Source organism: Jaculus jaculus, chromosome 11, assembly GCF_020740685.1.
Source record: "Jaculus jaculus isolate mJacJac1 chromosome 11, mJacJac1.mat.Y.cur, whole genome shotgun sequence".
Taxonomy (NCBI): domain Eukaryota; kingdom Metazoa; phylum Chordata; class Mammalia; order Rodentia; family Dipodidae; genus Jaculus; species Jaculus jaculus.
This window is the reverse complement of record NC_059112.1, coordinates 50,615,366-50,734,066: the sequence shown is the minus strand read 5'-3', so window position 1 is coordinate 50,734,066 and position 118,701 is coordinate 50,615,366. Positions and strand designations below refer to the sequence as shown.

Sequence of the window (118,701 nt, the reverse complement as noted above, 5' to 3'; positions counted from 1 at the left end):
TATATACATTGCACTCAACATTTATTATTCCTTTGTATTAGAATTCCTCTCTAGGAGATATCGTGAAAGATACAAATGTTGTCAACTAGAATTACCTATTGTGCTTTAGAACAATTAGTTGTTCTTAATGCACCTCTTGGGAGGAGCATTTGTGATTTTTGTTAATTTTGTTTTTTAAAAATATCTGTGCAACAAATCTCTGAAGCAATGAAATTACCAGTTTGAGAGAAAGAAACACTGTGAAGGCGAAATTCAAACTTCTGTACCCAGCTTTTCTATTTCTTAAATAGAAATAAAAGACGGCTTGTAACAATGATGCACTCATTTGCACTGACCTGCTAATGATCAAGAAATGAATGTTATTACAGTTACCATAGCGAAAGATTATAAGTATACATATGCCTATTTAATGACGATGTACTTTTTATTTTTAAAGTCAATAACCTACATTCCTAAAGAGAGACGAAACTATAATGACTGATATAAACACTGTACCCTAAGTGGAAAAGGGTAGTGATTTCAGATTCCACAGCTCTCGGTCACACTTGCACAAAGGCTGTCACACTTTTCAGGATCCTGCGTGGCTCTGCTTTGGGTCGGACACCTTCGCCGGGGACGCTTCCTCTCAGCTCCGGGGTCAGGTTGATACCTCTAACCTCCGTCAGGTCGCCCCGGACGCTCACAGCAGGAAGCTCAAATACCGCGCTGCGGAAGAAGGCTCGCGAGACATCGCGAGAGAAAACACGGCTCTCGCCGCAACACCAGGCTTCGCGCATGCGCGGAGCGCCCTCCCAGTCTGGCAGGGTTGTCGCCGAGTGCTGGGGGCTGCCAGTGTGGCACTAATTGGGGGGAGTCATTAGTCTGAGATGGAGATGACAAGGATAAAGGACAGCCTGTGATGGGCCTGGACCAGAGAGCGGGACACTCCAGGGTTCCGGGCAGAAGGACCTGAACCCGGAAAGGAGCAGCCGCAGGTCGGCCCTCAGTGAGCTGTGCCACAGCAGGACCTCCCCCATTACCATTCGCGCCCCACTAGACAATCACCCTGTAGAGCATGTACGTAATAGGCTTTATTAAACAGTATTCAGACATACAGTAAAGGTAGAAACATAACAAAAGCAAGAAAATATCCATTGGCCTGGATGGCTCAAATGAGGGCTGGATTCAGAGGTTTTAAGTATATCTGTAGTTGAAAGTGTCCTAAACTGGCTATAGTTTAGAACTCTATTGAAAGAATGAGGGCTGAAGCAAGTGGGCTTGACGTGTATGCTAACTGCAGAGGAACATTAGAAACACCTAGCCTGGACGCAGTCAACAATGTGACTGAATTCCCAGAGTGGAGACTGTCAGGTCCCTAGTCCATCCCTGGGCAGCCATAGCTATTCAAAGTTAACCATACAGTTCCTAGAAGTTGGAATTTCTCCCTCAGAACCTATTGATGTTTGCTGGGATGATGAGAGCAGCAGTTGAGAGCAGCACTGTGATGTTTGGTCAGGTGGGGAAATACACTAGGGTTCACTCAGGTAGTGAGGCCAAAGTTCTTTGAGGGTCTAGTTGGGCCTCTGAATAACGGAAAGGAGCCAGTCAAGAATTTTCTGAAAGATGCTAGTGCATGAATAATGACTGTACCTAAGACAAGGCAATACAAGTGATAGAGAATAGTTTTAAGCTAATGGGGATATGACATATTTCAGATATCATATGCTGGAAGGAAACATTCTAAATGCTCCTTAATATGCACTGTTTTAGAGAAAAGGCAGAAACAAAACTATGATACATTTATTTATACAACTTGAGAAAGGAATGATTATAAAGCAAGCTGTTGTAGTCAGCGTCACGTGTCTGGGATGAACCTCCAAACCATACATAGTATATAGGAGGAATTGATTAAATTTATTGAAGCTTATAGATCCAGATGACATTGCATAATGGTGGCAGAAGCTGGCCCCCTTTCACAGGTCAACACAGAGAGAAATACCACCACCACTGTGGTGGTTTGATTCAGGTGTCCCCCATAAACGTAAGTGTTCTAAATGCTAGGTTCCCAGCTGATGGAGACTTGGGAACTGACATCTGGAGGCAGTATATTGTTGGGGACAGGCTTATGGGTATTATAGCCAGTTTCCCTTTGCCAGTGTTTGGCACCCTGTTGCTGTTGACTACCTGATGTTGGACAGAAGGTGATGTCCACCCTCTGCTCATGCCATCATTTCCCCCTGCTATCATGGAGTTTCCCCTAAAGTCTGTAAGCCAAAATAAACCATTTTTCTCCACAAGCTGCTCTGGTCAGGTGTTTTCTGCCAGCAATGTGAACCTGACTGCAGCAGTAAAGTTTGATTCCTAGAAGTGGAATCATTCCTGCTAGAAACCTGACTGCATGGTTTTTGGCCTTTTGGAGCTGATTTTCAAGAGGAATGTGAAAAGATTTGAAACCTTGTCCTAAGAGATGATTTACAGTACTGTAAGTACAGCTTGTTGGGCCATTCTGGTCAGAGTTGAAAGACCTGAATGCAGTAAGAACTAAGAACTGATGTTTGGCTTCATTATGAGAGTGAAAAAGAGTTTTGATTGGACTGGGCTATGAGCAGTTTGTGTGAGAGGCTTAAGGTTATGTCCCTGTCCTGAGAACTTGTGCAAGGTTGCATTGTGTAGAAATGGACTGGAGTGAGCAGAGGGATAGGGATAGAAAAAAATGAAATCTTTGGGACAAAACTTATGCCTATTCAGCTGCAATTGCTTGAGAAATTACAACCATTAAAATTTAGGTCAGCTGACCTGCATTGGGACAACAGGAAGAATGCAGACTCATTGGAAGGGCCTTTATCGTGCCCTGGATTAAGAAGTTGGCAGCCCGCCTGGCATTATGGAATGTCACAAATGGAGGAAAGACAGTGTCATTGAATTTGCAGCATGGTTTTGAATTTTTGGAAATGGCTATGGGTAGTGTGAAACAGGCTTGTTGTATTACCTGCATGGAAACCCAGTGGAGCCATGTGGATGAAGTACTGGTTGGACTGGAGACCCAGTAGAGATAGCAGGACTATGAGATGGCTGCCAAGGAAAACTGCTGGCACTGAATGGCGTTTTCCAGGACTATGAGTAGCCTAGCTGCGGGAGCGGAATTGGAACTACAGAGACTTGTCACTCACTAGAGTTGTTGGACTTGGAGCTGCAGAGTTGGATGTTTGCCTGGTTTAAATCTTGTATTGGTTGAATATTTATTTGCTATGCCCAGTGCCATCTTCTGCAGTGTGAATGTTTATTCTGTGCCATTATAGGTTTTGTTTTTCTTTTCTTTTCTTCCTCCCTCCCTCCCTCCCTCCCTCCCACCCTCCCTGCCTCCTTTTTTCCTTCCTTCCTTCCTTCCTTCCTTCCTTCCTTCCTTCCTTCCTTCCTCCCTCCCTCCCTCCCTCCCTCCCTCCCTCCCTCCCTCCCTCCCTCCCTCCCTCCCTCCCTCCCTCTTTCTTTCTTTCTTTCTTTCTTTCTTTCTTTCTTTCTTTCTTTCTTTCTTTCTTTCTTTCTTTCTTTCTTTCTTTCTTTTTGGTATTATTGCTTAGTTAAAAGACCTTAGGCCTTGGGGATGTTTGAACATCACTGAGACTGATAAAACCTATGGGGATTTTTGCTGGGCATGGTGGTGCATGCCTTTAGTCCCAGTACTCAGAAGGCAGAGGTAGGAGGATTGCTATGAGTTCAAGGTCACCCTAAAACTACAAAGTGAATTCCAGGTCAGCCTGGGCTAAAGTGAAATCCTACCTCAAAAAACAAAACAAAACAAAACAAACAAACAAACTATAGGGACTTTTGAAGCTGGATTGAATGCATTTCATTTTATATCACTATGGTTATCAGTTTTGGGGGGGCAGTGGTGGAATTTGGTGGTTTGATTCAGGTGTCCCCCATAAACTTAAGTGTTCTGAATGGTGGGTTCCCAGCTGATGGAGATTTGGGAATTAAAGCATCCTGGTGGCAGGGTATTATTGGGGCGGGATTATGGGTGTTATTTCCAGCTTCCTCTTAACAGTGCTGGGCACACACTCCTGTGGCTGTTATCTACCTGTTGTTAGCCAGGAGGTAATGTCCACCTTCTGCTCATGCCATCATTTTCTCCTATCATTGTGGAGCTTCTCCTTGAGTCTGTATGCCAAAATAAACCTGCTTTTTTCCACAAGCTGCTCTTGGTAAGGTGATTTCTGCCAGCAATATGAACCTGACTGCAATAAGCACCATAAGTAAACACACTTCAGGAACCCAGACAGAACTCTAGCACTCTGCATACCTTATGCTGGAATTCCAGGTCCACCCCCAAACATGCCATAGGCCTGGATCCTAGGATCTGTCCACAGTGACACCTCTTCCATCCAGCCAGCTGGAAAAGTATAAGCTTTAATAAATTCCCAAATCTACTGGGAGACATCCATTCAAATGACCACATTCTGCCCCAAATAGATTCATAACCATCTCACTTTGTATATTGTATTCAGTCCAACTTCAAAGGTCCTCATAGTCTTACCAACTTAAGAGTTCCAAGATCCCAAGCATCATTTGATATTTGAGATTGTCTCTTAACTGTGAGTCCTGTAAATTCAAAACAAATTATATACTTTTAACATATAATGGCACAGAGTAAATATTTCCATTGATATAAGGCATAACAAGGAGAGATTGGACCAATGCAAAGTTAACAACCATTAGGCAACATCTACACTTCAAGTCCAATATCCATAACCAGTGACACATGTAAAGTTTTCCAGTTCTGCCCCTCCAGCTGGCCTGAGCCAGCTTCTATCTGAGCAAACAGTGCTCCATGGTAGTCCTTCACAGTCCTGGTATATCTAAACATCCTTGAGTCTCCAGTTGAAATCCATGGTCCATCTTCCAGTGGCTTCACTGGCCTCTTTTTATGATGGTCATCACACCATGGCTCATCTCAGCCATCACTTCTAGAAGCTTGTGCTTTTCATGACCTGCTTCATGCACTTTTCGTGCTTCTGAAACCAATACCAGGTGTGCAGGGCACAGGCATATTTGTAATTCAGGAACAAAAGAAATTGTGACCTGGAAAAGCAGGTTGCTTCCTATCTAAAGAGTTTGAATTCCTATCATTTAGTCTTTCTGGGATGTAATAACCTCAGACATTCTCTTCCTTGTTTCAACATAAAACACTTGGGCCATCTTCCTTTAAGATTGCTAATGTGTTTGACAATAGCTGCTTCAGTAACCTAAAAATAGTTTCTGTGTCTGTAAATTTTAAACTTGCTGTCTTATCCCTTAGAATGTTCATAAGCCAAGCCTCCAAATTCAATTCTCTTTGCACTTAGCATTTTCAAACCATGACTAGAATAATCAATACAACTTGGTTTCCCATCTGGAAGCCAACTTCAGTTGAAAGTACCAAGTTTATGCCCATTCCTCCAAAACAAAAGTTCCAAAAGACCAAAATCCATATGGTCAGATTTGTTGTGCAGCAACACCTCAATTCTGGTACCAATTCTATTAGAGCCAGCTTCATGTTATTGGAATGAAACTCCAAACTAGACACAGTTTGTGGGAGGAAAGGATTCACTTAATATTATAGACCTAGTGGAAGTTACATAATTGCAGAATAAGCTGGCTCCCTTTCACATGTCCACAGAGAGAGATGCCAGCAGCAGCACCATAAGCAAGCATACTCCAGGAACCCAGGCAGAACTCCAGCACTCAACATACTTTAGGCTGAAAGTCCACCCTCAAACATACCTTAGAGCTGGACTCTAGAATCTGCCCATATTGACATCTCTTCCAGCCAGGTGGCTGGTAAGTACAGCTTTAATTAATTCCTGAATCTATTGGGGGACATGCATTCAAATGACCACTTAAGCAAAATCCTTTTTCAGCTCCACCTTATCCCATTCTGTGGCCCATGTGCATGGTAGCCACTTTCCCTAGCACCTTTAATTTTAATTATGGTTGTTCCATATTTATATTTCAATAGTTAATGTTTCCTTTGCAGCAAGCTCATTTACAAAGTGTTTATCATGTTATGTAGTTCTTATCCATTCATCATAACAGCTAAGAGAATGTGCATTAACATAACAATATCCTGTTCCTTGTCATGTATCTCTAGTGCCCAACACACAATTGTTAGTTCAATTCATGAATACTATGGTGCAGGGGTTTGATTCAGGTGTCCCCCATAAACTTAGGTGTTCTGAATACTAGGTTCCCAACTAATGGAGATTTGGAAATTAATACCTCCTGGAGGCAGTGTATTGTTGGGGGTGGGCTTATTGGTATTATAGTCAGTTTCTCCCTGCCAGTGTTTGCCACACTCTCCCGTTGCTATTGTACACCTGATGTTGGCCAGGAGGTAATGTCCACCCTTTGCTCATGCCATCATTTACCTATGCTATCATTGAGCTTCCCCTCAAGTCTGCTAAATAAACCTTATTTTACCCACAAGATGCTCTGGGTCAGGTGATTTCTTCCAGCAATGTGAACCTGCTAGCAACATATGGAATTTGTCTCAAGTAAAAATTTGAAGAGATTTTTAATTACTAAAAACGCAAGAAAAGGCCAGTGGCATGATTCATACTTGTAATACTAGCTACTCAGTAGGCTGAGAAGGAGAATCACCAGTTTGAAACCAACTTGATTAACATAGACTGTCTCAAGAAGAAAGCAAGAAACATATTCTAGGCAAAGAGAATACTAGAACAAAATCTGGGAATGAAATTGCTTGAAATATTTCAAGAAGTTCTATAGTCTTAGAGCTGGAAATATAGTGTATGGAAATAGCATGGTGGATAGACTTGGATATTATGAGGCCTAGATATGGAGGATAATATCCTGAAATTTTTATATTAGCTCATAATTACTTCAGCCTTTTGAGTTGTAAACAAACTGATCATTGCTGTATTTTTAAAATATTCATGGCACAGTGAAGGTATATCCTAGGATGTAAAAGGTTAATAACAAAATTTGGGTTTGAGATATGGATTAGTGGTTAAATGCTTGCCTGTGAAGCCTAAGGACCCATGTTTGATTCCCCAGAAACTGTGTACACCAGATGCACACGGTGGCTCATGCACCTGAAGTGTGGAATTCATTTGTAGAAGCTATAGCCAATGGCATGCCCAGTCTCTCCCTCTCTCTCTATCTCTCATAAGATTAATGACTGAATTAAAGACTACCTATTAAACATTTTCAATAATAAAAAATAATGGCCACTTTATTAAATATGGAAGATGATTGTGCAGACTCACTTAAAATCCTGAAATACTTTCCTCTTCCACTCATGTCGCCACTTTCCTAAACAATTATTTCACATTTTATTTTGTCAGACTTACTTGCAACATAGTGTTCTTTTGCCTCAATATAGGTGCAGCCATATATCTATTTAATTTTTAAGAAAGGACTTCCCTGTGCTTTCATACTAAATCAACTAGCCCATCTCCTAATGCTTTACTTTGTGACTGTAAGTGAAGTGTCTGATTTAGGAGAGATATTTGGCCTTTTAAAGATAATTTGTAAAAATAAACAATACTTTAAATATAAGCAATTATAAACTCCCATGTGATTGGGCTGAAATGGAAATAGAAAAATATGGAAGAACCTATTGAATTAAACAATGCTTTTTTAAAAATGAATAATAAATTAGTGTTTCCCCTAGACCCAAATGGCAATGGTACCATAAAATTCTACTTCCTAAAAGGCAGACCAAATGGCTGAACCTTCACCAGGCCCTTATAGGAAACACCTGAACCACAAGACACTGGAGAGGGTAGGATCAAGTCTAACCTAAATCTTCTACATCTTCCCTCCATCCCTCCCCCCCTCCTCCCTAAGTCTTGTATATTAGTTATCTTTTTCCTCATTTTCTTAGTGGGCACTGACCTGTAACTCCCAGTACCAGCATGGGGCTATCATCCACAATGAGCTTTTGATCAGAGAAACCTACAAGGTTTCCTAAAAGAATGACAGATTTCTGTCAGAGTACTTGATGACCCACCAAAGGTTAGTGGTAAGACCCTATTGCTGAAGACTCCAAATGCAGCTGACATGTAAAATGGAACCGCATGGCTGGAGGCCAGGAGAGAGTCAGTCCCCAGACAGTCAGCATGTCTAGTGCCAGAAGGTGCTACATGGGCAACTGGGGGAAATGACCAATATCTGTCCAAGCAACTCATGGTCTAGCTGAATTAGCAACAAATAACCTGTTGTGATGCCCACACAAGTGCAATAGTGGCACACAGCCATGGTGGGGAACCAACTGCTCTTGATTTGGCTAACTGATCTCCTCAGTGGTGCAGGACCCATAGCTGGAGCTGGGAAACAAGTCAGAACCATATCCAAACATAAGCCCACTCTCCAATATCAAACTACCATCAATCATGGGGTACAAGAGGGCCTACACCTATTAAGCTCTGTATTAAAAAAGTAAGGGTTATCTCATTTGTCCTGTTGCTAACTTACTCTTTGTTGGAGATTCTGCTTCTCTTTTTCAGATAGATGCAGATTCTAAGGAGAGAGCCACTCCATCATACCCTCAAAAAGGCCCCGACTGAAACTAAGGAAAATTGGCAAAACAAGCAAAGGTGCTGTTTTTCTGATGAACCAGATACCAGCACAAGGGGGAAGGAGACCAACACAGAGAAAAATCAACTTCTACCAAATCAGAGAGGCAGAGCCTCAGAGGCCCCCAACACCTCATCACTGAAGCAGACTAAAAATGAACCCAACATAGCTCAGGGAAATTTTGCGGAAGAGGGGGCAGAAAGTATGTCAGAGCCATATGTTGGGTCATGATATGCAGAGACATTTATCATAGCAATAACTGTGGGCTAACTCCACAAGGCACGACCCATATACATCAACAAGGAGGGGCCATTGGGGAGGGGGTAGGTCATGGATGAGCCTAATAGTGGTACCAAACTGCCTGTATTTGCTGAATAGAAAACTAATAAAATTTTTTTTAATGAATAATAACATATATAGGGTAATGTAAGTAAGATATTGGTTTTATTTGTGTTTCTTATTTTTAGGTATATTTAATCTTTTTAAGATAAATCTAAATATAGGTTACATGTGTGTGTATATGATGTGTTGCATATGTGAGTGATGTGTGCTGTATACACATGTAGTGAGATGTGTGCATTGTGTGTGTATTTGTGTGTGTAGATGTGTATGCATGCATGCACAGGCTAGAGAACATTGTGTATGCCTTTTGTATCTCTCATCTATGTATTTCCTTGAGAAAGCTCTCTCACTCAGCTGCAGAGCTAATGTCTTACAATGTCCAACAAAAAACAAAAACACTGTAGTCTCTGCTGCCCTCCTCTCTCCCTGCCCATGGACTTGGGTTACAGATGAGTGCCCAGCCTTTAACATTGATTCCAGACAGTTGAACTTGGCAGTTTTTCATGCTTAAGCAGCAAGTTCTCTTAACCACTAAAGTATCTACCCAGCAGACATGCATGTTTTTATGGGACCACTGTTTCTGAGATTTATTCTTTAAAACATATAAACTGGTTGTTTTGAGGCAGGGTTTTATTCCAGTTCAGGTTGGCCTCAAACTCACAGCAATATGACTAACTCTGCCTCCCAAGTGCTGTAATTACAGGTGTTAGCCATAACACTCTGCTTGAAACAAACATTATCTTAATGCAGTGGGATTAGTAAACATCTGTTAGCACAATTCTTGCCCAAACCACAGATTTTTAATAACCCACTGAAGTAATCATTTCTTTTCCTGTTTTAACTTCCTACCCACATTTGACACTGCTGACCTATTTCTGAGGTCATCCTAAGTAGTGTATTTTGCAAGAGGATTGCCAGGCTCCTCCCTGGCAGGTAGGTAGTGCTGAGCTGGGACTAGGCCCACTGGTTCCTCCCAAGGGGTTGAGGAAGAGGGTGGACGTTGGACGACTCAGAACCTTTCCTAGTCACTGGAGAAAAACCACACTGAGTTTGGAGTCTTGTCGAAGCAGGAACTCACTTTATTGTTACAAGCAGTTGCCTATATGATGTTGAGAATGAAGGTGGGGATTTTAGGACATGGGGGAGGAGAGGTAAGGGCCAATAGTAAACCATGACCTTTGAGATAATTGGTCCCAAGAGCATGTGTGGGAATTCCAACTCCTACGTGGAAGTAGCAGGCCAGAAGCCATTAGGTGTAGCTGGCCCAAGGCAGATCACCAAACTGTAGCTAGCTCAGGAAGATACTCTAGGCCTCATAGGCCTCACACCAGGGCCTCTCAAGGCCCAACATCTCCCCCTTTCGTTTTTGTAAGCATAATGGAAAACATGGCCCCTGTCTTAGGTATCCCCCTCTGGGGAATCTTACCCGTCACTGGGTACTATGTATCCAGCTCGTTGAGAATCCACTCCATGGCCTGTCTTAGTTGTCTCAGTCAGTCTGAGATCTTACCCATCATTGGTCACATGGAGGCCAGAGGAGGTGGCAGTGGGTCATTTGAGGAACTAAATTCCTGAGTTGCCAGCCTGTGGTAATGTATCTCATCCTGATAGAGTTTTATTGCCTGTAGCTGCTGGTGAATGAATTGTGTAATTTTGTTAATTACACAAGGCCCGACAGTGAGGATAAGGAGGAGGGGAAAGAGGGGCCTAAGTAGAGGGAGGAGGTAGGGTAAGAAGCCATATAAGCCTGTCCACAGTGGGCTGTCCTGGAGGTCCCACCACTCCTCTCCAAGTCTTCCTGGAGCCTCTTAATCTTGTCCTGGACGATTCCCGATTTATTGGCTTAAAAGCAGCATTTTTCCTGTAAAAATAAGCATATGCCTCACTTTTCCACTGTTAGTAGGTCTAGTCCCCTCCTGTTTTGTAGGACTACCTCAGCCAAGGAAGCTAGCTTCCAAGAATGATATCTACATCTGGGATTAAGATGGCTGGGGCACAAAGGCCCATGCAATTGGTGGGCAGAAAGTCATAGGCCATCCCACCTCCACAAACATAAACCATTCCAGAAGACAGGCAGTGTTGAGCACTGGGCTCAGTTGTGTTAAAAGTACATAAGGAAGGATGAATGTATCTCACATCTATACTGAAATTATTAGGGGAAGGCGGGGCCCAAATGCAAGTTCCAGAGGAAACATTGGGAAAAGCTGGACGGGGATGAGGAAGGTAGCCGAGCAATTTTTTAAGGTCGTATGGGCAACTGCACTGCAAGCAGCTAGGGAGGCCCAGATTGGAGGCAAAGCCAGAGGAGGGTGAAGACCATTTTAGGAACAGTCCTCAGGGGTGGGACACTCCCTGGAGAAGTGATTGTCAGTGTTCCCTTGTTGGGACAAATATTTTACGTCTCTCGCTGGTACCCAAATGGGTCTTTTTTCATCTTGAGGGAAGACACATCCACACCCTCTCCCTGCTGTGAGGAGTGAGTCTGATCCTCTCCAGGCCCCAGTCAATGGGTCCCTCCATCTTACCCAGATAGAACTGTAGGTAATGGACCAATGTTTTTGAAAAGGGGATAATTGTTTATTTTCTTTAGAAAAATTTAAAATATTTAGGGTAAATAATGCATTTTTTAGTTGGTCATGTGGGGGTAAGGATTCCCCCCTTTGTTTTTGTAATTGATACTTGAGAGTCTGATTATATTTTTCAAGGATAGCTTGGCTGCGGGGGTTGTATGTGATGCCTGTGAAATGTGAGATTTTCCAGGTCTGGAGAAAATCTACAAAGGCCTTGCTTACAAAGCAGGGCCCATTATCTGTTTTAATTTGATCAGACAGCTCAAGAGTGGCAAAACATTGAAGCTTATGACTAATGGCATGTTTAGATTTCTCCCCAGCATGTGCAGATACCCAATAGGCATGGGAGAAAGTATCAACTGATAAGAATATATATTTAAGTTTCCAAAGGGGGAATAATGAGTACAAGCCTAAAGCCAAAAGCCACAGCACACTTCAGGAACTCCTGCTAGGCACACTTTGTATATCTTTAGATTGAAATCTGAAACCTACCACCACACCTTAAGATCCACCCAGTGACATTGCCTCCAGCCAGGTGGCTGCAGAATGCAAACAACAAACAAATAAACAGCTGAATGAAATCAAACAAGTTAAACACTTCTAACATATAAAGGCACAGAGTAAACATTTTTAACTAGTAGAAGGCATCCAAGGAGATACTGAAACAATGCAAACTCAACCACCATCCAGAAGTGTTTGCATTTCTATGATAGTCTTCCCTCAGGCATCCTTTATATGGTAAAGCAATTGGACCATCTTCCTTAAGATTGCTAATGTGTTGACAATAACAGCTTTAGTAATCTAAAGCCACACTCTATGCCAGTAAATTTAACTTGCTTAAAGTTTTCCATCTTAAAATCTTAAATCTCTCAGCCCAATACCTCTAGCCAAGCACATCAGTCCATTACAAATTTAATCTTGATTAAACTCTCTGGGACTGGGCAGCAGGACGCAGCCAGCCCTTATGCCAGTAGCCCAGTTCCAACAAAGTCCTCTGCAGTCTTTCCTTCCCTTAGAAAGCTCATAAGCCAAGCCTCGAAGTTCAATGCTGTCTGCACTTAGCATTCTTAGATTCTCATCAGAATAGTCCATAAAATTTGGCTTACCACTCCAGAAGACACCTTCAGTTGTAAGCACCAAATCCATGCCTATTCCTCCAAAACAAGGGTTCCAAAAGATTAACATCCACATGGTCAGGTTTATCTCAGTCCTCTTCTCAGTACCAAGTTCTGTATCAGACAGCTTCAGGGTCACTGAGATGAACATCCAGACCAGGTACAGTTATGTAGGAAGGGATATTTATTGAAGCTTACAGATCCAGGGGAAGTTCCTTAATGGCAGAAAAAGCTGGCCTGCCTTCACAGGCCCAAGGTGGGGGGGGGAGGGAGAGAGAGAGAGAGAGAGATGCACAAGCCTAAAGGTCAAAAGCCACACAGTATGTCCACTAGGGACATTTGACCCGTTCAGAAATACAAAAGCCACAGATGCTACTTGCTGGGACCCAAAAGTGAAAGGAAAGAGAAAGGGAACAAAGAGATGTTGACAAGCAAGTACAGGTTACAGAAGCAAAATTTATCGCATTCAATATGAAGACTGTCTCATAACTTATGAGGGTATGCTCACCGCACACTGATTGACCTCCTCAATGAATTCCTCTCACAGGGCACTAGTCTGCCGGGTTCCCAGAGCCCCATGTTGGGTGCCAGATGCCTGGCTCCTCCCCAGTGGGTAGGTAGTGCTGTGGAGGGACCAGGCCTGCTGGTTCCTCCCAAGGGGTTGAGGAAGAGGGTTAACGTCAGATGCCTCAGAACCTCTCCTAGTCACCAGAGAAAAACCACACTGAGTCGGGAGTCTTGTCGAAGCAGGAACTCACTTTGTTACAAGCAGTTACCTATATAATGTTGAGAACGAAGGTGGGGATTTTAGTACAGGGGGCAAGGGGAGAGGTAAGGGCCAATAGTAAACCACGACCTTTGAGATAATTGGTCCCAAGCATGTGTGCAGGAATTCCAACTCCTACACGGAAGGAGCAGGCCAGAAGCCATTAGGTGTAGCTAGCTCAAGGCAGATCACCAAACTGTAACTAGGCTCAGGAAGTTCCACTAGGCCTCATGCCCGGGCCTCTCAAGGCCCAACAGAGGATGTCTTTGATAACCTTGTTTTGAAAGGATATAGTTCTCTATACTTTATCTTACACATTACCAAATTGTCCAAATATAGTTTGGTAACTTATTTGTACTGAATTTGATAAATAGATAGATGGTGCATGGAGCTTTTCATTAGATTGCATGGGACGTAGCCAAGTCTTCCTGAACCAGTACTGCTCCAGTTTGCAAAGCCCCATCCAGATGCATGTGCATCAAATATACAGAAATCATAAATGTATGTGTGTGTACATATATATATGTATACTTATATGTGTATATGTATATATATGTAGTCCTAATAAAAATATTAACATAGTTAACATATGCTAAATTCCTAACAAGCAACTGTCTCTTACACTGAAAAGAAATAACAATAGAAAGACCAATGAACAGGGGCTGAGATTGCTGTTTTGTATAGTGATAGGACCTAAATGCATCACCACTGAAGTGAACGGTGCAACTTCCAAGACAGGAATAATTAGGACACAGCTAGCCAAACTGAAGACAAACATATGGTGAGTGTACAATGTTCCCCTGTGCTATGCTGTGTTCAGTGTGCTATGTACTTTGTAACTCCTGACAAATATGACTTCTAGTTTACTTATTTCTTTATTTTATTTTTGTAGTCAATGAATACAATCAAGTTGGTACCATTTTTAGCCTCTTCCCTGTCCTCCCCCCTCCACAGTGACCTCCTTGTTGGGGTATATGGGTCATGCATTGTGGGGTTAGCCATCATTTATGGGTAGGAGGAAATGTCTCTGCATGTCACACCCAAAGTGTGGCTCTAACAGTCTTTCTGCCCCTTCTGCAAATTTCCCTGAGCCATATTGAGTTCATATTAGGACTGCTTCCATGTTGAAATCTTGGGTGCCTTTGTGTCTCTGGATATCTGCTTTGGTAGGGGTTGATTTTTCTGTGTCTATCTCCTTCACTCTTGTGCTGGTTCCCGTTTCACCAAGAAAACAGCATTCTGGCATGTTTCTCCAATTATTCTTTTTTTTTTTTTTTTTAGGTAGGTCTCACTCTATCCCAGGATGACCTGGAATCCACTATGGAGTCTCAGGGTGACCTTGAACTCATGGCAACCCTCCTACCTCTGTCTCCTGAGTGCTGAGAATAAATGCGTGCACCACCATGCCCGGCTTTTCCCCCAGTTATTCTTAATTTCAGCTGGGGCCTTTTTAAAGGTATGATGGGGTGGTTCTGTCCTTAGGGTCTGCATCTATCTGAAAAACAGAATCAGATTCTCCAATTGAGAGTAAAGTTAGCACCAAGTAAATATGATAACCATTGTTTTTTAGAGAGAGTTTAATGGAAAGTGGGTTAACTTTTGGATATGGTTCTGGCTTGTTTCCCAGCTCCAGCTATGGGTTCTGTTCCTCTGAGCAGATCAGTTAGTCAAATCGAGAGCAGTTGGTGTCCCACCATGGCTGTGTGCCACTATTGCACTTGTATGAGCATCACGTCAGGTTGTTTGTTGCTAAGTAGGTTAGACGATGCATTGCTTGGCCAGATATTGGTCATTTCCCCCAGTCGCTCACGTAGCACCTTCTGGCACTAGACACGCTATGTGGGGACTGACTCTCTTCCAGCTTTCAGCCATGTTGCTCCATGATACATGCCAAGAGTGTATGGTGTCTTCAGCAGTAGGGCCTTACCCCTAACCTATGGTGGGTCACCAAGCGCTCTGACATAAATATGTCTTCTTTTGGGAGACCTTGTAGATCTTTGTGATCAAAACCTTTTTTTGGTTGATACACACCTGCTGGTACCAGGAGTTACAGGTCAGTGCCTAAGAAGAGAAGGAAGAAATGGATAAGTGATATAAAAGAGACAGAGAGATGAGAGAGAAGAGGGAGGGAGGGAGAGACAGAAAGAGAGAGGGAAGCAGAAACAGGAGAAGATAATCATCAGTTTTCACCATACCCTCTCCAGGGCCTTGTGAATCTGGTGTTCCCTCTAAGGGCCTGGTGAAGGTTCAACCATTTTGTCTGTCTTTTAGGATGTAGAGTTTTATGGTATCATTGCCTTTTGGGTCCAGTTTTGTGTTCCCCACCCCTTCCTTACCCTCCCCACCCTCCCAACCCTCCTCATTGTCTGGTCCTTGAGATGCTTGGTAGGTATGTCAGCAACTTGGGTAGGTTCAGGTTAGGAGCTGTAGATGAGTGAAACTATATGGCGATTATCTTTCTGTGATTGGTTGAGTTCACTGAGAATTTTCTGTTACAGGTTCCACCATTTTTCTTCAAATTTCATTGTGTCATTTTTCCTTACTGCCATATAGAATTCCATCATGTAGATATACCACATCTTAGTTATCTTTTCTTCTAATGATGGACATCTGGGTTGATCCTAGCTCTTGGCTATTATGAATTGAGCAGCTATAAAGATAATTGAGCAAATCTCTCTGAGCTGAGGCATGGAGCTTTTAGGGTACATGCTCAGTAAGGGAATAACTGGGTCTGTTTGTGACTCTACAGTCAGTTTCTTTAGGATTCTCCATATTGCTTTCCAATTTTCCAGTATTGGTTTAGGTAGTTTTCCATATAGAAATAGACTGAGCCCTATAAGTTAGTGATGAGAAGAGCTATAGGCCTTTTGCCTTATTATTAGTATGATCTTGGATATCAAAAAGTTCTCCATAGCTGGTAGTAATATTACTGTGTGTTATGTTGTTTTAATATGCCTCTGGTCTTATTTTCAGGTCAAGAATGCATTCTAAGAAAGTTTATGAAAATATATCATCAGCTCCAACTTGATAGTTGACCTACTGATGGTAAACCTCATTGGATCCTCATTGGATCTGACCAGAATGGCACTCTTAAAAACTCCACATAATGGTCTTGAGAGATTGCTTCTTGGTTAAGGTTCTTACATGCAAAGCCAAAGGATTCAAGTTTGATTACTCAGTTCCTCAGTTACCACTTACAGCTAGATGCACAAGATGGTGCATGCATCTGGAGTTCATTTGCAGTGGCTAAAGGTCCTACATGCCCATTATCTCTCTCTCTCTCTCAAATAAGTAAAATATATTTTAAAAACTCTCTATCAAAATGTATGAAGAATTAAAATCTAAGATGTATTACTATAAGATATGTCTATAAAATCAATAATATATGATAGGTCAACTAGGTTCTGTCATCACAAAACTGACATGTACAAGCCACCAACACAACAGAGGGTACCAAATGTATATCAGTTTTTCACAGTATGTGTGTCACCCATTAATAATTCATTAAATCAATTCTATTAGTCATGAAGAATTTTTTTGGATAATATAAAACAAAATATTACAATGTTTTATATAAATCCTTTGCTTGAATTTTCACATTTTAGGGAATATTGAGGTCAATTTTAGTATACTAGAAAGGCATTTAACAGGAGGGGTATTAATTGAATATATTGACTAACATGATTTTCAGTCAGTTCATTATGGGTGGGTTTGGTGTTCATGATAGCAAAATTAAAGTTGTGCTGTCTAGTTTTATATTAGTGTGACTTTGAAATGGATGTTCAGCATCAGATATTCAATTGAGACTCAGTTGAGAACAGTTATATTTTTGAAATATTATTTTGGCTATTTTTAGTAGCAATTATAGAATACCTATTGAAATGGATTTTTCTTTTTTAGGAGAAAATGGGATAATAAAGGAACTATACAGATACATAATCAAGTTCTTCAATTGGATCTGGAAGTGGAAATATTGATGCTAATTAGAAAAATACTGATTGAAACTTCCAACTTTCTAAAGATTTGTTTTGCCTTTTTATTTTTTTAATTTTTTTTTATTAGATATGGACATACTTAATATATAAACAACACGTGTTGGTACCATCATTTTCATCATCCTGGCCCCTTTTCCAAAGAGTTCTTCCTTATTGGGGATGCAGGTCAACCCCATGTGGATTGTGGGTCATGCATTGTGGGGGAAGCAGTCAGTTATGGGGGAGAGGCAATGTGTCTGTGCCTGTCCCAACTGTGGCTATAGCATTCTTTCTACCCCCTCTTTAGCAAAATTCCCTGAGCTTTGTTGGGCACATTTTAAGTCTACTTCAGTGATGGGCTCTTAGGAGCCTCTGGATGTCTGCATTGGTAGGTGTTGAGTTTCCTCAGTGTTTATCCCCTTCACCTTTGTGTTAATATCGGGTTCACCCAAAAAGCATCACTCTTGCTCATTTGCCCAATTCCTCTGTGGTTTCAGCTGGGACTGGGGTGAAGTGTACTGGATTATCTCCTCAGGTCCTGCTTCAAAAAAGAGAAGAGTAAAGAAAAAGTAAAATCCGCAACAGTTAAATAGGATAACCATTATTAATTTGGAGAGAATTGAAAGGGTGTAGACTTTCTTATAGCCCAAAATTAGTGGAAGCTTGACATTGGAAAGCAAAATCATTATCTGGATAGGATACTGACTTATTTTCCAGTTCCAGATATGGTTTCCCTTCCACTGAGCAGATATGTTAGCCAATCCAAGAGCAGTTGGATACCCATCATGGCTGTGTACTACTCTTGCACATGTGTGAACATCATGTCAGGTTGTTTGCTTCTGAGTAGCTTGGATTTTGAGTTACTCAGACAGATGTTGGCCACTTTTTCCCAATAGCTCATATAGTGCCTTCTAGCACTAGATGGGCTAAGTGCCTGTGGAATGGATCTCTTCTGGATAGCAACCAGCTCTTCATGGTCCTTGCTGACAGTGTTTGGTGTCTTCAGCAGTAGGGTCTTACCATTAATCCTGGTGGGTAATCAAGTGCTCTGACAGAAGACTATCTTATTAGTTTTGGGAGACCTCATAGGTCTCTCTGATCAACAGCTTATTGTAGATGTTAACTGCATCCTGGTACAGGGAATTAAAGGCCAGCACAAAGGGGGAAAAAATAAAATGACAGAAAAAAAAGAGAAATTTAAAGGAGAGGCTTCATCTCATCTTCTCTAGTGCCCTTTGATTCAGGTGCTCCCCCTAAGGTCCTATTGAGAGCTCAACCTTTTAGTCTAACTTTCAAGTTATAGGATTCTGTGGTACCAATGCAATTTGGGTTCAGCTTTGTGACCCCTCCCCACCTTTCCCCTTCTCCCAAGCCGTACCCTCCCTATTGTCCAAGCCTCAAGATACCATTCAGGTATGTCAGCCACTCAGGCTGATCCAGGTTAGGAACTGCAGATGAGTGAAACCATGCAACAACTGTCTTTCTTTGTGTGTGTTCACTTAGTATGATCTGTTCCAAGTTCAATCATTTTTCTTCAGATTTTATTGTGTCTTTATGGGTGTTTTGATTGGTTGTTTTAGGGTATCTCACAGTTTCCTTGTATTCTGTTCACTTGCTTTTTTTAACTTAGTGGGTTTTGGTCCCCTGATCATTTTTTTCTGTCTTGTCTTTCAGGTCAGATATTCTGTGTTCCACACAAGTAATTCTTTTGATAAGGGGTACTAGAGAGGTTTTTATAAGTTCTATTTGATTTTTCTTTTCTGTTGTGTTATTTTCTATCATGTCCATCTCTTTATGGATGTACAATTTCAGTTCGATATCTGATTTTCTTGATGTTTCCTAGCATGTATTCTTGCATTTGATCAAGTCTTCATTAAGCTTAATCAACCAGTTGTTGAGATATTCCATTTCTTGACTCATCTTCAATTTGTTTCTATCTCTTTTGAGGGTTCTAACATATTCTTCAATCAAGTTAAGCCTACTATCAAAAGCTGAATGCTCTAAGAGATGATTCTGTTCAATTTCATTGATACAATTGTTTCTTTGATAGTTTGCTTTCAGTTCAGTGCTTCTTTTGATCAGGTTCACATTGGTGGTTGTATTTTTTTCATTTTGGGCATGAATTTCTGTTGATTTTTCTATTATTTTGTTGGAGGCTTCCATTGTAGGACTAGGCATCCTTGGTGGAGTGTTCTTAGTTTTCTGACTTTTGTTGGCTTTTTTGCATTGTTGTCTACCCATTTTAGGGATACTATTTCATTGAGGAGGAAGAAATATTTTGTCCTTTGGCCCATGCATCCTCTGATTCAGGTGGATAGGGATGTTAGTACCTACTGGCCACAAAGGATACCAGAGCAAAAGGCCTGATTCCACAGTCCACACAGGGACCAGGCCTCCCCAAGCAAGGTATAATGAGACCTACCAAGATCAGGGAACTGGAATCTGGCCTACTACTCCTGGCTGTGCCTCCCTGCACACCATCGAGTGCAGCGACCCTACTGGGAGGAGCAGGGAAACAGGGGTCTGATCTACTCACTCCATGCTGCTGTGCCCATCTTTTTAATTTTTAAAACTTTTTTATAGTTATACTTTGGCTAGAGGATGGCTTAGCAGTTAAGGCACTTACCTGAAAACCCAAAGGACCCATGTTTGATTCCCCATGGCTCACATAAACCAGATGCATAAGGTGGCACAAGCATCTGGAGTTTGTTTGCAGTGGCTGGAGTCCTTGTCATGCCCATTGTTTTCGACCTCGCCTTCTGTCTCTCTGTCTCTCAAATTAAAAAAAAGTACTTAAAGTTATACTCTTATATCCTCTCTCCCCCACTTCAATTTTACTGTGGGCCTTCCTCAGTAGTTATTGGTGTTCACTGTGGGGTAGTGAAGGCAATCTCTGGGGTAGGGATGCCTCAGGATAACCCTAAACACCCTGTGGCTCTTACCATCTTTCTGCCCCTCTTACACAATTTTTCCTGTCCACAATGTTTCCTGAGCCATAGTGGACCTGTTATGAATCTGATATGATGATTTGTATAGCCTCTGGATTTCTGCTTTGATGGGTTTTTATTAACCACAGTGTCTATGGAGCTGGTTGTCAGGCTAGTAGTGAAAGCAATGCTTGTGTCACTGCTTCTACATTTTTTTTCCCTGGGCCCTGGCAGATTTGGTATAGGTTGCAGTTTTATAGGCAGTTGGATATCTTTTGTTGCATATTGATTGATCTTGGATCTCCCACTATCCTCTGCCATCTGTAAAATGAAACAGATTCTCCAACCAATAGTGAGAGCAGCTTGGATTAAGGGGGATATATAAAGCTATTTGAGAGATTTTTTTTTTAATTTAATTTATTAGTTTTCTTTTCAGTAAATACAGGCAGTTTGGTACCATTATTTAGGCTCATCTGTGATCTACCCCCTCCCATTAGAGATTTTTTGATGTGTATGCCCACTGTATGTATCTAGAGAGCAATGGGGGCTTATCTCTGGAGGCTATAATTTTCCTATCCATGGGATTTTGACTTGGTTCTCAGTATCAGATATGAGTTCTCTCCCACTGACCAGGCTTCATGTCCTATCAGAGCACAGTTGGTTACCCATAAAGGCTGTGTACCACTATTGCACAGGTATGTACTTCTTCCTTGGCTGTCAGCTTTCCAACTTTGCATTCACATGAGCCAAATTTCAAAAAGAAAGAGTAAGTAAAAGACATTAGAATGAAGATTACTTAAACTCCAGTCTTGATGTTGAAACCTTTGGAAAATGACAGGACTCAATGTGTTACTTATAATAATATTCTTTCATATGGAAACTTTAAAACGTCATGATTAAAACAACACTGAGAAACAGCATGCTGAACATATTGGTAAGCCTCTTGAATATTTTTGAAGAAAGAAAATGACTTAAGATTATCAACACAATTTCTTAGTTCTGTTGAGTAAGACTTCCTAGCATATTGTATAGCAAAAGAGAAAATATTTCACATGACTGCTGGAAAAAAATAATCTTTTCAGAATGTTTGGGTATGGTGAGTACAATATTTGCTGATAGCTGATAAATTTAAACTGCATTTGGTATTGGAACAGTATTACTTCACATTTGTACTACTGAAAGACATATATTAACAGTGCTGGTTACAGTCCAGTATAGATTTGCAACCTAGCTCAATAAAAGCCCTGTGCTAGATAGGAGCTGTGTACAATTTTGAGTTTATGTCAGATATATGTGAGAGAAGACTTTATGAAGGACTTTTTGTGTGTTTTGAATTTAACCTTGCATCTAAGTTACGTAGATATTTTTACAGAATTAGAAATACACAAGGCAAAACAGTGATATATTCCATCACTTTCAATGTATCCATTCTAAAGGATGTCATGGCAAACAAGGCTTCAAAGTTATCATCCTAGCTACTAATGTTCCTAAGATCTTTGCAACATATTGAAGAGAATATTATTAGTAAAAATATTTCAGAAGATATAAAATTAAAGATATTTCTGTGTTTCACTTCTCTAGCTCCAACTTTTTCCTGAATAGAAATTGGAGAACTTAAGGGAAGAGTTGGGTGAAAGATCCATTTGATTTTCTACACCCTAAACCAAAAATTGAGTTAAATTTAGTGTCTGAAGAGAATGAATTATTGCAGTTTAGTTTTCATAAATGTTGATAAATGATGATGATTTCTTAATTGTATTGTCATTTTGGACTAAGATAAAGGAAGACTTTCTTTGCTGAGTGGAAAAGTATCTTGTTGCTATTTGTGTAGATTGGGACTTTTCATTCTTAACCCAGTTAAGATTGAAGAAGAGACATGGGTTGAATGGTGCAGAAAGTAACGGTCTTCCCATGTTCCACACTTAAATGGACCCATGACCAGATAAACACAGGTTTACCAGCTTTTGTTTTATATTCTTTTGTAATATATTTTCTTTTAATAAGTTATATCATTAATGGGTTTTGTATTTTGTTAAATGTGAATATTAATAAAATAAAATGGTTTATGCTTATTGAACAAAAAATGAGTAAATTATTAAAGGCTGCTTGAAAGGAAACAGAGGGAAACAATTTTGTGACTACCTCACAACTCTGCACATTTCAGGTCCTATGAATTAAGGTGTATACAGCCAACTTAAGAATGTTGCTATAAAGAGACATCCAGGGCAGTAAATCTAGAGACATCTTCTTTACAGACATCTCAGGAAGGTAAAGATGAAGATTTCTTTTTTCTCTCCCTAGAAACATTTGTTTGTGTTCCATGAAGAACAAGTCATTTCTCTAAAGGGGCATTTGGGCAGGTGTGCCAGCAGCTCCATAAAAACCTAATACAGGGCCGAACGATGGCTCAGTGAATAAAAGTACTTGCTTTGCAATCCTGATGCCCAGAGTTCTGATCTCCAGAACCCAGGTGAAGCCAGAAATGGTAATGCCATGATGCAGTCAGGGTGTCCCTCACATCACAGGTCTATTGGCATTTGCAGCAGGCATGCTGTGGCATACACACAGATGCCCCATATATATAAGTACATACTCCGATACACAAAAATAAAATCCCAGTGTATTTGGGGGACTTGGTTTCTGTAATATAGCTAACTGCAAGCATAAGTAATGCACACATCTTACTATATCACATGGGATGGTGTGGATCATGGGCTACCAACAGTACACTCTAGCTGCTGTTTTTAGGAGCAATAAATTGTGTCTCTATCCCAGAGATTTGGTCTTTTTGTTGTTGTTGTTGTTAGTGGTGAGTGTGTGTGTGTGTGTGTGTGTGTGTGTGTGTGTTTGTGCATATACCCATGTGTACATGTGTATGGAGGTCCGAAGTTAATGTTGGTTGTTTTCCTCATCATTCACTTTAATGAGACCAGCATTTTACTAGACTAGCTGGCCAGCCAGCTCTAGGGATCCTTTCTCCACCTCCTCCATTTTAATAATACAGGTATGAGCCACTATGCCCAGCTTTTATTGACATGGTTGCTGGGCATCAATCTCAACTCTTTAAGCTTGAGCAGCAAGCACTTTGCCACCTCGCAGTTTGGGGCTTGCTGTGAGTATATAATCTCTTATCGTGTAAGATAACATTCACATCTCAGGATATAGACATCTTTGGGGGAGGGAGTGTAATTAAGCCTAATCATAGTCAACTATCTGGCCTCCAAAGAATCATATCCATCTATTCAGTTATCCCCAAAGTTTTGAACCTAGTCCCAAATTTCATATGTAGATATATCACCTAAATTAGGATTGTAGCTGTGGACACAGTTTATTTTGGAATAAGATTATCTCTGCACCTTGAAACTAGAAAGCAAGTCCTTTGCTCCAGAATCAGATATATAGTAATAGCCATCGACATTACTTCCAAAGTGCCCCTAGGCAAACTCCATCAGACTACACAAGCCTGGGAATAAGATGTGATTCGTGTCTGGACCCTCTGTGCCCATGGCTTCACTCAGAATGATTCTCCTATGAGGGTTAGCACATGATTGTCACTGAATGCTCCTATTTCCTGCCTGTAGAATTTTGGTAGCCCAGTAGACTAACTTTCTTATCACATCTCCAGGTGAACCTGCTTACCAACCTTCAGCATTTTTCAGAAAGCCTAAGATGCACCCTCATTCTTTTTTTGCTCAGGCACTTCATTTCATCTGAAGTCTTTTCCCCCAGGTCTATAGATCAACATACTCCTATTCCTTCTCCCAGGACTTCATGTGTATGCAATCATAAACTTTGTTATTTATCTGCTTTCTTTCAGTGCCTTTTTGATTTGTATTGGATTTTGTTCTCTTGAAATTTGAAATGCATTTATCTTTTGTATTCACCAGTGTATTAAAATAGCCTTTCGTTATTGAATAGTATTTCATTATATATATATATATATATATATATATATATATATATATATACACGCATATATTATATATATGCATGCATATGTATATATATGCATATATATATGAAATATTTCATATATATATGAATATATGAAATATTTCATATATATATGCATATATATACATATGCATGCATATATATAACAGTCATATATGGCTATTTGTAACCCTATTATCCTGGACATTTGTACTGCTTACAACTTTGAAGCAATTGTTAGTTAAATACTTTTATTCATTTATTTGCAAGCAGAGAAAGAGAGAAGAGAGACAGACAGAAAGAATGGGCATGCCAGGATTTACAGCCACTGCAAATGAATTCCATATGCATATACCACTTTGTGCATCTGGATTTATATGGGTATTAGGGAATTGAACTTGAGTGATTAAGCCTTATAGGCAAGTGCCTTAAGCACCGAGCAATCTCTCCAGCCAAAAGGCTATTATTAATTAACCTTCAACAAACATTTTGTCTACACATGTTTGGGTAGATATATATTTTCACTTTTCTCCAGAAAATATAGAATAATGGGATATCCTATTTGTTGAGTGCTATGGTTTATATCCTGAATTTTCATGTAGCTAGAAATTTGAACCCTAATGCAGTGTTGTGGTGGTGGGACCTTTATTCTGTGGTGACTAGTGAGAGATTAGATCACCATGGGTAGGGGAAGTACCTTTATGAATGGATGAATACTGGTCTCAGGGAGTGGGCTGAGTTTTCTAGAGAGTGGTTTGTCATCGATGAGAATATTCCACTCTATGCTCTGGGTCTTATTTTTCAGTTATCTTGTCCTTCTGTTTCCCTTTCCACTTCTCCACTATGTTGTCAGTTATCTAGGAAAGCCATTGCTAGGACCCCAGCACCTTGTTTTTGAACTCCAGGTACTAGAATCATGAGCAAAATAAACTTCCTTACAAGTTAGCCATCTGTTGCAGTCAGGTTCTCATTGCTGGTAGAAATCACCCAACCAAGAGCAGCTTGTGGGAAAAAGAGGTTAATTTTGGCTTACAGGTTTGAGGGGAAGCACCATGAGGGCAGGGGGAAATGATGGCATGAACAGAGGGTGGACATCACCCCTGGCCCATATAAGGTAGACAATAGCAACAGGAGAGTGTGACAAACACTGGCAAGGGGAAACTGACTATAATAGCCATAAGCCCACCCCCAACAATACACTGCCTCCAGGAGGCATTAATTCCCAAATCTCCATCAGCTGGGAACCTAGCATTCAGAACACCTAAGTTTATGGGGGACACCTGAATCAAACCACCACATTTTGCCCCTGGTCCCCATAAACTGATAATCATACATGATTTAAAATGCAATCTATTCATCCAATATTAAAAGTCTCCATAGTTTTTATCAATTCCAATGATGTTCATATATCCCCATAGTCTGAGATCTTTCAACTGAGCCATAATACCAAAAAATAACCTCAAAAAACCATAACAGCACAGAATAAGCATTCACACTGCAAAAGATGACATTGGGCAGAGCAAAGAAATATTAAACTACTACAAGAATTAAAACAACCAGGGAAAATATCAAAGTCTGTAGCTTCAAGTCCAACAACTTTATCCAGTGATAAATCTCCGAGTTTGATAATTATAACCAGTAATAAGTCCCTAGCATTCTAATTCTGCCCCTCCAGCTAGTTTACTCATAGTCCTGGGAAACTTCATTGGGACTGGCAGCTTTCCTTAGCAGCCATCTCGTGGTCTCAGCATCTCCACTGGGTCTCCATTGCAATCCATGGTTCATCCTCATGGCCCCATGGGGTCTCCATGCAGGCATCCAGCAAGCCTGCTTCACACTGCCCATGGCCATTTCCAAAACATAAGACCGTGTTACAAACTCAATGACCCTCTCTTTCCTGCATTTCTTATACTCCACAATACCAGATAGGGTGCCAATTTGTTAATCCAAGGGGAATAAAGCTGACTTTGAAGAACAGGACACTCCTTGAGCATTTAGGCCCCTTCAAAAGAGTCTACATTCTTCCTGTTGCCCCAGTGCAGGTCAGCTGGCACAATCTCAAAGGTTGTAATCTCTCAATTGCAGCTGAATGGGCAGCAGTTCACCCAAAGATTTTTCTTTCTGTGCCATGTCCCTCTGCTCACACAAGTTCATTTCTATGCAAAGCAACTCTGCAACTTCTCAGGACATGGGCATAACAGCAAGCTTTTTACACAAACTGTTAGCCCAGTCCAAGCAAAGCTCTTTCTCACCCTCATAAGCCAAATCTCATAGTCCATAGTTCTTACTACATTCAGGTCTTTCAACTCTGACCAGACTAGTCCATCAAGCTATACTTACAGCACTTCAAGGCGTCTCTTAGGCCAAGGTTTCAAATCCTTCCACATCCCTCTTGAAAATCAGCTCCAAAAGGCCAAAGCCACACAGTCAGGTGTCTAGCAGCAAACCCACTCCTTGGTATCAACTTTACTGTTTCAGTCAAGTTCTCATTGCTGGTAGAAATCATGCAACCAAGAGCAGCTTGTGGAGAAAAAGAGGTTTATTTTGGCTTACGCTTGAGGGGAAGCTCCACAATGGCAGGGGAAAACAATGGCATGAGCAGAGGGTGGACATCACCCCCTGGCCAACATAAGGTGGACCATAGAAACAGGAGGGTGTGCCAAACATTGGCAAGGGGAAACTGGTTATAATACCCATAAGCCCACTCCCAACAATACACTGCCTGTAGGAGGCATTAATTCCCACATCTCCATCAGCTGGGAACCTAGCATTCAGAACACCTAACTTTATGGGGAACACCTGAATCAAACCACCACACCATCCTTGTGTATTTGTTAGATTATTAAAAATACAATAGACCAGAAATATTGAACCATTTTTCCCACTTCAAAAATGTAGTTGTTTTTCTTCTTATTTTGGGGTTATGAGACTTCTCATTGTGTTCTGGACACATATCTGTGCCATGCTTCTACTTTGAACACCTCACAGTTTGCGAATTGCTTATTTTCTTGGTTTTATTTTTCTAGGTGAAGAATTTCTTAAATATATAAAGTAAAGTCCAACATAGCAAATTTTCTTTTATGAATTTGGAATTATTACTAATAAAGAGTTACATACAAACATTTTTATACTTTAGGAATGGAGATAAAGTGGTGGAACATTTATTTCGCATGCACTCTGGTTTCATCTTACAAGACTGAAAAACAGAAAGGGTTTGATGATGGATATGGTAGTATACTTTTTAAATCCCAGATATTTGGGAAGCTGAGGCTGGAGGATCACAAGCTCAGAGCCTGCCTCAACCAAAAAATAAGTTTAAGGCCAGCCTGGAAACTTGTTGAGATTCTGTCTCTTACTAATATAACAAAGGGGCTAGAGAGATGATGTAGCAGTTAAAGGCACTTGTTTGCAAAGCATGGTGGTCCCAGTTTCCATTACCCATGTGAAGCCAGATGCACAAAGTAGAGCATGAATCTGGAGTTCATTTGCAGTGGCAAAAATTCCTGGTACACCCATTCTCATTCTCTCTCTCTCTTTCTCTCTCAAATTAAAGAAAATTTAAAGAAATGGCAGGGAGGGAGCTGGGAATGCTATTCGTTGGTAGATCAGTTTCCTAGCATGCACAAGGCCCTGGGTTCAGTCCCCAGTACCACAGTCAAAAGCAAGAAGCTCAGATTGGGACAGGAATTTTGGGCAGCTGTAAGGATGTTCACACACACACACACACACACACACACACACACACGAGAGAGAGAGAGAGAGAGAGAGAAAGAGAGAGAGAAAAGAGAGAGAGAGAAGGGGAGGAGAAATCACGTACACTTTGAAATATTGGCTGGTAATTGGGTGTGATGGCACATGCCTTTAATCCCAGCACTTGGGAGGCAGAGGTAGGAGGATTGCTGTGAGTTTGAGGCCACCCTGGGTCTACAGAGTGAATTCTAGGTCAGTCTGAGCTAGAGTGAGACTCTACCTCGAAAAACCAAAATAAACAAATAAAATGAAATATTGTCTGAAAGTACTGAGACATTTATATGTCTTACAGAAATGGAAAATAATCTTAAGTACACAAAGACACACCTACTCCCCAAAATAATAAAATCATGGAGGAGGGAGAATAAGAATAATCTTTTCAGAATGTTTGGGTATGGTGACTACAATATTTGCGGATAGCTGATAAATTTAAACTGCACTTGGTATTGGAACAGTATTACTTCACATTTGTACTACTGAAAGGAAATAGAACAGAAAGCTACACATTGTTCACAAGGCCATAATAAGATAATGAAAGGATTGATTTAAAGTTGTGTTGGGAGGATGAAGGGGGGAAAGTGAATGCCTGGGTGGGAGTGGGGAACTCACACATACTTTTCTATTCTAGCAAATCAAGGGATAATGTACAAAATAAAAACAAAATGGGAAACTAAGCACGAAGGGGAAATGTTGAAAGAATTAAAAATTCTTAGATCTGAATGTAGACTTTGACTTAAGGAGAGGCTGGGCAGTAGAAAATAGAGTTTGGTAATAGCAAAAAGGGATTCAAATAAAATGACCCCTCCCAAGTCCCACCTAACATTCACTGCACTCTGGGCTTTCCCATAGGTGTCATACTGCAAGGACTGAGGGCTTGGTCCTCCATGTGGTCTGTAGGATTTTGCATTTATCAGGGAGTGATGTCTGAAGCTTATCTCCTGAGTTCACTCATCTGCAAAATGGAGACAATTATAAACCCATTTAGGAGTGATGCTGAGAAAAGTAAAGGACCATCAGGTTTGCAAAGTGATTGGCACAATGTAACAACTCAGCAGACTCTGAATTTTTTTGCAGTTCTTTCCTGAAAACAAAGTCCACTCGTCCTCATTGGTTCTTGGGGAAGAGATCCACTGTAAAAGCAGTTATAGCTTGGAGCCAGAAACGTTTTCCTTCTGAAGGTTGAAATTCTTCAATTCTCCAACTTCGTGTCTTTTTGGCCGACCCTCCTTGAAGGCTTTGTCAGATAACGTTCAAGTTCTGTGTTCGAACTGAAGAAGAAAGAAAGGGAGCCAAGGATGGAGGGTGGGGCTGTGCGGGGATCCGCCTCCTTAGTAGCAGAGGAAGTGGGAGGAGTTCAGGAGGTACCAAGCTGGAGGAGTCAAAGTCCCTGATGGCCGCTGAGGGATGCACTGGGCCTTCGTGGCTGCAGCAGCTCGGGCTGCTGCTGCTGCTGGCGCGGTGCGGTGCCCGGTGGAGCGGGCCGGGCACCAGCCTGCACCTAGAGACCATCTTCCTAGGTCGCTGCGCCGAGTACAGCACGCTGCTCAGCCTCCAGCCCGGGTGAGTGAAGAGGGTGCGGGTATGAGATCTAGAGAGGGGCTTAGAAGATCCCGGAACAGTGACGTGTATGCAGGGAGAGTAAGGAATTCAAGGGACAAGAGCCCTGACAACTTCTGAAGTCTGGGATCGCCGGTGTGGGTGGGGGAGTGAGTGTCTGCAAGTGAGGGTGTTCTGTAGATCTGGGATCTCCAGTGGTGGTGGTGGGTGTCTGCGAGTGAGGGTGTGCTGTGGATCTGCCATCTCCAGTGGGGGCTTCTGAGGTCACGGTGTGCTGAGGATCTGGAAGATCTGCGAAGGAAAGAGTGGCAGTCTAGAGGTGAGTTTCAATGACAGTGCTTGCCAGTCTGCTGAGTCCATGCCCTCTCATTTAGATAGAAGACTTGGCAGTTTTCAGCTTTCTTGCCTGTACTGAGATCCTTACTGAGGTCTGTTCCTTCTTTGGCCTCACCCCTCTTTTTTTCCCCTTTCCAGGTAATCTCTTTCTTGTGCCAGTTGTTTTCATTGTGATACATTTCAGACAAATAAAAAGGAGCAGAGAATAACATATGGACCTCTGTTGCCCACCACACTCCACAGGGGAGGTGGTGACTGTGACATTAGGATAACAAGTGTTCTCTTTTAAATATTTTACTTATTTGCAAGGAAAGAGAGAGAGGGAGAGAGAGCCTCTAGCCACTGCAAACTCCAGATGCATGCACGATTTTGTGCATCTGGCTTTATGTTGCTACTGGGGAATCCAGCCTGGGTTGTTAGACATCATTGGCAAGCACATTATCACTGAGCCATCTCTCCAGTCCTGCAAGTGTTTTTTTTTTTTTTTATGTTGTTGTTGTTTTTGTTTTGTTTTTTTATGGTGGACCTCAGGATTGGAGGCTGGCCCTGAAACACTGATGGTTTCACAAGTCTTGTTTGCTGACCTGGCCTTCCTGGGCCCTTTCAATGGATATGAACAGTGGGTCCCTCCCTTGTGGCTAAATGAGTAAGCATGTCCTTGAAGTGTGGCTCTCCAGATAGTAAGCTTAACTAGCATGCGTTAGGTCTTTGGTTCCATTTGCAGAACAACCAAGGCGGCAGCAGCAACAACAACAACAACAACAACACACAAACACACACACACACACAGAGGCACACACACACACACACACACACACATAATGAAGAGGAATCTGAATCCCAAAGGCTACACATTTATTGGAATTGAAAACATTACCTTCTAGCTTGTGGCCTTTTCTGTTTATCTTGTGAGCCTGGTGCAAAACTGTATTGCTTAGAATGGAGAAATCTATGTAGCACTTGCTATGAACTTGCAGATATCTAACTCCATCATCTGAGCCATGATAGCCTGTCTTTTTCATATATCTAGTTGTGCAATTTATCCCACAAAGAAACGGGAGTGCTTCACAGGGCATCACAGTGTGCTGGGGGTTTGGTCTAAAAATTCATACTTTTGCATAGGACCAAGAACTGCACTGCTATCTGGGAAGCCTTTAAGGTGGTGCTGGGCAAGGATCCCTGCTCAGTGTTTCCCTCGGACTATGATCTTTTCATTAACCTGTCCAGACACTCCATTCCCAGAGACAAGGTAAGGACAGTCATCGCAGGTAAGTCATCATTTTTCCTCAGGAAGTCGCTGGTGCAGAGGCCACTTGGCCCCAGCATCTGCAATGTCCTTGAGGCATAGAACACGTACAGGCTCACCATATGTGCTGAGCTTCCTCATAGCAAGGCAGCTCTGTCCCCAGAAGAATTTCATGGTCTGCTGCCAACTGGAGGCAGAGGGCACTTTCCCAAGTTAGTAAGACAGGGTAGGAATCACTCCAAAGACTCCAGGCCATTGTCAGATCTTTCACAGTGGACCTCCAAATCTGCTCACTTAAGATTTACCTCCATTCTATCTGGCCCATGAGTTGAACCTCAAATAATTCAGAAAAAACCTCATTGTCAGGGCTGGAGAGATGGCTTAGTGGTTACTCACTTGCCTATGAAGCCTAAAGAACCCAGTTCAAGGCTCAATTCCCCAGAACCCATGTTAGCCAGATGCACAAGGGGGTATATGTGTCTGGAGTTTGTTTTCAGTGGTGGAGGCCCTGGTGCGCCCATTCTCTCTCTCAATCTGCCTCTTTTTCTCTCTGCCTGTCACTCTCAAATAAATAAAAATAAACAAATTTTTAAAAAAATTACAAATAAACCTCATTGTCAGTATCCTTCCAGAGTACTAACCTCTCTTTTGAATGGATTTTAAAATTCTATCTAGTGAGTATCAGTTTCTTTAAGGAAACTTCATGTCTACATTTTGTCTGTTCTCTAAGATCAACAAAATGAAAACAAATGAGGAAGTCTATATAAAATACTTGCTTAAAACAGTACAGTGAGTTTAAAGACAGGCACTATTTTATTTATAATCATTCTTTTGGGGTAAGGTGAAACACGGTCTCACTATATGTAGACCAGGCTGGCCTTGAATTTGCTGCAATCCCTTGCTTTGGCCTCCTGAGTTCTGGAAGGTGTGCACCATCACCTCTCACTCTGACTTGATTCTTCCCCCATGTATTTTCTGTGAAGGTAGGTAAAGGAGGTTTAAAGAGATAACAGATGAAAAGGGTGACTTTTAAGTTTATGCTGCATTTTGGCACTTACCTAGTGGTTAAAAGTAGAAGCATAATTTTTGTTCTTTGTTTCATTTAGTGGGCTGGTTGATGATCTGGATACATAATTTGCTGGCTTCCTCCTGTGTTCCAAGCATTGTGTTAAGGGTAACAGATACAAAAGTGAAAAACAGGCTGGGAAAAGAGCTCAGTGGATAAAGTACTTGTCACATAAGTGGTATCCCAGCATTTAGAACCCCAGAACCCACAGAAAAAGTCAGAAGCTATGGCTGACTTCTGTAATCACAGTATGCTGACAAGATGGGAGGTGGAGATAGGAGAATTTCTCCGTGGCTCACAGACCAACTAGCCTGATAACACAGCAAGCACAACAGTGAACAATGAAGACCAATGGAGAAACTCTGCTTCACAACAAGGTGGAAGGCAAGGACTGCCACTCGACGTTGTTCTCTTATCTCCACATGGCATGCGCGTGCTGTTTGCACACACCCACACACATTTTTAAGAAGTGTAAAAAAGTTCTTAGTCACTTTCTGGTCCACTTAAACTGGACTATGTAGGATCAGCTGAGACAGTGAGAGCTCAGCTGAAGGCACTGTTTATCAGGTGTACTCTACAGTGATGTGCTCTTGAGACACTGTGCACTCTAGGAAGGCTTTGTGTGAGTTTATGTTATTCTAATCATAGCTATGGAACAGCTCATGGTCCCTATTTTCCAGATCTAGGAACTGAGATGTGGACAGCATAGGACAGAGTGAAGATTATAATCCAGGTCGTGTGTGTGTGTGTGTGTGTGTGTGTGTGTGTGTGTGTATGTGCATACATGTGTGTATCATACATAGGTATGTGAGCATGTGTTTGGAGACCAGAAGTCAACCATAGATATTTTCCTTCAGGTACCATCCACCTTTTTAGGGGGTGGGGGACATAGTGTCTTGTTGGCCTGGAGCTCATTAATTAGGCTTGGCTGGCTGTCCAGAGAGCCCCAAAGATCTGCTATCTCTGCCTTTGCAGCCCTGAGATTACAAGTGCACGTCACCATGCCTGACCTTTTCACATGAGCTCTGGGGACTGAACTCAGGTCCTTGTGCTTCTGAGGCAAGCACTTTACTGATGGAACAATCTCCTCAGCCCTCTCTTGATCTTTCTTTTTTTTTTTTTTTTAATGCCAGGACTTTACCACTGGTAATATAATTTACATGACTGGGAAAATATTTCATTAACATCTAAATAGTTAGAAGAAGGGGGAATGGTAGGATCCTTGAAATGGGAAATAAAGGCAAAACCAAAACCAAAACAAAACAAGGGAAGTTTAGTTGACTGCAGCAAGTCAAAATTATATAAGAAATAGGCTGCCTGACACATCTTGATGACTCTCTGCCTGCCTTCATTGTAGTTTGTATTTTAATTCTTTGCTTTCCCTCAGTCCCTGTTCTGGGAAAACAACCATCTCCTGGTTACCAGCTATGCAGATAATACCCGTCGCTTTCTTCCCCTGAGTGATGTTCTATATGGTAGGGTTGGAGATTTCTTGACCTGGTGTCGACAAGAAAATGCATCTGGTAAGATTCTTGCACTTCTATCAAAAAGTAAGAGCTCTTTCCTGTGCAATTACTACTAGTGCTGAAGCTTTCAATGCATTCATCTCATTTGATCCCCAAAACTCTCTGAGGTAAGACAATACTAATGGATAATGACACTGATGGGTAGAGTATGCCTAACATTTTGCTAGATACTTACCTAACGATTTTATATACATCAACTCATTTAATTCCTGCAACAAACTCAGTGGAGTGCTATTATATCCATATTTTGACAAATGAGTAAACTGAGGTATAGGAAGCTCAAAGGAGTTTTGTATGGATGTATTGCTAGCAAGCTGTAGAATCACATATTGTGACATAACTCTGCCTTTACAACCCTCTCTTCCCAGAGGGGGAAGGGTCAGAGATGGTGACTGAGTTGCACACACTGTGCAGAATCCATGCTAACTGTGGATTAATTCTTCCCTGATGTTATCTCTGAAATGAAATATTCCTGTCTACTTTTCCCTTAGGACTTGACTACCAGTCCTGCCCCACATCAGAAGACTGTGAAAACAATGCTGTTGACTCCTATTGGAAAAGGGCATCCATGCAGGTAATCTGGTAATCCTGGGAGGGATGAGTGAGGGGCTGAGCATGTGTGTAACCTTTGAACTGGAACTGAGCAGTTCAGAAACCAATACTTCAGGCAATTACTTAATGTCTGTGAGCCTCATTTTCTATTTATATAACATACCCAATTCATTCTCTGAGATCCATGAAGTTGTCAGTGTTTGCAGAGGTAAAACACTTAATGCAATACCTGACACATAGAAAGCATCCAGTAATTGTTAGCTGTACACATGAAAGCATTATTTTAGCTGCATGTGTGAAGGCTTTAAATAGGTCATGATGTCATGGTTATGTTTACTACTTTAAATCCATGTTAATATCTTTAAGAGCAATAGTTTTATTAGATAAATAAAGATGAGTATTGTATCTTAGTTGTAGGATCTCAAAATTCTTATCTTTGTTTTCTGGGAAGATCTGACTTCTTATGTTTTAAAAATATTTTATTTATTTATTTATTTGAGAGAAGGAGAATGTACATTCTAGGGCCTCTAACCACTGTAAATGAACTCCGGATACATGTGCCACTTTGTGCCTCTGGCTTACATTGGTACTGGGAATCAGATGTGGGTCCTCACGTTTCCCAGGCAAGTGCTTTAACCGCTAAGCCATCACTCTGGCCCATGATTCCTTTCTTTTCATATTGGTTATTCATCAAATACTAACTTTAACATAGAGATCCATTTATATGCATATTGTCTCTGCCTCAGATCTGGAGAAAAGACGAATAGCCACCTTTGTTTCAAGGTGTGGTAATTCTCTTTCCCATGTACAAAACCCTGCCTTATTATTTTTTTTACTGCTATGTTAAATGGGGGGGATCTTCATTCTATGGAAAAGCCTAGAACACCTGAGACCTAAATCAGAAATGTTCATGAACCAACCAGAGAGGTGGCTTACAAGTCAAAGCACTTGCTGAAAAGCCTAAGGACCCAAGTTCAATTCCCTAGGACCGACATAAGCCAGATAGATACACAAGGTGGCACATGTGTCTGGAGTTCATTTGAGGTTGCATGCTCATTTTCTCACTCTTTCTTTTAAATAAATAAATTAATTACATATCTTTGTATTTTTCATGTTTATTATTATTATTATTATTAACAAAATGTTTTTTATGGGTACATCATGTGTTGGTATCCTCTTTTCCCTCATCCCTACCCCCATTCTGTTAGGAACACTCCTCAGTAGGGATACAGGTATTCCCTATGGGGTTGTGGTTTATGCATTGGGGGAGCAGTAGTAAGTTGTTTTGGGGGGTTAGGGAATGCCTCTGGACATGATGTCTCACCCTGTGGCTCTTACACTCTTTCTGCCCCCCTTCTGCAAATTTCCCTCAGCTGTGGTGGGTGAGTTTTCAGTTGACTTCAGTGATGAGCTCTTAGGAGCCTCTGGATCTCTACTTTGGTAGGTGCTGAGTATCTCAAGGTCTGTCTCCTACACCCTGGCACTAATAATCAGGAACAGCATGGAGGCAGCACTCTTGCCTGTCTGCCCATTCCTCTGTGGATTCAGCTGTGGCTTGGCTGAAGTGTGAGGGGTAGTTTATCTCCTCTGGTCTCTCTACCTTCTGAAAAAGAACAAATTCTCCAAGGGAGAGTGAAGTCAGTATAGTTTAAATGGTGTAAGACTCATTAGTTGAAAAAAAGTATTAATTGAGGGAGAATTTGATGTATGTAACCCCTCTTTTAGCCAAAGACTAGTGAGAGCTTGACACTGGAGAACATAATCTTTGTCTGTATAGGATTCTTATCTGGCTCCCAATTCCAGATATGGGCTCCTTTACACTGAGAAGATCTCTTAGCCAATCAGAAAGCTATTGGTTACCCACTGAGGCTGTGTGCCACTATTGTACTGGCATTTACACTGTGTCAGGGTGTTTGCCTCTGAGTAGCTTAGACCTCTGGTTGCTCAGATCATTGTTGGCCATTTTCCCCCAGTAGCTCATGTAGCACTTTCCAGCACTAGACAGGAGAACTCTCTGGGGACTGGCTTTCTTCTGAATTCCAGCCAGGTCTCTCTGTGCTCTGTGTCAGCAACATATGGTGTCTTTAGCAATAGGGTCTTAGCTTTTGCCTCAGGCAGATAATCAAGGGCTTTGAAAGAAAGCTGTCTTGATTTTTTTTTTTTTGAAAAGAAATGTCCACAAACCATTATCACTTGGACTGTTGCTGATGGGGTACTAATAATCTGGAGGCAGAGAAATGTCCCTAATGGTCTGTTACTCACAAAATATTGTCATCAGAGTGGAGAAGAGCTATTACTAGCTAGAAATTGCCAGTGCATACAGTTTACCCTCTCAGTCTCCAAAGATAAGAATAAAGATTAGAAATAATAAGAGTGGCGTCATTTCAACGCTAGCTGTTAAATGTGGTTATGTTCGTAAAGAAGCTGGTCGAGGTCACAGTACTTCCTCCCCACCACTTCATAAGAACCATGTGTCCTTGGGTTTCATCTTCCACTCTGATCTCTAGGTGTTCACCACATCAGTTGCTAGTCAGTGTTAAGGCAACTGAGTCTAACTTTAACCTTCCATCATGGCTACAGTTTGGGGCTAAGCAATGGGAGCCCTCCAGGCACAAGATATTAGGCTACTGTGTACTCTTTCCATTTCCAATAGGCTCACTGTTTGTTTCCACTTCCCATGGGTTTCGTATTGGGTGCAACTCCAGTCAGCTGGAAGTGGCTGCCAGAGTCTGATCTTGAGGACTAGGATATTATTGCAGTCAGGTTTGCATTGCTGGACAGTCATCCAAAAACAACTTATTGAAGGACAGGATTTATTTTGGGCTTACAAATTCCAGGGGAACACCATCAATGGTAGAAGAAGCTGGCTCAGTTTCATAGATCCAAGCATAGAGCTATCATCCCATAGCCAACACATTCTAGCAAGCACACACTGCCAGAGCTCAAACTGATTTCCATATACCTTAGGGCTGGACTCAAGATCCACCCCCAGTGACATGCTCCTTTTAGCAGGGATCTACCTGCTAGGGGTTCAAATAGAGAGTCTGATAAAACATGCCTGAGTCTATGGGGCCATACATTCAAACTACCACAGGGAGGGGGACTGTGAATATGTTATATCAACATTATCTGTCCATGACTCTTCAAGATGCCAAAGTGCATTCTCTAAACTACCATCATATACATATTCCTGGGAAGGTAATCACAATGCTGTGGTGGTTTGGATGAAAGTCCCCCATAGTTGTATATGTTATGAATACTTGGCCCCCAGCTGGTGGCAATTTGGGAATCCTTTGGAAATTTTAGCCTTAATGAAGGAAGTGTGTCACTGAGGGCAGACCTTGAGGTCCAGCCCACTGGGTGTTCAGCATGAAGAAGCTTTGACTTTTTTTTTTTTTTTTAAACCACTGATGAGAAGATGTGACCTATGCTCAGGCCTGGCAAACTTTCCCTACCATGATGAAACCTGCCTTCAAAACTGTAAACTGAAATAAACCCTTTCATCCCATGAGCTGCTTTGGGTCAGGTTCCCAAGTGCTGGGATTAAAAGCCCTTAGAATATACAGGATTGTCCAAGCATGAGAAGGGGCAGTCTAGTGTAGTGATGAGGAGAGGACTGGAGCACTGTGAGAAAGTATTCCACAAATATTAAATTTCTATTGTTATTATTTTTTGGTGCTTGGCTCAGGGCCTTGCACATATTAGGTAAATATTGTACATCTAGCTACATCACCACACCAAAAATTGGGTTATTATTTTAAATGTTTTCTTCTATCAGCAATCTTATTAGGCATATGTTTTCATAGATGTGGGAAAGGGGTACAGAACAGTCAATAACACTTTTCATACGTTATATATGTATCATATCGGTGACTCAGGATTTGAAAATAGGAGTTACAGTTATGGAGACCAACTATTCCACCCCTACTTTGCACAGCCTCATTGCATTTTATGTATTATTCACACGATTTTTTGTTTTTTGTTTTTGTTTTTGTTTTTCGAGGTAGGGTCTCATTCTAGCTTAGGATGATGTGGAATTCACTCTGTAGTCTCAGGGTGGCCTCAAACTTACTGTGATCCTCCTACCTCTACCTCCCAAATGCTGGGATTAAAGGCATGCACCACCATGCCTAGCTATATCACATGAATTTTTCTTATTGTCAATGTAAGAGAGTCCCATAGAAAATGAGAGATTATAGAAAATACAAATAAAAACCACCCATAGTCCTGCTAGCTAAGTGCAACTCCTTTTAAATTATAGAGGTTGTCAAATCTTGATACGAAAGGATTTAACTTTGACTGTTAGCACCATTTGGAAGCAACTGGAGACACCAGCGGCATGCAGCTGTTTCATGAACTGGCATTAACCTTCTCTTTGCTAGAGTGTAAGCCAGTTACATTAGATCTCAGTGTCACATAATTCATCTCTGCCTTTATTCTAGAGGTAGAGACTCTAGAGTTTATGTGGACCAGTTTCTCTCTTGGAATTTCTAGGCATTTGTTTGTTTGTTTAACAACACAAGAAACTGAACTCAAAGTCTGTGCAGCTCGCAATTGTACCACAGCCTCTAGCCTTGCTCATTTATTTTTTATCAAGTCTCACATTCTATTGACTTAATTTTGCATTTGCTTTGAATAGAAGCACTTCTTATTTATTTATTTATTTATTTATTTATTTGAGAAAGTGTGCATGTGTGAGAGAAAGGCAGATAGAGAGAGAATGGGTGCACCAGAGCCTTCAGCCATGACAAACTCCAGATACATGCACCACCTTATGCATTAGGCTTATGTGGGTTCTGGAGAGTCAAAAATGGGTACTTTGGCTCTGCAGGCAAGCACCTTAACTGTTAAGCCATCTCTCCAGCCCTAAGCACTTCTGTTATTGCACATACTTCATAGATTTTCACTAATGGTGCTAATAACACAGACCTTAGGACCACATTTGTGTTTCATGACATGTATATACTATTCCTTTTTTGGTTGAGCTTTTTACATTGCTGACCATGTTTTGAAATGATAAGCAATGCCATACTTTGTCTGTCATATGTCTATGTACACAGTGTTTGTGGTGAGCCTCTGTACTGTTTACCAAGATATCTGCCTCCTCTGTGTGGATTGTACAAATTCTTGAAATTATTTACATGTGACTTACATGGGCCAGTGAAATACAAGTGAGAGTGATGTGTGTGACTTGTGGGCAAAGAAGTAACCTGTGAGGGTTCAGTAGGTAGAGTGCTTGTCATACAAGCATGGGGTCCTGATCCCAAGTACCCACATAAAATTCTGGATGTGGTGATGCTAAGAGGTGGAGCAAGAGGATCCCTAGGACTTACTGGCAAGCTTTTCTAGCTGACTTGGTGGGTTCTGGGTTCAATGGGAAACACTTTCTTATAAAAATAAGATGGAAAAGCAATAGAGGAAGATACCTGATATCAACCTGTGTCCCCAAACACATGCACTCCTGAGCACACACGTGTGCTCACACACAAACATGTGCACACACATGCACACCACATAAATATGCAATAAAGTGTAAAATAAATTAGCCTGTCACTTGTCACTTTCCTTTTTCCTTGATGACACTCAGCAACTTTGTGCATGTTGAGACTTGTTCAGTGTGGTTCCCAAAGTGAGAACACAGTGAATCAAACCAACATAGGCCTATGGTAACATCCAGTGTGAGCACAAAGTAAATCTTTGTTGTCTGAAGCCACTGTGACTTTGAAGCTTTTTATTGTGTGGGTGAGAGAGAGAGGGAGTTTAACTTAGTTTATTCTGTTAGGATGCTATGTATGTCAAACCATATTAGGGCATAGTAGTTATGGAATTACTGTCTGAGTTTTCAAGATAGGAAAGCAATTTTCCATGAGATAAACCAGGATGTATCCCTACTGGCCACCAAATTTGCCCATATTGAAAAATGTCATTTAATAAAATGTTTATTTCAGCTGGGCATGGTGGTGCATACCTTTAATCCCAGCACTTGGGAAGCATAAATAGGAGGATCACTGTGAGTTTGAGGCCACTCTGAGATTACATAGTGAATTCTAGGTCAGCCTGGACTAGAATGAGACCCTACTTCGAAAAACCAAAAAAAAAAAAAAAAAAATCAATATATTTGGGCTGGAGAGATGGCTTAGTGGTTAAAACTCATGCCTTCGAATCCTAAAGACCCAGGTTTGATTCTCCAGGTCCCATATAAGCCAGATGAACATGGTGGCACATACATTGAGTTTGTTTGCAGTGGCTAGAGGCCCTGACTCTCTCTCTCTCTCTCCCTCTCTCTGTCTCTGTCTTTAATAAATAAATAAACTAAAGCTTTTAAAAAATGTTTCTTTCATAGCAAGAAAATGATGTGACCTAGTTTTCTCAAAATCCTTCTTTCTTATAGTATTCAAGAGATAGTTCTGGGTTAATCTACGTCATGTTGAATGGTTCAGAGCCAACTGGAGCCTATCCTGTGAAGGGGTAAGAACTCCAACACCAATAAATACTACAGGTGATACCAAAATGCTTATTTAGTTGCTATGCTAAAGAGAATCATTCTAGTCACCAATATAATGCTTGGTTTTGTAAATTTGCATAATGCACACAGCTAACTGATATGGTAACTAGAGAACCATGTTGTATTAATTACTTTACCATTGCTGTGAACAAATGCCTGACCAGAAGCAACTTAAGGAAGGAAAAGGCTTAATTCTGCTTGCAGTTTCAAGGGGATGTTTCAAGGCCTGGAAGGTATGGCTGCAAGAGCAGAAACTGAGCTGCTCACATTGTGGTTTCATTTAGGAAACAGAGGACAAGAAGGAAGTGGGATAGGCTATAAGTCCTCAAGACCTGTCCACATTGAACCACTTCCTCCTGTAGGGCTCCATTTCCTAAAGGTTCTACTACCCTGCCAAATAGTGTCACTATCTGAGGAGCAAGTGTTCCAAACACAAACAAGTGGTCCTCTGTAGGGAACATTTTACATTCACACCATACCACTTGTCTATAGGGTTAGACTATTAACAGCCACTGAATGCATAACTAAAAACAAAAGCCAAAAAGAGTTCAAAAAACTTTTTTTTTAAAGTAATGTGTAAGTCAATTAACAATTGAAATGGACAAATTACCATGTTGCTTTAAAAATTGTCCTGTGAGGCTGGTCATGTAGCTCAGTAGTAGAGTGCTTGGTGAGAATGTGCAAACTGAGCTGGGCATCATGGTGCAGCCATTAGTTCCAGTACTTGGAAGACTAAGTAAGGTAGGAGGATCTCTGAGTTCAAGATAGTCTGGGGCTCCAGAGTGAGCTCCAGGTCAGTCTTGGCTAAAATGAGACACTGCCTGGAAACCTCCCTCCAAAAAAGTGAAAACTAAGCACCATGAAAGGAAAAATAAAAAGAAATGTCTTCCCTATCTTCCAGGTTTTTTGCAGATTTTGAAATTCCATACTTCCAAAAAGATAAAATTACAAGAATTGAGATCTGGGTCATGCATGAAATCGGGGGACCCAATATGTAAGTTACAGTGTTTTGGGAGGACGGTAATTGTGTAAGCATGTTTTTCTTGAGTTCTACATGATCAGGTACTTGTTTCACCTTCATGTTGGTGGACATGGCAACCTTCTGTGTGTAGTATGATTGGTGGAGAAAGATTGACTTGTGGAAATGCTACTAGCCAGTCCTGAACCCAGAAGAGGACGCTTCTGTCCAATGTACTGGCAGTCAGGGACAACATGATCCTATCTGAGTGAGTTCCATTTGTGAGGATGAAACCAGCTTTTCTGTTTGTCATTTGAAGACCTGAAGCTCTCAGAAGGACCAAGCCTTTGTGATGAAGTCCCTTCTCACTGCGATAAAACTCTTCTCAGGGAACAGCAGCTCCACAATTGGATCACTGGGAGACTTTGAAGAGCTGTAGTTTCTGAGAAACTTCTTGCATTTGCAGAAACACAAGTTAGTACTCATATGTCAGATGAATGCAAGGCACTTCTAGGCTTCCCTGTATGGAGAGGGCATTACCATGCTTAAGATGGATGTACCCCTGAAAATACATTCTGAGAGGCCCTCTTACCAACAACCTCTAGGAGCCTCTAAGTCTTTCCACACGATGGGTGTGATTTTTCCATCTCTTGGGCAACAACAGGTTGCAATACACATGCAAACTACTCAACAAGTCATACCAACATCTGCATTTCTCTTCCTGGAGATAATTTACACTTATTATTGCATGAAAAACCATGTAGATTATTTCTATTATTTTTGTAAGAAGTCAATCTCTGTCCAGAAGTTGTGCTTGCTTTTATTTTAATCTATCTATTAAGGAGTTTATCATCCAACCTTTATGGCAATTCAATGTCCTCTCAGCTCATCATGTCTGCTGCCAATCTGTTGTAGGATAGGTTCCAGAGGGTGGCAGAACACCTTATTGTAACGTTTGAGCCACAGGGCAGTGTGGCTTGAAGGTCATGTACTAAGCACGTTGGGGTCTTGGACTGCTTCTGCTTAGACTTTAGGGAAAACACGTGAAAATTAGAGTTAACCATATTTTATGGCATTTGGGATTGTAGCTATTCTTGTCAAATAGAAATAACTGTGAGTTGAGACGTATATGTATCTGCTGCAATATGGTAACTGTTTTACTTTCTATGTATTTTATAACATCATGTCCTCAGCCTCAAATATACACAATAGAAGTTATTTAAAACACAACATATAGTCAGAGAACCAAAAACAATGGTCCTATACAATGTGCATGGTGTTGACTGCCTCCAGGCAAAGAAGCTGTAAAAGAAGCCTTCACTCTCCACTGAGCCTGCATTCTGGACTCCCTGTCATTACTTATTAAAAAATACCAAGCAGGGCTGGAGGAATGGCTTAGCAGTTAAGGCGCTTGCCTGTAAAGCCAAAGGACCAGGTTCAATTCCCCAGAACCCAAGTAGGCCAGCTGCACAAGGTGGCACATGTGTCTGGAGTTTATTTGCAGGGGCTGGAGGCCCTGGCACACTCATTCTCTCTATCTTTTTCTTTCTTTGTTAAATAAATAAATAGAAATAAAATATATTTTAAAAATTCTAAGCAGTAAGCTTGGCCAAAAGGACATCAGCCCAAATTTTGGAAAAGTTCTGAAAGATGTATCACTTGGCACTTTACCCTCTGCATTCTGTTTATGCCTGAAACTCCATGTCTGTGAAAACTCCCTCTATCCCTCATTTCCTTCCTGAACACTACTTTCCCATTCCATGTAGACTCAGCAGGACTGTGCCTCTTGACCACAGCTAGTGGTGCTGTTGCTACTATAGGATGCCTTGTAAATCCTTCTTGCAAACATGACAATCAGAGAGCACGAATTACTATTGGTGGGGGTTGGAAAGTGGATACTCTCAGAGCCTTAAAATTGATCCAAAAATTTGCTGCCAGAAAGCTTTTCAGGAGTTTATGCTAAAGAAACAAACATTAAGAATATGTATTAGATGACAGGTGTAGTGGTATACACCTGTAGTCCCAGCACTTGGGAGGTAGGATGGGAACAGGGGAATCAGGAGCCACTCAAAGTCAGTGTGAGCTACATGAGATCTGTCTTTAAAAAAGGAAGGAAGGAAAATGAAGTATAAACATTTTTTGTAGTGTAAATGGCACTGAAAATAGGAATCAACTTAGGTCTTTTAAACAGGAAATGTGTTATGCGAGATATGGCCTATTTATGTAAGGAAGGCTGTGCAGAATGAAACTAATGATGTACCCATACACAGACATAGCTAAAGCTGAACTAAACCCACACTGGTTAGCAAAGCACCATCGTTATGTTGAAAAGCCTCATGAGGGTCTGGAGGGATGGTTCAGAGTAGAAAGACAATGGCTTGCAAAGCCTGACAGCTCTGATTAGATTCCCTAATACCCACATAAAGCCAAATGCACAAAGTGGTGCATGTGTCTGGATTCTGTTTACAGTGGCAGGAGGCCCTGGCATGCCTACACTCTCTCTATATCTGTCTGCCTCTTTCTCTCTGCCTCAAGTAAATAAAAATAGGTTTTTTTTTTTTTTTTTTTTTTTTTTTTTTTTTTTTTAAAGCTTCATGGGGCTGGGCCTGGTGGCACATGCCTTTAATCATAGCACTCAGGAGGCAGAAGTCGGAGAATCACCATGAGCTTGAGGCCAGCCTGGTACTACAGAGTGAGTTCCAGTTCAGCCTTAGCTAGAGTGAGACCCTACCTTGAAAGAACTTTCTTTCTTTCTTTTTTTTTTTAAAAAAAGCCTCGTGGGAATACACACATGGTAAGAGTCTAGAATGCTATAGAGTAGCCACTCCATCTGTGCAAATGTGATCCACAATCCCTACTGGGAGCTTGATATTTCAGGTGGCACTAAGACCTATAGGTTATTTTCTATCCAAACAAACAACCTATGATGAAGGTTATTTTTTAAGTAGAGACCGGGAGATGGCTTAGCAGTTAAAGACACTAATTTGGAAAGCCTGCTGGCCTGGGTTCAAGTTCGCAGTCCCCACATAAAGCCAGATTCACAAAGTGGTGTATGTGTCTGGAGTTTGTTGACAGTGGCAAGAGGCCCTGGAGTACCTATATACTCTACCTCTCTCTCTCCTTTCTCTTAAACAAATAAATAAGAATACAAAAATATTAGGCATAGTAAGAAATTAACAACAACAATAAGATAGAAGAATGAATCTACTGTAATTAAAAGGCATGCGTTCTCTCTTAAAATAACATGGTACTGAATTCATGGCTTCATGAGGAGATTAAATGAAGGAAACAACTGAGCATTCACCACTCATGTGGGCATAACTTTTGTAGCTTGAGGAATGACAGCAAAACCTTCAGATTTCCTTACCCTTCTTTACAAATCCATGAGGATTTGCTCCCTATAGAACTTAGTGACCTTGGTATAGGATTGTTTTATTATTTTATTATTCTATGATTTTCACATTGTCTTCTCCACAGGACTTTCTAAAACATTAAAAGCAAAAGACATATATTGTAAAAATAAACAAAAGGGTTGAGACGTTTTCATTTTTTCTCAATTTTTATTAACATTTTCCATGATTATAAAAAATATCCCATGGTAATATCCTCCCTCCACCCCCCACTTTCCCCTTTGAAATTCCATTCTCCATCATATCCCTTCCCCATCTCAATCAGTCTCTCTTTTATTTTGATGTTATGATCTTTTCCTCCTCTTATGATGGTCTTGTGTAGGTAGTGTCAGGCACAGTGAGGTCATGGATATGCAGGCTATTTTATGTCTGGAGGGAGCACGTTGTAAGGAGTCCTACCCTTCCTTTGGCTCTTACATTCTTTCCACCACCTCTTCCATATTAGACCCTGAGCCTTGGAAGGTATGATCGAGATGTTACTCAGTATTCCAGTCACTTCTTTCCAGCACTATGATACTGTCTGAGTCTTCCCAAGGTCACTACCATCTGAAAAGAGAAGATTCTCTACCCAAAGTGAGAGTAGTGTTAATATAAGAGTATAAATATTAAAAGAAGTGCTTACTGGGAAGTTTGATAAGCATAGTATATACACTTATCTAGGCATCAGCAGATGTTACCCTAGGGCTCATGACTACCCCTGTTTTAAGTTTTCAGTATCAGGGATGTATTCCCCCCCCCCATGGAGTGGGCCTCCAGTCCAATTGGATGGCAGTTGGTTTCCACCATGACAGATGTGCCACTATTGCACCCATTGGCTCATTTGGCCTGGCTGGCCAATTATAAGGATTGCAGTGTCCACTGTTGAGTATCTTCACTGGTGGTATCTCTTTCTCCTATTGAACTATATGTAGAATGGCTTCTTTGAGCTTTCTGTCAGCTGGTCTACATGGAGGAGGTTATCAGCTCAGTTCCAGCAGGATTTTTCAGTGGGCTTGCAGCCCAAGTATGTGGAGTCTTCAGCAACAGGGTCTTATCATCTATTCCTGGTGGGAAACCTTGGCAATGGCCTATAATGTTTTGGGGGCATCAGGGACCTCCCTGGCCAACAACTCACTGGAGGTATCAGGTGGAACATTTTCATATGTCAATGCTCACCTTCTTTCTTAAGAGGAATCCTTAAAACTTGTCTTTGGTAAGTGTAAATTGTCAGCATCACCACCTGTGTCTTTGCGGCCATTAGCAAGTACAAGATTTGACTGGACACAAACCCTGCAAACCTATGAGATTCAGATCTGATGTCCTAGATAGCTTGTATTGATGAATAGACAGACAGTGCCTGCAGTGTGTCTGTGAGGGACAGACAGAAGATTAATGTCCTGAAAGGGCATCTGAAAGGGTTTTGTGGGTACCAGCTCTGAAGGCCAGAGCTGAGGCAGAGTGGGACAGGAAGAGATGTCATCATGCTACTCAAAATGGAGTGCAATTTAAAATTTCTGAATTTTTTATTTCTGGAGCCTTCTACTTCATATTTCGGGTCAGTGTTGACTATGTAACTGTAATCATGGAAAGCCTAAACTACTGGATGAGTGGGAGCTGTATGTAAAAATGTTACCAGCAACTATGGCCAGGGATGTGAGGTTTGGAATGCTCTTTATCTTTTGCTTATTTGCCCTTTTTAACATTCACAAATTTGCATGTTTTTGTAACTGATGCCTTAGTACACTGTAGATTGGAAAACTTGACATTAGCATCCTGTGGCCCAGAATGAATGCTTGCTATTGGGTACAGTTGGAAATGTACATTGTGCAGACTCTGGAGCATGCATCCTCCTTGGTCCTCTCTGCTTCAGACCCTCTCTGCCCATGGGTTTAGCAGAAGCATTGCCTTTGGGCCAGAAGTTCCCATGTTCCCAATGAGAGAAGAGATCTGGGAGTAGTTAAAAGAATATCAGCTAACTGAGATGTCTCCCTCTTTCCGCTCCTTTTATTTATTTTTAAAATATATGTCTTTTGTATTTAACATTTTAGAGAATCCTGTGGAGAAGGCAGTGTGAAAATCCTGGAAGACAGACTGGAGGCCATGGGGTTCCAGTACAGCTGTATTAACAACTACCTGTAGGTATTGCCAATGTGTATACTGGAAAGATTGGGTAACTGAAAGGGGTTTTTGGGTACCAGCTCTGAAGGCCAGAGGATGTTGCCTGTGGGTGTCAGGGCATGGAAAGCCTTCTGGATAGGGTTCTGAGCCAGAGCAGAACTTTATGATTCACCCATATTTGGTTTCTTCCTTTGCTCGCTTACTTTGTGGTGAGACCAGAGACTAGGGATTGTGGTTCCTATATCTTTAGATCTCTGTGGGGCTCTTGCCTAGGATAGGTTCTCAGATGGGAGACAGATACATCTTGACCAATGACTGATGGGAAGGTCATAACAGCTACCATTCATTGTGCACACGGTGGTGGGCACTTTATATGCTATGTTTTAGGTAATGTTTGAGTGTTTCCCTGTTTCTTGGGCATTTAGAAAAGCTTGGCTGTAACCAAGGTTAGTTGTAATCTTTTCCTAGACTTAGAATGCCTGTCTGCCTCCCCTGTGCCTCAGTCCCTAAGTGTACAGGCCTGCTGGTTCCTCTTGGGCTGCAAAGACTGTGATTTCCCTGAACACTTATGGGTGTGTCGGGATGGAACCCAAAATGCCAACCTCTGCCTTCCTTAAAGCTCCACCGGCTCAGTAATTCTCCCAGTAAGTAAAGCCTCTGGAAGAGTGGAAGCGTGGGTGACTTCCTGCCATCCAGGATGCCTTCAGAGGAGGCACCAGGAAAGCTGCTGCGTTATCTGTGCTGTTTTACTCATGCTTTATTGCTCATGCACGTGGGAAACTCAAAGGTTAGGTGTCACTTATCACCGGTTTTGAATGCAAAACAAAGCAAATACTCTGTTCTTAGCAGCTAACCTATATCCAGAAAATTCACAAATTTAAGGACGACTGCTCACAGTTCACCATTTAAGTAGCCCTCAGAAGAACTGGGACATGACTAGCACCTGGTATCTCTCCACCTGCTGGTTGGTCTCTGCTGTCTTTTCCTGGTGTGATCATTTTCTAGATCTATCATATTATCAGTTAGTTTTGTCTGTCTTTAGGCCATAAGTATTCCTTTCTTTTCTTTTGTTAGTTTTTCAAGGTGGGGTCTCGTTCTAGTTCAAGCTGGTCTGGAATTCACTATGTAGTCACAGGGTAGCCTTGAACTCATGGAGATCCTCCTACCTCTGCTTCCTGAGTGCTGGGATTAAAGGGCTGTGCTAGCATGCCTGGCAAATATTCCCTTTTGATAGATGAATCAGAGAGGCTAAATAAGTGGCCTAAGTTCAATGCTCAGTGTCAGAGGTAAGGTGTGTGCATATATATATATATATATATATATATATATATATATATATATATATATGATTTATTTATTTGAGAGAGAGCGGGAGGGAGGGAGGGAGGGAGAAAATGGGCATGCCAAGGCCTCTAGCCACTGCAAACAAATTCCAGATGCATACACCACCTTGTACATCTGGCTTTACATGAATATTGGGGAATCAAACGTAAGTCTTTAGCCTTCCCAGGCAACCATCTTAACTGCTAAGCCATCTCTCCAGTCCCAGAGGTAAATTTTTGACCCAGTTTTATGTGGCCTTGAAGCTTTTTCCCCTCCTACTTCTGCGCTCCTCCTTTGTAAATCAAAGCACTAGACATTAGTGATACTTTAAAAATATAGAGCTTGGGCTGGAGAGATGGCTTAGTGGTTAAGCGCTTGCCTGTGAAGCCTAAGGACCCCGGTTCGAGGCTTGGTTCCCCAGGTCCCACGTTAGCCAGATGCACAAGGGGGCGCACGCGTCTGGAGTTCGTTTGCAGAGGCTGGAAGCCCTGGCGCGCCCATTCTCTCCCTCTCCCTCTATCTGTCTTTCTCTCTGTGTCTGTTGCTCTCAAATAAATAAATAAATAAATTTAAAAAAATTTATAAAAATATAGAGCTGAAGAGATGGCTTAGTGGTTAAGTGCTTGCCTGTGAAGCCTAAGGACCATGGTGTAAGGCTCGATTCTCCAGGATCCACATTAGTCAGATGCATAAGGGGGCACATGTGTCTGGAGTTCATTTGCAGTTTACATGAATTTGTTTACATGGGCACTGGGGATTGAACTTAGGTCCTTAGGCTTTCCAGGCAACTGCCGTAACCATTGAGTCATCTCTCCAGCCCCCTTATCTTTTATTTCATTAAAAAATTTTAATTTAATATCTTTTAAAAATATCGTCTAGAGACAATAATGCTTGAGCCATACAATGTGCTGTTCTGCGATCATCCCATTACCTAATTTTGCAAACAAAACAAATGAACTTATAAGATAACTCATAATGGTACAAAGTAGTTTACATTTGTTACAACAAAAAATTGCTTATAGTCTGTATTTCACAGTAAAGATCATTGTAATCTGTATGTTACCATACTTTGAAAACTAGCATGGCTGACCTGGAATTCACTATGTAGTCTCAGGGTGGCCTTAAACTCATGGCGATCCTACCTTTGCCTCCCGATTGATGGGATTAAAGGAAAAAGGTGTGCGTCACCAGGCCCGGCTGTGTTTTTCTTTTCTTTTTTTAAAATGTATTATTATTAACAACTTCTATCCTTACAGACAATAAACCATGATAATTCCTCCCCTCCTCCATTTTCTCCCCCTTCACAACTCCACTTTCCATCATGTCACCTCCCTGTCTCCATTAGTCTCTCTTTTATTTTGATGTCATCATTTTTTTTTTTAACCTATTATGACGGTCTTGTGAAGGTATTACTGGGCACTGCGAAGTCATGGATATAGAGGCCAATTTCTGTCCTGACAATTGTATTGTAAGCAGTCCAACCCTTCCTTTGGCTCTTACATCCTTTCTACCACCTATTTCGAAATGGATGTTGAGCCTTGGAGGGTGTGATAGAGGTGTCTCAGTGCTGGACATTCCTCCATCACTTCTCAGCACTAAGCTGCCTTTTGGGTTATCCCAGGGGTCACCACCATCTGAAAAGAGAAGCTTCTCTAGCCAAAAGTGAGAGTAACATTAATATATGAATATGAACATTAAGTATAGTGCTTTCAGGGCAATTTGGTCAGAATAATATAGGAATTTACCCAGACAAGATTAGGCTTTACATTGTGGAAAACAGTGTGGAGGTTCCTAAAACAGCTAGAGATTGATTTACCATATGACCCAGCTATAGCACTCCTAGGCATATATCCAAAGGACTCATCTCATTTCCTTAGAAGTACGTGCTCAACCATGTTTACTGCTGCTCAATTTATAATAGCTGGGAAATGGAACCAGCCTAGATGTCCCTCAACAGATGAGTGGATAATGAAGATGTGGCACATTTATACAATGGAGTTCTACTCAGCGGTAAAGAAAAATGAAGTTATGAAATTTCAGAAAAATGGATGGACCTGGAAAGTATTTTACTAAGTGAGGTAACCCAGGCCCAGAAAGCCAAGCGCCACATGTTCTCTCTCATATGTGGATCCTAGCTACAGATGACTGGGCTTCTGCGTGAGAATGAAAATACTTAGTAGCAGAGGCCAGTAAGTTAAAAAGGAGACATAAAGGGTAGAGAAAGGAAGGAAGGAAGAGGATACTTAATAGGTTGATATTGTATATATGTAACTACAATGATTGTAATGGGGAGGTAATATGATGGAGAATGGAATTTCAAATGGGAAAGTGTGGGGGTGGGGAGGGAGGGAATTACCATGGGATATATTTTATAATCATGGGAAATGTTAATAAAAATTAAAAAAAAAAGAAAAAGAAAAAAAAAAAGATTAGGCTTTATACTCACTCCTCAGACCCATGTCCTCCCCTGCCATAGGCTTTTGATTAGGTTTTCAGTAGCAGGCATGTATTCCCTGGTACTTCCCATAAAGTGGGCCTCCAGTCCAATTAGAGAGCAACTGGTTTCCCCCAGAGCAGACATGTCACTATTGCACTCGTTTGGTCATTTGGCCTGTCTGGCCAAACTTGAGGCTTCCAGTGTCCACTGTTTTCAGTGCTGATGACTTCTGTCTCTCACATGACTGCACACAGTGCAGCTTTTTCCAGCTTTCAGTTGGCTGGGCTACAGGGAGAAGGTTTTCTGCTCAGTACCAACTTGATTTCTCAGTGACTTTGCCACTCAGGCATGTGAAGTCTTCAGCAATAGGGTCTTACCATCTCTTTCTCCTGGGAAACAAGGGCCTTGATAATGGCATATAATGTTTTGGAGGCAACAGTGACCTCCCTGGCCAACAACCGAGTGCTGATGACTTCTGTCTCCTATAGGGCTGCATGCAGTGCAGCTTTTTCCGGCTTTCAGTTGGCTGGTCTACAAGGAGAAGGTTTTCTGCTCAGCAACAGCTTAATTTCTCAGTGACCTTGCTGCCCAGGCATGTGAATTCTTCAGCAATAGGGCCCTACTATCTGTTACTGGTGGGAAACCAAAGGCCTGAGCAGTATCTTATAATGTTTGGGAGGCAAAAGGGGCCTCCTTGGCCAACATCTCACTGGAAGATATCTCAACCCTGGCACTGAAAATTTTCTAGTACCAATCTATGGCTTCTGGATGTGCCATTATCCAAAGAAGTAGGCTTTCATATGTCTTATTCAGAATATCTTGAATTTTGATTGATCTTCCCCCCACCCTTCTCTTACTCAATCTCTTCCCCTGGCCTCACTTAGGCCATTCCACTCCTTGTAATCCGTTCTTCTGCTTATGTATATGTAATACCACCACCTAAAGTCCTTACTCCTCCATCCTTCCTTATAGCCTTTTTTCTAGCTTAACGATTTTTTGGTTCCAGCTCACACACAAGTCTAAACATTTGTAGCTAGGATCCACATATGAGAAAGAACATGCAGCATTTGGCTTTCTGGGTTACCTCACTTAGTACATTCCTTTCCAGATCCATCCATTTCCCTGCAAATTTCATTTTTCTTTACTGCTGAATAGAACTCCATTGTGTAAATGTACCACATCTTTATTATCCATTCATCTATTGAGGGACATGTAGGCTGGATCTATTTTCTAACTATTGTGAATAGAGCAGCAATAAACATGGTTGTACAAGTATCTCTAAGGTAGTGAGAAGAGTCATTAGGATATATGCTTAAGAATGCTATAGTTGGATCATATGGAAAATGTATTTTTAGCTCTCAAGAACCTCCACACTGATTTCCACAATGGCTGTACCAGATTACATTCCCACTAACAGTGTAGAAGGGTTCCCCTTTTCCGCATCCTGGCCAAGATTTATTGTAATTTGTTTTCTTGATGATAGCCATTCTGACATGAGTGAGATAGAATCTCAAAGTAGTTTTAATTTGCATTTCCATGATGGCTAAGGATGTAGAACACTTTTTTAGATGTTTATATGCCATCTGTATTTCTTTTGATGAGAACTCTCTACTTAATTTCATAGCCTACTTTTTAATTGGGTTGTTTGATTTCTTATTGTTTTGTTTTTTGGGTTCCTTGTATATTTTGGCTATTAATCCTCTGTCAGATGTATAGCTGCAAAGATTTCTCCCATTCTGTTGGTTGTCTCTTTGCTCTATTTACAGTGTCCTTTGCTGTATAAAAGCTTTGTACTTTCATGAGATCACAGTGGTTGATTAGTCATTTTATTTCCTGAGCAATTGGGGCTATATTCAGAAAGTCATTACCTATGCCAATATATTAAAGGGTTTCCTCTCCCTTTTCCTCTAGCAATTTCAGAGTTTCACATCTGATACTAAGGTCCCTCATCCATCTGAGTTGATTCTTGTGCATGAAGAAAGATAAGGATCTATTTTCATCCTTCTACATATAGAAAATTTCCTAGCACCACTTGTTAAAGAGGCTATCTTTTCTCCAATGGATAATTTTGGCATTTTCATCAAAAATCAGTTGGTTGGGGCTACAGAGATGGTTTATCGGTTAACGTGCATGCCTGCAAAGCCTAAGAACCCATGTTTGATTCTCCAGGTCCCAAATAAGCCAGATGCACATAGTGGTGCAAGCATTCGGAGTTCATTTGCAGTGGCTAGAGGCCCAGGCACAACCATTCTCACTTTCTATCTCTCCCTTTCTCTGTCTCTAATAAATAAATAATCTTTAAAAAAAAAATCAGATGGTTGTAGCTGCCTGGATTAACATATCGGTCCTCTATTCTGTTCCATTGATGTATAGCCCTGTCTTTGTGCTGGTACCATACTGTGTTTGCTACTATGGCTTTGTAACACAGCTTAAAATCAGGTATGGTAATACCACCAGCCTTAATTTTGGTGCTCAAAATTGGCTATTCAAGATTTTTTGTGCTTCCAAATGAATTTTAAGATTGTTTTTTCTATTCCTGTGAAGAATGCCACAGGAATTTTAATGGGGGTTGCATTAAATGTGTAGATTACTTTTGGCAAGATTGACATTTTCACAATATTGATTCTTCCAATCCAAGAACATGGATGTCATTCCATTTCCTAGTGTCTTCTGCAGTGTCTCGCTTGAGTGTTTTAAAGTTCTCACTGTAGAGATCCTTCACTTCCTTGGTTAAGTTTATTCAAGGTGCTTTATTTATTTACTTATTTTGAACCAATTATGAAAGGGAAAGATCCCCTGATTTCATCCGCTGTGTGTCTGTTGTTAGTATATAGGAAAGCTACTGATTTCTGTGTATTTATTTTGTATCCCTGCTACATTGTTAAAAGTGTTTATCAGCTCTAACAGTTTGCTGGTAGAGTCTTTAGGTCTTTTGTGTTTAGAATTCTATCATATGCAAATAATGATAATTTGATCTCTTCCTTTCCAATTTGTATCTCTTTTATGAGTGTTTCTTGCCTTATTGCTATAGCTAGGACTTCCAGTACTATATTAAATAAAAGTGGGGACAGCAGACACCCTTGTCTTATTCCTGAATTTAGTAGAAAAGCTTCAAGTTTTTCCCCATTTAGTATTATGTTGGCTGTAGGTTTGTGATAAATAGCCTTTCTTATGTTGAGATATGTTCCTTCTATTCCCAGTTTCTGTAGGACTTTTACCATGAAGGGATGTTGGATTTTATCAAATGTCTTTTCTTCATCTGTTGAGACGATCATGTGATTTTTGTCTTTCAATCCATTTATATAGTGTATTACATTTATATATTTGCGTATGTTGAACCTTCAATGCATCTCTGGGATAAAGCCTACTTGGTGAGGGTAAATAATCTTCTTTTATATTCTTGTATTCAGTTTACCAATATTTTTTGAGAGTATTTCCATCTATGTTCATGAGGAATATTTGTCTATAATTTTCTTCCCTTTTTTGTTGTGTCTTTGTCTGGTTTTGGTACCAGGGTGAGGCTGGCTTCATAGAAAGAGTTCAGTAGAATTCCTTCCTTTTGTATTCTATGGAAAAGTTTGAGAAGCAGTGGTGTTAATTCTTCCAGGAAGGTCTGGCAGAATTCACCAGTGAATCCATCTGTGCCTGAACTTATTTTAGTTGGGAGACTTGTTATAAGTGCTTGGATTTCCATACTTGTAATAAGTCTATTTAATTGGTTTATCTCATCTTGATTTAATTTTTGTAGGTCATATAAATCAAGTAACTCATCCATTTCTTTCAGATTTTCAAACTTAGATAAATATATATTCTTAAAGTATGTCTTTATGATTTTCTGAATTTCTTTGGTATCTGCTGAAATTGTACCTTTTAATCTCTAATTTTATTAATTTTGTCTCTTCTCCCTTCTGGTCAGCTTTGCTAAGGGTTTATCAATCTTGTTTATCCTTTCAAAGAAGCAACTCCTGTTTCATTGATTCTTTGGAATTTTTTTGTTTCTATTTCATTAATTTCTGCCCAAGTCTTTATTATTATTATTTCTTCCCATGCATTTTGTCCCAAAGATTTTAATGCACTGTATTCTCATCATCACCTGATTCTATGAATGTATTGATTTTATTTTTGTTTAGTCTCCATGAATTTCTGCATGCTCTATAGTTTTTCTTGTTGCTTATTTGTAGTTCAATACCATTGTGGTCAGATAGAGTACAAGGGATCATTTCAATTTTCCTGTATTTGTTAAGATTTGTTTTGGGTCTTAATGTATGGTGTATTTTAGAAAATGTTACATGGACTGCTGAGAAAAATGTATATTCTGCAGCATTTTGATGGAATATTCTGTAAATATCTGTTAGATCCATTTTTTCCATGACATCATTTAATCTGGATGTCTTTCTATTTATTTTTTTGCCAGGATGACTTGTCAGTTGATGAGAGTGGGGTATTGAAGTCACTCACTACAACTGTGTTTAGTGTTGTCTGTGACATTAAATCTAATAGCATTTGTGTTAGGTGCATGTATGTTTAGGATTGTAATGTCCTCCTGTCAGAGTTTTCCTTTAATCAGTATAAAGTGACATTCTTTATCTTTTCTCACTAATGTTGGTGTGAAGTCTATCCTGTCAGATATTAAAATAGCAACTCCTGCTTTTTTCCTAGGCCCATTTGCTTGAAATACCATTTTCCATTCTTTTACCCTAAGACAGTATCTTGCTTTAATTGACAGATGATTTTCCTGGAGGCAACAAAAGGCAAGATCCTGCCTTTTAATCCAGTCTGCAAACCTGTGTCTTTTGGTTGGGGCATTGAGGCCATTGATATTATGAGTAATTATTGAAAGGTTTGTATTTATTGGTTTATTGTGTTTCTTATTTTCCCTTTACTCACTTGCTTTATCTATTATTTCAGTATGGGTTTATTTTTTCCTATTTCCTCATATGTGTGTCTTGCTTTGTCTTTAGCATGAAGGATTTCTTCAAGTGTTTTCTGAAGAGCTGGCTTAGTTGTCATAAATTCCTTTAGCCTGTTTTTGTTGTGGAATGTCCTTATTTCCCCATCAATTTTGATAGATAGCTTTGCGGGATAAAGTAATCTTGGTTGACACTTGTTATCTTCCAGAACTTGGAATACATTATACAAGCCCTTCAGGCTTTTAAAGTTTGTGTTGAGCAATCTGCTATTATTCTGATGGGTTTGCCTTTCTTTGTAGGTGACTTGATTTTTCTCTTTAACTGCTTTCAATAAATTTTCTTTGGTTTGCATATTTAGTAGTATAATTATAACATGGCGAGGAGAGGTTCTTTCCTTGTTTTTGTCTGTTTGGTGTTCTTAAAGCTTCCTGTATCTGTATTAGCATTTCTTTCCCAATTTTGGGAAATTTTTTCTTTTATAATTTGGTTGAAAACACCTACTATGCCCTTGGAGTGAAATTCTTCTCCTACTATACCTTGAATTCTTATGTTTGATCTTTTCACAGTGTCCTGAATATCTTGAAATTCCCATTCATACCTTCCTATTAGCTTGTATTTCTCTTTGTTGGGCTGTATTAGGTCTGCCACCTGGTCTTCTAGTTTAGATATTCTGTTCTCTCCTTCACTTATTCTACTGGTGAGACTTTCCACAGAGTTTTTAATTTGACTGACTGGGTTTTTCAGTGCTAGAATTTCTGCCTGGTTTTTCTTCAGTATTTCTATTTCCTTATTCATGTCTTGTGATGATATCCTTATTTCATTAAACTGATTTCCTGTGTTCTCTTTTTATAAAAAAATTTTATTTTTCATTTTTATTTATTTAATTGAGAGCAAAGACAGAGAGAGAAGACGGAGGGAGGGAGGGAGGGAGGAGGAGAGAGAGAGAGAGAGAGAGAATGGGCATGCCAGGGCTTTCAGCCACTGCAAATGAACTCCAGATGTGTGCGCCCCCTTGTGCATCTGGCTAATGTGGGTCCTGGAGAATTGAGCCTCGAACCAGGGTCCTTAGGCTTCACAGGCAAGTGCTTAACCACTAAGCCATCTCTCCAGCCCCTGTGTTCTCTTTCAGGACTGTATTTTCTTCTTTAATTTCTTTGTCTTCTTGACTCCTTTGATTTCTTTGACTATAGAGAAAATCATTTTTTTTTTTTTGAAATCTTTGTCAGGCATTTCATCTAAGACAGTCTCATTGGGGGTCATTTCTGGTGGATTTATAATCTTTGATGGGATTGTATTGTCTTGATTCTTTGTGTTTCTTTTATTATAATGTAGCGACTTTTGCTTCCTGAGGTGATTTGATGCTTGGGTTTTCTACTTATCTGCAGTGCTCTTAGATGTGGAGATCCAACTTTATGTACCTTCAGGATATGAGTTTAAGGTGCCAAGTGTAACTCTTGTGCCTCAATCTAACCATAGAAGTATTCCTAGGTGTTGAATTTTCAAGTATTATAAAGGGCTGGGTAAAATAATTTACTGGCAAATTCTAAACCTTGACTGAGCAATGTATATATTCAATAAAAAACCAGCACAGAGTATGCAATTGTGGGGATTAAAAGAAACAGATAGCCTTGTAAAGCTAAAATCCCTAAGGATGTGTATTGCTCTAAACCCTTAATCCTGTCAGCTGGGAGGTTGAGATTTCTGTTCTGAATTTGGTTCCAGGTCAGCCTACATCTGAATCAAACCCTGTTGCCAATAATGACAGAAGCAAAAGACAAAGGCCCTATAAATCTGAAAGCATAAAAAGCAACAATAGTCAACCCCCCAAATACAGCTTAATTAAGAATGGTATGCTAAATGTCTCTGCAAATCATGACCCAATAACTGGGGACTAACCCCACAGTGCACGACCCATTTACATCAACAAGGAGGGTCTAATGGGAGGGGGTAGATCATAGATGAGCCTAATACAATGGTACCAAACTGCCTGCATTTGATGAAAAGAAAACTAATAAATCAAATTTTTTTTAAAAAAAAAAAAGGAGTGGTAAAGCCAACCAAGAATATGTAACCTATTACCTGCCCTGACATGCAAAGAGAGATTAACACTTCCCATGCAGGCCTGTATACCTGATTTTTTTTTTTTTTTTTTTTTGTTAGCCAGCCACATTACCTTTTGGGATGGCTTCCAATGTCACCAATACTGAGTGCTCAGCTCGATCTGTCTGTGTTGTGCTGTGGAGCTGGTGTTCTGACCAGTTGTGCTGGATGCCCTGCTCCTAGGGATTGAATGCATTCTTTAGAGGTTCATGGGTCTGATTGTGGTGGGATGGGAGAGTGCAGGAAGTCTGGAGTTGTACTGGAACTGCTCAGCTGGTCCCACCTGTATCCCTTTCAGCAGCTCCTTAGCTGATCTCCACTATCTACTCTTAAGGTTTCTTGAATTTGCAAGGAGGCTGATTAGGTTGGAAAATCCTCTTGTTTGGTCTGTGATCCTGTAGCTCAGTGCCAGGCAGGTGGCACCAGGTGGGTGCACAAATTGTGTGGATCAGGCCGCAAGCATCTCAGTGTGATTCTGGCCATTTTCACACTTTCTGGTGGATCCTGGTCTCTCTTGTTTCTCTGCTATGACTAATAAAAACCTATACCTTAATTTTTGAGGAGAAGAGTATGTTTTACTGTGGTTTTGCTTAAATCTCTCACTAGGCTGGTTTGGCATGGCTCTTATGCTGCCATCTTACCCAGAAGTCCCTCTCCAACCCTCTTATCTTTTTATAGACTCTCTTTCCTCCTTGCTGCTTTCTGCTAACACTGTATTGATTAAGAATCATTGAAAGTCTGTGTCTTTGGGGCATGTAAGACAATAACAGCTAAATTAAAGCCTATATGCATAGAGTGCTCCTTTAGTTTCAGACACTCAGGAAACTTGTTTGGGAGGATCACTTGAGTCCAGGAGTTCTAGACTAGCCTAGGCAATGTAGTGAGACAGTGACTTAAAAAACTACCTACACTGACATATGTGCATACTGTGCATAACGGAATGGCTGGTGAGTTCTAGGAGGGGTCACAAAGTAGACTGTTGTGTCAGTGTCTGGTTTTTCTGAATCTTCCCCAGTCATCCTATCACAGAGATGCTAACTTGGATTGCCTCCTATCTCCTGCTTTGTATGCAACTGACACCTACTTCTGTCTCCAGTGCTGAAACCTGAACACTGGCATCATCACCCAGTTTTTTTTTTTTTTTGTTTTTTGTTTTTTAATCACGAACATAACTTAGTTTGGATACATCATGTGTTGATACCATCCTTTCCCTTGTCTCTGCCACCAATCCTCTAGGGAGCCTCCTCAGTGAGGTTGCAGGTATTCTCCTTGGGGTCGTGTGTTGTCGAGCAGGAGTAGGTTATTGGTGGCATGGGCATGATGTCCCAACATGTGACTCTTAACAATCTTTCTACTCTCTCTTCTGCAAAATTCCCTGAGCCTTGGCAGGTGTGTTTTAAGTCTACTTCAGTGATGAGTTCTTAGTAGTTGCTGGATCTCTGCTTTGGTTAAGTGTTGAGTATCCTCAGCATCTGTCTCCTTTACCCTGATACTGATTGCCATGCTCACTGTGGAAGCAGCACTCATGTCCTCTACCTCTGTGGTTTCAGCTGGAGGTTGGCTGAAGTAAGAGGGGTGCTTTATCTCCTCAGGGCTCACTGCCCTCTGAAAAAGAAAAATAGATTCTCCAACAGAGAGTGAAATTAGCATAAGTTAAATGGGATAAGCATAATTAATGAAGGGAGATTTTGGTGGATGTAGCCCTTCATTTAGCCAAAGACTAGTGGGAGCTTAACATTGGAAAACATAAACTTTGTCTTCGTAGAATTCTGACCTGGTTCCCAGTTCCAGATATGGGTTCCTTTCCACTGAGCAGATCTCTTAGCCAATCAAAAAGCTATTGGTTACCCACCAAGGGTGTGTGCCACTATTGCACAGGTGTGTAACTCCTGTCAAGGTTTTTGCTTCTGAATAGCTTAGACCTCTGGTTGCTCAGACCTTTGTTTGGCTCTCTTCTGGATTCCAGACAGGTCTCTCCACATTCTGTGTAAATAGCATATGGTGTCTTTAGCAATATGTTCTTACCTTCCACCTCAGGCAGGTAATTAAGTGCTTTGACAGAAGCCTGTCTTGTTTTGGGGACCTTGTAAGTCTCTCCAATGAACAGCTCATTGTGGTTAGAAAATGATTTTTGGTACTGGTAATTACAGGCCATTAATAATAATAATAATAATAATAATAGGCTTTATCCCGCCCTCTCCAGGGCCCTGCTTTTCAGGTACTCCTTCCCCCCATAATCCTGTTGAGGGTTCAATCTTTTAGTCTATCTTCAAGGATAAAGGTTTTTATGGTACCAGTTCATTTGGGGTTTAGTTTTGTGATTTTTCCCCACACTCCCTGTCTCTTCCCCCATACCTTTCCATCCTTATTGTCTGGGCCTCAAGTTGCCTAACAGGTATGACAGCAATTCAAGATAATCCAGATTAGGAACTGCAGATGAGTGAGACCATGCAGTGTGTCCATTTTTTTTTTCCTTTTTTAAATTTTTTGAGGTAAGATTTTGCTCTAACCAAGGGTGGTCTTGAGCTCACGGTGATCCTCTTATGTCTGTCTCTTGAGTGCTGGGACTAAAGGTGTGCACCACCATGCCTGGCTCCATCAACTTTTCTACAAATTTAATTGTATCAATATTTCTTAATGCTGAATAGAATTTCATCTTGTAAATGTACTACAACTTTGTTATTCATTCATCAAATGATGGCCGCTTGGGTTGATTCCACTTCTTATCTATTATGAATTAAGCAGTTATAAACATGGTTGAGCAAGTATCTCTGTAGTGAAGCATGGAACATTTAGGATAAATGCCCAGTAAAGGAATAACTGGGTCTGTTGGTAAGTCTATATTCATCCTTTTAAGGAATCCCCATTTTGATTTCCATAGTGGTTGTACAAATTTACATTCCCACCAACAGTGAATAATGGTTTCTCTTTCTCCACATCATCACCAACATTTGTTGTCATTTGATTTTTTTAATAATTTTACTGGAGTAAGGTAGTAAGGTTAATTAATTTTCATTTTCCTGATGGGTAGAGATGTTGAACATTTCCCTAAGTGTGTTCTAGCCATTTGTATTTCTTCCTCTGATAACTCCCAATTCAGTTAATCTGCCCCATTTTTGGAGTGGGTGGTTTGATTTTTTATTATTTTGTTTTTGAGTTCTATGTAGATTCTAGATATTAAGCCTCTATCAGTGGTAAGGCTGTGAAAATTTTCTCCCATTCTGTAGGTAATCTATTGGCTCTGATTATGCTCTGTTTGTTTATGGAAAAACTTTTTAGCTTCATGAGATCCCATTGGTTGAGTGATTGTATAATTTCATGGGCTACTAGGTTTTGTTTAGGAAGTCTTTCCCCAGTCTTATATTGTGGCAAGTTCCTCCTATATATATATTTTTTTCCAGCAGAAGAGTTTCAGGTCTTATATTGAAGTCTTTAATCCATTTGGACTTGATTCTTGAGTGTGGTGAGATGAGTGTGTCTAGTTTCATTTTTCTACATATGGTTATCTAATTTATCCACCACCATTTGTTGAAGATGCTGCCTTTACTCCAGTCTACATTATTGGCACTTTTGTCAAAGATCCAGGCCTTCAATTTGGTTCCATTGGTTTATATTTCTGTTTTTATGCCAGTACCATGCTGTTTTAGTTACTATGGATTTGTAATATAGCTTTAGACTGGGTATGGTGATACCTCCAGATGTTTTTCTTTTGCTGAGGATATGTTTGGATACCCAAGACCTGATGTCATTCCATATGAATTTTGAGATCATTTTTTTCTATTTCTATGAAGAATCATTAGTATTGCATTAAATCTATATGTTATTTTTGGTAGAATTGCCATTTTCACAATATTACTTCTACCTATCCAAGAGCTTAGGAGGTCTTTCTATCTTAAATCCTCCTCAATTTCTTTCTGGAGTGTTTTTATTTTCATTTATAGGTCTTTCACATTCTTGGTTAGTGTTATTATAAGGCATTTAATTTTTTGTTGCTATTAAAAATGGGACAGCCTCTCTCTCTGTATATTTGTCATTTGCATAGAGAAAGACTATTTTGTGTGTAGATTTTGTTTCCTGCCAATTTGCTGACAAAATTAATCAACTTTAGAGGTTTTGAGATGGAGACTTCTTGGTCAATTATGATTAGGATCTGTCATTTGCAAATAGGGCTAACTTGGCTTCTTTCTTTCCAATTGGAATCCCTTTTATTTCTTTCTCCTGTCTTACTGCTTGGGCTAGGACTTCCAGTACTAATTTAAAGAGCAGTGGTGACAGTGGGCACCCCTGCTTTGTTCCCTCTCTCAATGGGAACTCCTTGAGTCTTTCCTCATTAAGTATTGTTTGGGCTTTAGGTGCTTTTATATACCGCCTTTATTGTGTTGCATTATAAACAGCTCATGCCTATTCTCTAGCGTTTTGATCATGAAGTGCTGTTGTATTTTGTCAAAGGGATGAAGCCTACTTGATCAACGTGGATAATGCTTTTGATATGTTGTTGAATTAGGTTTTTGAGGATTTTGTTAAGGATCTTTGCATTTAAGTTTATCAGGGACTATAGTTTTCTTCACTTCAGTCTAGTGCTCTCCCAACTGAGCTATTTTGGCTATGCTTAGTTTTCTTTTCTTGTTGTATCTTTGTCTGGTTTTAGTATCAGGGTGATGGTAGCTTCATAAAAGGAGTTGGGGAGGATTTCCTGTTCTCTGATTATGTGAAACAGTTTGAGAAAAATTGGTTCCAGTTCTTCAATGAAGGTTTGGTAAAGTTCAGCCAAGAAGCCATCTGGTCCTGGACTTTTCTTTTGGGGGAGGATTTTTATTAACTTTTCTATCTAAATGGATGTGTTAGGTTTGTTTAGGAGATTAATCTTCTCTGAGTTTAGTTTTGGTATGTGATAGGTGATATGTGTCTAGGAATTCATCCATTTCTTCCAGATTATCCTGTTTTATGGAGTAGAGTTTCATTGATGTCTGTCTGTGGGCTACCTCCAAGTGTGGGAATCTTTAGATTCCCAACTCTGCCTCTCCATGTCTGCCCACTGGAGGTCTGCTGAGACCTACTCAAACCGAAGCCCCACAGATATTGCCTGATATTACCCCAGGAACTCAAGCCTGGACAGGGGAATGCCATCTTGATGGGAAGTTCTCTCACCCATAGTTTTCACATCTAGTCTTTTGTCTATAACTGATCTTTCCTTATTGAAGCCTGAGCACTGCCATCATCACCCACAGGTTTCAGGGCTAATCTTCTGTCCTAAGCCCTTTTCAAGAGGATATGCAGAGGAAGTTAGATGTGCACAAGGGGTTACAGAGGTAGGCTCCACTGGAGTCAGCCTGAATAGTTCAGGTTTAGTGTATTTATGCACAACTGGGGGAACTTGGGAAAATCAGCTTTCTCTGTAATAGACTGCAGATGAAAATAATTCTAGCCCCATTTGACTGGTGCAAGATTAAATGACATGATCTATGTCAAATACACAGTCAGATTTGCTGGTATATTGTGAGTGCTCAATAAATGCTACTCAACATGTTAAAAATATTTTTATTAATTTACTTGAGAAAGAGAGACAGAAAGAGGGAGAGGGGGAGAGAGCATGGTAGCTCCAGGGCCTCTTGTGACTGCAAATGAAGTCCAGATGTGTGTACCACTTTGTGCATCTGGCTTCCTGTATGTACTGAGGAATTGAACCGAGGCTAATAGACTTTGAAAGCAAGCAGCTTCAACTGTTGAGTTGAAGCCATCTCCCCAGCCTCACAGAACTTTTAAAAGGAGTAGTTTATGATGCCTTTGAGGATAGTTCTTTGTGTTTTTAGGACTTTTTAGGGACACCATAAATGTTTAGTGCACAGAGGTTACTTAAATCATCTCTCAAGTATTATTTTCTTTCTGTAGGCCAGTGAAGCTTTTGAAGTGCGTAGACTACAGCATGCACCCTGACTGTGCCTTAAATGTGTAAGTAATGCCTCAAATCAGAACGTTGGTGACAATGCATTGAATATGTAAGTAAACATCTCAAATCTGAACATTGGTGAACTATAGGTTGATTTTACAGCTACCCCCCTAAACTTCTGGCTTCACAGTAAGGTTAATTCTGCATTGTACTTCCTCAGTCTCTAAGCTAGTTGATGTGAGCTCCATAGACATCTGCAAGCTGAGCCTTACTCTTTCCAGGAACTGTGGAGAGGAGGCAGCCCAATGCCATCTCCTGCTCTAGCAACACTTAGCAGAAAGTTTGTATAAGGCAGAAGGAGGACTTTTAACATTCCTTTTTTGTTCTCATTTAATTTTTTATTATTTTTAAATATATATGTATATATGTAGGTATTCATATATATATGTACATATATAATATACATGAAAAAAAATTAAAAAGTATTAAAGGGACAAGAAAGTGAACACTCTTTCTTCATATATTCCTGAGTCACTAAGTTTCCCCCTCTCAAGGTAACCAGTTTGTAGTTTCTTGTGTACCTTGTAGAATATTGTGTATCTGTCATACATCACCCAACCCACATATTAATCATAATAGATAATGATATAGGTGAGATTCTGTTCTTGACTTTTTCCATGTAACAATATGTCTTAGAAGTATTTTTATATTTTTTAAAAATAATTTTTACTGGGCCAGGTGTGGTGGCACATGCTTTTAATCCCAGCACCGGAGAGGCCAAGGTAGGAAGATTGCTATGAGTTCAAAGCCAGCCTAAGACTACTTAGTGAATTCCAGATCAGCCAGGCCTAGACCCTACCTCGATTAAAAAAAAAAAAAAAAACCAACAAAAACATTTTACTGTGTGTATTAAAGGTTTTCAGCAAGAAGTGATGGGATACACATGCATAAATAGTTTGGTTTCTATGTTGAAGTACATTAATGTATCTCTCACGTCATGTAGCTATTTCTTCATGGTAAGAAGAGGTAATGTCTCTTTTGTAATTAACACTCTAATACTCTAATTATTAATGATAATCTTTGTGCATAAAATCTCTAAATTTGTTCATCCTATATGTCTGTGTTTGGAATCTCTGGCCTATATCTGCCCATTTCCTCTCCCAATTCCTGCTGTGTTAACCACCATTTTATTGCCAAATTTTGTGTTCTTGTTCAGTATGGCACTATCTTCACAAGCCAAAGTATGAAAACAACCTATATGTTACCTGTGAATGAATGCAAATAAAAACTGTGCATGTGTGTGTGTATGTTTGTGTGTGTATGATGTGTTCAGCTAGCTTCAAAAGACGTGATCCTGAAGCTGGGTGTGGTGGCGCATGCTTTTATTCCCAGCACTCAGGAGGCAGAGGTAAGAGGATCACCACAAGTTCGAGGCCACCCTGAGGCTACATAGTGAATTTCAGGTCAGCCTGAGCTAGAGTGAGACCCTACCCCCCCCCCCCAAAAGGTGATCCTACCACTTACCATGAATAAACTTGGAGGTCAATATATTAAATGAAATAATCATATTGAATGTAAAAGATTACTTGATCTTGAACATAGAATATAATTTGACAAGAGCTGGAGGGCTTGCTCAGTGCACAGGCCCTGGGTTTAATTCCTAGCACTGTGAAATAGATAGGTAAGTAAATAAATAAGTTCAAGTATACAAAGATAGAGACAGACCCATATTTATGGGAGAGTTATTTCATTCTTGTTCATAGCTCTGTGTTAGTTCACTGTGTGCAAGTATCCTGATTTCTAAGTACTTGCCTGCAGGTGGCAGTTTTGATTGTTTCAGCTAACTAGCCATGCCAACAATGAGAAGAAGCACTTCTCTCCTTCAAATCCCATTTTCTCAAGTTGATTTCCTTTAACATTGTGGTCCATCTTTGCAGTGCTCAAACAAGCACATATATTATCAGCACAGGTATAAACTTGTTTCTTGTTTTTGATTAAGTTTTTTTTTTTTAATTTATTTGCCTTGTTTTTTGTACAAAAAGTAATCATGTTGTGTGTATCCTGCTATGGGCTTTAAAAATCTACTCACATCTTCTCTGCCAGTATTTTAGGGTATGAAGAATATTCTATAAGACAGTCAAGCACTATTTATTTGATCTGTCTGCAGTAATAGGCTATCTTAGCTTTGGGTTGCATTTTTGTTATAAACAGCACTGAAATATAATCCAGCTTTTTTTTTTGTTGTTTTGTTTTGTATGTGTCTGTGGTATGTGTATATGCAGTAAATGTATGGGTATGTGAAGACATGCACACCCTGTGCATATGTGTGCAGGGGCCTGAGGAGAACATCCAATGTCCTCCTCTATTGTTATTCCACTTGCTTCCTTGAGGTAGAGTCTCTCACTGAACCTGTTACTGCTGTTTTCAGTTAGATTGGCTAACCAGCAAGCCCCAGTGACTCTCCTGTCTCTGCTCTCCACAGCACTGTGTTACAGGCATGTGTGGATATGCCCAGTTTTTTACATGGGTACTGGGATTTGAACATACACTATCTGTATTACTCAGGGTTCTCTAGAGGAACAGAACTGCTAGAATAAATTATTTTAAAAAGGGAATTTATTGGCTTAGCTTATGGTAGTCCAATGGCAGTTGCAGGCCCGAGAATCAAGGAACCTGGTAGCTGCTCAGTCCATGTGGCCAGATGCCTCAGAAGTCCTGATCGGGCACTGCAGATGGCACTGGAAGGCCTGGAAACTTCCTGAGGAGCTGCTGGGTTTTGATCCACATGGGTCTTCAGTTGATGCTAGTCTTCAGTCCACACTGGTCTTCAGTCCACGCTGGAAGGCAGCAAAGTGGAAGGAAGGGGCTCTTTTCACCCAGACCTTCCTTATATGAAGTCCCCCTCTGAGCGGGGCCACCACTCTGGGGGAAGGGCTCACTCTGGGGAAAAGACTACCTCCTTCAGTTAATCCTTCCTGGAAGCAACCTCCGAGACCCACCCAACAAGGATTTCTGTGGATTGCTAGACAGATCAAGTTGACAACACCTTAACTATCACACCATCTCAGACACTTGTACTTTCATGACAAGGGCTCTTATCCACTGAGCCCTCTCCCCAGCCTTAAATTTTGTAAATGTATTATGTGGGACAGGTTACCTACAATGGGTATTATCATTAGTACTAGATACTGACTATAACCATATCTGTATTTATATATATGTAATCTTGACTAGTCTTCTGGTAACATATGGTGCTTTATTTTTGCTTTAATTTAATGCTAGCGTGTAAATTCTTTTCCTTTCCTTTTCCATTTTCTGCTGAAATGCTGCTTTTACTTGAGGACTGAAGTCCGAATATTCCATCATCTGCAAAACTGTGTGGACTCTGACAGACTGACCAAATTCCTTCTCCTTGCTCCTGGGAACTTTGTACACAATTTTCTTATAGCCCTCCCCTGTTCCTGGAGGGCTGTAGCTCATTCTGCATTATCTGTCTGTCTCACTATTTGTGGATTGCATTAATTTCCTCCTTGCCTCTCTCACAATGGCTGCATATAACAAGTGCTCTATAAAAACATACAAGAGCCTTTTTTGCATCTACAATGGAAAAGGATCTAATCAGAGATGCATCAACTATATGGTAGACACTGTGCACCTCATAGGATATTTTGATCATGCTTATCATTACAGCATTAGGTGGATGGATAGAAAGGTTACAGGTAGATTGGTACATACATGGGTAGAAAGACAAATTAATAGGCTAGGTTCTTCTCATCTATCTTCTTTCCAACTTCATTTGCAATAAACCCTTGAAATTGGGCTGGTTGTTGTGATGGGGAGGTAATATGATGGAGAATGGAATTTCAAAGGAGAAAGTCGGGGTGGGAGGGAGGGAATTAACATGGGATTTTTTTTAGAATCATGGAAAATGCTAATAAAAAATAAAAAAAAGAAAAAAATAAATTGGGCTGGTTCACAGTTTAGAATAATGAGTCACCTCCTATGTGCCTATTTCTTTTGAATGTGAGACTAAAAACCTTCTTTTACTCCTTGACAGACTTTTATCTGCTTTGGTTTCCTTAGAAGCAATCTTACTTATCTCTTGAACATTTTAGCAATGAATATTGGTAGATAATTGGTAGATAAATGTGAAAACAGAAATATCAAATACATAATATTATCTAATTACTCCATGAAGAGTAAAATAGAAACTTGGTATGGTATAATTTTCATTTCAACTTCTTTTTCACACCTTAACAAAGATAGCAAGAAAATTATTTTAAAGATGATATTTAATACTTAATGTGATTACAAATTGGCAAAGCACTTTAGGACAACAGTTTGACAACATGTGGCCAGAATTATATAATTTTTGTATCCCACTCCTAGAAAGTGATTTAAAATGTTCCTGTAACCTGTATGGTCAGAAATTTTCACCAAATAATTCTTTTTTATTTTTTATTTATTTATTAGAGAGAGAGAGTCAGACAGAGAGAATGGGAATGCCAGGGCCTCCAGCTGCTGCAAATGAACCCCAGATATATGTGCCCCTTTGTGCATCTGGCTTACTTGGGCCCTGTGGAATCAAACCTCGGGGCCCATGTATTTTTAGAATTTATTTATTTAGTTTCAGGGAGAGAGAGAGAGGGAGAATTGGCACATCAGGGCCCTCTGCCACTGTAAGTGAACTCCAGGCGCATGTAACATTTTGTGCATCTGCCTTCATATGGGTGTACTAGGGAATCAAACCCAGGTATACAGGCTTTGCAAGCAAGTACCTTTAACCTTTAAGCCATCTCTCCAGCCTTCATTGTTGGAATATTAATAGAATTAAGATTAAATTTTATACATCTATTAGATTTACTGAAATCAAATATTTGAAGAGCTGGGCATGGTGGCACACACCTTTAATCCCAGCATTTGGGAGGCAGAGGTAGGAGGATCTCCATGAGTTCAAGGCCACCCTTAGACCACATAGTGAATTCCAGGTCAGCCTGAGCTAGAGTGAGACTCTACCTTGAAAAATTATAAATATATATGTGAAAAGGTTTTGCCTATCTAAAGCAATTAAAATGCTTTTTGAAAGAAAATATATCTTTCGGAAATATATTTTAAATATTTCATATTTTAAAATAAAACCTTTTTAAGGTTAAAATATTTTGAAATAGGTTTATTTTAACCTAAATGACTTGTGTTTGAAACAGTAAAGGGACTTAATAAGTGTGAAGTACCAGTAAATGTTACCAGAGTGCAGTTTTTAAATAGTTCAGTACAATTCATAACTAAAATTGAAAAAATATATGAGCACACCAAACTTTTGAATTTATAAGTTTAAAAGCAAGAGTGGATTTTTAAACACCAAAGTACCTGTACACAGGGAGAAAACCATTGCCAAGAACCTCACATCTGCTTAAGAAATGCTTGCTGGGCAAAAGTATATCCAGGGCTGGAGAGATGGCATAGCGGTTAAGCACTTGCCTGTGAAGCCTAAGGACCCCGGTTCAAGGCTCGGTTCCCCAGGACCCATGTTAGCCAGATGCACAAGGGGGCGTACGCGTCTGGAGTTCGTTTGCAGAGGCTGGAAGCCCTGGTGCGCCCATTCTCTCTCTCCCTCTATTTGTCTTTCTCTCTGTGTCTGTCGCTCTCAAATAAATAAATAAATAAAAAGCTGGGTGTTCTGGGGAGAACTTGCTTTTAAAAAAAAAAAGGTATATCCAGCTGACATATATAACACTAACACACATATCTACAGCAAAAGGCAGCACAACTATGTGTTTCTATTTGTCTTAATGTATCCCTAACAGGGGTCAGTAACAAAGCAGGTCTGACAAGATAAATTCCAAGATGCTAATTGATTACTTCTAGCAAACAAAATAGGAACTTGAAAAGACTGAAAGAGACTCTAATGGTTGTGGAACTTAGTTCTCTGTTACCTTATTTTGTTGAAAATAAAATAAATGTATCCTCATATTAGTTGTTATTTTAAAGTAAAAACAATGATTGATTTTGAATAAATCAAGTCTGGGGCATTAAATTGGATCAGAAGTGTAACTAGAAAATGTTCAGCAGAAGGAGACTTTGCCAAACAACAAAAGGCTCCCATCATTCACTGTGAGTCAAGTGTTTTTAAGGACCTGATAACCAAGTGAGAACAGTGAGATTTATTGTCTGAACCTACATAAGATGGTTTCATAATTCTAAAAATTCATGTCTTAATTGACTGAAAAAAAATGCAGTAACTTCTTTTCAGAACAAGTCTTGGCTGAAAGATGCCTCAGTAGTAAAGGAGCCTGCTTTCAAAGACCTGGACCTGTTCATATCTTAAGCTACTCACAGAAGCCAGATATAAACAGTGAAAATAGTTAGTAGCAATAGGCCCGGAATTACCCTGTCCATATGCAACTTTTACATATATATTCCAAATATACATACACACACACACATACATATATATATTCCAAAGTACAGGCATTATTTCCAGTGAACAGAAAATAATTTGTCCAGGCCTTCTGTCTTGGTATCTTTATGGCAGGACAGGTTTTTCTTCATCAGTTAAACTCTAACAATATAATGTTTATTAACATAGAACTTGACTAACACTGCGGAACATTCAAATAATAAGAAATTATGTATGAAAAAATGAATTGACTCCATGTGTACCAATATGAAGTATGTCCAAGAGGTGGTGTTAGGAAAGAATGTATGTTGCAAAATGCAAGAAGGCATACACTTACATAAAAGTGTGTGTTTCACTTTCCTGAAAGGACAACTTATCAACTACAATTCTCTCTACATAGTGGGAAGAGCAAAACCTAAAAAAAAAAAAAAGGCTGAGGATGTGGCTCAGAGGTTAGGAGTACTTGCTGCTTAAGCATAAGTGTCCCTTGGGCTAGAGATAGACAAGTTCAACTCTCTAGAACCCAAATAAAAAGCTGGGTGTGACCACTCATGTCTGTAAAGTCCATGGCAAGGGAGGTGGGGCATGGACTGGAGAATCACTGGGGCTAGCTGACAGACTGCAGATCCAGGTTGAGGGAGACAACCCTGTCTCAAGGAAGTACACAGATGTTCCATAAGAGGATGCCCCACATTTTCTCCTAACCTCCCCACTCATGTGCATGAAGCATACACATTTTCACACACACATGGTACATATCTCACATGTTACACCCCCACACACACAAATGAAAATGGGAACAGGGAAACAAAGAAATACACTTTCCATTTTATTATTTTCTGCTTGATTTAAAATTTTCTATGCTGTGCATGTGTGTTTGTGAAAGTAGGTGTCATATGCCAATACTGACATTTTCTCTATTTCCTTTGTCATTTTCAGAGCAGCCACATCTCTTGATATGGACCAGAGTGCCAGCCTTATCATTCCTCTTTTAGTGGCATTGGCTTCAGGTTCTCAAATGTAACAAGAAACACAATGGTGCTGTTGTAACAACATGCAGACCCTTACATACTAAATGAATAGTGAGTATTCCATTGTCTAAAGCAGTCCTTTAGGAAAACTGTCCTAAGATGGCATTCTGACATTTGTGCTCAGGGCACAGGAAACAAGGCCCAGAGTGAGGTGAGATCTGCTAGCACAGAATTTACATCACTATTTCCTTATGTTTAAAATAGCACAAGACATTTCAACATGCCCCGGTATAAAATACAATCTTATATAATCAAACATAGTTAGAAAATTCTAAGAGTGGAATTTTATATTTTGTACATTTCCTCTGTCTCCCTCAGTGTAAAATGCACATACATGTATACTGTATAAAGGTATGCAACGTATATGATATACAAAGATTTATATCTCAAGATGTTCAAATTACTGGTTACTTGTGGTAAAGGAACAACACAAAATGCCAAATATTTACATATTTTACTGGGACTTTTTAGACAAGCTACATAAGTTTAGTATACCTATAGGATGAACTCTCTGTTAACAAGTAAGAGTAATCTTTACCAGCTCAAGTGTCCTTGGACTACAGAATGAATAAGTTACCTGTACGCTGGTTCAGCAAGAAAAGAAGCACTTACTGGTGCATGACATGGTGTGGCTGAAACACTGGTGCATTCTGCTAAGGGAAAGAAGCTAGACCAAATGACCACACACTGCAGGACTAGGCTATGGCATCTGGGGGAGATGAGTGGTTTGGGGGAGTGCAGAGGGATGCCTCAAGCCTAGAGGGAAAGGCTAAGTAAAAGGGGCAGTGAGAGGCAGTGGAAGGACCACTCTGCATATGGACCAAGATGGTTGTTACCTGGATCTGTATTTCTCAAGGTTCTTAGAGCGACATTATCTAAAGAATAATCCTCTGTATGTTAATTTAAAAACATGTGTCTCCATAGAGCATTTAATCATATAAGGAAATATCAATGCTAAGTCCAAGAGAGAGGATTAAAAAAGTTTGCCATATAATGCAATTGTCTGATATATAATAAGAAGTTAATAATTGATATAATTATTATATCATTAATTTGTATTTGTGATATATATGTATACATATATTGTAAACAAATGAAAGAAAATAAACAAAAAAATGGGCAATTATCTCTGAAGAGAGAACTTATCTGTGGTTCTATTTTTGACCTTTGACTTCTTTTGTATGACTCCCATGTTTTCTCAAATGAGAGTGAATTACTTCTACAGTCAGACAAAGCAAAGCACACACTTGTACACACACAAGCACACACACACACATACACACCCAATATATGTTCAAAACTCTGGCCTAAAACAAAACATTTTCAGAAGAGAAAACAAAACCTTGTCACAAATACCTGTTTTCTACTTCTAGTCTAACCCATAGCAAGTGGGGAGGTCAGATGTGAGAGTTCCCTGACCCCTGATTCTAAAGTTGGGGACCAGAAAGTGGAACATCAGTGGCTCTGACCTTCTCAGAGAGCTCAGAAGTTTGTGTAGAACTCTGACTGGCTACAAGTTATGTAGAACCATGCTCCTCTTGCAGTGCTGTGTGAACTTCTTTCACTGCACTGGAGGTGACTTGGGTGAAGTCTACCTAATAGTGCCACAATTCAGTGCTTGTGGACACTTGAGCAAATAACCATCATAAAACCATACAGCTAAGTGGCCATTGTATGCTGTCCTCTAACCTCATGGTTCTCTCCAGGGCAGGCTTTGTCTCTCACACTAGAAAAGAAGCAAGAACTTGCCAGCTTCCCCAGCCTTCCATCTCTCTCTCTCCTGATTCCTCCTCATTTTCCACCTAGTCTCCCTTGTGTGGTCCACACAGATTTGTCCTGCCTCATGGGCTCAATGCAGGGGCTGTATCTCTTCTGGCAGTCAAGGTCAGGTAATTGACATTACCTATGGTGTGAATATGATTTTTCTCTGTGTACTCATATAGGTTAAATCCTGAAGTCTTATGTTAATATAGTAAGAGGGTGGAAACTTAATCCAACTATTGTGTGCAGAGGTATAACCCTTGGAAAGTGGTTAGATTAGATTAGGTCATTGATAATTGAATACTGGTGGCTATATAGGAAGAAAGAGAGATCACATAATACACAATGTACACATGTCCGTTCCCACCATGACAGAATGCATACTAGGGGGCTCTCACATGAATCTGATTACAAAAAAGGAATTTGAATCATGCTGTTATATCCTTGCACCTTCTGATGTGTGAGCCAAAATAGATCTTCTTTTCTTTATGAAATAGCCTGCCTGATTGTTGTGTTATGGTAATTAATAAATGTATACATAGTGTTATAGTCTGGATATAAGATTTTCCCCATAGTCTCACGTGTTTGATCATTTCACCCTTAGCTGGTATCGCTATTTGGGATGGTTGTGGAATATTTAGGAGGTGGAGCCTTGTGGTTACTATAGCCCAGCCCACTTCTGTTATCTGCTTGTTTTCTGGCTGAAATGTGACAAGCTAACTTCTTGCTTCTGCCACCTTGCATTCCTGGATGGTGGACTGTATCCCCCTCGATCTTTAAGCTAAATTAAGCAATTTCTTTCCTTAAATTGCTTCCAGTCAGGTATTTTATTCACAGCAATGAGGAAGGCACTAATGTACACCATCAGTCTCCTTTTCCTCATCACTAGCATCAGATGATAGCTAGAAGCTCTGAGCCAGGTGTAACATGCCTTCTACTTTTCTTTCCCAGCACATACTCAGTCACCGGTTGGCAGTAGATTACTCTTTCTACATCAGGACAGTCTGGGACAGGGTTAAGATAGGACAAAGCCTTGGCCAGGGGGCCAGCAGGGGCTAAGGGACCAGGTCAAGTTGAGAAGGATGAAGAAAACAAAGGAGAAATGAGGCTGTAGAGGACTAGAGGCCTGGCACATGGTAGAATGCTCATGTAATACAACCACCACTGCATATTGTAAAAGTGCTATAAGCTCCTCAGAGAGATTGTATCCAGCTGGCATTGTCCAGTAGACTGCCTTGCCATAGCCCAGATGTGCCCCCACTTTCTCCCTCCTTGGAGTTTTTGAACATGCTGGTCTCTCTGCCTTGATTTCCTTCCTACTGCTTTTCCATACACTTGGCAGACATTAAGCCCTGCCTTAATCATCACAACTTTATTACATGAACATAGTGCAAATTTGTCATATACTCCCATGAGGTTATACTCTTATGTCCCCTCTCACCTATCCTAATTTCACTGAGGCCCTCCTCAGTGGGGTTATCAGTATTTACTGTGGGTTCATGAATGCACCAGTCAGTGACTTGGGTGGGAATGACAATGCCTTAGAGTACCCTTTCCCAGCCAGTGATTCTTTTTGCCCCTGCTCCACAATGTTCCCTGAGCCTTGAGGAGTGTGTGTTATAAGTCTCCTTTAGTGTTGAGTCCCCAGCAGCCTCTGAATTTCTGTTTTGATGAGTTTTGAATCTCCTTGTTGTCTACTGCTAGCTCCCTAGAGGAGGTTCCCAGGCTAGCAGTGAGAGAAGCACTAATTTTTTAAAAAAAATTTTGTTGTTCATTTTTTATTTATTGAGAGTGACAGAGAGAGAGAGAGAGAGAGGGAGAGAGGTAGATAGGTAGAGAGAGAGAGAGAGAATGGGCACGCCAGGGCTTCTAGCCACTGCAAACAAACTCCAGATGTGTGTGGCCCCTTGTGCATCTGGCTAACATGGGTCCTGGGGAATCGAGCCTCAAACCGGGGTCCTTAGGCTTCACAGACAAGCGCTTAACCACTACGCCATCTCTCTAGCCCAAGCACTCATTTTTAAATCCACTACTTCCTCTGTAATATTTCCTGGGCCCTGTTAGGTGTGATATAGGTGACTTATCTTGTCTCAAACTTGGAAGTCAGCTTTCTTGTCATATTGATAGGTCTAGGGTCTTCCCAGTATTAGCTGCAATCTTTTTTTTAATTTTAATTTAATTTATTTATTTATTTGACAGAGAGAAAGAGAGAGAGAGAATGTGTGTGCTAGGGCTTTCAGCCACTACAAACGAACTCCAGACGCATGTGCCCCCATGTACATCTGGCTAATGTGGGTCCTGGGGAATTGAACCTGGATCCTTTGGGTTTGCAGGTAAACACCTTAACTGCTAAGCCATCCCTCCAGCCCTTAGCTGACATCTTTAAAAGCAGATTCTCTAGTCAAGAGTAACACCAGCATAGATCAAATGGCATAAACATAGACATTTAGAAGACTTTTGATGGGTCTAACCTCTCCTTTTAGCCAACAAGCAGTAGAAGCTTCCTTCCAGGGTCTATGACATTCCAAGCTATAGGCTTCTGACTTTGTTCTCAGTACCAGGTATGCACTCCCTCCCACTGAGTGGATCTCATATCCAAACAGAGAGCAGGTTATTATCCCTATACCCTGTGTACCACTACTGCAGCAGTCCTGGCATGTATCTCTTAACTGGATGGTTGATTACAGTATCCACTACTTGTTCATGCTGTTGGTGACCATTATCCCCCAGCAGCTCCCATAGACTTTCCAGCACTATGAGGGCTAGCCAGCATGGATCTGGTTTCCGTTTCAGTTTTAGCATGGTTTCTCAATGTCCAGCAACAACAGCCTGCAGTGTCCTCAGCAACAAGGTCTTACCATTTATTTCTTGTGGGTAATCAAGTGCTTCAGCAATGGCCTTTATTGTTTACTGGGTCTCATGGGCCTCACTGACAAACAAGTTCACTGTGGGGGATAACCCAATTCTGGCACTGGGATTTATCAGCAATAGCCTATGGTTTAAGGGTAAAGCTTCTTCCAACCCCACAAGGTCCTTCTCTCTCTTTCTCTCTCTCCTTTTTTTTCTCTCTCTCTCTCTTCTCCCTTCTTTCCCTCCCTAGCTCTCTTTGTCTATCTCTCTTTAAGAGAGTTATTTCTTTAATGTTCTAATCAAGAAGCAAGTTTCTATGGTATCAATAACAAATTCTTTTTTAATGTTTATTATTATTATTATTATCAAGATGTATCATATGGATACATCACATGTTGTTACCCACTTTTTCCTCATCCCTGCCCTCATTCTGTTGGGGACACTCCTCATTAGGGTTGCAGGTTTCCTCATGGGGTTGTAGTTTATGCATGTGGGAGCAGTAATCAGTTTGTTTTTTTTTTTTGGGTTTTCGAGGTAGGGTCTCACTCTGGTCCAGGCTGACCCGGAATTAACTCTGTCATCTCAGGGTGGCCTTGAACTCATGGCAATCCTCCTACCTCTGCCTCCCGAGTGCTGGGATTAAAGGTGTGCTCCACCACGCCCGGCTAGTAATCAGTTTTTTTTTTTTTGAGGGAGTGCCTCTGGGCAGGATGTCTCAACCTGTGGCTCTAACAATCTTTCCTCCCTCTCTCTCTTCAGCAAAATTCCCTGAGCCATGGTAGATGAGTTTCAAGTCCCCTTCAGTGATGAGCTCGTAGGAGCCTCTGGATCTCTGCTTTGGTAGATGTTGAATATCCTCAGGGTCTGTCTTCCTACACCCTGGTGCTGATTACCTGGAACAGAACGGAAGCACCACTCTTGTTTATCTTCCCATTCCTCTGTGGTTTCAGCTGTGCCTTGGCTGAAGTGTAAGTGGTACGTTATCTTACTACCTTATGAAAAAGAAAATTTTTCAAGGGAGAGTGATATCAGTGTGGTTTAAATGGGATAAGCATTACTATTTTAGGGAGCATTGGATATGTGTAGCCCCTCTTTTAGCCAAAGACAAGTGAGAACATGACACTAGAGAACATAATCTTTGCCTCCAATAGGATTCTGATCTGGTTCTCAATTCCAGATATGGGTTTCTTTATACTGGGCAGATCAGAAAGCTATTGGTTACCCACTGAGGCTGTGTGCCACTATTGCACTGGCATTTACATTGTGGCAAGGTGCTTGCTTCTAAGTAGCTTAGACCTCTGGCTGTTCAGACCATTGTTGGCCATTTTCCCCCAGTAGCTCATGTAGTGCTTTCCAACACTAGACTGGCTGTCTGGGGACTGTCCTTCTTCTGAATTCCAGCCAGGTCTCTCCACAGTCTGTGCCAGCAGCATATGGTGTCCTCAGCAATAGGATCTTAGTTGTTTCCTTAGGCAGGTAATCAAATGCTTTAACAGGAAGCTGTCTTGATCTAGGGACCTCACAGGTCTCTCCAATCTAGATTGTTTTAATTTGCATTTTCCTAATGGTTAGGGATATTGAACATCTCCTTAAGTGTGTGTTAGCCATTTGTAATTCTTTCTCGGAGAACTCCCTATTCAGTTCTCTGTCCCACTTTTGGAGTGGATTGTTTGATTTTGTTGTTGTTGTTCTTGTTGTAGTTTTGAGATAGGGTCTCACTGTAGCCCAGGCTGGCCTGGAATTCACTATGAAGTCTCAGGGTGACCTCAAACCCACAGCAGTCCTCCTACCTCTGCCTCTCGAGTGCTGGGATTAAGGGTGTGTGCCACCATGCCCGGCAATTGTTTGATTTTTGTATTGTTTAGTTTTTTGAGTTCTTTGTAGATTCTACATATTAGGCTTCTGTCAGTGTACAGATGTTGAAGATTTTCTCTCATTCAGTGGGTAATCTAGTTGGCTCTGCTTATGGTGTTTTTGAGCAAAAAAGCTTTTTAGATTCATGAAATCCCTGATTTTCCTGGGCTACTAAGGTTTTGTTTAGGAAGTCTTTCCCCACTCCTATATCAAGAAGAGTTCCTCCCACTTTTTTCTCCCAGTAAGAGAAGAGTTTCAGGTCTTATATTGAGGTCTTTAATCCACTTGGACTTGAATTTTGTATATGGAGCGGGGAGTGTGTATAGTTTCATGTTTCTACATGTGGTCATCCAATTTGTCCAACACCATTTGTTGAAGATGCTCTCTTTTCTTTAGTCTACATTATTGGCTCCTTTGTCAAAGATCAAGTAGCTGTAGTTACATGATCTAAGGTCTGAGCCTTCAATTCTGTTCCATTCTGTTCTTATGCCAGTACCATGCTGTTTTTGTTACTAGGGCTTTGTAATATAGCTTTAGATCAGGTATCATGACATTTTGCTGAGGATTAATTCTGAGTTTACTTTTTCAATCTCTATGAAGAATGATGCTGGTATTTTTATCAGTATTTCATTAAATCTCTATGTTGTTTTTGGTAGAATTGGCATTTTCACAATATTAATTCTACCTATCCAGGAGCATGGGTTGTCTTTGTATCTTCTCAAACCTTTCTCAATTTCTTTCTTGAGTTTTTTAAAAAATGGTTTCATTATATAGGTCTTTCACATCCCTAGTTAGTGTTATTCCAAAGTATTTAATTATTTTGTTGCTATTGAAAATGGGACAGTTTCTCAGATTACTTTCTCTGTATATTTGTCCTTTGCATATAGAAAGGCTACTGACTTTTGTGCATGATTTTGTATCCTGCCACTTTACTGAAAGAATTACTCACCTTTATAAGTTTTAAGATGGAGAATTTTGGGTCACATATATAGGATCATGTCACTAGCAAATAGGGCTAACTTAACTTCTTTCTTTCTAATTTGAACCCTTTTATTTCTTTCTCCTGTCTTATTGCTTGGGCTAGTACATCTAGTACTATATTGAAGAGGGGTGGTGATAGTGGGCACCCTTGGCTTGTTCCCTATTTCAGTGGGAACTCCTTAAGTCTTTCTCCATTAAGTATTATTTGGGCTTTAGAAGCTTTATATATAGCCTTTATTGGGTTGAGATATAAACCCTCCAGACCTATTCTTTCCAACACTTTGATCCTGAAGTGGTATTGTATTTTGTCAAAGGCCCTCTCTGCATCAACTGAGATGATCATGTGGTCCTTACGGTTCAGTTTATTCATGAGGCGTATTACATTTACCTATTCTGTATGTTGAACCATTCCTGAATCCCTGGCATGAAGTGTATTTGATCAAGGTAGATAATGCTTTTGATGTGTTGTTGAATTTTGTTATGGGGACTTTGTTCAGGATCCTTCCATCTAAATTCATCAAGGATGTAGGCCTATGGTTTTCTTTTCTTGTTGTATCTCTGTCTGGTTTTGGTATTAGGGTGATTCTAGCTCCATGAAATGAATTGGGAAGGATTCCCTGTTCTCTGATTATGTGAAACAGTTTGAGAAAAATTGGGTTCAGTTCTTCCATGAAGGTTTGGTAGAATTCGGCTGAGAAGCCATCTGGTCCTGGACCTTTCTTTTTGGTGATATTTTTGATTACCTTCTCAATTTTAATGGATGTGATATGCTTGCTTAGGTGATTAATCTGCTTTGGGTTTAGTTTTATTAGATGGTATGTGTCTAGGAATTCATCCATTTCTTCCAGATTATCCAATTGTGTGGAGTAGAGGTTTTGGATATGTCCTAATATTCTTCCAATTGCACTGATATCTGTTGTATCTGTTGTGACCTTTCCTTTTCCATTTCTGATTTTGTTAATTTGAAAATTCTCTCTCTCTCTTTTTTTTACTTGATCAAATTATCCAGAGGGTTATCAATCTTGTTTATCTTTCCAAGAACCAGCTCTTCATGAACTTCATCGATTTTTAAAATTGTTTTCTTTGTTTTCAATTCATTAATTTCTGCTCTGATCTTGATTATTTCTTTCTGTCTCTAGCTCTTAGGGTTAGATTCTTCTTGCTTTTCCAGTACCTTTAGGTGAACAGTTATGTTGTTAATTGGGATCTCTCTGTCTTTGTTATGAAGGCATTTAGCACTATGAATTTTCCCCTTAGGACTGTCTTAATTGTGTCCCATACGATTTGGTAGGATGTGTTTTCATTATCATTCAATTCTAGAAATTATACAATTTCTTTTTTTATTTAATCTACAAACCATTTATTGTTTAAAAGTGTGGGTTTTTTAGTCTCCAGTAGCTGGTGGAGTTCTTGATGAGTTTCTTTTTGTTGATTTCTAGCTTTAAAGCATTGTGACCTGATATAATGCAGGAAGTGATTTCAATTTTCCTGAATTTATGGAGGCACACTTTATGGCCTAAGATATGATCTATTTTGAAGAATGTTCCATAGGCTGCTGAGAAGAATATGCATTCTGTAGAAATTCATTACATCTAGTTTGTCTATGGTATTGCTGATCTCTATTATTTGCCTGTTGATTTTCTGCTTGGGTGATCTGTCTACTGATGATAGTGGATTATTGAAGTTCCGACTATGATGGTGTTGGTGTTTATTTCTGTTGTGTTGTGAAGTAGATTTTGTTTTATAAACTGTGGTATACCTGTGTTTGGTGCATATATATTTATGATTGTGATGTCCTTATGTTGGATTATTCTCTTGATGATTAAGAAGTGGCCTTCTTTGTCCTTTTTGATTAGTTTTCATTTGAAGTCTATTTTAACTATATTAATATAGCAACATCTGCTTGCTTTTCATTTCCATTTTCTTAGAATATCATTTTCTATACTTTCACTCTATGGAGGTGTCTGTCTTTAGTGTGAGGTGTGTCTCTTCAAGACAGCAGATAGAAGGGCCCATTTTTTTGAACCACCCTGATAACTTGTACCTTTTGATGAGTGAGTTAAGACCATTAATATTTAAAGTTATTACTGTGAGGTTCAAATTAATCCCTGTCATGATGAGATGCTTTGTGGGGTTTGGTGCTTTCTTGTGTTTTGTACTATATTGATCCTGCTCTATTTTTGGTTTTGTGATCTTGTTGGCTCTTCAGACTGGTTGATTCTTCTGAGTAGAGTAGTTCCTGAAGCATTCGCTGTAGATTTAGCCTTGTGTCCATATAATCATAGAGTTGACTTTTTTCATGGAAAGCTTTTCTTTTATCATCTATTATGAGGGATACTTTTGCTGGGTAGAGTAGCCTGGGTTGGAAGCCATAGTTTTTTAGACTTTGAAGTGTTCCATTCCAGGCTCTTCTAGCTTTCAGGGCTTCCACTGAGAAATCTGAGGTAATTCTGATGGAATTGCCTTTGTATATAGTGAGATGTAGTGAGTTGGTTCTCTCTTGCTGCTTTTAGCACACTCTCTTCATTTTCATTGTTAAGAGCTTTAATAATGATGTGCTTTGGAGAGTTTCTTCTTTGGTCCTGTCTGTTTATTGTTCTGTGGGCTTTTTCTATCTGGAGGGGCCTCTCTTTTGAGAGATTCAGAAAAATTTCTTCAGTAATTCTGTTGAATATCTTCTCTATGCCTCTGGCCTGGATTTACTCTCCTTCAGATATGCCCATGTTCCTGATGTTTGGTTGTTTTAGAGTATTCCACAGTTCTCCCATATTCTGTTCACTCTATTTTTTTGAACTTAGCAAAATGTGTTGCTCCCAATAAATTTCTTCTGTCTTGTTTTCCAGCTCAGAGGTTCTGTCTTCCACATGAGTAACTCTGTTAGTTAGGGGTTCTAAAGAGGTTTTTATAAGCTCTATATGATTTTTGTTTTCTGTTGTGATATTTTCTATCATGCTCATCTCTATTTTGAGGAACAATTTCAGTTCAAGTTCTGAATTTCTTGATGCTTCCTGGAATTCTTTCTTACATTTCATCAGGTCTTCAGTAAGCTTAATCAATTAGTTATTGAGATCTTCCATTTCTTGACATACCTTCAATTCATTCACATCTCTTTTGATGTTACTAATACTTTCTTCAATTAAGTTAAACCTTCTGTCAAAAGCTGAAGGCTCTAAGAAATGATTCTGTTCAATTTCATTAACACAGTTGTTGGGTTTTTGATGGTTTGCTTCTAGTTCAGCATTTCTTTTGATCAGGGTCTCATTGGTTGGCATGTTTTCATTTTGGGATTGAATTTCTGGTGATTGCTCTATTATTTCATTGGAGGCTTTCATTGTGGGACTTGGTATCCTTGCTGGAGACTGTCATACCACTTTTGTTGGCTTTTTTGCATTGTGGTCTACCTATCTTGGGGAAACACTTCATTCTTTTGAGGAGGAAGCAAGTTTTTGTCCTTGTAGGATCTTCAGAGGGTTTTCTGATTTAAATTGAACTGAATTGGCAATACTTCACTCTTGATATAAGCTTTCTGTCCATTTGTTATCTGATGAGAGTTTCTTCTCAGTTCTTTTCCATGGAACAAATTCAGCTAAGAGACATAGATAGTTTAACCAGATGTTTCCTCAACAACAACAACAAAAAGCATAGTATGCAGTCCAGAGAAAAATGGATGGGGAACATTCTGAAGGAGGTGGGTAGCAGTATATTGGCTGTTTGTTATGGATTATGAAGACATTTCATGAGTATTTGTCAGGTGGGTGGCATATTTCTGAGGTAAAGTGGTACTTTTCTTCCCTACCAAATCATGGAGGACTGGATCTCACTTTTAGGGTAATTATTCTCATGATCCTATTAAAAATCCCACAAAAGAGGGGATCAGAGCTGTACTATAAATGATATGAAGTCAAGGTCCTGTAAGTACACAGACTTTTCCTTAACACTTGTGTGGCAGGAAGACATGGCAGGAACCTAACTATGCCTTCAAGGATGTTTAACAACAAAGGGGCATTCTGACTATCAGGAGACAATTTCTAAGGAACAGCTACAGATTCTTTGGTTACTTCATGTCTAACTCCTTTTTCACCTAGTTTCACATACAATAGCTTTTTTTTTTTCTCTTCTCTTGAGAGCTTTGCTTTGTCCTAGTCTTAGATACATTTGTTGTGATGTCTCTTTTAAGGATTATGACAATAGGCACCTGTCTTTGTTTCTGTAACAGTACTTTGCCCTGACCAGCTATGACAGTGAGAAATGAGTGAGTAAAGGAATCATTACTGGATTTCCTTCTAAAATTGAGTGAATCACCAGATATAGGGCCAACAAAGAAGGTCACAGGGAGGCAGTCCAATTTCATGACCAAGAGAATGGGTTCTGGGGCTTCATAGTCCAGCCAAAGTGTTACCCTTAGCACTTGATACCTCTGTGGACTTGGACAAATCACTTTCGGTCAGATGTCTACCTTGCTTGTACATAAGGATTGTAAGAACTCATGACAGAACAGTGTGGCAGAACAGTGTTGGGCATGCTAATACTGTGTGTTGGTGGTTGTTATTGTCACCACTACTAGAGTGTTTAAGAGTTTTCTAACCTTCTGAAACTGTTCTCTGCACAGGTCAGCAGCTGCTATACAGCAAATGCTATATGAAACATATTCATATTTGGCTCATTTTAATCCTTACTTCATCTCCATGTTATTATCTCCAATGACCTCTGATCCTTCTGCTCTGGGCAATGGCAATAACTTTCAGAAAGAAAAAAAAAGGCCCTGTGTTTCTTTATTAACTGACAGAGTACACCACCAGACAAACCCCTGGCACACAGTGAAATGTGTCATGCTGACCTGCTCAGCTCAGTGAGTGAATGATAAGTATTAGACACAATGAGAAATGTGCATGAAATACTCCAGAGCACATGGAAAGAGACTGAATAGACATCAGGAAGAACTTGCTTCTTACCTTTCTATTGCTCTTGACACCAGGTTCACATGCTGGCCTCCCTACACTTATTGCTTTTCCTTGAACACAATAGTCTTGATAACAAGGGATTTTCAGAACCTGAAGAAGAAACTGGAAATCATGATCGTAAAGATACTGACATATATAAATGTCTTTCAACTCCCACAGATAAAAGTCCCATATTCGCTGGGCGTGGTGGCACACGCCTTTAAATCCCAGCACTCAGGAGACAGTGGTAGGAGGATCACCATGAGTTCGAGGCTACCCTGAGACTACATAGTGATTCCAGGTCAGCCTGGGCTAGAGTGAAACTCTACCTTGTAAAGCAAACAAACAAAAAAGTCCCATATTCTCAGAGGTTCTGGTAGGAGCTACTCAATTACAAGCTTTCTTAGTCTGATATTATCCATATTCATGCCCATAAAAAGCATCCATGGAGACAGGATAGCATAGAAGCTTAAATTTTTAGGGCAATGAAAACACTGTGAGATACCACAATGATAGATATATGCCATCCTCAATTTGGCCCAACCTGCAGAATATGTAACACTAAAAGTAAGCACTATTGTTAATTATAGATGCTATGTGATAAAGATGTGTCAGTGCAGGTTCATTAAGTGTAGCAAATGTACTAGTCTCACAGAGATGCTGATAATAGGGAAGGCTGTGTAGAGATGGCAGTGGGACATATCACTTGTTCAACTTTTTTTGTGAACCTAAAACTGCTGTGAAAAATGGAAAAAGACATCCCACTTTAAAAGGAGTTTCAGACACTTGAGGAAAAAACCCCACAATTATGCCCACAAGTCATGCCTTGATAAAATGTAATATCTCTCTGGTGCATATATACATTTGTGTTACTATGTGTGTAATCTTTGTGTGTTTGATTAGAGACAGAATCTTGCTGTTTAGTTCAGGCTTGATTAGAACCACTATGTGGCCATGGCTGGCCTTAAGTTCACCATCCTTCTGCCTCAGCCTGCTGAATTCTTGGATTTATAAACATGCACCATTATAGTTGAATTCTTATATTAAGGTAGCAGAGGAGCACTCACAATGAAAGGAAACTGTGGGGCTCCTTAAGGAGAGGAGGGGCTTGGATTCAAAATGAAAGATGACTGTGGGGTTCCTTAGAAAAGGTTCGCATTCTGAGGAATCTCATAATTGGCAAATATGAAAGGAAAAAAGAAATTAGAAGAAAATTCTAGAATCATCTCTGAACATTTAGTTGATTTAAAAAGTGTAATTAAAAAGTGTCGGGGGGAGGGAGGGAATTACCATGGGATTTTTTTTATAATCATGGAAAATGTTAATAAAAATTTAAAAATTAAAAAAAATAAATAAAAATAAAAAGTGTAATTGAGACAACCCTGTGATAGCTCTAAATTATGATGGCCTTTTTTATTCTTTGAAGGTTTTGAGGCAGGGTCTCACTCTAGACCAGGCTGATCTGGAATTCACTATGTATTCTCAGGGTGGCCTCGAACTCACATCTATCCTCCTACCTTTGCCTCCTGAGTGTGCACCCCCATTCCTGGCAGTTATTTATTTATTTTTCCTTTTTTTTTGGTGGTCTTCCAAGATCTTGAGTTGAAATAACCATATCTTGTCCAGGAGATAGGCTGCTTATTTGAAACTAAGTTCAACCACAGCTACTGTAGACTGAGTGGTTTTTGCTACAGTTCACATCATGAATGTTCCCCAAAGGCACATGTGTTGAAGGCTTGGTCCTCAGCTCACTGGCAGCATGGAGGTGACAAAGCTGTTGGAGAGGAAAGCAGGGAGGCATACTCTTCAGGGTGCATAGTCACTGTGTTTGGGGTGAGTTTCAAACAAGCAAGCAATCACCTGGTCAGGATGTTATTCCCATTCTACAGTTTGCTTCCTGGGTGCCATGGGGTGAGAAGCTTCTGCCATGTGCTTTCACCATGGCCCAGAAGCCATGGGCCAACAACAATGAGCTGTAACTTCTGAAACAGAGGTGCAAAATAAACCCTTTCTCATTTTAAGTTGACTGGTATTTTGTCATAATGACAGTTGACTGACAAACACAGCCTTCCCTCAACTTCCTGCTGTGACACAGCAACTTAGCAAACTACTAAAACAATGAACAGTTCCAAAGTTTAAGGCAGAAGCTATCCATACTAGAATGAGTCAGCATTCTGAATTCCTTTTCTCTAAGAAATAATGCAAGTGCAAGTGAGCATTTGCAAACATACCAAACAGAGGTGATTGAATCAAGTATCACTTTGAAAAGTAGTCCTGTGCCACTTCCTGTGGGACAGTCCAAAGCAAGATGACCTAGTTAGTAATGTCTGCTTTTGCTTATTATTTTTTTAACTTCACTTTTTTGAAATTTCTTAGGACAGAAAAGTAGAACTCAGGAAAATGAAACTCCTTTGAAGATTTTGCAGTTGCTGGAACCTAGTGAACAGACTTTTGAAAGCCAGGACTCAGTCTTACCCCTTTCAGAAGACTTTTGGCACCAAGGAAAAGGACACTCTGAAAGTCTGCTGGCTACTAGTACAGAGTGTTGTTGAGGCTGGGAAGCTGCCTTGAGAGACCTGGCCAGGAAACCACCATAGCCTCATGAATAACTAGCAAAGGGGGTCACAGAACAGAACTGTGCTGATTCCAACATAATTACCATGCTTCTTGGTAGAACAACTTAAAAGATGCCCCAATGAAATGTATATTATTAAGTATTTGGTATGTTATAGGCTTGTTAATTTTTTTTGAACAAAAATACATAATGCAACAAGTTGACTAAAGGATACATTGTTATGCAATTCCTTTTTGAGGTAGGGTCTCACTCTAGCCCAGGCTGACCTGTAGCTCACTATGTAGTCTCAGGCTGGCCTTGAACTCACAGTGATCCTCCTACCTCTGCCTGCAGAGGGCTGGGACTAAAGGCATGTGCCACCAAGCCCATGCCCCACTTGTTATGCAGTTCTGTCATTTTGACATTTTATCATGAGGTACTTGTTCATATCACTGAAGCGCTCTATAAAATGACTTATTTGGGAGGAAAATGCATGTTGTAAAGCAGATCCAAGTATATGTGTTCTCCCCTGTGCATAAGTCAAAGGAGTTTATTTTGGCTTCTACCAACTTCACCTGCATGGTTTTTTTTTTATTTTTTAAAAATTTTTATTTATTTATTAGAGAGCGACAGACACAGAGAGAAAGATAGATAGAGGGAGAGAGAGAGAATGGGCGCGCCAGGGCTTCCAGCCTCTGCAAACGAACTCCAGACGCGTGCGCCCCCTTGTGCATCTGGCTAACGTGGGACCTGGGGAACCGAGCCTTGAACCGGGGTCCTTAGGCTTCATGGGCAAGCGCTTAACCACTAAGCCATCTCTCCAGCCCACCTGCATGTTTTTGATGTAGAAAATTTGGCATAATAACTCTAACATGGGGCTTGTAAAATTTTACTATTTGAGAATAGTAAGCACACATTTATAAGCTTTCAGAGGAACACATTGAATTTGTGTAATTCAGTGATCTACAAAGAGTCATAAGCACAGTAAAGCGTTCTTTATCTTTGCTGTTATAAAATTCAGGGGGAGGGAGAGTAGGGGAGGAGAAAGAGGAAGAGAGTCACAGATAGAGGCTGACTGGCTGACTCCTACTGGCTGATTATTGAGCCAGTGATCATGGTCTATTTTCTGGATGTGATGAAGATGACACAGGGAGCCTTGAGATTGCAGAGTGAGGGATACAACCCCATCTAGCTTCATGGAAAGAAATCTTCACCTGAAAAGCCACTGAAACTGGAAAGACAAAAGATAGGAAAAAAATGAGTGTGCTGGAAGTATTACCAGACAGGCACAGTGATGAGTACAAGGTCTAGGTTATGAAATACTGAATTTATCTTAAGCATTTGCACTTTAACAAATTTATTTTAATCAGCCAATATTTACTAAATATCTAGATTAGAAATCTTGGGTGGGGTAGAACAGTGTTAGGATACTAAATGAAACTGAATTTGACCCTGTAATTCAGCCCTCTTGCCTGGGAGTTTCTGGAAAAACTTTGCTGTAGGCAAGTAAAGTCACAGTTTAAAAATCAGCTTTCATTATTGCTGTAGTATGGATGTTGTGTCCCAAAGGCCTGTGATTGGTCCTCATGGTAGCATTATTGGAATGTTGTGGAAACTATTAAGAGGTAGGAGGCCGAGTGGGACATCTGTAGGGGGTTGTGGGACCACAGCCTCTTCTCCACCCTCTTTTGTCTTCAGGACATGAGGTGAACAGTTTGGCTGTGGTATACTGTCCAATCATGATGTCCTTCCTTGCCACAGACACAAAACAATGGGGCCAATTAACCATGGCTGAAACCTTCAAAACTGAGCTATAATAAACTTGAGCTAATTTCTCAGGTATTTCATTATAGAAATAGAAAGATGACTAACACAATTATTTAGTGGCAGGTTTCCAGGTTTCCCACTAAGACCTGTTCCTGTCCAGAACTAAGGTAGATAGGCTAAGCATGACATCATACTTATGAAATGATACTCTTGCCCAGGGATAAAAAAAATCATTGACTCCTAGAATCCTATGAGGAGCTGTTCCCACTAGGAGGGGATGGGTGGAAAGAGGGCAGGCAAGGTACATAAGCAGGGAAAGCTGATGACACATCCTGTCCATGAGCTTGTTGAGCTTTATGCAAAATCAATGAGAGGTATGGGATCACCCACACTTCAGAGGGGCTTACAATGCAGCACTGAGGGGATAACCATAATCAACACATCTGCAGAGGGTTTATGCCCACAGCAGGGGCAAACCTGGCTTGTTCTTTGCTTTTATACTACCAAATCTATAGTGGGCTTTACATCTTAAAATGGTTGAAAAAAAAGGTCAAAAGAAGAACACAATTTCATGACCTTTCCATGAATCTCAAATTCCAGAGTTGATGGCATTGTTGGAATGCAGCCAAACTCCATGCAAGTGCCATCCGTGGCTTACCTACTAGGATGGCAATGTTGACTAATGTGATGTGTAGAATTATACTGTTGCTCATGATCACCATTACCTAAATCTGATTACATTTTATAAGGAATCAAATCTTTTTAAAGGAAAAGGCACTATGTTTTGGTACTTACAGCTTAGCTGTACTTTTTTTTTTCTTTTTTGGTGTTTGTATGCATGTGGTATATGTGCATGTGTGTATGCATGTTCTTATATGTGTAAGTTCATATGTGCAAGTATGTTTTCATGCTGTGCACATGTGCAGGACAGAGTTTGGCATCAGATGTCTGTTCGGCATGCCACTAAATCCCCTGTGAAGGAGTTGATTTGTGGAGAAAGGTCCTCATGCATTGGCATGTGACAATCCAACATAGTCTTGTGTGCCTTCCTAGTGAAACCCTAAGCCCTCCTCCTCTACTTTTGTATGTAAACAATTTTCTCTAGTTGCTCATCACTAGCTACTTATTTCTGAGTTCTCCTATCCATGTATGGAAACAAACCTTGCCTTTTCTACTGTTAATTTATCTATCTATCTATCTATCTATCTATCTATCTATCTATCTATCGGTTTTTCAAGGTAGGGTCTCACTCTAACACAGGCTGACCTGCTGGAATTCATTATATAGTCTCAGGGTGGCCTCGAACTCATGGCAATCCTCCTACCTCTGCCTCCCAAGTGCTGGGATTAAAGGCATGCACCACCATGCCTGACTCTGTTAATCTATTTTAACTTATCTTGCAGGCTCCTAATCATCTAAGATGAAAGAGGAGTTCTTTTAACAAACAAATGCACATACATGTTGATGTGTTTGTGCATGCATGCATGCATATAGATCAAACATTCAAACATCCTGGTTGGCCCATAACAATGCCAAATGGTGTCTTTTGTCTCCATGGAATTAGTAATAGTATTCTTCTCAGTTAGGAAGCGACAGTGAGGGCATTAAGAGAGCCTTGAGGAACAGGGCTCTGATTAGTATCTCCATTGGTTACAGTTATCAACATTGCCAAGCCACAGTACAGCCAGTCACAAAAAGGGCAATCTCCAAAGGTAAGGATGGATAAATTTGACCTCTGTCATAGGCAGAAACAGTCTCAGTTGTTCTTATCAGGGCACAAGTGGCACACCCCAGTGAAGAACATTTGAGGAGGGTATAAAAAAGTATGATTCATAATGGTACTGCCTGTGCATGGGCATAGCAAGCGCAAGGGCTGGGGAATGGGGTGGCTCTGGGAGTCTTGGATTAGAAAGCCCCAGGAAATCACCTTAAGAACAGTGACCTCTGTCAAATCACTAGTAACCTGAAGCAATCCTGCAGGGAGGAAGCCAGTTGAGGAAATGACCAAGCAGGCCTCATTTTTCTTCCATCCAGCTGGATCCAGGCAGAGAGCCAAAGCAAGAAGGGTGGAGGATCTGAAGGCCCAATTGTGGAACATGCATCTACAGTGTCCTCAGAGGCACATCCCAATGGAAACTGCAGGAAATGAAAACACAGGTGGAAGCCACAGGCTGTGCATGGGCTTTGTGAGCATGAAACAAAGGCTGCCCATGGGACCCATCCATAATGAGAAGGCCTTACCAAGGGTATGGCATACCACAAAGCAAGGAGATTGCTGAGGAGTTGGGAGTAGTGTGATCTCAGTGCAGACTCTGGCCCAAAGGGACCCAGGACTAGGGGATATTTTGTTTGGAAACAGTTCAGAATTTCCACATGTTCTTTGCTAAGGTCATGCACTGGTTTATCGTTGCCTTAAAGAGCCCTGCATGGAGTATCTGTACCTTCTGTCTGCGGCTGTGTCCACAGGACCTCTGGGGTGGCAACAGAAGCCCAGATCCTGAGAGTAAGATGCTGCTTCAGCTCAAAGGCTTTGGAATGATAGAGAACGCCATAGTGTACAAATGCTCTGTACTTTTGCTCTCTCGATGGAGAGCTCCATGGTCTACTATGTCTTCAATTATGATAATTCTGTTTCCTTCATAGGCTGTTCAGCAGGCAGTCTGGCATCACCTTGGGTCTTTTATCTTATTGGTGGGCTACAAGTTATTGGGCTAAAAGTTTCTAAGCAACATGTTTCAGGGGCATAGTCATGAAATTCTTTAGTGATGAGCAGGTTACAAAACAATAAGCTATTAGCTTAAAGAAGTCAGAACTACCCTTGATTAGTTATTAAAAGTTTAAAAGAGCTGGTGAGTTGTCTTTGGAGCTTCTGCTCTAATTCAAACTTGTCTATAGTTTATGGCTCCCTGTCATGGTGACTCTAACCTGTCTGCGCCACCAGCGTCCTCTCTTACCATCTGTAGGTAACCCTATAGTTGCCAGGAATAGGGCGTTCTCCTTCAACCACTCTGGCTGTTGAACCTCTATTTCCCCTGACTACTCAGCACTTTAGGGAGAAGGTATTAGAAAAGCTTTTTTTTTTTTTTTTTTTTTTTTCCAGTTGAGGCTTTTGTTCCCTCTAAGGAGGATTGCCAGAAATTTTAGGCCAGTTTGGGCTACATGGTAAGTTCTAGGTCAGCCTGAGCTACAGAATGAGATGTGCCATTCCAGGAAATTGGCAGTTGAGATGGTCTGGGTCACTCTTGGCAAACAGAAAGTTACATGATTTTATAAATCTACTGGCCATTAAATGTAAAAATGTTTGTGCCAGACATACTATATAAACATTCTTTTAGTAAAATGTCAAGAGAAAAAATTATTTAAAAATTCAATGTAATATTTAAGGACATTTGATATACAATTATTTAAATGTCCAGTTGAACATTTTTATAATGCATATAATGTTTTTCCCAATGTTGAATGCACATATTTGAAAACCAGTTAGCATATGTGGATATTTTTAAATTAATTTTTTAAGAAGCAAAGTTGGATCTGCTTAACTCTAGTTAACTATGTTAGCACTGGCTATAGGCTAAAAAGTATAATATAATATGACTAAGCAGAAATTAAATACTGAACAAGAAAAGAGGTAAAAAGAATGGCTGATTTGGGGGGGATTAAATAAAATCTTCAGAATCAGACTAATTGCCATGATGTGGTGTCTCTTGCATGTGACATGCTGGCAAATGTTGTAGAGGTGAATAATAGTATAGTCAGCTTTTCCTTGCTGGCACGGAGTGTCCCATCAAAAGCAGCTGGTGGGAGAAAAGGGTTTATTTTGTCTTACAGACTTGAGGGGAAGCTCCATGATGGCAGAGGAAAATGGTGGCATGAGCAGAGGGTGGACATCCCCTCCTCGCCAACTTCAGGTTGACAACAGTAGTAGTGGAGTGTGCCATAACACCCATAAGCCTTTCCTCAGCCACACACCTCCAGGAGGCTCTAATTTCCAAATTGCCACCAGCAAAGGACCTAGCATTCAGAACATATAAGTTTATGAAGGATACCTGAATCAAATCACTACATTCTACCCCTGGCTCCCATAGACTGATAACCACCCATTATGTAAAATGCAATGCATTCATCCAAGTTTAAGAGTACCCATAGTTTTTTTTCATCATTTCCAGTAATGTTCAAATATCCCCATAGTCCAAAATCTTTTAACTGAGCTGTAATACCAAAAAATATAAAAAACAATAATGACACAAAATCAACATTCACACTACAAAAGATAGTATTGAACATAGGAAAGAAAGACTTAATTAATACAAACTTTAAAACAAATTCTATAATTCCAAGTCCAACAACTGTAACCAGTGATGAGTTTCTGATAATTCTAACCCATGACAAGTCTCTGGAGTTCCAATTCTGCCCCTCCAGCTCAGCTACTCAGAGCCCAAGGTAAACTATCTGGTGTTGCAACTCTCCTTGGCAGCTATCCTATATACCTGGCATGTCTATTAGGTCTCCACTGCAATCCAAGGTGCAATCTCATGGCTCTGTCAGGCCTCCACAAAGGTAATCCAACAAGCCTGCTTCACATTGCCAGTGGCCATTTCCAAAAACAATCATGTTGCAAATTCAATGACTTTCTTTTTCCTGCATTGGTTATATTCTGTAGTATCAGGTTGGCTACCAAATTATTAATCTAGGGAGAAATAAAGCTGAATTTGAATAGCAGGATACTCCTTCAGTGTTTAGGCCTCTTATTTCAAAAGAGTTAGCATTCTTCCTGCTGTCCCAGTGCAGATCATCTGGCCTAATTGCAATAGTTGCAAACTTTCAAACAATTACAGCTAAACAAGCATTGGCTTTAGCTCAAAGATTTCATTTCATTCAGTGCCATACCTTCTGCTAATACTAGTTCATTTCTACACAATGCAACCCTACACAAGTTGTCAGACACAAGTAGACAGAATATCAAAACCTCTCACACAAACTTCTTCTATCCCAGTCACAGCAAACTTCTTCCCCTCATAAGCCAAACTTTGCATTCGATATTTCTTACTGCATTCAGGTCTTTCAACTCTGACCAAAATGGTCCATAAAACTGTACTTACAGCACTGGAAGGAATTTCTTAGGCCAAGGTTTCAAATCCTTCCATTTTTCTCCTGAAAATCAGATCCAAAAGGCCAAAAGCTAGTCAGGTTTCTAGAATTAACTACCTTACTCCTCTGGTACCAATTTACTGTTGCAATCAGCTTTGTGATGCTGGCACAAAGCACCTGACCAAAAGAAGTTGATGGGAGGAAGAGTTTATTTTAGCTTACAGACTTGAGGGAAGCTCCACAATGGCAGGGAGAAATGTGGTATGAGTAGAGGCTGGACATCACCTACTGGCCAACATTAAGTGGACAACAGCAGCAAGAGAGTGCACCCTCTTTTGCTATTTCTTAATCTTCTCTGGTCTTCTGTGTGAAGGGATTTTTTTTAAGTACCTATGCTTTGCCTTCTCTGTGTGGGTGTATATATCTCCTCCAGAGTCCATTTACTACCAGAGATCTCTCTGTGATAAAGATTCTCTCCATCTCCCCTTTCCCTTTCCAGTTGGTCAAGGAGGAGAATTCTCCTCTGGGTTGAGTCTTTAAGCTAGTCTTTTCCCTGGATCTTATTTCCCCTATAATAAACTTCATGATTCATAATTTCTCCCTAAATAAACTTAATAATTCATAATTTACCTCCTTCAGAGTCTGATTTTTCAAATTTTTGATTGAATGGATTAGAATCCAAAAGTTGGGGTTCACACCCCCTTGTGGGACTCCTGAACCCTAAAATCATGCATCAAAGTGTACTCTGCCAATCCCACTTGAGGTTAGAGAAGGAACTTTACCATCTGGTTATTATTGTACATAGATGCTCCACCCCACTTCCAAGGAAGATAATTTCTTAATTATGCCAGAGTCCTCCATGTCAAACACCATGTAAATCAATAAGCAACACTAAAATTCCAGGGTAATGTCTGAAGCATTCTGCCATTTTCATAGTATGAGCATAAACTTCAAAGTCAAATCTTGAAAATCTAACTTTTCTTTTAAAAATCACCATGGAAATCATAATGATAAATAAAGTCAAACAAAACAAACCCCTAACATTAAAACACAAAAGTTAGAAATAAATTCCAATGTCTTTTGCCAACGTACTGTAGGATGGGTTGAGGGTAGCCTTTCTTTTTTAAAAATCGATTTTTACTATTTTATTAAGTTGTGATCAAACTATTCTGGGTATACAATTCAGTAATGTTCAGTAAGTTTCACTGTGATGCAAACATGGACAACATCTGTCTCTAGAACTTTATACACCTTATAAAATGAGCCCTTCCCCATTGCATCTTCCTCTAATCCTTGGAAGCCAGCACCTTACCTTCTGTTGGTATTAGTTTGGCAATTCTAGGTACCTAATATAAGTATGTTACGTAATTTTTTTGTTTTTAATTATGAGAGAGAGAGAGAAACAGAGAGATAATTGGTATGCCAAGGCCTCCAGCCACTGCAATTGAACTCCAGGTGCATGTGCTACCTTGTGTGCAAGTGCGACCTTGCACACTTGCATCGACTTGTATGTCTGGCTTATGTGGAATCTGGAGAGTTGAACATGGGTCTTTAGGTGTCACAGGCAAGCACCTTAACTGCTATGCCATCTCTCCAGCCCTAGGTCAGGTATTTTTTTTTTAATATTTTTTTGTTCATTTTTTATTTATTTATTTGAGAGCGACAGACACAGAGAGAAAGACAGATAGAGGGAGAGGGAGAGAATGGGCGCACCAGGGCCTCCAGCCACTGCAAACGAACTCCAGACACGTGCGCCCCCTTGTGCATCTGGCTAACGTGGGATCTGGGGAACCGAGCCTCGAACCGGGGTCCTTAGGCTTCACAGGCAAGCGCTTAACCGCTAAGCCATCTCTCCAGCCCAAGGTCAGGTATTTTTATAACAAGCATGTTTGTAATTGTTTTTCATTCTTTTGGTAATGTCTAATATGTTTGCAGAAGCAAAATTCTAGAAGTGAAATAAATGGTATACAATATTCAAGTTGTTCTGAGGATATTTGAAAAAGAATGTCCTTGCTTCTCTAAGCCCCAAAGATCACTGGAGGCAGCCACTGTTAGCAAATCATATTTTTCCAGAGACATTTTATATATCCATTACATATAGGAACATTATACATATATACACATATATGTATAATCTCTTGCTATTTATAAAATTATAGAATATTTTCCATAATGTCTTATCTCACTTTTGCTGATCCACACCATTCTTTCCTGGGTGATTACATGGCAAACTGTAGCATTCTCCATTGTAAAAACATACTGTAATACATTTTTATACTGTTCATCAATGTCTGTTAGGTTCTCCTCAATCTTCTATTCTTAGAAATAATTCTCTGTTCCAACTAGCCTCACATACTGGCTTTAAAACACACTCAAAAATCTAACAGGAGGATATATTTCTCAAAGTAAAATTAATCAGGCAAAAGATTTCTTGAGCTTTAAAACTGGAAAGGTATTGTCAATATGCCTTTCAAAGAGTTTGTTCCTGTTAACCATGTATATTAATTTTGGTAGGAAGATCTTTATAACTGCTTCTAAAATTTGAGACTAGAGGGGCTGCTACCAAAAATGGTAAAAGTGGTAAGCTCCACATCATACAATACATACAAGCAAGGAGCACCTACTCAGTAGGATATTATCCTGTCATAGTCTGTGCTCACAGAAGGAAGGGGAGTGAGATCACTTAAACATACTTAAGACACAGACAGGATGGGGAATGACTAACTCCCTTACTCTTGGGAGCACGGCTTGAAGCTCAATGTGATGGTTTGAATGGGAATGTATTCCCCCCATAGCCTCAGGGATTTTGATTAAGGTTAAGCTTCTTGTTCAAGTCTCCAATAGCCTGCTGAAGGAGGTATAACTGGGGGTGAATCCTGGGATCCAGCCCAAAGGTATGTTTGGGGGCTGATCTTCATTCCTGCCCAAAGGTGTGAAGAGAGCAGTTTGTGTTTGGGGGTTTGGTTTGCATTTGCTGGTGTTGGTGTTTGCTTTCTTCTTTTGGGTGTTTACTGGCTGTTGGCAGTTTTGTTGTGCTTGGATCTGTAAGCCCATCTGGTTAGATGTTTGTCCCAGCAACATGAAACTGACTACAACTCTCATCCTATGTTTCTTGCCATTCTCCACTTCCTTGTACGTGGAAAACACAGAAACATGCTCTATGTCTAACAAAGTGGGGGACTCTTATCTCAAAAATGGAAAATACTACAAGACTTGACCTTTGAAAGGGTCACAAAAATATATTGTGTGGTCAAATTTAGAAGTTCATAGTCAAAGACCCTTGATAGAGTCTTTCTCATTCTATGAAAGACTTGGTGAGTAGAGAGCTTTTCAATTTAGTCTTTAATGTTTTTGTTTGAGCGTAACAATTTGTATCACAATGGGAGGTGTAGGGTACATGCATTAGGAAAAATATATTGCGCTTATATTATTCAGTATAAGGCAAATGTAGGAAGTGACACAGGTGTATTCTCTCTCTTTCTCTCTGTCTCCTTCAGTGTTGGACATTAACATGATGGCCTTACATATGCTAGACAAGCACTGCATCTACCTCTATGTATGTGTGTGTGTGTGTGTGTGTGTATATATATATATATATATTTGTATGCATCTACCTCTATGTATGTATGTGTGTGTATATATGTATGTATGTGTGTGTGTATATATATATATGGACATGAATTGAAAAACTACTGGATGGGTAATAAAGGCTAAAAATCATTTCCTATAGAATGTGTTACATACCCAGCCTTGTGAATTCCATGCCTTGAATGGAATGTGAATGTTTTTAGGAAGACACTGTACGTCACCATGAATTTGGGTAATTGTGATACCTGCAGGTGTAGTGGGCTGTGGGAGTTGCTACTCTTGCTAGTGGCCTTGGAGGGAGAGGAGTGATCCTCAGCATTTTTCTGTATGCAATGACCTGATAAGATGGCAACTGGGGTAAGGAAATTTAAGTCACCAGCCCCTGTTCCAAAGTTATGTCCTGTACTGCACAGACTTTTGTATTGGTTATGTTGTACTATATAGTCTTTTATCTTAATGCTGTGGTCTGTTTAATTGCTTCAAGACCATGATTTGTATTGAAAGTCATTTTTATTATCTCCATAGCACCACTGCCAGCACATGTCTGCTAATTAATCATTTTTCTATCTCTATAAAACGTGCCTATCTTATACTCAAGGTCTCTTGCACTAGGTGGGGGCTGTGGGCTCTGAGACCTAACAATAATGCGAGTAGTCCAAGATAAAGTATGCAAGCTCTGAACAACAAAGAATCATCATCCAGCCTTTGGAAGAGGCTCTCCTGAGATCATAGTGACATGAAAATAAACCGTCATCTTGATTCTCCACTCAGTCTCTGGTGCAGGTTCTGTGACCCCCCCAGTTTCCCATAACTGCTTGGTACATTGGCCGGGAATCTCCTGGGTGCCCTGTGCCCTCAGATGAGGCTGGCCTCTTGTGCCACCATTGCTGTGGAGCTCATTTGTAGCCAGAATAAGCCTGAAGACACCTATTATGTGTCACCTGGCCTGTTTTCTTGGAATCCAAACTCCATAGGTCATGCCCTGTGATATCAGACCATAATCTGCCCTGTGGACTTAATGAGGCAGTGGACAAATCATCTGGAACTCCAGAAATACGGTAAGACATCTGGGTGCTCAGTTAGTCAGACTCATTAAGCTGGTGAAAGAGAGACTGTTGCCCTCTCTGCAGTCATTGTGACTGCTCAATAAGGGCTTCAATGTGGAGCCTGTTGTGAATGAGTGTGACTGGTGTGATTGTTTGCGACTCCATGGCTAGAAGGCTATAAATATAAAGTCTGATTGGGACCTAAACTATGGAGATTCACATAAGGCTTTTGCTGGCCCTCTTCATAAGGGACATGACATTGGGGTTTATATAGTCCCAGCAATGCTAAGATGTACCTAATTTCCTGCAAAGGGAAGGGCATGTGGGCAAAGTGAGTTCCGTTCTGTGCAGTTTCTGCCTATTTGTGACATCAACACAGGGTGGAATATCATGGGTGGATCTGTCAGCAAGCCTATTGTTTTGGAATGTGTAATAACTTTAAGAAGGGATATTTAGGAGATTATGGTATTTATATGACACCAAGAAAGTTAAAGACACTTTGTGAATTAGGATGACCAGCTTTTAATATTGAGTGGCCTCCAGAGGAAAGTCTGAATGTAACTAAGATTATAGACAGAGAAAATGCAAGATTCTCCTACTCTTAAAAATAGCTGTGACACAACAAGGTCAGAGGGCTGCTCTGGAGCTCGAGAAAAATTCAGAACCCTTCCTGGAATATGTGAGAAAGAAAGAAAGAAAGAAAGAAAGAAAGAAAGAAAGAAAGAAAGAAAGAAAGAAAGAAAGAAGGAAGGAAGGAAGGAAGGAAGGAAGGAAGGAAGGAAGGAAGGAAGGAAGGAAGGAAGGAGGGAAGGAGGGAGGGAGGGAAAGAGGGAGGAAAGGAAGGGAGAGAGGGAGGGAAGAAGGAAGGAAAAAAAGCAGCAGTTCAGCTAGACCAGAAGTTGCAAGGCCAGAGATCTCCTTCACCCTTCACATACACCTGCCTCTAAAACAGGGAGAATAAGGAGCTGCTTGGCTTGGCCTAGGAATAGCCAGGCCCAAGGTCATGCATGGAAGCATTGGGGGAGGACAGTGCTGTTTGGGCTACTGGGGAGTTCCACCACTCCACAGCCTGACACTGGGGAAGGGGTTGGGAGGTGGAAGGAGGCAAACCAAGGCAGAAATCTTGCTGCGGATTTATACCAAGGCTTCTGGATGACATGATTGAGCCAGACCAGAGGGAGCTTCTCACACTAAAATTGCTTCTGATTTTATGCCAATGCCAGGAGTTGCAGCCTTTGTCCTTCCATGGATTGTGGCTCTGAGACACACTGATTTCAAATTCTTTTTTGTCTACCTTGCTCTGTACAAGTTGACAAAGGGCACTGGGGAAAGCAACCAGCCACAGCACAGATCTCTCTAATACTTATGCTGTCCTGTGTGCTTCCCAGGGGCCGAGGGTCAATCAGGAACAGTTGAGCTCTGAGGCCAGTGCCAGGCAGATGCTAGAAACCTGAAGGGGAACTCATCTGTCTTGCTCTGACATGCGGTGGCCAGAGTGGTTCTCCAGGGCAAGGGTGAGGAGAGTATGGACAATGCATCAACAGGCACCTGGACTTAAGAAGGCATTTGCAATGTGTCATTCAGTGCTTCCCCTGCAGGGCCTAGTATGCATGATGGCCAGGTGGCTCTGGGAGACAGAGGGAGGAGTCTTACTGTTGGATGAGGAGGCCAAGGCACAGACTTCTCTGGAGCTTATGTTGCCTCCAGGAGAATCACCGACGACTCTGATGTTTTGGCTTCCCTGCCTGGCAGAACCAGAGTGTCCACAGGCATAGAGATTCTCAGGGTCCTGGCCCCAGGATGATGATTGTGAATCCCAAGTTGCTGTGGACAGATGGCAATTTCTTATAAGGAATTTGCTATAATTATTTTAAAGTTTACTTTATCTTGCTATAGTTTTATATAACTGCTAACAGGAAACAGGCTAAAAGATTTCTTATGCTTAGATTCAGGAGTACTCAGTACTGAGTTTGTCAGAAAAGTTCTAAAATTAGTAATGTTCTAATCTGTTTTCATCCTTAAAAAAAATTATTTTAGAGAACTTATGAGAAAAAAGTTTCCAAAATCGACAAATGATGAAATCCATATGTGTATACTGGGTAAATGCTATAAATCAAGTCTATTCAACTATTTTATACAAAGTTATGTCAAAGAGCTTCTTAATGATATAAAAAGAACTTAAATTGTCATGTTAAAATTTCTTATAGCCGGGTGTGGTGGCGCACGCTTTTAATCCCAGCCCTCGGGAGGCAGAGGTAGGAGGATCACCGTGAGTTCGAGGCCACCCTGAGACTCCATAGTGAATTCCAGGTCAGCCTGGGCTAGAGTGAGACCCAACCTCGAAAAACAGAAACAAAACAAAACAAAAAAAATTTCCTTATGGAAACAGGCATGGTTGTGCCATGCCTTTAAATCCCAGCACTCTGGAGGCAGAGATAGGAGCATTGCTATGAGCTTGAGGCCACTCTGAGACCATGTTCCAAGTCAGCCTGGGCTAGAGTGAGACTCTACCTCAGAAAAGAAAAAAACCAAAACAAAGAAACAGTCTTATGGGCTTAGCATGGTGGTGCACACCTCTAATCCTAGTACTTGAGAGGCAGAGGTAGGAGGACCTACATCAGTTTGAAGCCACCCTGACTATAGAGTGAGTTGCAGGTCATCCTGGGCTAAAGTGAAACCCTACCTCAAGAAAACAAACAAAAATAAAATGTCTTATGGCAAGAAGAATTCAGAGACCTGCCCCCCCCCCCCACAGAGTGGTTGATAATATCCATAACATCACTGAAGAGGCTCCTCAATGGAGACAAAGACAAAAAAATAACAAAAGAGAATGGGACTGAATGGAATTTGTTTATGCAGTAAAATATGGTTTTCTAATAAAAAAATTTATGTTGGTAGTTATTAAAAGTAGTTTAAAAGGATAAACTGGAAAGGAAACTTTAAATTGTGGTGGTTACATGTTTGGTTAAAAGAAGAGATTGAGCTGGATGTGGTAGCACACACCTTTAATCTCAGCATTTGGGAGGCAGAGGCAGGTAGATTGCTGGGAGTTCAAGGCCACTCAGAGACTACATAGTGAGTTCCAGGTCAGCCTGGACTACAGTGAGACCCTACCTCAAAAAAACAAAATAAATAAATAAAAAAAGAAAAACAGATTGTGCCTGACATGGTGGCACATGCCTTTAATCCCAGCACTTGGGAGGCAGAAGTAGGAGAATCACTGTGAGTTCAAGGCTACCCTGAGACTACATAGTGAATTCCAAGTCAGCCTAGACTAGAGTGAAACCCTACCTCAAAAAACCTAAAACAACAACAACAACAAAACATTATTATAGAGTGTTTACCTACCTAGGTTGTAAGGTAAAAACAAACATGTGGATAAAAAGTATGAGTAGGGGACTGGAGAGATGATTTAGGGGTTAAGGCATTTGCCTGCAAAGCCAAAAGACCCAGGCTCAATTCCCAGGACCACATTAGCCAGATGCACAAGGGGGCACACACGTCTGGAGTTCATTTGCAGTGGCTGGAGGCCCTGATGTGTCCATTCTCTCTCTTTCTCTTTCTCTGTCAAATAAATAAACAAATACAAATAAGCATTTAAAAAAGCTACAAGTAAATTTAAACAGGAAGTTTAAAGGTCTAAAGGTATGGTATACAGAAAGAAACAAACCTAAATAATAACAAGACTTTAAAAAATATTTATATAATTCTGGATTTTCTCTCCTGTTTTTTGTTTCCTGGAAACATCTCTGTCAGATAAGATTTTTACTAGACAAAAAGACGTAATAGATAAACTGAATCTTAAAGTATTTGATCAGATTACAGACTCCTTGGCATATACAAGAAGACTACTGAATTTGCCTAGGGCTGGTATCAGAGTAACAAAGGATGATCCTGACTAGTTTGAAGGATGTCATGGTATTAAGGTTATGAATTTATGTCACCATGCCTTAAAATACCAAAGTTAAAATTCATTGATGTTAATAAAATACCAACGTTCAATTCATTGATGTTAATCTACTCATGATAACGGTTGTAAAAGACTGGCTTTAGAGAGCTCAACCAACTTAGATATGTTCCTCTGTCTGTAAATCTTTTAGCTACTGCAAATACTGAATCTTAAGATTAAGATTTGCTCATTGGTATCTAACTTTCTATTACAAGATTATTATGTCTTAAAAACAGTGTGACTTTGAGATGGTTCCTGTCTTGTTCTTGCTGGTTCTGCCGGGTGATTATCACTGAGGTTATCATCCAGGTCTTGTAAAAAATGACTGAGTCATTGTGACTTTATTCTTAGAGGAACTGAGGAAACTATGTTGTAGGAAAATGTGCTATATACAAATAATACTGATATAGTTTGTATAAGCTTCATATATTCAAACACTCATAAATATTGCTTTATGTTAAGTTAAAAGTGACTGAATGCTTTAGTTTACAAAATTACTTTATGTCTGTCAAAATGTTTCTAAGGTATGTTAAAATCAGGCTGGCTTAGTTCAACAATGACCAGATTTTACTCTAGTCTTTTTGTTTGGTTTTTTTTTTTTAATTTTTTGTTATTTTATTTATTTGAGAGTGACAGACAGAGAGAAAGAGGCAAATAGTGAGAAAGAGAGAGAGAATGGGCACGCCAGGGCCTCCAGCCACTGCAAACGTACTCCAGACGTATGTGCCCCCTTGCGCATCTGGCTAACGTGGGTCCTGGGGAATCCAGCCTCGAACCGGGGTCCTTAAACTTCACAGGCAAGTGCTTAACCGCTAAGCCATCTCTCCAGCCCTGTTTGTTTTTGTTTTTTAATGTAGGTTCCCACTCTAGCCCATGCTGACCCATCCACCTAGGACTTGGAATGACCCTGTTACTGGTATTCTCAATAGGATTGTGTTGAACACTGCCAGGCACAGGCTGGAGCCTTCAGTAGACAGGTCTGAGTTCCATGCAAAGCTAAGGACCCCGGGGCTACAGGAGGCTGCTCCCTCTCCAAGCCTGGCACACCTGAACCTAAGCTTTGCTCATAGCCCTGTGACATTTGGCCAGTTTCCTAGGAAACTCCTTATATGGTATCAGCCAGCAACCTTTGCACAGTCCATCCTCCTGTACCCTACAATTGCCTAGGGCTGGAATGTATGTCCCCTTATGCTAATTAGGCATCAGCAAGCAACCTTATACATCCAATCCCCTTATCAACCTCAACTGCTTATAAACCCATTTCCCTATTGATTAAACTGAGCTGTTCATAGAGACTGACTCCTCAAAGTGATTCTTTTGTGTGCTCACCACAGTTGCCTGGATGCCTTGAGGGAACCACGGCTGGCCCCAGAGGACCCACAGACCCACAGGATTTGGGGCAATGGCCCCACGTGACTGGAATTTACTAGAAAAAATAGCCCTAGCTATGCTATATATAGTCACAGAGGGCATAATTACAAATATTAATTAGCCTTTTTCCTGTAGGTCAGGCCAGACACCCATGAGCTTGTTATCAAGACCGACTAAAATGTCAGACTTCTGGGTGTGTCCTAACTCCCAGATGTTTGTAGAGGATACACCTCTCAGCACTCCCTCTGTCAATAGAACACATTATACATAATGTGACAGTCAAACCTACTGTCTGGAAGCTTAAAAAAGTAATAAAAGAAGAGTCATTTTCCCTGTCCTTTGGTAAAGTTTCATACTTAGAAGGAAAATACCCTGTGTTTTATCAAGGAGAGAAAAGGATCGCAGATGGGGTACTTCAGTGTTTCCCTTTGTAACTATACCTTAGGATTTAATGAATGGGGAGAAAGCCTAACTTGGAAACCCCTCCCTCCAGAAGGTAAAGATGGATTCTTAAGAAGGGAGATATACAAATCAGAAGCTGTAATTGATAGTGTCTTTACAGGTAAGCCCTACATCAAATAGAAACAGTAATACCAATGAAAGGAAAAATAAAACCAAACAGCCCCAACGCCATCACCCATATTTTCTGCTCTGCACTCCAGAGAAAAATGTAATGTGTCAAATATGTATAGGGACTCAGCTAGAATTTCAAAAACACCAGACTGGAATTGGAAGTCCTCCAGAAGCTATGGTAAAAGTTTTCACTCAATTCACTTGCTGAAGTGGGACTACAAAATAAAAGAGGGCTAAATATTATTATTGCAGCTCAAGGGGGGTTATGTTCCCTCATAAATATAACCTGATAAATGCATGTAAACACCTCAGAAGTTGTGAAGGAAGATTTAAGTAAAATCATAAACAACACCAGGCAGGGTAGGGTGGTGCACGCCTTTAATCCCAGCACTTTGGCAGCAGAGGTAGGACGATTGCCATGAGTTTGAGGCCAGTCTGAGACCTACATAGTGAATACCAGATTAGTCTGGGCTAGAGTGAGACCCTATCTTAAAAAAAAAATTCCCTCCCCTAAAATAGGATTAGATAAGCTACAAGGGCAGTCTGTGGGAGGTAGCTGGTTGGGAAGCCTGTTGCATTCTGTAGGAAACTCCATCTTCCTGCCTATTCTAGTTCCACTTGCAGTAATAAGACTGGTTCTTTGCCTTGGGCCCTGTATTATTAACCTAATTATCAGATTTTTTTTCTCCTCCCACCTTTAAGTCATAAAGTGTCAGATGCTCCTCCAGGGCTACCACAGGGTCAATATCAATGATATAGAGATGAGTGATGTCTCTTGGTTATCTATAAAAGACATTAAAGGAGGAATTGAGATGACACTTGGGGTTCAGGACATAACACTTCAAAATATGACCACAGGAAGCCAGAGTATGACACCCCAAAATACAATGATTTGGCATATTTTGGGTCAGTTATTGTGGGAAACTAGGTAGAGTAGTAGCTCTGGAAAGCTATCAAAGAAGTATACATCAGTGAAGATGATCTTTGTCATGAATAGGGTTGCCCCCAGACTAACTGAGGTAGAAAAGACCACTTGCTAATTGCTGAGTCATAGTAGGTGCTAACTGTTTGCAGACCCAACCCTTTCTTGCTCAGTGGAGTGAAAAGTCCTAGACAAGTTTCCCACACCTAAAACGCTCAGAAGAGGAAACGTTTAAGACAAAATAGAGATTGCCTTGGACACCTTACCACATAGCTGATTGCCATTTATGCTTTTCTAAAGCCTTTGCTTGCTTGCTCACCCCACCTTATTTCTGTGGTATCCACCCTGCTGTTATGGAATCCACCTTGCTGCAAGAAAATGCGGTTGAGCTCAACGTCAGTTTCTTTGGGAGGGATCCCAGCTTCAGTCCCTGGGCAAATAAAACTTTCTTCTATTCTCATTGGTGCTGGAGTAATCATTCCAGAGAAATTCCCTATGACATCTCTGGAGGCCATAGTGAGATTGTCTTTTACCACAACCCCTTCTGGTAAAGGGGGCACTTCCAGTCCTGTGCCTCTTAGACTGTGGAAGGTTCCTGGAACTGGGAAGCATGCTCCACCAGTGGGATTCCAGGATCCTGTTCCAGCTGGCCCAGGGTACTGTGAGACCTGGGAATAGAGTCCCTGAGTAGAAGAAGACAAGGCCATGCCAGACATCTGGACCAGGTAAGGGCCCCTTGGGAACTAGACAGGTAGAACCAGTATGGGCTTAATCACCTCACAGGATATTGCATCTGAACCCTTGACAGGATACTGAGGTAGTACTGGTCTCCAACGAAAAGAAGGTTGGCCTTGATGGTATACTGAGGTATTGGTTTCCAGAGTAATAGCTAGGCTAGGAATTTAAAATGCATAACTTCTGAATGGATGATGAATGAATATTTGAATGTCTATAATGGTCCCATGGCCCTGTGGCTACAGGATCTGATTGGGCTTTAACCTGTGGTTCTGCTAGAAGCTGTTTTACCTTAGTGGGCACTCACCCCTCCATAATAGTGGGGTTGACCAGGCATGGGATTTATGTGCATGGCCCTATGGTAAGGCTTCCTGAGTCCCATACATGAGGCTGGCCAGATGAGCATCTGCTTGAGGGAGAAGTTGGCCTTCTCCACCCCTCCCTGTACACCACATGGGGTTAGGCACGCATAAACTCCCCAAATTCTTGTCTAAGGAACTTCTTCCATTATGGGGTCTGCACAGTGCCAGTGTGAGGCCCACAGTCCTGATAACCATGCTTGACAATTTCAGACAAAGCTTTACTGCTGAATATGGAATCAAGATGAAATCCTCCAAATTAAGAACTTTCTGTGAATTGACTGGCCCTCCTTTGACATCAGCTGGCCATCTGAATAGATTCTAGACTTGACTCTTATCCTCATGGTACGAGAGGTCTTACTGGGAATGCCTTGCCACCTGGATCTGTTCCTGTATATTGACTCATGGTATATGCTGGCCCAAGACCCTCTGGGATGGCTCTGCTACCAGATACCTGGACCTTTGCAGACCCAGACCATATTGGCTGCAAGGAATGTTAAGCCTGAAGATACCAAGGAAATGCCCCCATTGGCTTCCTTGGGGCATGAGATTTTTGCCAATGATGCCACCTCCCTACTTACCAGCACCACACAGTGCCAAAGCTGTTGGTCTGCCTGATCCAGTTCCCCCAATGGCACCCACTCCAATGCACTGTTCACCAGCCCCATCTGCCAGCCAACTCTACCTGACTCAACAACTATGTATATACTCGCCAGACTCTGGTCAACTGTGTTCTAGAGATGAGTCTGTTCAATTGTGTCCACTGAGGGAAATGGTAGGCCTTCCCCTCCTTCAAATGGATGGTACATATATCAATTAGCCACCAACCCTAGTCTATCAGGCCTTCGTCACCACTGATCTCCTCAACTGGCAACAGCGTACCCCACCTTAGTCTGAGAAACCCCCAAAACAATGGGCTCATTATATTTCATCATGGAGACCCACAGGCCAACCTGAGATGGTAGCCATCAGCTCCTTGCCACACTCTTTGACTCTGAAGAAAGGTGATGAGTCCTCTAGGAAGCAAAGACATGGCCAAACTACATAGGCTCCAGCTGGAACATTGAACTTAAAGGGCTTTGCAGATGGCATCCTGCCCAATGTCCTGCTGAACTGACCCGAATACAGATGCAAGGGCCCAATCTCTCCACCAAATGAGGCAAGCTAGCCTTGAATAGGCTAATGCAGGGATTGGAAGAGACACCAATTTGACATGTGTAAGTGAGATAAATCAAGATGAAAGGAGCCTCTCAGCCAGTTCTATAAGGGGCTGTGATGCCTGTCAGGTATACTGCATTTAACTCTGAGGCACCTGAAAATCGGTCAATGGTAAACACAGCTTTCGAGCTGGACTTGGTGGTACAGGCACAGCTGTTTATGTTGAACCTGTATTCTGTATAGATAAGAGGTACAGGATTATGTGAAGTGTGTAGGAGGCACCTGGCTTCCTCAGAGGTATCATTGCTTTTGAATTGCTTAGGGTAGTCACGTTGGAGAAGGAGAGACATGAGAAACAAAGCCTTTTATAGACAGTGCACCAGAAACAAAGGCCCGAGGATGCTACCTTGCCTGTTCCAGTAGAATGTTTTAGATAGAGTTTTATCAAGTTTGATCCAGTTTCATCCAAGATGACCACAAGGAACACTCCTCAGGAGGATCTTCCTGCTTCTTCCTCAACACAGCACACCTAGGTGGGCTGGCTTCTTCTGAGTCCATCCCTTGAGTCCATACACCAATCAGGCCTTGGCTCCTCTTGATTCAGCCCTTTGAGTCCATGAACCAATCAGGTCTCTTTCTACACACCTAAGTCTGATAACAAGGCTCACCTTAATTGTAGTCTCATCCATATAAAGGAGCCTAACCCCATGGGAAAGCGCTCTTTTCTTCCTGCAGCGTCACCTGAACACCGGAGTGTAAGTTTTCTCTCCTCTTCCCAGCAGGGCCATTTCCTTCCACTTGGATCTTTTCCTGACTGTCTCCTACATGTGTCTTGCTTTGGGGGACATTCTCACTTTGTTACATGTATGATTTTTTTCTTTGATCTCTGAGTCTTTTGCTATTTCTTAATCCTCTCCTATTTTATGTGAAGGGGATCTTTTGGTTCTTTTGTGTGTGTGTGTGTGTGTGTGTGTGTGCCTTCCACATGTGGGTGTGTGTGCTCCTACAGAGCTGTTATACCCCCAAGAGTTTTCTCTGTGATGGAGATTCTCTTGTTCTCCCTCTCCCTTTTCAGCCAAGCAAGGAGAATTCTTCTCTAGCTTGAGTCTTTCAGCTAGCCTCCTCCATGGATCTTAATTCTTTCTACAATAAGCCTCATAATTCATAATTGACCCTCCTTGGAGTTGGCTTCATCAATTCTTTGCTGAATAGGATAAGAAAACCCAAAAGTTGTGATATGTATACGTGGTAGTGATTATCATAGTCAAATTAATTAATGTACCCATAACCATCTATGTTCAGAACTTACTCAACTCATAAGTGAAAGTTTGTACTTTTTTACCAGCATTTCCTAACTTCCCATCCTCCCAGCCCCTGATAGCCATGGTTCACTCTGCTTCTAGGAGCTCAGTGCTTTCTGGATTTAATATAAATGAGATTATCTAGCATGGATCTGTCTGACTTCACCAGGACCTTGATGCTCTCAACAATTAGTATAATTTAAAGAGACAAGAACATATTTTTAAATAATTACAGTTTTAGAATATGTTCATGTCTTAGTTCTTTTTAATATTGCCCATTTGCTTTTATTACCAATAATAATATTTTTATTTAAATTCCAGGAATTTATTTTAAGAAAAGTGTAAGGATTAGTCCCTGAGAATTATTAGGATATTGTCATGGCATAATAAAAGACTAGGAATGTTTGAAAACAGGACAATGATTAAATAACATGGAGAGATGGTACTGTGGAGGGCAGTACACTGTTTAAAATTCTATTTATGATGAACACCTGAAGAGAGAGCAAAATATCTGTCACATAATCTTCTTTTAACTTTTTATTGATAACTTCCATAGGTATAGACAATAAACCCGCCTCCACCTACAGATCCACAATTTCAGGACCCACCAACAACAGCCCAACCCCCACTTGTACCTAGTCTTCCCCACACCCGTAGTAGGGCTCCCCGGAGTCTACCCCCAGACTCGGAGGTCACAATGCTTCCCCTCTGGGTTATGGGACCCCCAGACCAGGATGGCAACCAGCCACATCACTACTGGCCATTTGCCACCAGTGATCTATATAACTGGAAAATGCAGACTCCTAAATTCTCCAAGAAACCACAGGGGCTTATTGATCTTCTGGATTCCATTATCTTTACCCACCTACCAACTTGGGATGATTGTCAGCAATTGTTACAGATTCTTTTCACCACAGAGGAGAGGGAGAGAATCCAGACTGAAGCCCAGAAATTGGTTCCTGGTGCAGATGGGAATCCCACCAGTAATCAAGCTATCATTGACACCTTCTTTCCCTTGACTAGACCAGACTGGGATTTTAACACAGCAGCAGGGAAGGAGAGACTCCAGGTGTACTGCTGGACTATAATGGGGGGGTCTCAGGGCCGCCACTAGGCGCCCCACTAATTTGGCTAAGGTTAGTGATGTGCAGCAAGGTAAAGATGAGACTCCTGCCGCTTTTCTGGGAAGACTCATGGAGGCATATCATACATACACCCTTATGGATCCAGAGCTTCCAGAAAATAAGACAGCAGTTATTCTCAGTTTTGTTAATCATGCAGCCCCAGACATAAGGAGGAAGATTCAGAAACTGGACAGACTAGCAGATAAGAATTTACAGGAGTTAGTGGCACTGGCAGAATGAGCATATAATAACAGAGAGAGTCCTGAGGAATGCCTAGCCCGAGCCATTGCCTCTGCAAATGAAAAAAGTACCTGCGATTTGGCTAAGATTCTCCTGGCAGCCACCGCAAAGTCCCCTGACACCCAGTGCCGACAATACAAAAAAACTCGTAGGGGAGCAAGATAGGAAGGGACCTTCACAAGAAAGGCCCAAACTCCTTTGTAACCAATGTGCTTACTGTAAAGAGATGGGACACTGGGTAAAAGAATGTCCTAAAAACCCTTCTCAGAAAATCAGCCGCACAGAGTGAGTGTGTGTCCTAGAATTAGAAGGGATTGATAACTGAAGGAGATGGGGTTCGGACCCCCTCCCCGAACCTAGGGTAACTTTAAGAGTGGAGGGGACACCTATCACTTTTCTAGTGGATACTGAGGCACAGCACTCGGTGCTAACAAAACCCCAAGGGAAACTGTCAGATAAAAAGTCTTGGTTTCAAGGAGCCACTGGTATGAACCAGTATTCATGGACTACCTGAAGAACAGTGGACCTTGGCATGGGCCGGGTATCCCACTCTTTCATGGTAATACCTGAATGCCCCTATCCCTTACTGGGAAGAGACTTAGTAACCAAAATAGGAGCTCAAATTTCTTTTGACCCAGATGGGCCTCATCTTACCGATAGAAATGGGGGCCCAGTACAAATATTGACCATGCAACTGGAAGATGAATATAGACTTCACCAACAACCAAGTCCCTTGATGGACATTGCTGAGTGCTTGCAAAAGTTCCCCAAGGCCTGGACAGAAACAGGAGTGATGGGTCTGGCCTCCCATCGACCACCCATTTGGGTGGAATTAAAGCCCGGAGCAACTCCCATCAGAGTGAGGCAATACCCCATGTCTAGAGAAGCCTATGTGGGAATCACCCCCCATATTAGGCGACTCCAGGACCTTGGGGTGCTTGTCACTTGCCACTCTGCATGGAATACTCTACTCCTACTGGTAAAGAAGCCACATACTGGGGATTATAGGTCAGTCCAGGACCTAAGAGAAGTTAACAAACGGGTGATGGATATCCACCCGGCAGTGCCAAACCCCTACACTCTCTTAAGCTCCTTCCCTCCCTCCAGAATGTGGTATACTGTTTTAGACTTAAAAGATGCCTTCTTTAGTCTACCACTGGCAGCACAAAGCCAGCCACTATTTGCCTTTGAATGGCGTGACCCTGACCAAGGGTTTAATGGACAATTGACCTGGACATGGCTACCCCAAGGATTCAAAAACTCGCCTACCCTGTTTGATGAGGCTTTGCACGGGGATCTGAGTGAGTACCGGCAACTGCACCCACATTTGACTTTATTGCAATATGTTGATGACATTCTGATAGCCACAGACATAGCTCAGGCTTGCCAAGCAGGCACGGAAGATTTACTAACAACTTTAGGGGACTTGGGGTATCGTGCTTCTGCCAAAAAGGCCCAAATTTGTTTCAGAGAAGTAATATATCTGGGATACACTCTTAAAGACGGACAGAGATGGCTATCCCAGGCCAGAAAAGAGACTGTGTTAAGCATACCAACTCCCACCACCCACAAAGCAGTGCGTGAGTTCCTGGATCTGCTGGGTTTTGCCATTTATGGATCCCTGGGTTTGCTGAGAAAGTCAGGCTCTTATATGAATTGACCAAAGAGGGGAATCCCTTCCAGTGGACTTCAGCCCAGGATCAGGCATTTAATGAAATAAAACAGGCCCTGCTGACTGCACCTGCACTAGCGTTGCCTGACATTAACAAGGCCTTCCACCTCTGTGTAGATGAAAAAAATGGAATAGCTAAAGGAGTGTTAACTCAGACATTGGGACCTTGGAATCTGCCGGTTGCTTACTTGTCAAAGAAACTGGATCCTGTAGCGGCAGGATGGCCACCATGCCTATGAATAATAGCAGCTACAGCCCTTCTGGTAACAGATGCCAACAAATTAACATTAGGGCAGGAACTGCAGGTTGTCACTCCCCACATCATGGAGGGAGTTCTCAAACAACCTCCCGACCGGTGGATGAGTAATGCTCGCATAACCCATTATCAAAGCCTACTTTTGAACCTGCTACAGATACAATTCTTTCCCAGCACAGCTTTAAACCCCACCACCCTGCTGCTGGACCCGGACCTGGAGGGACCCCTCCATGATTGCACAGAGGTCCTGAGTCAGGTTTACAGCATCAGAGGAGACTAGACTGACCAGCCCCTGCCAGACGCTGAAGTTACTTGGTATACTGATGGCAGCAGCTTCATGAAAAAAAAAATGATGGCATGCGGGGGCTGCTGTGGTGAGTGAGACAGAGCCTGTCTGGGTGGCAGCATTACCTAGAGGGACTTCTGCACAGTGGGCAGAACTTACTGCTCTGACAAAGGCTTTGCAACTAGGCAAAGGCAAGAAGCTGCATGTGTATACAGACAGCCATCATGCCTTTGTGACTGTCCATGTACATGGGGCTATCTATCAAGAAAGAGGCCTCACAGCAGAAGGAAAGACAATCAAAAACAAAGAGCAAATTTTAAACTTGTTGGCTACCTTATGGTTGCCCACTAAACTGGCCATTATGCATTGCCCTGGCCACCAAAGAAATGATACTCCGGTGGCCAGAGGAAATATGAGAGCGGATAAAGTTGCTAAGAGGGCTGCCCTGATGCTGAACTGGTGTTTACTCCCAGACCCAGGACCTCCAACTTTACCTGACACTCCAAGGTATTCAGAGGAGGACGCCAAACAGATTAGCAAGTTGCGTTTAACACAAGATGGTGCTGGAGGTTGGATCAAAAGTGAGGATGAGAAGTCAATCCTTCCCACACACCTGGCTCAACAGCTCCTCCAGCATTTGCACCAGTCTATACATCTGGGCACAAAGCAGACTGAAAAGCTAATAAGATGCAGTCACCTTAAAATACTCGATTTAAGAACTCACATTGAAGAAATTGCTAACAAATGCCTAAGTTGTAAGATGGCTAATGCAGACAATCATCCTAAAGGAAACGGGACACACCAGTGAGGCCCCAAGCCCAGAGCACACTGGGAATTGGGCTTTACTGAGGTAAAACCTGGTAAATATGGGTACAGATATCTTTTAGTTTTTGTAGATACTTTTTCAGGATGGATGAAGGCTTTCCCCACCAAGCATGAGACCGCTCAAGTGGTAACTAGAAAATCCTAGAGGACATCCTTCCCAGTTATGGAATACCTGCTCTTTTGAGCTCAGACAATGGACCAGCCTTTATCTCTTGGGTAACACAGGAAGTTGTTAAGATTTTGGGGGTGAATTGGAAATTACATTGTGCTTATAGACCCCAAAGCTCAGGACAGGTAGGACGAATGAACAGGACTCTAAAGGAGACCCTTAATAAATTAACCATGGAGACTGGGGGGACTGGGTATCTCTCCTTCCCTTTGCCCTCTACCGGGCATGAAACACTCCCTACATGATAGGCTTAACATCCTATGAAATAATGTTTGGGAGGCCACCCCCAATTCTGCCTGATTTAAAGGTGGAGTTAATTGCTGAATTTGATAATCAACAATTGCATGAATCTCTTCAGTCTCTTGCTAGAACTTATAAAGAGGTATGGTCAAGGTTGAAGGCCATATATGAGACTGGACCTCCCCTACCAACTCATGGTTATAATCCGGGAGACTGTGTATTTGTTTGCCGCCACCGCCATGAGATACTGGAGCCCCACTGGAAGGGACCCTATGTCACCATTCTGACCACTCCTGCCACTGTGAAGGTGGATGGAATTACTACTTGGATTCATCACACCCACATTCAACCGGCAGATCCAATAGCTGCACCTGAGGACTACCAACCATGATGGAAAATCGACCAGGAATGTAGCATCCCACTCAAGCTCAAACTCAAATGCTTTTGATCTTAACCACGCTCCTAACTGTATGTACTTCCAACCCACACCAGGTTGTCACCACCAAATAGATACAGTACAGCTCATGGTGCTAAGAACTCAGTACCATCCTACACAACCTCTTCCCTAGTAAAGACCCAAGGTTGGGTCTCTTAAAGTTTCAAGTAGAGGGGGGGAATGAAAGACACAGAAACTAAATTAATGCCATGAAGGGATTCAGTAAGGTGCTGCCCTGGATGGGCCTAACTTTTAGGTTTTCCGTTTAGGCAGAAGGTAACCACCCTGACATATGGTTAGGGAAGGTACCCACCCAAAGGCTGGAGTCACCCCTAGCCTAGACATGCCCAGGACATGCTTGAGGCCTGTCCTCTCTGCTCTTTCTGCCCCAGCCAATCACAATGAAGACTACCTCATCTGCCTGGGGTTCCCCTAGCTCCCACCTCTGTCCTGCCTCCACCTTGCCTGCCAAAATCTTCCTGCTTCTGTCCTGCCCCCAATTTTGCCTGCCGAAATCCCAAGCCAATCAGAATACTGTTTAAATCAACCAATTATGTACCCATCACCTTCTTCTATGTTCAAGTCTCTATTAAAACCCTACCCTCCCATTACATGAGGCTCTTGCATGGATCCACTGCATTGGTGAAGTTAAGGGACCAAGCTTAAGCCTGAATTTTAAAAAAGCTCCTTGTCCTTGCATACATATTTGGTTCTCCTTGGTGGTCACTTGGGGTGCTGAGAACTGGGCATAACACCACCACATTCCTACCCTGGCCCCCATAAACTGATAACCATACATGATGTAAAATGCAATCAATGCATTCATCTAACTTTAAAAGTCCCCATAGTTTTTATCAATTCCAATGATCTTCATACATCCCCATAGTCCAAGATCTTTTAACTGAGCCATAATACCAAAAACCAACCTCAAAAAACCCATAATGGCACACACACACAAAAAAAAAACCCCATTCATACTGCAGAATATGGTACTGGGCATAGCAAAGAAACATTCAGCCAATACAAGATTTAAAACAATCAGGGCAAACATCAAACTCTGTAGCTTCAAATCCAACAACTCTAACCAGTGACAAATCTCCAAGTTTAATAATTTTAACCAGCAACAAGTCTCTGGTATTACAATTCTGCCCCTCCAGCTAGGCTACTCACAATCCTGGAAAACTTTATCATGGCCAGCAGCAGCTTTTCTTAGTAGCCTTCTCATGGTCCTGGCATCTCCACTGGGTCACCACTGCAATCCACGGTTCATCCTCATGGCTCCACTGGGTCTCCATGCAGGCATCCAGCAAACCTGCTTCACACTGCCCATGGCCATTTCCAAAACACAAGACCTTGTTGCAAACTCAATGACCCTCTTTCCTGCATTTCTTATGCTCCACAATACCAGGAAGGGTGCCGATTTGCTAATCCAGGGAGCATAAAGCAAACTTTGAAGAACAGGACACTCCTTGAGCACTCAGACCCCTTCAAAAGAGCCTACATTCTTCTAGTTGTCCCAGTGCAGGTCAGCTAGCCCAGACTGAAAGGTTGTAATCTCTCAATTGCAGGTGACCAGGAAGCAGTTCACCCAAAGATTTTTCTTTCTGTGCCATATCCCTCTGCTCATATCAGTTTATTTCTATGCAAAGCAACCCCGCACAACCTCTCAGGACACAGGCATAACAGCAAGCTTCCCACACAAACTGCTAGCCCAGTCTAGGCAAAGCTCTTTCTCACCCTCATAAGCCAAACCTCACAGTCCATAGTTCTTATTGCATTCAGGTCTTTCAACTCTGACCAGAATAGTCCATCAAGCTGTACTTACAGCACTGCAAGGTGTCTCTTAGGCCAAGCTCTCAAGTCCTTCCACATTCCTCAAGGAGAAGCTCTATGATGACAGGGGAAAACATGGTATCCCCTCTGCCACAGCAGCAGGAAAGAGGGCTGGTCTCTGGGAAGGGGAAAACAGGCTACAACACCCAGCCCCAACAAAAAACCTGCTCCAGCAAGACTCCTCCTTCCAAGTTGCCACCAGCTGGGGACCAAGAATTCAGCACACATGAGATAATGGAAAATATCCAATTCAAACCACCCCGTATGTCCAAACCCAAAGCCTGCAGAGTGCCTGGACTTAATCAGAATGGAAAACTGTAGATGCAAAGGGGTTATAATGTGTTAATGATAGGTCATTGATTTGAGTATGTGGACCACTCTGGTGGTCAGTGTTGATGGCAGAAGTTTTCACATCACTTTTCTCACAGAAGTAACAGAATATCTGGTAAAAGCAACTTGAGGAAGGAAGGGTTTATTCTGGTTTATGGCTTGACAAGGATACAGTACATTCTGGTGGAGAAGGTATAGTAGCAGGAACGGAAAGTGACTGGTCGCATAGATTCTGTGGTTAGGAAACAGAGAGATAAATTTTGGTGCTCAGATTCTTTCTCCTTTTTAAAAATTTATTTAGTCTGAGACCCAAGACCATGGAATGGTGGTACCATATTCAGAGTGGGTCCTCTCCTGTGAAGCAAACCTCTGTGGAAACGTCTTCACAGGCCTACAAGTGTGTCTCTTCACTGAGTCTAAATCCAGGAAAGTTTACAGTGAGTATTAATTAACTAATTAATGAAGATTAGAAAAAGATGTTCATGAATGGAGAACGTAAACATATAAGAACTCTATTTTTTGTTCAATTTTGCTGTGAACCTAAAGCAGCTCTAAAAATGAAGTTTATTTTTTTTAAAAATGAGAAAGCAATAAAAAAGTAGTGAATGATACTTAGAGTAATAGTAATTGAATGGATTCTATTTGGGACTTTCTTAAGACTTCTAGTTTTTGTTTTTGTTTTATTTTGTTTTTAACTTGCTCAGAATGAAGCAGGGCTGAGAAAGCATTACTCAGTGCCTCTCAGCTGTTTAAGAATGTTCCTTTTCCAGCTGAGAAACTTGACCTTCAGCCTCTTGGTGTTCTGATATAAGAACAGAAAGCATAAATATTCCCCAGAATGAAGCAAACATCTTATTAAAAATTTGCTGAGAAAAATTTGTCAGAATTTGGTATTCTGGGTGGGTTGAAATGCTATATATAAAATGACTAATGTCTTAACTTTGCCCATGTGCTATGAGTGGGCTAAATTTGACACCAATAAGTGCTTTTCTGCTGTTTTTGATACTCAGCATCTATTCTCCCCCCCCCCTCCTCTTTTTTTAGTGTCCACAATCTGATTTTCCTCTAGGGAACTTCCTTTTGCTTCACCCTCAGCCTATGTGGGACTCTATTCCCAAGGCCTAGCTATAACACTTGGCTCAGCCTTAATGTATTCACAGCACCCCAGCATCAGCTAATTGACTGGCACAGAATGAGCTCAAAAGGGACATATGCAAGGACAGTCCTCATTGCTGAAGTGAGGAAATGTCTATGCACTCACATGTGCCCAGCCAAGAGGGTGCATAGTGTAGAAAAGCCTGCATCCTTGGCCCATCCCATGGGTCTAAACAGAATTCTGTTTTCCTACTAACCAGCAAGATGCGTCTGGGTAAGTCTCTCCCTCTCCCTCTCCCGCTCCCGCTCCCTCTCCCTCTCCCTCTCCCTCTCCCTCTCCCTCTCCCTCTCCCTCTCCCTTCTCTCTCTCTCTCTCTCTCTCTCTCTCTCTCTCTCTCTTTCTCTCTCTCTCTCTCTCTCTGTCTCTCTCTCTACCTCAGTGTCTGCCCCCTACTGTGAGATCACATGGAGTTGTTATGGAATCAAAGGAGTTAAAATGTGTAAATTGTGACACAGTGTCTCTTCCACATTTTCACTTGCCCATATAAAATGCATCTCAGGCTTGGGCCCCAAATGAACTTTTTTTTCGTAGTTTTTCCCAACTCAGCAAGCGTGGTTGTTTGAAGGTAAAATGCATGTGATAGGCTCAAGTGTTTGAGTGCTCAATCAACAGCTGGTGGCACTTTTTAGAAAGGCTGTGGAATATTGTGGAGGAAGTGTGTCACTGAAGGCAGGTCTTGCGGTTTTATAGTCTAGCCCTGCTTACTGTTCTTTCTTTGCCTTTTGTAGCAATGTGACAGTGCCTTTCCACCATGATGGACTCTACCCTTTGGACTATAAGCCAAATTAAACCCTTTCCTCTCACAATCTGTTCTGAGTGGGTATTTTGTCCCTGCAATGAGAAAGTAACTAACAGAGCCCTAGCCTCCAGATGCTCAATACCAACTCCTTGGGATTATCTTTGACAACTCTGTCTCTTCTTCATCAGCAAATCCTGTCCATTCTACCAATAAGTCACATCCAGAATTTAACTGTATCTGCCCATGCCATTCCAGTCCATGACACTGTCATCTCCTGTCTGAATCAGGGCACCACAGCCTCCCTTTTTCCCGGGGTAGGGTCTCACTCTTTTCCAGGCTGACCTGGAATTACCTGTGTCATCTCAGGGTGGCCTCGAATTTTTGGCGATCCTCCTACATCTGCCTCCCAAATGCCGGGATTACAGGCATGTGCCACCATGCCTGGCCACCAAAGTCTTATAAATGGCCTGGCTGCTTCTCCTTTTGTTCCACTTCTCTTGAGTCTCAACAAGGACCTCGATAACATCCCTTTTAGTGGTAGTCACTCCTCATACACATCCTGTTACCCTGCTGCCAACTCACAAGCAACTACATCCCTCATCTCATTTCCTATTTCCTTTCTTCCTGGATTTCTGTGCCAGGGCCCTCTAGCTGCCTTGTACTGATTTTTGAACAGCAGACTTGCTTCAGCCTTAAGCCCTTCTCACTTGTTTTATTTTTAAATTTCTATCTCATTTGGCTACATCACCTTTTACAGATCACTACACAAAGACCTTTGTCTAAGTGAGAACTGCCTCAGTCCGCCAGCTTCAGTAACAACCTTCTTCGTCCTTATCCATGTCTTATTATATTGAACTCCTGGTCCCCATCACAGCTTCACATCTTATGGATTTTATCTAGCCTATTACATTTCTGACTGCATTAGAATATGGGATCCATGGGAATGAACTTTTTTAAATAACTGTTGGATATCTCATATTTCCATCAGCTCACAGTGTATACTCAGTACATATTGAATGTGTGAGTGGATGGATAAGTAGATGGAAGCAAAAAAGCTTTGCACTGAGGTGTGATATTCAACAGTTTTGTAGTGCCCTGTAGATACTGTGGAGTCAGTAGACATTGAGGATGCATCTGAGGCAAAAATAGTTTTGCTATCGGTGGTGGTTTGATTCAGGTATGCCCCATAAACTTAGGTATTCTAAATGCTAGGTTCCCAGCTGATGGATATTTGGGAATTAATGCCTCCTGGAAGGAGTGTATTGTTGGGGGCAGGCTTATGGTCTTTACAGCCAATTTCCCCTTGCAAGTGTTTGGCATACCCTCC

At 41.0% G+C, this 118,701-nt stretch overlaps 1 protein-coding gene across 1 annotated transcript; it reads left to right on the top strand.

Moving 5' to 3' along the window:
* Positions 1-29,312: 29,312 nt before the first annotated feature.
* Positions 29,313-72,416, top strand: Bst1 (bone marrow stromal cell antigen 1). Its single transcript, XM_004656140.2, has 9 exons — positions 29,313-29,493; positions 30,949-31,075; positions 33,526-33,661; positions 34,156-34,238; positions 40,608-40,684; positions 41,623-41,715; positions 47,117-47,203; positions 63,846-63,905; positions 71,180-72,416. Exons 1-9 carry the CDS (start codon positions 29,324-29,326, stop codon positions 71,262-71,264), a joined length of 918 nt encoding a protein of 305 aa, XP_004656197.2. The 5' UTR covers positions 29,313-29,323; the 3' UTR covers positions 71,265-72,416.
* Positions 72,417-118,701: the final 46,285 nt, after the last annotated feature.

Bases quoted from the DNA above. Each gene is read 5' to 3' on its own strand.
- Bst1 (XM_004656140.2), top strand. From the start codon at position 29,324: ATGGCCGCTGAGGGATGCACTGGGCCTTCGTGGCTGCAGCAGCTCGGG. The intron at 29,494-30,948 runs GTGAGTGAAGAG...ACTTTTGCATAG, and splicing joins CTGCTCAGCCTCCAGCCCGG to GACCAAGAACTGCACTGCTA. The intron at 40,685-41,622 runs GTAAGAACTCCA...CCTATCTTCCAG, and splicing joins GGAGCCTATCCTGTGAAGGG to GTTTTTTGCAGATTTTGAAA.